General features: G+C 50.6%; 1 protein-coding gene, 1 long non-coding RNA gene and 1 pseudogene across 2 annotated transcripts; 2 read left to right on the top strand and 1 right to left on the bottom strand.

Moving 5' to 3' along the window:
- The first annotated feature begins 22,264 nt into the window (after positions 1 to 22,264).
- Positions 22,265 to 23,529, top strand: LOC100396081 (L-lactate dehydrogenase A chain pseudogene; annotated as a pseudogene).
- A 20,879-nt stretch (positions 23,530 to 44,408) lies between these two features.
- On the bottom strand, positions 44,409 to 94,498 carry HS6ST1 (heparan sulfate 6-O-sulfotransferase 1). Its single transcript, XM_008998549.5, has 2 exons — positions 93,664 to 94,498; positions 44,409 to 47,767 (listed from the first exon to the last, which is right to left on the bottom strand). Exons 1-2 carry the CDS (start codon positions 94,188 to 94,190, stop codon positions 47,059 to 47,061), a joined length of 1,236 nt encoding a protein of 411 aa, XP_008996797.3. The 5' UTR covers positions 94,191 to 94,498; the 3' UTR covers positions 44,409 to 47,058.
- On the top strand, positions 93,197 to 129,921 carry LOC144576614 (uncharacterized). The gene is made up of 4 exons (XR_013518819.1): positions 93,197 to 93,327; positions 118,984 to 119,151; positions 121,051 to 121,169; positions 129,785 to 129,921. It is a non-coding gene; the product is annotated as an uncharacterized LOC144576614 (long non-coding RNA).
- Positions 129,922 to 143,128: the final 13,207 nt, after the last annotated feature.

Raw genomic sequence — 143,128 nt, 5'->3', positions numbered from 1 at the left:
GATATCCCATTATAAGTAACAGAAAATGGACCAAGACACATATAGCTTCTTTTTTCATCCTTTTTCTTTTCTTTTCTTTTTTCTGAGACATAGTCTTGCCCTGTTGCCAGGCACCAGGCTGGAGCACAGCGGCACAATCTCGGCTCACTGCAACCTCTGCCTCCCGGGTTCAAGCAATTCTCCTGTCTTAGCCTCCCAAGTAGCTGGACTATAGGTGCATGCCACCATGCCCCAGATAATTTTTGTATATTTTAGTAGAGATGGGGTTTCACCATGTTGGCCAGGATGGTCTCGATCTCTTGACCTCGTGATATACCCACCTTGGCCTCCCAAAGTGCTGGGATTACAGGCGTGAGCCACCACGCCTGGCCTTTTCATCCTCTTTCAATCTACCTATGCTGTTATGTTTGAAGTCAGTGTCCTGTAGATAGCACATAGTTGGGTTGTGTTTAAAAATATTTTTTGGTTAATTGTTGTCTGAATTGGTGTATTTAAACTATTTACACTTACAATAATCACTAATATGAGTCGTTTTTTTTTTTTTTTTTTTTGAGACGGAGTCTAGTTCTGTCACCCAGGCTGGAGTGCAGTGATGTGATCTTGGCTCACTTCAACCTCCACCTCCTGGGTTCAAGCGATTCTCCTGCCTCAGCCTCCTGAGTACCTGGGACTACAGGTTCTTGCCCCCATGCCCAGCTGACAATATACATACATAACTTATCACAGTCTACTGGTGCTGATACTTCACCATTGCAAGTAAAATGTAGAAAACTTTTTCCCATTTATTTCCTTCTTTCCTCCCCACTTAAGAAATATAATTGTCCTAGTATCACATAATGACATTTAGGTCAACAATAGACCAATATATGATAGCTGTCCCATAAGATTATAGTACCTCTTTTATGGTTAGCTATGTTTAAATACTTACCATTGTGTTACAATCACTTATAATATTCAGTATAATCTCGTGCCATTACACTCTATGATGTTTGCACAATGACAGAATTGCCTGATGACTCATTTCTGAGAATACATCCCTGCCATTAAGTGACACATGACTGTGTTTCCTGTACATATATTGAGCATTGCATTAGACTGTAAGTTCTGCTTCAACCACCAAACTTGTTTTAAAAACTATAAAGACAGCTCATTATATTTAACCCGATTTTTTAAAGCCAATTTCTTTGTTCTTTCTTTTCTTTTCTTTTTTTTTTTTTTGAGACAGGGTTCACTCTGTCACCCGGGTTGGAGTATAGTGGTGCAGTCTCGGCTTTCTACAACCTCTGCCTCTTGGGCTCAAGGATCCTCCTACTTCAGCCTCCTGAGTAGCTGGGACTACAGGCATGTGCCACCACACCTGGCTAACTTGTGCTTTTTGTAGAGGTAGGGTTTTGCCACGTTCCCCAGTCTGGTCTCAAATTCCTGACCTCAAGTGATCTGTCCGCCTTGACTTCCCAAAGTAGATTACAGGTGTGGGCCACTGCGCCTCACCTTTCTTTTCTTTTTCACGTTCCAGGATTCCTTTACAATCACTTCCGTTTTGTTCAGAGGATGACTTTTAGGTGTTCTGTAGGAGTATGTCAGCTGGTGACAAATTTTCTTGAGCTTCTCTGCCTGACAGACTTAATTTCTCCTCATTTGTAATAAATATTTTTATTCACCGTAGAGTTGACATTGATAGCTTTTTCTTTCAGCGTTGGAAAATGTGCCGCTTCCTTCTTGCCTCCCTGATTTCAGATAAGAAATCTGCTGTTGTTTGACATTTTTTTTTAGATAGAGTCTTACTCTGTTGCCCAGGCTGGAGTACAGTGATATGATCTTGGCTCACTGCAACCTCCACCTCCCGGGTTCAAGTGAACCTGCCTCAGCCTCCCAAGCAGCTGGGTTTACAGGCACATGCCACCACACCTGGCTAATTTTTGAATTTTTAGTAGAGACGAGGTTTTTGCCATGTTGGGCAGGCTGGTCTTGGACTCCTGATCTCGAGTGATCTGCCCATGTCAGCCTCCCAAAGTGCTGGGATTACAGGTGTCAGCCATATGGCCCAGCCAGATTTGTTCTCTCATAGGTAATGCATTCCTTTTATCTATCTTCAGGGTTTTTTCTTTGTCTTTAGTTTCCATAGGTTTGATGACAATGTGTTTTGGGTTGTATTTCTTTAGGTTTACTCGAGTTCACTTAGCTTCTTGAATGAATAGGTTTATGCCTTTCACCAAATTTTGAAAAACTGCAGTGATAATTTCTTCAAATATTTTTTCTGTCCTACACGTTATCTTCTCCTTTTAGTACTTCGATGATATAAGTGTTAGCTCTTCTGCTATTGTTTTCCCACAGGTCTCTGAGGCTCTGGTCATTTCTTTCCTATGTATTTTCCCTTTGTTGGTCAGGCTAGGTAAATTATGTTGATCTGGCTTCAATATGTTTTAATATCTTCTCCTCAACTTATTACTGAGCCCATCCAGTGAGTGTTATGAGGCTGATGCACTGTCTACTGTCCTAACGAGCTCCTCCATCCAATGAGTTTTAAATTTTGATTATTTAAAAATTTAACAATTTCCATTGGTTCTTTTTACTTTTATTTTATTTTATTTTATTTTTGGGGAGAAAGAGTTTTGTTCTTGTCACCCAGCCTGGAGTGCAATGGCATGATCTCAGCTCATTGAAACCTCCACCTCCCAGGTCAAGCAATTCTCCTGCCTCAGCCTCTCAAGTAGCTGGGATTACAGGCACACACCATCACGCCTGGCTAATTTTTGAATTTATAGTAGAAATGGAGTTTCACCATGTTGGCCAGGCGGGTCTCGAACTCCTGATCTCAGATGGTCCACCATCCTTGGCCTCTCAAAGTGCTGGGATAAACAGGCATGAGCTGGGATAACAGGCATGAGCCACTACACCTGGCCTATTTTTATTTTTTGAGATAAGGTCTCACTCGGTCACCCAGGTTGGAGTGGAATGGCTCTGCACTCCACTTGGGCTCACTGCAGCTTTCATTGCCTGGGGCCAAGCAATCCCCTTACCACGTCAACCTCCAAGTAGCTGGGACCATGGGTACATGCCACCGGGCCCAGCTAATTTCTTTTTATTATTATTTGTAGAGATGAGGTCTTGCTATGTTTCCCAGGCTGGTCATGTACTCCTGGGCTGAAGCAGGCCTCCCACCTTGGCCTCCCAAAGTGTTGGGATTGCAGGCATGAGCCACTGTGCCTGGTCTTCATTAATTCATGTCTTCTATTTATTTTCTTTTCTTCTTCTTCATCTTTTTTTTTTTTTTTTGAGATGGAGCCTTGCTGTGTCACGCAGGCTGGAGTGCAGTGGCATGATCTCAACTCACTGCAGCCTCAGTCTCCTGGGTTCAAGTAATTCTCCTGCCTCAGCCTCTCTAATAGCTGTGATTATAGGTGTGCACCACCATGCCTGAATAATTTTTGTATTTTTAGTAGAGGCAGGGTTTCACCATATTGGTCAGGCTGATCTGGAACTCCTGACCTCAGGCACCTACCTCAGCCTCCCAAAGTGCTGGGATTACGGGAGTGAGCCATTGCACCTCATCTTTCTCTTTTCTTTTCTTTTTTTTAATTAAAATCAAAACAAAAACTTAGCCAGGCATGGTGGCAGGCACTTGTAATCCCAGCTACTCAGGAGGCTGAGTCAGGAGAATTGCTTGAACCCAGGAGGTAGCAGTTGCAATGAACTGAATTCATGCCACTGCACTCCAGTCTGGGTGACAGAGTAAGACTCTGTGTCAAAAACAAACAAACAAAAAAAAAACACTAAATAGAAAAGATGGCCAGGCATAGTGGCTCATGCCTATAATCCAAGCACTTTGGGAGGCTGAGGTGGGCAGATCACCTGAGGTTGGGAGTTCGAGACCAGCCTGACCAACATGGAGAAACCCCACCTTTACTAAAACTACAAAATTAGCCAGGCACGGTGGCAGGTGCCTGTAATCCCAGCTACTCAGGAGGCTGAGGCAGAAGAATCACTTGAATCTGGGAGGCAGAGGTTGCAGTGAGCCGAGATTGTGCCATTGTACCCTAGCCTGGGCAACGAGCAAAACTCCATCTAAAAAAAAAAAAAAAATTGGGATCAGTTTCACGTGTGGATTGGTTAGCTGTCTGCCCAGAATATCCTATGTTGGTTTGGAGAGTTCCTTTCTCTAATTTTCTTTTCTTTTTTTTGAGATGGAGTTTCGCTCGTTACCCAGGCTGGAGTGCAATGGCGCAATCTCAGCTCACTGCAACCTCCGCCTCCTGGGTTCAGGCAATTCTCCTGCCTCAGCCTCCTGAGTAGCTGAGATTACAGACACGCGCCACCATGCCCAGCTAATTTTTTGTATTTTTAGCAGAGACGGGGTTTCACCATGTTGACCAGGATGGTCTCGATCTCTTGACCTCGTGATCCACCTGCCTTGGCCTCCCAAAGTGCTGGGATTACAGGCTTGAGCCACCGCGCCCTGCCCTCTAATTCTCTTTTCTTCAAAATCCTCCCATTAGGCTGGGCGTGGTGGCTCACGCCTGTAATCCAAGCACTTTGGAGGCCAAGGTGGGCGGATCACCTGAGGTCGGGAGTTCAAGACCAGCCTGACCAACATGGTGAAACCTCGTCTTTATTAAAAAAACAAACAAAAAAACAACCCAAATCCTCCCGCCATTCCCTAGTTTGGAGGGTGGAGAGCACTGCCAGCCATTGCTGTGTGGGGAGTAGAAGTCCAGCCTTCCTACTTGGTCTCCGTGGTGGCTTCCCATGGGGGAGCAAAGCATGATTTGAGTGCTCTGCTGCTGCTGGGTGGCGGGTGTGGGTGCAGACTCCCCACTGGCTAACACAGCTGGCTGTGGGGCAGGAAGAGTCCCCTGCATCATCTGCTGCTGTTGTGCTGCCACAGGCTGTCTGCTACCATGTCTAAAGGAGAGGAAAGCCTTCCACCCTGGGCTGCTGTTGCTCGTTCTCCAGTGATGGCATGTTGCCAGGGCAGGAATGTGCTGTCTCTGGGCTGCCCTGGGCTATCTGCCACCATCAAGTAGCCAGACTGCCTTCGTCTTTCCATCTTGAGAGTCCTCCTCTGATTGTTGCGGTATCTCCAAGGTTTTAGTTGTGCTTTCTGAAAGAAACAGTGAGAAATCATATCTGTGTCAGCTTGTCTGGAACCCTGCTGCTACTCTCATCAAAGAGTGAAGGATTTTTATTTTGGTAAACTCCGATTTAAAGATTTTTTCTTTTATAGTTCATGCTTTTTGTGTAATATATAAGGCTTTTCCCCAAACCCAGGCTCACTGGTGTAGTTCTCTAATGCTGTGTGATAAATCACCCCCAAAATCAGAGCTAAAACAACAAATATTTATTTTTTCACAGTTTCCATGGGGTGGGACTTTGGGGACAGCTTAGCTGGGCAGCTCTGGCTTGGAGTCCCTCATGGGACTGAAGTCAGTTGTCAATTGTTAGTGGGGGCTGCAGCCACCTTAAGGCTTGGTAAGAGTGTCTGCATGCAAGTTCACTCACGTCACTGACAGCCGGCCTTCTGCTCTCCACCACATGGGCCTCTGCTTGCACTTAGCAGCTGGGTGCCCTCTCCCTGGGAGCCTTGTGACACAGCAGCTGACTTTTCCCAAAGTGAATAATGAGGGTGAGAGACAGCGAGCCCATGAGAGAATTCCCGAGGTGGAAGTGGCAGTCTTTTATAGACTAATCTGGAAAGTGACATCCCATCACTTCTGCTCTACTCTCATGGTGAGAAGTGAATCACTAAGTCCGTCCCACACTCATGCAGAGTACAATTAAGCTCCACCTCTTGAAGAGAGGAGTATCAAGAATTTGCGAATATCTCTTTTTTTTCTTTTTTTGACACAGGGTCTCCCTCTGTTGCCCAGGCTGGAGTGCAGTGGCACAATCACTGCTCACTGCAACCTCTGTCTCCTGGGCTCAAGCAATCCTCCCACCTTAGCCTCCCAAGTAGCTGGGACTATAGACATGTGACACCATGCCCAGCTAATTTTTTGTATTTTTGTAGAGATGGTTTCACCATGTTGCTCAGGCTGGTCTTCTGAGTTCAAGTGATCCTCCACCTCGGCCTCCCAAAGTGCTGAGATTACAGATGTGAGCCACTATGCCTCGTTGAATTTCTCTCTCTCTCTTTTTTTTTTGAGATGAAGTCTCACCTTTGTCACCCAGGCCAGAGTTCAGTGGTACGATCTCAGCTCATTGCAACTTCCACTTCCCAGGTTCAAGCAATTCTCCTGCCTCAGCCTCTCAAGTAGCTGGGATTCCTGGCGCACACCATCATTCCTGGCTAATTTTTTGTATTTTTAGTAGGGATGGGGTTCTGCCATGCTGGCCAGGCTAGTGTCAAACTCCTGAGGTTGTGATCTGCCTGCCTTGGCCTCCTGAAGTGCTGGGATTACAGGTGTGAGCCACTGTGCCTGGCCCCCAGATATCTCTTTAAAACCACCACAGTCATTAAATTTTCTTCCTATAGCTTCTTCCAGAAGTTTTATAATTTTAGCTCTTAAACTTATACTGGTGATCCATTTCAAGTTGATTTTTGTGTATGATGTAAGGTGAGGGTCACGATTCTTTCTTTCTTTTTTTTTTTTTGTATATATATATATAGCCATTTTGTATATATATAGTCGAAAAGGCTGTCCTTTCTCTGTTGAATTGCCTTGGCACCTTTGTTGATAATCGACCATGTACGTTTGAGTTTTTTCTGTGCCTTCTATTTTGTTCCATTTATCTATGTGTTGAACTTTCCATCTATATCACACTGTCTTGATTTCTGCAGTTTTATAAGTCTTGAAATCAGGTAGTATATGTCCTTTCTCAGAGTGATTTTGACTATTTTAGCTTCTCTGCTTTTCCATATAAATTTTAGAATCAACTTGTTGATCTCTACAAAAAAGCTTGCTGGGAGTTCAATTAAGATTGCATCAATCTTTAGATCAATTTGGGGAAAAGGGACATTGTAACAATATTGAGTCTTCCAACTGATAAACATAGTTTACCTCTTCATTTATTTAAATCTTCTTTAATTTATCTCAGCATTTCTTTTTTGTAGTTTTAATGTATGGGTCTTCCATATCTTTTGTCATAGAGTGGGGACTGGAGGCACAGAGTGCCAGGGCCAGCGAGCCAGGTGTGCCTCTTGAGGATAGAGCTTCTCCTCCTCTCTGGCCCAGCCAGGCACAGCAGCAGCCACCAAGGAAGTGGTGGATGAATGAATGAATGAATGAACAAATGTACTTCTGGCGCCAAAGTTCACAGCTTTGTTTCTGATGTTCCTCCCTGGTAGCTGGACCTCCAAATGAGTTCTGAAACATCTACACAGTGATTGCTAGCTGCGACAGGATTGGGGAACCTCAACTACTGAGCTTGGATGAGATCACAGGACTTCCCTTGCCTGATTTCCCAGGTGTGGGGCCTATGAAGTCCCTAGGGAGGTCATCTTCCTGGGGCCCCAGCTCAGCTCAGCACCGCAGGCACTGTGCTAGACACTGCACAGGTGTTCATTCATTTAGGCTTCATGATTACTCTCTGAGGTAGATGCCATTTTTAGCCCCACTTTTGATAGATGGGGAAACTAAGGCACAGAGTTTAATGAGCTTGCTTATGGCTATACAGGTAGGTGCCAGGTGTTTAACAAATGTTTGTTGCACCTGGATATGATAAAAAGATAGACTAACCAGCATAGAAAATGCGCCATATACACATCTGCATTGTGATTTATACTCCATTTTACTTAAATTTTGATCATATCTTATACGAAGAAGAGTGTCTAAAACACCTCTGTCCACTTAGAGATGTAAGCAATACATCTTACCTAGGAAGAGAAGGAGATTACTTTGGAAGCAAGTCCCCCATCCTGGATCTGTGTCCACATCCAAAGCTCATGTCAAATTGTAATCCCCAGTGATGGAAGGGGGCCCTGGTGAGGGGTCATAGGGGCAGTGTTCTCAAGAACGGGTTAGCACAATCCTCCTTGGTATTGTATAGTGAGTGAGTTCTCACGAGATCACCTTCTCCTTCTCTCTCTTGTTCCTGCTCCTGCCATGTAAGATGTGCCTGCTTCCCCTTGCCTTCTGCTGTGATTGTAAGTTTCCTGAGGACTCCCCAGAAGCAGAAGCTGCTATGCTTCCTGTGCAGCCTGCAGAACCATGAGTCAACTAAACCTCTTCTTTATCAATTATCCAGTCTCGGGTATTTCTTTACAGCACTGCTGTGTGAGAACAGACTAATACACTGGGGTGCCTCTCTCTGATCACAGCTCTCTCTCTCCCTATTAGAGGCTACTGTCTTTCTAAAATCTTTCAGAGTCACAATAGATAAACAGATGTACAGTATATTGGTATGTATGTAGTAGTAAATTTCATGGAAGGATGGAAAATAAAGGAAAATAGAAATGGAAAACTAGGAAAATACAGGCCTAAAAAGACTCTTTGGGGAGGTGATTTTTAAAGAGGTTGAGAAACATTGGTTTAACCTAAATATTCCTTCTTGTTACCTGTTTTTTGAATCACATATACCTGGAGTCCTCTGCAGCAAGCAATTCTGAGGGTCACACATGCCTGTGCACTCATTCCTTTTCCTTGCCGTCTACTTACCAGTTTGCTGACCTGCTCCCTGCAGTGACTAGCCACTTGGGTTGTTTTTAGGTTTCTGCTTTACAAACAAGGCTCCTGCACACATTCTTCTCCATGGGTCCCGGCCCATGTGTCTCAGGGTGTGCTGGGTGTATACGCGCAACGGAGTGGGCTTGAAGGGCCCAAGAAAGCAGCTTTACCGGATCCTGCCGTTCTGTGTTTTAAAGTCAATGCACAGTTTACATTCCCGCCAGTTGCATATGCAAGTTCCTTTTCTCTAAGTCTTTCCTGACACTTTGTGTTGACAGAGATTTTAAATTTTGCTGATTTTGTGGGTGTGGAATGGCATTTCCTTGTTTTAATTTACATTTCCTTGATAACAAATGAGGTTGGACATCTTTTCACACATTTAATGGGCCTCCTGGTTGCTCTCTAGGAAGATCTGTTCTGAGTTTTAATTATTTGCATTGTATCTTTTTCCTCTTAGTTAATAGACCAAAAATAAACAAATAAAATACATATATTCTGTATTCTGGATAAGGTTCATTTTCAGGTATGTATATTGCAAATATATATATATATTTTTTTTGTTTGTTTGTTTTTGCAATTTTGTTGCTTTCTTTTTGTTCTCTTTGTGGGTTTTGTTTTGTTTTGACAAAGCCTAGCTCTGTCACTAGGCTGGGGTGGAGTGGCACGATCTCGGCTCACTGCCACCTCTGCCTCCCGGGTTCAGGAGATTCTCTTGTCTCAGCCTCCTGAGTAGCTGGGACTACAGGTGCCCGCCACCATGCCCAGCTAATTTTTGTATTTTTAGTAGAGACGGGGTTTCACCATGTTGACCAGGATGGTCTTGACTCTTGACCTTGTGATCCACCTGCCTCAGCCTCCCAAAGTGCTGGGATTACAGGCGTGAGCCATCACTGCAGTGGCACCATCTCCGGTCACTGCAACCTCCGCCTCCCGGGTTCAAGCGATTCACCTGTCTCAGCCTCTGGAGTAGCTGGGACTACAGGCACGTGCCACCACCCCCGGCTAATTCTTGTATTTTTAGGAGAGATGGGGTTTCACCATGTTGGCCAGGCTGGTCTTGAACTCCTAACCTCGTGATCCTCCCGCTTTGTCCTCTCAAAGTGCTGGGATTACAGCTGTGAGCTACCGCGCCTGGCCCTGTGGTGTCTTTTTAAAGAACAAAAATTGGGTCAGGTATGGTGGCTCACGCCTGTAATCTCAGCACTTTGGGAGGCCGGGGCAGGAGAACGGCTTGAGCCCAGGAGATGAAGACCAGCCTAGGTGCTATCACAGCTCACTGCGGCCTCGATCTCCTGGGCTCAAGCGATCCTCCCGCCACGGCGCCTCCCAAAGTGTTGGGATTACAGGCGTGGGCCACGGCGCCCAGCTAAAAATCAGTCTTTTCCTTTGGCTTCTGGTCTCTTCTCCTCGGTTAAGAACTCCCAGCTGCGGCCATCCGGACTCTCCCTGGTGCGGGCGGAAGTTTCTGGGGTGCCCTCCTACGCTGCGGCCTGGAGAGCCTTGCACCCCGCAAGTGTGCCCCTCCTCTCCCCGTCAGGCTGCGGGGCCGGCTGGTTGTGCAGGGCAGAGGAGGCCTGGGCGGCCGCCTCCTGTCACCCGCGCGACCACCGCGGGCCGACTCGGGGCGCGGCGGCGGCCGTGGCCGTGGCGGAGTCACCTCGCGCTCTGCCCGCCTGCTCTTCCCTTCCAGGAGAACCTGGGGTCGAGGAAGGCCGAGCCCGGCCCGCGCGCCCGATTCCTCGGGTTCCCTGCGGGGCCGCCCCTCCCCGCGCCCGTCGCTGCAGCCTCCAGCCCTCCCGGGGAGGGAACTGCGGGGCGCTGGGTGCCCCCTGCCTTCGGAGGCCGTTCTCGGGAGAGCCGCCCCGTTTAGAAGGTGGAAAAGACGCAGAAAAAGAAGACAAGTAGACGAGGCCCCTACTCGCACAAAGCGCCACGGACCCTGCCCGCCCTGCCCTCCGCACTCCCTCGGGACGACGGCCGCGCGATCTTTCTGGGGACGGTCTCGGCAGTACCCTGGGGTCCCAGGGGCTCGGATCCCGGCGCCCGCGCCTCCGCCGGGGCGACCCCACAGCCAGGCTCCTGCCTCGGCACAGAACCTGCCTCGGCTGCCGGCCTCCAGCCCCCTTTCTAAATTCCTGCGGGCTCGGAGTCGGGGTGACAGGGCCCGGGGACCGGGTGGCGGGGAGAGAGACCAGGCCTCCTCCGGTCGGGTGGGGAGGCGCGGCTGCGCTGGGGGCCGCTGTTTCGAGGGCAGCGCGGAGCCCTCTGCTGGGCGCGGCGTGACCGCTGGCTCCCCTGCAGCCACCAGGCCTTCTCGTCCTCCTTCCTCCCTGTGCAAAGCGGGGCTCAGTACCACGTGGAAATCACCGCGGGACAAGCACCAGGTGGGTGGGTTTGAGAAGCTGTGCAGTGTCCAACATCCTGTTACAAAGGAATTGCAGGTATTTAAGAATAAAAGGAAAACGATTGTCTTTTCTACTTACGTGTATCACTTTCTCAAACGCCGGGTGAGTAATTAGCATGTACTTGCTTGTTGAGTGGCTTGGACCTAACTACTTAACAAATGCACCTGCCAGGTGTTCCCTGCCCCTCAGAGGCCCTGAAAATTTTCGGAGACACCGAGGGCTCCATGAACTGGAGGTTCCCAAATTTAAAAATTAACATCTTCCTCAGGAGGGGTGGCCATGGGTGCGTTTTAACAGTTCCCTTTGGTCAAGTGGGACACCAGAGAGGCCTGATGTCAGGCAGGAACTGGCGAGGCGGATGTCCAAGCTGGTCCCCCCACCCTCACCTGAACCCTAACGGGCAGCATTTCTTTTCTGAAAGCAAAACTCAAAAGAGGAATTCAGGCCGGGGATGTGCTCACACCTGTAATCCCAGCACTTTGGGAGGCCGATATGGGCAGATCATCTGAGGTCAGGAGTTCAAGACCAGCCTGGCCAGCATGGTGAAACCCCATCTTTACAAAAGTACAAAGATTAGCTGGACACGATGGCGGGTGCCTGTAATCCCAGCTACTCGGTAGGCTGTGGCAGGAGAATTAATTGCTGGAACTGAGAGGTGGAGGTTGCAGTGAGCTGAGATGGTGCCATTGCACTCCAGCTTGGGCAACAGAGTGTCTCAAAAAAAAAGAGGAATTCACGTGTGCATTTTATCTATACCCATGTGGTGTTGACTAGCCCCTGATGTTTAGTTGGGCCTGAGAAAAATTGGAGAAACCACAGGATGTGGATTTGCTGAAGGCTTCTCACTGAGCTGTGTTAACTGTGTGGGTGACAGCCTGGCACAGCTGGAAGTCCCTGTGTTCACAGCACAAAAACATTCAGGGCTTCCCAGAGCTGGACATCAAGGCCATGTGGAAAACAGTCAGGCAGCATCTGTTAAAACGTAACATGCTCTGTCTTCAGGCCAGCAGCCCCTCTCTGGGCAACCAGGCGTACAGATAAAGCACAAGTGGGTGAGGCTGTGTGCAGGGACATTACCCTGGGGCCCCAAATTGGTAACAAAAGTGACTGTCATCCAGGGCTGGGTGAGTAAATTACAGTCACCCACAGCATGGAATATTATGCAACCACCAAAAAGGACCCACTGAGGCTGCGAGCGGTAGATTTCACAGGGATTTCTACAACACATCATTGACTGAGAAAATCATGATACAGAAGAATGTATGAAACAGATGCTACTTTGTAATGAATTAACCAAATACCTCTATGTATGCATATGTGTAAAGGTATATACACATCAGTAGGCACACATGTGCTTGATTATTATTACATATAAGGATAAAGGAAAAATACAGAGAATAGATGGAGTAGAAATTGCATTATTGACATAGGGTATGTGGATGGTAAGACAGAGATGGGAGAGGGAAGGGAAAGTATATAGTCAAGAAAAGAAGGAAAAGAAGGCTAATTAAAGTAAAGCAAAGTCCTTGCTTATGTATTTCTATAAGGTGTTTTACACACATATATATATGGACACATACACACATGTGTATATAGGTATGTTTTTGACACAGGGGGATTACACACAGTTCTGTGGCAAAATATAGTAGCATGAGAAAAAAACCATTGTTTTTGTTTCAAAATAAACAAACGTATGATGACCATGGAGTCTGTGGGTCAGGCACTGGGGAAAGCTTCAGCTGGAGTTTTCACTTGGAATCAGATGCCATCCAAAGGCTCGCCTGTGCTGGGGGCCCCCACTCCGAGGTGGAGCCTCACACTGCTCGCAGTGTGGCGCTAACTGCTGGGCTCTTCCTGGGGCTACTTGATGTTGTCATGGCAGTGGCGGGCAGCCGCAGGTGAACCGTGGTAGACAGACAGTAGCCATAGACAGGGCAAGCGAATGCATGGGGCTGTGGGCTAGATGTGGCTTTCGGGCTGTAGTTTGCTGCCCCTGATGTAGCCTTGGAGGTCGTGGCTAAGGCTTTGACTTTTTATCTGAGAGACATGAAGAGGTCTGGGCGGCGGGGGTTGGTGGGGGGTGTTGAGCAAAGAAATTACTTGGCCTGGCTCAGTTTTAAGATGGGCACTCTGGCTGCTGGGTGGGGGTCAAGAGAGAAGCCAGGAGACCAGGACAGGGAGGCTCCTGCTATGATCTTGCGGGACAAGGGTGGCGAAGATGGAGTGGGAAGGCTGCTGGATGTACTTTGAGGCTAGACTTGGATTGGTTGATTAATTCATTTACTCAGAAAGAAACACAAATCAAACTGCTCTGTTATAGTCGGCCCCATGTGGTCATCCTGAGCTCAGCGCAGATGGCCAAGAGGCTCAGGGGTAAGTGTGAGGTGGCCACTTCCGAGTGGGGGAGGGGGCAGCTGCAGCCGGAGGAGATGGAGTGAGGTGGAGCAATTCTACCCAACAGGGAGGCCGGTGTGTGGGGAGAGCACCTGGGGCCTGGCGGCCTGAGTGCTGAGGGCTGGTTTGCCAGCTTTGTGGGGTCCAAGGAGCGGCAGCCATTCTGGCAAGGGCTGGCCATCTGTGGCCCCAGAGCACAGTGGCAGGGCTGCCCAGCTTGGACAAGCCACAGTTGGCTGATCCCTGACTCTTGGACACTGCTCTATACAAAGAAATATGTAGATACATAAATTAAAATGAAGCTGTGGGTTTTGTGATTCAAGCCTGTGATTCATATTCTGCAACTGCTGGTTAGTGCTGTGTTTGAGTAAAAATGCAGGTCCAGCAATTTTTCCCAACTTCTTATCCTGACAATTTTCTAGATGCAAGGCCTAAGTTTTGCCATATTTGATTCATATATATATATGTGTGCATATATATATACATATATATGTATATATATGTGTGTATATATATATGTATATATACCTATATATATATAGGTGTATATATACATTTGAGATGCAGTCTTGCTCTGCTGCCCAGACTGGAGTGCATTGACATGATCTCCGCTCACTGAAACCTGTGCCTCCATGGTTCAAGAGATTTTCCTGCCTCAGCCTCCTGAGTAGCTGGGACTACAGGCACCCACCACCATGTCTTGCTAATTTTTTGTATTTTTAGTAGAGAGGGTTTCACTATGTTGGTCAGGCTGGTCTTGAACTCTTGACCTCAGGTGATCTGCCTGCCTCGGCCTCCCAAAGTGCTGGGATTACAGGCGTGAGCCACCGCGCCAGGCCTCATCTATATATGTATTTTAACACAATCCCAGATATAATGAGGAGGTTAAACAAGAACTATTGCTCAACAAATGTCTGATTTCCTCCAGTTATCTAACAAAAAAGTTATTGGTGGGCCGGGCGCGGTGGCTCAAGCCTGTAATCCCAGCACTTTGGGAGGCCGAGGCCGGTGGATCACGAGGTTCAGAGATCGAGACCATCCTGGTCAACATGGTGAAACCCCGTCTCTACTAAAAATACAAAAAATTAGCTGGACATGGTGGCGTGTGCCTGTAATCCCAGCTACTCAGGAGGCTGAGGCAGGAGAATTGTCTGAACCCAGGAGGCAGAGGTTGGGGTGAGCTGAGATCGCACCATTGCACTCCAGCCTGGGTAACAAGAGCGAAACTCTATCTCGGGGAAAAAAAAAAAAGTTATTGGTGAAAATAAGATGTGACATAGTTACTTTAGGTTTTCGCTTTCGGTATTTATATAACAGTCTGAGGCCTTCATTTGAACCTTCCTGGTGAGAGACTGAATGAATATATAAACAGACAATGGCCAGAGCATGTATAAAAATAGAACTCAGACCTGCAGTCTGCAGCAGCCAGGCCAGAAACTGACCCATTATCTGCAGGAGGCAGCCTGCTGCCATTAGTCAGACTGCTAGGAAGTTGGCCCACCATCTCTAGCAAACAGTCCAGGAAGCTAAACAATGACCCCCTGTGACAATCAGCCCGAAATGGCCAGGATTAATGACTGTCTGCCTCTGTAATAAAAAAAAACAATTTTTTTCAAGATGCAGTCTTACTCTGTCACCCAGGCTGTAGTGCAATGGTGCGATCTCGGCTCACTGCAACCTCCACCTCCTGGGTTCAAGCAGTTTTCCATCTCAGCCTCCCAAGTAACTGGGATCACAGGCATGTGCTACCACAATCAGCTAATTTTTGCTTTTTTAATAGAGACAGGGTTTCACCATGTTGTGGAACTCTTGCCTCGGCCTCAGCCTCTGTAACTTTTGTCCCCTCTTTGAACATAGGACCAATCAGAGAAAAACAAATATTTTCCCCTAACCAATTCCATAAAATGCCTCCTAGTTAGCTGCCTCCAGTTTCTCTATGCTGGCAGCCCCCATCAGGGCTCCCCTGAAGCCTCCCTTTTCTACCGTGAGGCTTCCCCACTCTTCAGCCTGCCTTTTGAGTCTCTGCCAAAGAAAAGTGACAATGGCCGACTCCCTTGCTAGAGAAAGGTCTGAATCAATAGCCTTTGCTGTTCTCATTTGGCTGGTCTTTGTTTATTTCCACAATGGGATTATAATTTTCTTCTGCATGAAATTTTCTAAGTAAATCTATCTTTTAAAGACAGGGGAAAAATGGTGGTTTCCAAGTTGGATTCAGAGGCCTGGAAGATGAGCAGATGTTGTGGGCAGGGTGGGGTGGGAAGGAGCCTGATTTGGGGTGGGGATTCAGAAGGGACCCCACCCTCCTAGGCCAGGAACAGAGGGTTGACCTGGCTAAGAGGAGCATGGAGCACAGAGCCAGGTGAGGGAGGCTGGGACCTGTGGACGCAACACTCTCCTGCATTCCAGCCTCTCACCCCTGATCCCGGCCTTCCAGAGCAAACCTCAGGCTGCATGGGCACTAACTTAGTCTGCTCAGGCTGCCAGAACGTGTGCATGTTGATGCGTATATACCTCTATACATGCATACATACAGGTATTCAGTTAATTCGTTACAAAGTAGCATCCTGTTTCACACATTCTTCTGTATCATGATTTTCTCAGTCAATGATGTGTTGCTGACTCTTTCTACTTTTTAAAAAATTATTATTATTTTTGGTAGAGATAGGGTTTTACCATGTTGGCCAGGCTGGTCTTGAACTCCTGACCTCAGGTGATCCGCCCACCTCGATCTCCCAAAGTGCTGGGATTATAGGCATGAGCCACGGCGCCCAGCCCTCTTTCTCCTCTTATAAGGACATCATTTCTATTGAATTAGGGCCCCATCTTACCACTTCATTTAACCTTAACTACCTTTTTTTTTCCTTTTTGTTTTGAGACAGAGTCTTGCTCTGTCACCCAGGCTGGAGTGCAATGGTGCAGTCTCAGCTCACTGCAACCTCCGCCTCCTGGGTTCAAGTGATTCTCTTGCCTCAGCCTCCTGAGTAGCTGGGATTACAGGTGCCTGCCACTACCCTTGGCTAATTTTAATTACTTTGTTAAAGGTCCTATCTTTGAATGCTGTTACATTCTAAAATACTGGGGTATAGGGCTTCATGACAGGAATTTTGGGGGAACAGAATTCAGTCCCTAACAGGTGGTCAGAGGCATCTGCCCCAAGGTGTTCATGAGCAATCCCAGTTCCTTTTTTATTTCTTCTTTTGAGACAGGGGGCTCACTCTGTCACTCAGGTGGAGTGCCGTGATGCAATCAGGGCTCACAGCAGCCTTGAATTCCTGGGCTCAAGTGATTCTCCAGCCTCAGTCTCCTGAGTAGCTGGTACTAACGGTGTGGACCACCACACCTGACTAATTTTCAAATTTTTTGTAGAGAGGAGGTCTCTGTATATTGCTCTGTATATTGTTCAAGAGAGGTCTTGAACACCTGGCCTCAAGTGATCCTCCCACCTTGGCCTCAGAAAGTGTCAGTATTACAAACATGAGCCACCACGCCTGGCCGGCCATCCCAGTTCTGAGGACTTGGCACTCATGGGTTTATGCTCTGCCACCTTCTAGTTAGCAGGTTGTCCCACTGCGTGGAGTGACTGCTCTCTCTCTGGTCCTCATGGATTGCCATACTATAGAACCGGTGTCTTTACTTCAGGTACCTAGTGGGCTTCCCGGCTATAGTGAACCCCAGGCTGTGGCATATTTTGTGCACTATGTATCTATGCCTTTTGCACTTTTCAGGGAGAAAATGAATGACATTCACTTTATTCTCCAAGGGAAAGTCTATAAAGACCATTGCTCCAGGTGGCTGGGGCCAGTGAGTCAATATGAAGCCCCGGAAGGAGTAAGGCTGTACATGTGGTCCTTTAGAATGCTGCGGGGTCGAGGACAGAATCACTGACATGCCTGTGGTACAGAGATCTCAGAAATGTACCTGGGCATTATAAACCAAGGCACTTTAAAAACCATTATTTTTATCCAGGCACAGAGGCTCATGCCTGTAATCCTAGTACTTTTGGAGGCCAAGGTGGGCGGATCATTTGAGGTCAGGAGTTCGAGACCAGCCTGGCCAATGAGGTGAAACCCTGTCTCTACTTAAAATACAAAGATTAGCCAGGCGTGGTGGCTCAAGCCTGTAGTCCCAGATACTTCAGAGGCTGAGGCTGGAGAATTGCTTGGACCTGGGAGGTGGAGGTTGCAGCAAGCCGAGATCGTGCCATTGCACTCCAGCTTGAATGACAAGAGTGAAATTCTGTCTCAAAAACAACCAGGCAAACAAACAAATACATTATTTTATATAATCCTCACAACCATTCAGGGTGAGGCAGACAACTGTTGTTTCTGATAGACCCCTGATACCTCTATTTCAAAGTGGGAAGTAGGCTCACAGAGGTTATAATTGGCCCAGGGTCATCTCACCAGGACCCTAGAGCTGCTGGCTGCCGATCCGAGGGTTCCATGGCCTCACACTGCCTGTGCACTTGAAAGCTGATGTGCTCGTGTGGCTCATGCCTATACTTCTTTCTTTCTATTTTTTGGCGACGGAGTTTCACTCTTGCCCAGGCTGGAGTGCAGTGGCGTGATCTCGACTCAGTGCAACCTCCACCTCCTGGGTTCAAGCAATTCTTCTGCTTCAGCCGCCTGAGTAGCTGGAATTACAGGCATGTGCCACCACCACCACCACACCTGGCTAATTTTGTATTTTTAGTAGAAATGGGGTTTCACCATGTTGGTCAGGCTGGTCACGAACTCCTGACCTCAGGTGATCTGCTCACCTCGGCCTCCCAAAGTGCTGGGATTACAGGTGTGAGCCACTGCTCCTGGCCCCTTTTCCACTTTTCATGGGCTCACTAGGTGACTGTGATTAATATGGAGAATTAAGAACCACTGATTTAGAGAAAGTTTTGAAACTAAAGTGGAAACAGAAGGGTAACTAGTGAGTTTGCTGATTGATCTTTATATGAGTTATGATGAGGTTCAGCTGTGAGGAACAATGTCCCGAATAACAGACGTTTACACAAGATAGAAGTTTATTCTTTTGGGGCTTGGTGGCTCATGCCTGTAATCCTAGCACTTTGGCAGGCTGAGGCAGGAGGATCACCTGAGGTCGGGAGTTCCAGACCAGCTTGACCAATATGGTGAAACCCCATCTCTACTAACAATACAATTAGCTGGGCGTGATGGCGCATGTCTGTAATCTCAGCTACTCAGGAGACTGAGGCAAGAGAATCACTTGAACCTAGGAGGCAAAGGTTGCAGTGAGCCGAGATTACGCCACTGCACTCCAGTCTGGGTGACAGAGGGAGACCCTGTCTCAAAAAACAACAACAACAAAAAGAGTTTATTCTGTCCCATCTATATGATGTCTGGAAGTAGACAGTTTCAGGGCTAGGACAGCATCTTCATGACATCTCAGGCTTCTTTGATCTTGTGACTTCTATTCCCAAGCTCACCTCATTCCCAAGGTCTAACATGGGTGCTAGTGCTCCAGCCATCACATGTGTGTTCCAGGCAGCAGGACAGGGGAAAGAAGGATGAAGGGCATGGCTTGCTTTTTTTTTTTTAGATGGAGTTTGACTCTTGTTGCCCATGCTGGAGTGCAATGGCGTGATCTCGGCTCACTGCAACCTCCGCCTCCTGGGTTCAAGCAATTCTCCTGCGTCAGCCTCTCAAGTAGCTGGGATTACAGGTGCCTATCACCATGCCCTGCTAATTTTGTATTTTTTGTAGAGATAGGGTTTTGCCGTGCTGGTCAGGCTGGTCTTGAACGCCTGACCTCAGGTGATTCGCCCACCTCGGCCTCTCAAAGTACTGGGATTATAGGCGTAAGCCACTGCACCTGGCCTTTTTTTGTTTGTTTTTTAAAGGAGGCTTCCTGGAAGTATTATGTAACATTTATGTTTACATTTCTTGGGCCAAAAAGACACAAAAAGCACTAGTCATAAAACAAACAAAAAATTAATAGACTATTAAAATGGAAACCTCTACTTCACGAAAAGAGTAGACAGTCAAGTCAAAGACTACAAGAAAATATTCAGAAAACATATCTGACAAAGTGTTCTTCACAAAAACGTTTAGAGAATTTTTACAAATTAATATGAAAAAGCCAAATCATTCAATTTTTAAAAATAAGCAGAAGAGGAAACGGCAAGTTTTTGTTCCAGTTCCACACCTAAGGAGCTTAGAAGCCACCATGCCATCCTAACAAGTACACAGTTGAACAGACTAAAGAATCAAATCAAGCCGGGTGTGGCGACTCACACCTGTAATCCTAGCACTTTGGGAGGCCGAGGTGGGTGGATCACCTGAGGTCAGGAGTTCAAGACCAGCCTGGCCATCATGGTGAAACCCCATCTTAAAAAAAAAAAAGAATCAAATCATTCTTCTTGAATCCTTACAAGAGGTGAGGACACGGGTAGATCATCACCCCAGCACCCGAAGGACTGACAGGCAGACACAGGGAGGCACAGCTGACTGGACCTGAGCCCGTGGGCAGAAACCACCACGGGAGGGAACCAGTGCCGGGGAGGAAAACTGAACTGCCGTGGCAAGGTTGCTGGAGGCTAATGGGGATGAGTCTGAGAGTTAAAAACTCCAGGGGACCCATTCATAGGATGAGGGGCAGAATATTGTGAGATTTACCTCTAGGACCTTAAGCACATCCTCCCATCTCAGCCTCCCTCGTAGCTGGGACTACAGCTGCATGTTACCACATGGGACTAATTTTTAAAAAAATGACTAGAAATATGGTCTCACTATGTTGCCCAGGCTGTTCTCAAACTCCTGTGCTCAAGTGATCCTCCTGCCTTGACCTCCCAAAGTGCTGAGATTACAGGCATGAGACACCACACCCGGCCCTAATTCATTTTATTGATACCCTATATTTGTACATATTTAAGGGGTATATGTGATATTTTGGTACATGAATAGAATGTGTAATGATCAAGTCAGGGTATTTGGGGTGTCCATCACCTGGAGTATTTATCATCTGTGTGCTGGGAACATTTCAGGTCCTCTCCTCTAGCTATTTGAAATACACAAACACTTTTGTTAACTATAGTCACTGTACTCTGCTGTTGAACATTGAAACTTACTCCTTCTGTCTAACTGTATGTTTGCATGCATTAATCAACTTTTCTTCATCCCCCTCACCCCCACACACCATCACCTGCTGGAATATTATTAGAGCTTAACTGACTTAGAGGAAGGAAGGGGAATGGCAATTCCAGCCCACTGTAGCTATTCTGCCCCCCCTAATGAGGAAGAAAAGAACCTGTGAAGTTCATGGTACAGGATAGGCTCACAAAAAGACAGTCCTAATCACTGTGGGACGCGTCCTCTCCCCACAACATGACCGAATCACGAAAGGCTGAGCAGTTCCTTCTACTCAGCTCGCCATGTACAACCATCAGCAGAAATACACAAGGCATACCAAAAGGCAGAGAACACAATTTGAAGAGACAGAACATTAGAACGAGATGCAGCAGGAATGTTGGAATTATCAGACCAGAAATTTATTTATTTATTTATTTATTTATTTTTTTGAGATGGAGTTTTGCTCTTGTTACCCAGGCTGGAGTGCAATGGCGCCATCTCGGCTCACCGCAACCTCCGCCTCCTGGGTTCAGGCAATTCTCCTGCCTCAGCCTCCCTAGTAGCCGGGATTACAAGCACGCGCCACCACGCCCAGCTAATTTTTTGTATTTTTAATAGAGACGGGGTTTCACCATGTTGACTGGGATGGTCTCGATCTCTTGACCTCGTGATTCACCTGCCTCGGCCTCCCAAAGTGCTGGGATTACAGGCTTGAGCCACCGCGCCTGGCCCCAGACCAGAAATTTAAAACAACTATGATTAATATGCTAAGGGCTCTAATGGATAAAGCAGACAGTGTGCAAGAACGATGAGTAACATAAGCAGAGAGATGAGAATCCTAAGAAAGAACGCAAAAGAAGTGTAGATTAAAAAACAAAATGCCACTGCAACAGGAATGAAGAATGCCTTGATAAGCTCATTAGTAGACTGGACACAGCTGAGGAAAGAATCTCTCAGCTTAAGGATGTGTCAACAGAAACCTTCAGAGCTGCAAAGCAAAGAGAACAAAGATTAGAAAAAAAAAAACCCACACACCCAAACCAAACCGGAATAGAAAGCCAAGGACTATGGGGCCAACTATAGAAAGGTATAACATGTGTGTACTGAGAGTACCAGAAAGAGAAGAAAGAAGAAATAGCTGAAACAATGAGAGAATTTCCTCAGATTAATGTCAGACATCAAACCACAGATCCAGGAAGTTCAGAAAACACCAACCAGAATAAATGCCCCCAAAACCTCCACACCTAGGCACATCATTTAGAAACTACAGAAAATCAAAGATAGAGAAAATTCCTGAAAGACACTAGAGGAAAAAAATGCCATACCTGCAGGGAATAAAGATAGTAATTACATCTGACTTCTCTCTAAAAATAATGCAAGTGAGAAGAGAGTGGAGTGAAATATTTAAAATGGGGAGAGAAAAAAAGCACCAACCTAGAATTCTGCATCCTGTGAAATGATCCTTCAAACGCGAAGGAAAAATGAAAACTTTCTCAGACAAGCAAAAAGTGTGGGACTGTGTTGCTGGTAGAACTGCCTTGCAGAAATGTTAAAAGAAGTCTTCAGGCTGGGTGTAGTGGCTCATGTCTGTAATCCCAGCACTTTGGGATGCCGAGGCAGGCAGATCACCTGAGGTCAGGAGTTCAAGACCAGCCTGACCAACATGTCAAAACCCAGCCTGGGTGACAGAGCGAGATTCTGTCTAAAAAAGACAACACAGGTGCTGGAGCAGCTGCCGCCGAGTCCTGATCCCACTGCTGAGCGCCCTCGAAGCCCGCCCAATGTGCATTCCTGGTTCCTTTTGGTTCCAAGTCCAAAATGGCAACTCTCAAGGATCAGCTGATTCATAATCTTCTAAAGGAAGAACAGACCCCCCAGAATAAGATTACAGTTGTTGGGGTTGGTGCTGTTGGTATGGCCTGTGCCATCAGTATCTTAATGAAGGACTTGGCAGATGAACTTGCTCTTGTTGATGTCATTGAAGACAAATTGAAGGGAGAGATGATGGATCTTCAACATGGCAGCCTTTTCCTTAGAACACCAAATATTGTTTCTGGCAAAGATTATAACGTAACTGCAAACTCCAAGCTGGTCATTGTTACGGCTGGGGCACGTCAGCAAGAGGGAGAAAGCCGTCTTAATTTGGTCCAGTGTAACGTGAACATCTTTAAATTCATCATTTCTAATGTTGTCAAATACAGCCCGAACTGCAAGTTGCTTATTGTTTCAAATCCAGTGGATATTTTGACCTATGTGGCTTGGAAGATAAGTGGCTTTCCCAAAAACCGTGTTATTGGAAGTGGTTGCAATCTGGATTCAGCCTGATTCCATTACCTGATGGGGGAAAGGCTGGGAGTTCACCCATTAAGCTGTCATGGGTGGGTCCTTGGGGAACATGGAGATTCCAGTGTGCCTGTATGGAGTGGAGTGAATGTTGCTGGTGTCTCCCTGAAGACTCTGCACCCAAATTTAGGGACTGATACAGATAAGGAACAGTGGAAAGAGGTTCACAAGCAGGTGGTTGAGCGTGCTTACGAGGTGATCAAACTCAAAGGCTACGCATCCTGCTCCATTGGACTTTCTGTGGCAGATTTGGCAGAGACTATAACGAAGAATCTTAGGCGGGTGCACCCAATTTCCACCATGATTAAGGGTCTCTATGGAATAAAGGATGATGTCTTCATTAGTGTCCTTTGCATTTTGGGACAGAATGGAATCTCAGATGTTGTGAAGGTGACTCTGACACCTGAGGAAGAGCCCCGTTTGAAGAAGAGTGCAGATACACTTTGGGGGATCCAGAAAGAGCTGCAACTTTAAAGTCTTCTGATGTCATACCATTTCACTGTCTAGGCTACAACAGGATTTTAGTTGGAGATTGCGCATGTTGTCCTTTTTTATCTGATCTGTGATTAAAGCAGTAATATTTTAAGATGGACTGGGAAAAACATCAATTCCAGAAGTTAAAAATAGGAATGCTTTGTAAAGTCCTACAGCTATATTCTGATGCTGGATGGTGGTAACCTTGTGTAGTCCTAAACTAGTCAGTGTGAAATAGTTCTGCCACCTCTGAGGCACCACTGCCAGTGCTGCACATGCTGCAGTTGCCCCTTGAGCCAGAGAGATGTTCATTTGTTATATAACTTCCTGGCTCCTTCACTGAACATGCCTAGTCCAACATTTTTTCCCAATAGGTCACATCCTGGCATTCAATGTACAGATCCAATATCGCATGTCTTGTTCCGAAGGATCTTATTTTGTGAACTATATTTCAATAGTGTACATTACCATACAATGTAATATAAACAATGCAACCAACTATTCAAATGTTACACCAACTAAAACCCCCAATAAACCTTGAACAGTGAAAAAAAAAAAAAGACAAAACAAAACAAAAAAACTTTTGTTTTTCTTATTTTTAATTGATCTCACAGATAACAGCTACATCCATAAGTAAAATGAATGACAGCCATGGCACAAAGCATGAGAGAGAAGAATTAGTACTATTTTGTTACAAGGTACCCACACTGCCTGTGAGGTGGTACAGTGTTATTTGAAGGTAGACTGGATTAGTTGTAAGTGTATATTGCAAACTCTAGCGCAATCACTAAAAAGTTTAAAAAGGAGATACTGATATGCCAACAAACTAGAGAAAACATATGCAATCTCTGTTTGTTTGTTTGTTTTTGAGACTGAGTCTTGCTCTGTCAGCTCTGTCACTCAGGCTGGAGTGCAATGGCATGATCTCAGCTCTCTGCAGCCTCTGCCTCCAGTATTCAAGCAATTCCCCTGCCTCAGCCTCCTGAGTACCTGGCATTACAGGCACCCATCATCATGCCCAGCTAACTTTTGTAGAGACAGGGTTTCACCATGTTGGCCAGGCTGGTCTTGAACTCCTGACCTCATGTGATCTGCCTGCCTCGGTGTCCCAAAGTACTGGGATCACAGGCGTGCGTCACTGCACCCAGCCTGCAATCTCAATTACAACCTCAAAAGGCAAACAAGGAGTAGAAGACAAAAATAGGAAAAAAGAACAAGGGTAACTAATAGTAAATAGTAAAAAATACAGCGAATATTAATCCAGCTACATCACTAGTCACTTTGAATGTCAGTGGTTTAAATACACCAATTAAAAGATAAGATTGTCAGAGTGGAGCGAGGAACAAGATTCAGCTATATATTGTTTACAAGTAACTCACTTAAAATATAAAGACACCCGCTCAGGCGCGGTGGCTCACGCCTGTAATCCCAGCACTTTGGGAGGCCGAGGTGGGTGGATCACGAGGTCAAGAGATGGAGACCATCATGGTCAACATGGTGAAACCCCGTCTCTACTAAAAATACAAAAAATTAGCTGGGCATGGTGGTGCGTGCCTGTAATCCCAGCTACTCGGGAGGCTGAGGCAGGAGAATTGCCTGAACCCAGGAGGCGGAGGTTGCAGTGAGCCGAGATCGTGCCATTGCACTCCAGCCTGGGTAACAAGAGTGAAACTCCGTCTCAAAAAAATAATAATAATAATAATAATAAAGACACATAGATTAAAAATAAATGGATGAAGAGAAATACATCATGCTAACAGTGATCAAAAGAGATCAGGAGTAGCTCTATGAATTTCAGACAGAGCAGACTTCAAAGCAAGGAAAGTTATCAAAGATAAAGAAGGGCAATACATAATGACAAAGGGGGATTTGGCCTTTGGTCATTATGTAATGCCCTCTCTTATCTATTGAGGTTCTCCATTGCTTAACATGTATAAAACTGACAACAGAGCAAGAACACGAGGCAGAAACGAATAGAACAGAAAGGAAAATGGATAAATTCATGGACATAGTTGAACACTGTAACCACTTTTTATCAGAAACAGCCAGATCCAGCAGGCAGAAAATCAGTAAGGGTGTAGTTGAACTCAAAACACCATCAATTACTAGATATAATTAACATCTATAACTACTTCCTTCGGCAACAGCGAAATACTCTCAAGCTCACATAGAACATTCACCAAGATAGACCACATTTTAGGCCATAAAGCATTACTTAACAACTTTAAAAGAATAGAAATCATGCAATGTTTGGCTTCAGACCACAGTGGAATGAAACTACGAATCTGTAACAGAAAGAAACGGAAAATGCCAGAAAACATAGAATTTAAACAACGTGCCTCCTTAGAGAAAAGCAACACAGACACGGATTAAAGGAGAAATACCAAGATAAATTTTTTTTTTTTTTTTTTTTTTTTTGAGACGGAGTTTCGCTCTTGTTACCCAGGCTGGAGTGCAATGGCGCCATCTCGGCTCACCGCAACCTCCGCCTCCTGGGTTCAGGCAATTCTCCTGCCTCAGCCTCCTGAGTAGCTGGGATTACAGGCACGCGCCACCATGCCCAGCTAATTTTTTGTATTTTTAGTAGAGACAGGGTTTCACCATGTTGACCAGGATGGTCTCCATCTCTTGACCTCGTGATCCACCCACCTCGGCCTCCCAAAGTGCTGGGATTACAGGCTTGAGCCACCGCGGCCAGCCCGATTATAAGGTTAATAATGGAATACTATGAAGAACTCTATGACCACAAATTTGCTAACATAGAAGACATGAACCAATTTCTTGAAAGACATAATCTGCCAAAACTCACCAAAGGAAAAACTGGACAATCTGATAGGCCCATAACTATTCAAGTAATTGAATCAATAATTAATAACGTTTCAAAAAATAAAGAAGTAGGCCCAGATAAGTGAAACTTCTACCAAACTTCTTCTTCTTCTTCTTTTTTTTTTTTTTTTGAGACAATCTTGCTCTGTCACCCCGGCTGGAGTGCAGTGGCACAATCTCGGCTCACTGCAACCTCTGCCTCCTGGATTCAAATGATTCTTTGCCTCAGCCTTCTGAGTAGCTGGAACTGCAGGCGTGTGCCACCATGCCTGGTTAATATTTGTATTTTTAGCAGAGAAGAGTTCTGCCATGTTGGCCAGGTTGGTCTCGAACTCTTAGCCTCAAGTGATCTGCCCACCTCAGCCTCCCAAAGTGCTGGGATGGCAGGTGTGAGCCACTTCCCTCGACCTCTACCAAACATTTAAAGAAGAAATTATACAAATCGTCTACAATGTCTTTCAGAGAATAGAAGCAGAGCGAATGCTTCCTAACTCATTCTGTGAGGTCAGCATGACCACAGTATCAAAACCAGACAAAGATAATACAAGAAAAGAAAACTAAAGACTCATATCCCTCATTAACAAAGAGGCAAAACCCCTCAACAAAATATTAGTAAATGAAATCCAGCAATGTATACAAAGAATTACGCACCAAGACCAACTAAGGTTTATTCTAGGTATACAAGGCTGGTTTGACATCTGAAAATTAATTATTGTAATCAATCATATCAACAGACAAAGAAAAAATGGTGATCACATCAATAGATACATTTGACAAAATGCTGTTTATAGTAGCTTTACCCATAATTGCTAAAACTTGGAAGCAACCAAGATGTCTTTCAGTAGGTGATTGGATGAATACATGGTGGTACATGCATAATAATGAAATATAATTTAGCACTAAAAAGATTTTAGCTGTCAAGCCACAAAAGCACATAGAGGATCCCTTTTTGTGAGACAGAGTCTGGCTCTGTTGCCCAGGCTGGAGTGCAGTGGCGCTATCTCGGCTCACTGCAACCTTTGCCTCCCAGATTCAAGTGATTCTCCTGCCTCAGTCTCCTGTGTAGCTGGGATTAAAGGCACCACCACGCCTGGCTAATTTTTGTATTATTAGTAGAGACCGGGTTTCACCATGTTGGCTGGGCTGGTCTCGAACTCCTGATTTCTGGTGATCTGCCTACCTTAGCTTCCCAAAGTGCTGGGATTACAGGTGTGAGCCACCATGCCCGGCTGAGGGTCCTTAAATGCATGTTACTAAGTGAAAGAAGCCAGTTTGAAAAGGCTGCCTAGCATATGATTCCAACACCCTGGAGAAGGCAAAGCCATGGAGACAGTGGAAAGAGCAGTGGTTGCCAGGCGTTAGCAGGGAGGGAAGGATGAGTACGTAGAGCAGAGAGGAATTTTAGGGCAGTGAAAATATTGTTTTGCCTCAATGGTGGATCCATGTCGCTATGCACTTGTGCAACCCACAGAATGTACAACCCCGAGAGTGAGCCCTCAGGTAAGCCGTGAACTCTGGGGAATAATGATGTCACTGCAGGGTCATCAACTGTAACAAAGGTGCCACTCTATTTGGGGATGTGGATAATGGCCAGTGTGGTGGCAGGGGCTCTGTGAGCATCTCTCCCTTCCTCTTAATTTTGCTATGATATTCAAAGATGTCCAGACGGCCCACGGCATATGAGAAAGTGTTCAACATCATTACTTATTTGAGTAATAAAAATTGAAAACTAGAATGAAAGTCCGCTATGCAATTAGAATGACTAGTCGAAAAGATTGGCGTCAACAAAGGTTGGCAAGGATGTGGAGCAATGGAAATTTTCATCCACGGCCTACACGGGTAAATCAGTCCCAACGCTTTGGAAACTGCACAATTGGCATAAAGTTAAATCCACTTTTATACAGTCCAGAAATGACATCCTTGGTATTTACACCAGAGGAAAAAAAGGCAGGTCTACAGAAAGAATTTAACATCAACTTTATTTATAAATAGGTAAAAACTCAAAACAACTCTACGTTCGATAACAGGAGAATAGATAAAGAAGTTATGGTACATTTATATGACACAGATTAAAGAAACAGCAAAGGTCCCTTGCCACAAGCCAGTCCCTGGCCAGGCCCAGCTAATAGCACCAGCTGTCCTGATCCCTGAAAGGCTTTGGGCATCTTACAGCAGCATCTTGGCAGGCAGAGTTGAGCCAAGAGGGAGATGGTGCAGCCTGTAGGAGCCAATGGCAACTTTTTTTTTTTAAAGACCGGGTTTCACCATGTTGATCAGGCTGGTCTCGAACTCCTGACCTCAGGTAATCCACCGGCCTTGGCCTCCAAAGTGCTTGGATTACAGGCGTGAGCCACCAATGAGTTGCCTGGCCCAATGGCAACTCTTCTAGGGAAACTGGACTTAGCCAGCTAGCGTCTGTGAGGAGTCACATGTAACACACATGGTACACACACAAACAGCATGCAACAGTGTATATAGCATGTAATATACACTGCATATAGGTGTAATATACACATACCAGGGTATGTGTGCAACCCATGTATTACACAATATAGCCAGCATATATAACACAAGCTGGATGACCTGTAACAGACATAGCATGCAACAGGCATAGCAAATAAGATGTACACCACATAACTCATACATATAGAATGCATAACAGACACAGGCATGTTTAACATTTACACACAAACATATAATGTGCATAGCAAGTAAAACACACACTGTGTAGTAGGTATGATATGTAACATACAAAGCATGCACACATATAGCAGATACTGTGTATATAGCATGTAACAGATATAGCATGTATACATGATGGCACATACCATGCACAGCATGAGGTCTTGGCCTGTGGTTTGCCTCTCCCCTGGTTGGACTGGCCTGAGGGTGGGAATAGCTCTTTCCAGCAGGCGTAACTAGGCTTGTCTTGCCCCGCCCCTCACCCTTACCCTTTATTTCCTTTTTGGGACATGGCCTGAATAAGCTGGGATAAAGAAGGGGCCTTTTGTAATATGGCTGTGAGTGGAGAAGAGCCCAGGAGGCTCCTTTCTGTACTGGCCCCTGGAGTCACAAGAAGGGTCGCTTGGCTGCACCAGGCCTCTGGCTGCCTGGCGACCGGGCCCCCAGGCTGAGGGTGTGAAGGAGGCTGGCTTCCTTCTCCTCAGTCCAGCCGTGCTTCTGTCAAGGGAGAAGCAACTTGGCAAGAGGGCTTCTGGTGACTGCCCTGAAATCAGGGTGTCTTGGTTTGTGTTCCCCTAGGAGCAGACTCAGCAAGGCTTCAGTTGCAGCTGGCTGACTCAGGAGGTCATCTCAAGAGCCTCCAGTATGCAAATGGGGAAGTGAGGGAGGACGAAGTGGGGTCAATCCCTCCTGGGACCCAGGAGATTTATCCTTATCTGTGGTGGAGCCACCAGTTGTCAAGGAGTGATCTACTCCCAGCCCTCATTTTACTGTAGAAGCTTTAGACAAAAAGAGTCAAATTGGGCCAGGCATGGTGGATCATATCGGTAATCCCAGCACTTTGGGAGGCCAAGACAGGTGGATCACCTGAGGTCAGGAGTTTGAGACCAGCCTGGCCAACATGGTGAAACCCTGTCTCTAATAAAAATACAAAAATTAGCTGGATGTGCTGGTGGGCATCTGTAATCCCAGCTACTCAAGAGGCTGAGGCAGGAGAATCACTTGAACCCAGGAGGCAGAGGTTGCAGTGAGCCATGATTATGCCATTGCACTTCAGCCAAGCGACAGCGAGAAAAAAAAAGTGTCAAACTCTGTAAAATATTCAAAGAGATTTATGAGTGACCATGGTCCATGACACAGCCCTCAAAAGGTTCTGAGAACATGTGCCCAAGGTGGTGGGAGGGCAGCTTTGTTATATCATTTTAGGGGGGCATGAGGTATCAATCAAATACATTTAAGAAATACATTGGTTTGGCCCAGAAAGGTGGGACAACTCCAAGTGAGGGGGTTTCCAGGGTATAGGAAATTTTTTTTTGAGACGCAGTCTCACTCTGTCACCTAGGCTAAAGTGCCATGGCCCGATCCTTGCTCACTACAACCTCCGCCTCCCAGGTTCAAGCGATTCTCCTGCCTCAGACACCCTAGCTGGTATTACAGGTGCCTGCCACCATGCCTGGCTAATTTTTGTATTTTTAGTAGACATGCGATTTCACCATGTTGGACAGGTTGGTCTCGAACTCCTGGCCTCAAGTGATCCACCCACCTTGGCCTCCCAAAGTGCTGGGTTTGCAGGCGTGAGCCACCATGCCTGACCAGCTATAGATAACTTTAAACATTTTCTGGATTATGATTGGTTGAGTTTGTCTAAAGACCCGGGATCAACAGAAAGGAATGTCCGGGTTGCTGTAAGAGGTGGTGGAGACCAAAGTTTTACTATGCAGATGAAGCTTTTTTTTTTTTTTTTTGGAGACAAGGGCTCTGTCACTCAGGCTGGAGTGCAGCAGTGTGATCTCGGCTCGTTGCAACCTCTGCCTCCCGAGTTCAAGTGATTCTCCTGCCTCAGCCACCTGAGTAGCTGGGATTACAGGCGGGTGCCACCACGCCCAGCTAATATTTGTATTTTTGGTAGAGACAGGGATTTCACTATGTTGGCCAGGCTGGTCTTGAACTCCTGACCTCAGTTGATCCACCCACCTTGGCCTCCCAAAGTGCTGGGATTACAGGCGTGAGCCACCATGCCTGGCCTGCAAGATGTTGCTTATCAGACTTAAAGTCTGTGTTGATGTATAATGAGGCCTGTCTGACCTCCACTTCTCTTCATGACCTGAACCAGTCTCTCAGGTTAAATTTCCAGAGCCCTGGCTGAGGAGGAAGTTCATTCAGATGGTTACGGGGGGTGGGGGGTGCTTAGGATTTTATTTTTGGTTTACAAAACACATGCTCAAGGAGAATAAGTGTTTTACCCACAAAGCTGGGAAGTGGAGGAGCTGGAAGTAGAATTTCCACAGATCCTACGCTGGTAGGTTTAGGGCTGGAGTGATTGAGGGTGAGTGTGGAGTACAGCAGGTAAGGACTGGGCTTAGGCAGTGGAAGCATCCATGGGGTGGGGGGCCTTTCCTTCCTGACCCATGAGAATGGGACAGTGGGGCCTGGGCCATCAGCTGTGGTGCCCCTACTTCTGCTCAGCGCCACCTCCTGGCACTGGCTCCTAGCTAACCTGACCCCATATGAAAAGGCCCTGCAGTGTGTCAGCCCTGAAGAGAGGGCAGGCTCCCCTGTAGGAGAAGCCAGTGCTTACAAGCTCATGGTGGCTTTCCAAGGAATAGGTCCCCTAAATGAGCTGAAAAAAAAGCAAAAAGATTGTGGCAGAAGGAAGATGGTGGCAGTCTGGCTTCTTGTTTGACCTCAAACAGATGCCACAGTTCTTGCTGGGGCAAATCAGACACGGTCAGCATGTCAGGGGGGTCCCGGCTGGACGGTGGGATGCTGCAGCCAATGCTTGCTGCCTGAGCTGCTGCAGGCTGGGTTTATTGGCTGAAGGTGGGAGCAGCAAAGACCTGGCAAGGTTGTTGTTCTGGCCTCGTATCCACTTTCTCAGTGAATGTGAGAAAGGACCTTCTGAGTGGAGCCTCCCTGAATTGACCGAAGGAAATGCGGATGCCTGTCCTGGGTTAAGAACAGCCATTTCCCGGGTCGGGCGCACTGGCTCACACCTGTAATTCCAGCGATTTGGGAGGCCGAGGCAGGCGGATCACCTGAGGCCAAGAGTTTAAGACTAGTCTGGTCAACATGGCAAAACCTCGTCTCTACTAAAAATACAAAAAAATTAGCCGGGCATGGTAGTGGGTGCCTGTAATCCCAGTTACTTCTTGGGAGGCTGAGGGGGGAGAATAGCTTGAACCTGGGAAGCAGAGGCTGCAGTGAGCGAAGATCACACGATTGCACTTCAGCCAGGGCGAAAAGAGAGAGACTCCATCTCAAAAACAAAACAAAACAAAAACAAAACAAACAAACCAGCCATATCCCAAAGGTGTGTTGATTAAAATAAAAATCTTCTTCTAGATAGGGAGCTCCCTATCTAGATAATATGGGAATATGGAGTAGACATATTTTTCCCTCCTCTTGCTAAGTAAAACTAAAAATGTTGTACATTATATATATACTCTGAAAGGTGAAGAGAAGACAGACCAGCTAGGGACCTTGAGACCCAAGGAATGATGTATTAGTCTGTTCTCATGCTGCTAATAAACACATACCCGAGACTGGGTAATTTACAAAGGAAAGAGTTTTAATTGACTCACCATTCTGCAGGGCTGGGGAGGCCTCAGGAAACTTACAATCATGGCAGAAGGGGTAGCAAACACAGCCTTCTTCACATGATGGCAGGAAGGAGAAGTGCAGAGCAAAAGTGGAAATGCCCCTTATGTTAATAAAACCATCAGATCTCGTGAGAATTCACTATCACAAGAACAGCATGAGGGTAACTGCCCCCCTGATTAAGTTACCTCCCAGTGGTTCCCTCCCACGACACATAGGGATTATGGGAACTATAATTCAAGGTGAGATTTGATGGGGACACAGAACCAAACCATATCAGATGAAATAGTGATGAGTCCCTGGGTTTTCTTTTTTGCCTCATGTGTCCCAGACTTGGAGGAGAAGCAGCTGGCATCCAGAAATGCTCATAGAAAAAAAAAAAAGCCCCAAGAAAGTCTGCTATCTTAGTCCAAAGTCCAGGAAAGGTGTAGACTACCAGAACAGAAAACGCGTAGGCAATAACAATTCTACTCTAGCTGAACACCACAGAAAAATCTGTGCCCCACCCCGCCCACCAGCAAAAGCCAAGGTAAGATCCTAAACTACAACCAAGCACCCCAGCCTCTGTGGGGTGGTCTCAGAGAAGGCCAAGTAGAGGGTTGTGACTTCCGTCCCCAGTGGCTGGTTATGAGCCCCTCCCAGGTTTCAGTAACACTGAGCCCCTCACCTCAGGTGTCAGGAGAGCCAAACGAGGAACCTGCATCTCCACCTGGTGGAGCACCTGGGACAGCACCAGCACCTCCTCGGTTTCCCTGCCAGAGCTGTGCCAGTGACAATAAGCTGAAACAGAAGGATTCAATAAAATCCAGAGTCTCATACAGGAAAGATGTCCAGGTGTTAAATCACTCATCATATCAGGACCTGGGAAAATCTCAAGCTGAATGAAAAAAGACAATCAATAGATGCCAACACTAAGAAGACAGAGGTGTTAGAATCATTTGGGAAGTTTGACAATAATTCTTAAAACAACCATGATAAAAATGCTTCAGTGAATAATTATGAGCACTCTTGGAACACAGGAGAAAATAGAATGTCTCAGCAAAGGAACAGAAGTTATAAAGAAGAGCCAGGCTGGGTGCAGTGGCTCCTGTTTGTAATCCCAATGCTTTGGGAAGCTGAGGCAGGTGGATCACTTGAGGCCAGGAGTTTGAGACCAGTCTGGGCAGCACAGCAAGACCCTGTCTCTACTGAAAATACAAAAATTAGCCAGTTGTGGTGGCACACGCCTGAAGCCAGGAGCGAGAGGTTGTGTGAGCCAAGATCATACCACTGCACTCCAGCTTGGGCAACAGAGTAAGACTCTGTCTCAACAATAACAGCAACAAAAGAACAAAGAATCAAATGGAAATTTCAGAATTGAAAACATGATAACTGAAATAAAAATCTCAGTGGATGCTCTCAACAGCAAATGGAGGGGACGGAGGAAATAACTAATGACCTGATGAACCGGAAGACATAACAGAAGGAATTACCCAATCTGAAAATAGAGATAAAAAGCAGATTAAAAAAATATGAGCAGAACCTTGTGGGCCTACAACAAGAGCTTACATTAATGCCATCCAAGTCCTGGAAGGAGAGAAGCAGCAGGAGGGAGCTGGCAAAGCATGCAAAGACATAATGGCTGAACACTTCTCAAATTTGGCAAGAGACATAAACTTATGTATTCAAGAAGCTGAGTGAATGCCCAACAGGATAAGCACAGAGAAATCCACTCCAAGATGAATCAAAGTGAAACCTCTGAAAATGAAAGATAAAGAAAAAAATCTTAAGTAGCCAGAGAAAAACAACACATTATCCCTAGAGGAAGAAAAAATTGAAATGACAGTGTATTTCTCATCAGAAACCATGGAAGCCAGGAGAAAGTGGCATAATTTTTTTCAAGTGCTGAAAGAAAGGAAGTGTCATCCCAAAATCTCATTACTACTCCCAACAAAATCTTTCAGGAATAAACGAAGACATTCTCAGATGAAGGAAAACCAAGCGAGGTGGTCACGAGCACGCCTACCCTAAAACAGTGGCTAGAGCAAGTCTCTAAACAGAAAGGAAACAATAAAAGAAGGAATCCTGAAACACCAGGAAGGAAGAAAGAACACGGTTTGCAAAACTATGGGTGACTACAATAGGCTTTTCCCTTCTTGAGTTTTCCAAAGTGTAGCTGATGGTTGAAGCTAACGTTGTAACATTGATGTGATTCTAAGTGGATGTAGAGTATTTATTATGACAATTGTAAATGGGGGAAGAAAAGGGGGGTATAAAAAAGGGAGGTAAGTTTTCTATACTTTATGCAAACTGGTAAAATGACACTAGTAGACTGTGATAAATTGTGTATACTTATGTAATACTAGAGCAATCACTAAAAAAGCTGTATCTAGGGTTACACTCAAAAACACTATAGATAAAGGAAAATAGAATTCTAAAGAAATGTTCAGCCAAACCACACCAAGGCAAGAAAAAAAAAATAGAAAAATGAAAAAAGAGAGAACAAAGAGAAAACAAAATATAAAATGTCTGACTTAAGCCCTACCTAACATGTCAATAATTATATTAAGTGTAAATGGTATAAATATACCAATTAAAGTGGATTAAAAAACATTCACCAATTCTATGTTGCTTATAGGAAACTAACTTAAAATAAAACAGTATAGGCTGGCCCGGTGTGGTAGCTGACACCTATAATCATTGCACTTTGGGAGGCTGAGGCAGGAGGATTGCTTGAGGCCAGGAGTTTGAGACCAGCCTGGGCAACATGGTGAAACCCAATCTCTACAAAAAATACAGAAATTAGCCAGAGGTAGCATCATGTATGGGTGTAGCAGTGTGTGCCTGTGGTCCCATGTACTTGGGAGGCTAAGGTGGGAGGATCACTTGAGCCCTGGAGGTAGAGGCTGCTGTGAGCTATGATTGTGCCATTGCACTCCAGCCTGGGCGAGAAAATAAAACCATGTCTCAAAAAGCAAAAAAACAACTAAACCAAACCAACTAAACAAACAAAAAACCCAAAACAACAACACGAAACAATGTAGGGAAGTTGAGAGTAAAAGGATGAAAAAATTGGGGAGTTGGGGAGAGATAGCATGGGGAGAAATGCCAGATATAGGTGATGGGGAGGAAGGCAGCAAATCACACTGCCATGTGTGTACCTGTGCAACAATCTTGCATGTTCTTTGCATGTACTCCAAAACCTAAAATGCAGTTAAAAAAAAGGATGAAAAATGATATATCATGTTAAAAGAAAGAAGGAGTGACAATATTAATATCAGAAGGCAGACTTCAGAGCAAAGACAATTACCAGAGATAGTGTGGGAAAATATATAGTGCTAAACTCGTCAAAATCCACCAGGAAGACATTGTAATTTTAAATGTGTATGCACCAGACAGAACAGTTAGAAAATATGTGAAACGAAACAGAGAAAAGAGAAATAGATAAATCCACAATTATAGTTAGAGTCTTCAATGTACCTCTCTCAAAAATTGATAGAACAACTAGACAGAAATTGGCAAGGATATAGAAGAATTCAATAACAAACAGACTTAACTGGCATTTTTAAAACACTCCACCTGGCTGGGCGCGGTGGCTCAAGCCTGTAATCCCAGAACTTTGGGAGGCTGAGGCGGGTGGATCACGAGGTCAAGAGATCGAGACCATCCTGGTCAACATGGTGAAACCCCGTCTCTACTAAAAATACAAAAATTAGCTGGGCATGGTGGTGTGTGCCTGTAATCCCAGCTGCTCAGGAGGCTGAGGTGGGAGAATTGCTTGAACCCAAAAGGCGGAGATTGCGGTGAGCCGAGATGGCGCCATTGCACTCCAGCCTGGGTAACAAGAGCGAAACTCCGTCTCAAAAAAAAAAAAAAAACCACTCCACCCGACTGGGCGCAGTGACTCACGCCTGTAATCCCAGCACTTTGGGAGGCCGAGGCCAGCAGATCACGAGGTTAAGAGATGGAGACTGTCTTGGCCAACATGGTGAAACCTTATCTCTACTAAAAATAAAAAAATTAGCTGGGTGTGGTGGCACATGCCTGTAGTCCCAGCTACTTGGGAGGCTGAGGCAGGAGAATAGCTTGAACACGGGACACGGAGGTTGCAGTAAGCCAAGATCATGCCACTGCACTCCAGCCTGGCGACAGAGCAAGACTCTGTCACAAAACAAACAAACACTCCACCCAACCGCAGCAGTATATACCTTCTTTTAAAGTGCCCATGGAACACAGACCAAGACAGACCATATACTGGGTGATAAATCTCAACAAATTTAAAAGAATTGAAATCATACAGAACATGTTCTCTGATCACAATGGAATAAAACTATAAATCAATAAAAAAGATAACAGAAAAATCTCCCACCGTTTGGGAACTAAACAGTGTTGTTCTAAGCAATCCATGAGTAAAGAGGAAGTCTTAAAATGAAATTTAAAATTCAAATTAAATTAAAAACTTGAACTAAGAATAAAAATGTAAAATTAAAATTTATAGAAGGCAGCTTAAGCAGTGTTGAGAGGCAAATGTACAGCAAGAAATGTTTCCATTAGAGAAGAGGCAAATATTCAAATCAAGAATCTAAACTCCCAGGCCAGGCACGGTGCCTCACACCTGTAATCCCAGCACTTTGGAAGGCTGAGGTTGGTGGATCACCTGAGGTCAGGAGTTCAAAACCAACCTAGCCAAACCCTAGCTCTACTAAAAATACAAAAAGAATAAAAAAAAAAAAAAAAAAAAAAAACTTTAGCTGGGCATTGTGGCATGTGCCTGTAATCCCAGCTACTTGGGAGGCTGCAGTACGAGAATCACTAGAACCCAAGTGGTGGAGGTGGCAGTGAGTTGAGATTGCACCACAGCACTCTAGCCTGCGGACAGATCAAGATTTCATCTGAAAAAAACAAAAAAAATTCCTGGGCAGTGATCTGATTGGTTCTGGTGATCACCCCACGGCCAATCCCTGTGTCCGGGAGGCAGCACCCTTTCCACCAAGGTGTCCCCCTCAGCGTTCCTGGCTCTGTGGGCATCCCCCCACCCAGGCAGCGCTGTGTGTGGTGAGGCTGCAGCAGCTGGTCTTTCGGGGTCTTATGAAAGGAGACAAACAGATGTGTGGGGGAAGGTGGGCCCACCCCAGGGAACCAGAACTGATGTCACCATTGCTCTGTGATTAATCCAGCAACATGATGCACAACCCCTCAAAACCCATGTCCCTCGGCTCCCCTGCCTTCGTGGCACCTGGCCACCCAGGGGGTGCCAACCTTCCTGGTCCCCTGTCCATGTCCCGGGAATGCTTGCACCTGGCTGTGGGTGCCAGGTCCCTTCCTGTTTCGGGAGCCAGCAGCCTGAGGTAGCCCAGGTTTCTGCACTGGCCTCACAGGCGGGCTTGTTCACATTATGATTTTATTCTGAGACATATAACCACACAGGAAAGCCCAAAGAACAACATGTATCCTTATTATGTATTTATTCTTTATTACATTTATTTATATTGTTAATATATACTATTGTTATGTAAGATATAGGCATATTTATATAAGATTCCAGTATTTATACATGTTGATTAATGGATTTATAAAGTTATACATTTTTATATTTAAATGTACCTGTCACTCAGAGGTGATGATTGTTGTTCTTATTTGTCTTATTTTCTAATGGAAATATGTCAACTGTTAGAGGTAAAGCTGATGTTCCCTTATTCCTCCAGCCTGAGAAGTCCCCATTTTGCAATTCTGAGAAAATCCCTGTCACTAATTTAGTGTTAATCTTCCCTTCCATTTTGCTTTTGTTCTTATTTCCAGCTATTTATGTTTTGAATGGGTGATTCATGCATGTTTGATTTTTCTTCCTCTTTCTCCTTCCCTCCTTCCTTCCTTCCCTCCTTCCTCTGTCCCTCCCTCCCTCCCTCCCTCCTTCCTTCTTTCTCTCCTTCCCTCCCTCCCTCCCTCCTTCCTTCCTTCTCTCCTTCCCTCTCTCCTTCCTTCCTTCCTTCCTTCCTTCCTTCCTTCCTTCCTTCCTCCCTCCCTCCCTCCCTCCCTCCCTCCCTCCCTCCCTCCCTCCCTCCCTCTCTCCTTCCCTCCTTTCCTTCCATCTTTCTTCTTTTCTTTTTCTTTTGTGAGACAGGGTCTCATTCTGTCACCCAGGCTGGAGTGAAGTGGCTTAATCTCAGCTCAGGGCAACCCCCAACTCCTGAGTTCAAGCAATCCTCCCGCCTCAGCCTCCCAAAGTGCCGGGATTACATGTGCTAGTCACTGCATGTGGCCTCATTCACATGGTCCAAAAATCGAAAGGGACAAAAGGAAAAACTCTTTTCCCACTCTGGGCCTTTTAACACTTCCACACAAATGAAACCAGGAACAGCAGCAGTGTCCCAGACTGGGAAGAAGGGGTTGGTACTTGGGCTGTGGCCTCCAGCTGTGCTCTTTGCAGCAATTTGAGCATTAGTGGCAGGACCAGTGTTAGCATTAGGTTCAGTTGAGAGTGACAGAAACCCCAAGCAACAGTGGCCTTAACAAGGTACACTCTTTCTCTCTCTCCTTTCTTTCCTTCCTTCCTTCCTTCCTTTTTTTTTTCTTTTCTTTTAGATGGAGTTCACTCTGTTGCCCAGGCTGGAGTGCAGTGGCACGATCTCAGCTCACTGCAACCTCCACCTCCTGGGTTCAAGCAATTCTCCTGCCTCAGCCTCCTGAGTAGCTGGGATTACAGGCACGTGCCACCATGCCCAGCTAATTTTTGTATTTTTAGTAGAGACAGGGTTTCACCGTGTTGGCCAGGCTGGTCTTGAACTCCTGACCTAAGGTTATCCACCTGCCTTGGGCTCCCAAAGTGCTGGGATTACAGATGTGAGCCACCTTGCCCCGCCAGAACACACTTATTTCTCTTTTACATGGATAAAGTCTGAAGGTAGGCAGCCCAAAACTGTTAGGGTGGTTCCACAATCATCAGGGACCTACTTGTTGTGACCACCCTCACCACATGGCATCTACTTCCTGGCCCAATATGGCTGCTTGAGTTCCAGCCATCACATCCTCATTGTGGCCATTCAGGAGGAGAAAGGGTGGGAGGGCATGTTGCTTCTCTTTCAGGATTGTCTCCCAAAGCTGTAAGGAATATGTCCTTTTGCACACTGGCCACAGGGTGTAGTGACAGTACGTGTCATTGTAAAGGGGGCTGGGAAGTGTAGTCTTGCTCCTGGCTGTGTTCCCGCTGATAGGTCGTGTGGTTCTGCTGCTAGGGAAGGAGGGGAGAACAACTGCCATCCGGCTCTGCCGGATGCCCGGGTTTCAGATCTTCCAGGTAGAAAAACCCCTGCCCTCATGGAGTGCCCGCTGGAAAGGGACCGACTTCAGTCCACTTCCCGAGTGGCACCTTTGGCAAATCCAAGGCAGTAGCCAGGCTGTGCAGGGCCACTTCCTAAGCAAGTGCGTGGGTCACACAGGCGGCCTTTGTTAGCTCTGCCAGTTCTCCTGAAGTCTTTCTCCCGGAGCCCAGGGCCCCTTCCAGCCCTTCCTGTGCCTGAGGCATGGTCAGGCCACGAGCTCCTGGGAGGGGACGCTGTGCAGCAGCGGTGGGCCACCCGCTCAGCCCTCGCCCCAATGTTGCCTGGCACTCCCGGGGCTGGGGGCAGGGCGGGCACCACAGGGAACAAAGAGGCATTCCTGCGCCTGAGCCTCGAGGCTCCAGGCCGACTCCTTGGAGTCGTGGAGAGGCTTGTCTTGAATGCCTGGCTTTTTGTTAGAGAAAGAAAAGTGTTTTCCAAAGTCCCCGGGCTGCTTCTTACACAGAAGTCACACGAGTCCGAGGAGCCACAGAGTGGGGTGGGGGGACAGGGCAGTGAGGACACCCTGTCACGGGACAGCGAGAACGCCCTGCCGCAGGGGACAGTGAGGACGCCCTGCCGCAGGGGACAGCGAGGACGCCCTGTCACAGGGGACAGCGAGAAGGTGCAACGGGAGGGAAAGTCTGGGGCACAGGTGAAAGGGAAGACACCCGGTTTCAGCCCTCCATGGCGGTGGCCTCTGCTGGGCCCTGGTGCCTGCCTGAAACCCCTCGAGGAGCATGTGGCAGGCTGGCCGGGTGCAGTGCAGTGAACACGGCAGCTCAGACACGGCTGGGGTGCAAGGGGGACCTGGGCTGCCGTGGGGACTCAGAGCAGGGCATCAGAAGGGACAGACCAGGCCCCAGAAGGGGTCTGTGTGTCTCGCCCAAGCCAAGAGACGAGAGCCTGAGTTCCAGCTGCCCTGGACACCCCTCCAGTGGAGCTGCTGAGAGCAGAGGCTGGCGGTCCTGGTGAAACCAAGGACCTCTCTCCAAAGTGGGGTGAGGGGATCATGTGTGAGCGCCCTGTCCCTTCTAGGGGACGAGTGGCTTAACAGGATGTGTGCAGTTTCTTTAAAGAGGCCATGTTTTGGGCAAGTCTGGGCAGTGCTGAGTAAATTCAGACCCTCCTCTGGGTCTGCCCCAGGAGCCCAGGCCCCACCTGAAGCCCCAGGCCTGGGGCTGAGCGAGGAGTGATGGTGCAGACAGAGCTGGAGCCCAGGGAAAGGCCGCAGCATGCAGGGCCGGCAGGAGGGAGTCAGACAGGCGCCCTCAGCTCATCCAGCTCCACATCCTGGGAGCAGGATGGCAGGGCTGGGTGGGGCTGGGTGGGGCTGGATGGAAAAGTGTCATGACCCTCTGGGGGAGAGAGGGAGAGAGAGGGACAGTGCATGGGTGTGCCCACAGGAGTGGCCTGGACCACACGGTTTTGGTTGGCAGTGGCAAGGCAGCTGGTGGGGCCGGGCTCTGTGCTTTCAACAAGCCCCCAGCTGACTCATTCGTGGTCAGTATTGTCTGCCTTTGTGGGCAGGTGTGGGGCCGGCCCAGGCTCCCTGATTCATCCGGATCCTCACAGCAGCCTTCCCATTTCTTTCTTTCTTTTTTTTGAGTCTTGCTATGACACCCAGGCTCCCAGGCTCCCTGGCTGGAGTGCAGTGGTGAGATCTTGGCTCACTGCAACTTCCGCCTCCCGGGTGCAAGTGATTCTCCTGCCTCAAACTCTTAAGTAGCTGGGATTACAGGCGCCCGCCACTGCTCCTGGCTACTTTTTGTATTTTTAGTAGAGACAGAGTTTCACCATGTTGGCCAGGTTGGTCTTGAAATACTGGCCTCAGGTGACCCATCAGCCTCGGCCTCCCAAATTGTTGATATTACAAGTGTGAGCCACCATGCCTGGCCCAGCCTTCCCACTTCACAGAGAAGAAAATGGAGGCACAGGTGTAGACAGTAGCCAGTGGTCCACTTGGAACTCAAGCCCTGCTCTGACAAAGCGACTCCTGTAGGCTTCTCTGCTGCTGCTGCGTCTGCAGGTGCAGCCAGACCCAGGCCTTCCCGCAGAGGTGTCCTCGGAGCCCTGAGCTGAGGCCCTCCTAGGAAGATGTCCTCATGTCATGAATGCAGTGTGCCCCCCGAGTCCTCTTAGTCTGGAAGCTCCTCAAGTCCAGGTGTACACTCCCAGGAGAGGACTTGGGGCTCCCACCTTTGCGAGGGTGGTCTGAGGACGGGCTCCTCTCTGTGCCACAATGAAGGGGACCAGGGGCCCCAAGCCAGGTATCTGGGAGACCATGCCTAGGTTGGGGTAGTGGGGGCCTGGCTTCCCTGAGGAAGAGAACACAGTGCTGTGTGCAGAGGTGCCCCCAACTGGCAGGGTGTGAGGACCAGTGCTGGCCTGATGGTGCTGGCATGAAGCCCAAGGGGAGCAGCGGGGAGCAGGCCCAGCAGGCCCATCCAGAGGCGGCTGGCCATGGCTGCAGCTTCGGGTGTAAAGACCGAACAGCAGGGCGGGAGGGATTGGGCAAGTGGCACTGGCCACGAGGCTGGGTGGTGGAGGGGCTGCCTTTGTCCAAACCCAGAGGCCCGGGAGCAAGGACAGATGTGGGCTTCCCTGGCAGGATGGAAGGGGGCAGGGGACCTCAGAGGACTGGGTGAGCTGAATGCTCACAGCAGGGACTCTGGGGCAGTGGATAGGAAGTGGGATGAGGCCTGGGCAGGGGGCAGATCAGAGCCTCCTGGGTCTTTGGCTCAGGCGGACTTTATTTCTTTATATATTTTTTGAGATGGAGTCTCACTCTGTCACCAGGCTGGAGTGCAGTGGCACGATCTTGGCTCACTGCAACCTCCACCTCCAGGTTCAAATGATTCTCCTTCCTCAGTCTCCCAAGTAGGCTGGGACTACAGATGTGTGCCACCACGCCCAGTTACTTTTTTATATTTTTGGGTTTCGCCATGTTGGCCAGGCTGTCCTTGAACTCCTGATCTCAAGTGATCTGCCTGCCTCGGCCTCCCAAAATGCTGGGATTACAGGTGTGAACCACTGCACCCAGCCTCAGGTGGATTTTAATAAAATGGCTTTCAGCCAGGCGCCATGGCTCATGCCTGAAATCCCAGCATTTTGGGAGGCCAACGTGGGCGGATCAAGAGGTCAGGAACTAGAGACCAGCCTGGCCAACAAGGTGAAACCCTGTCTCTACTAAAAATATAAAAATCAGCCAGGTGTGGTGGCATGCGCCTGTAGTCCCAGCTACTTGAGAGGCTGAGGTAGGAGAATTGCTTGAACCCTGGAGGCAGAGGTTGCAGTGAACTGAGATCGTGCCACTGCACTCTAGCCTGGGTGACAGAATGAGACTCTATCTCAAAATAAATAAATAAAATAAATACATAAAAGTGGCCTTCAACTTTAAACAGAAGCAGGAAGAGGAAAACCCCCATTTCGGGTGAGGTATTTTCAGGTCTGATTTCACCTTTGATCATGACAGTGGCCCTACAGAGCCCCGTGGTGCTATCAGAAAGTGGAGGAAGTTTTCATCACAGCTTCCCAGAGAGAGGCCAGGCCGAGGGCTGGTCCACACCCCAAATAAACCTCCGCATGGAATGTCTGGGAAGCACCCGGGAGTTCCTCTTGGAGTCTGACCTCTGCTCCTCCCTTCCGCAGACTGTACCTGGGCACAAGCAGATGTTGGCTGGAGTCTGAGACCGGGGTTTTAAAAGGGCAGCTATGTTCTGTTTCCTGCCCTACTTGTGCCATGACCCTCCCAGAAACACCCCAGTGACCTTTGTCACTGGGTTGGTGGCGGGTATGATCTGGCAGGTGACTAATATGGTTGACTTCCCTCAGGGACCCAGTGGGGAGGCTGCACTTGCCTGATCCAGGGAATAGAGACACAGCTCACCTGGGCTGATGGAAGGTGCCTTGCCCAAGGACCTTCCTGCCCAATTTCACCAAATCTGACCACTAGGAAACCAACATCTGCAGACCTTTTAAGACAGCTGGCCTGTATGAGTCAAATATGTCAATTCTAAGGAAGACAGAAAAAAGGAGGGGTGGCTGGGACTCTCCTCCATTCAAGGAGACAGGAGAGGTATCTGGAGGGCCATGTGGTCCCGGGGTTCTGAAATGCTCTGAAGACGTCTCTGGGACAACCGGAATGTCCGGATACTGGAAAATGTTGCTGTATCACCGCTATTCAATCTGGCCTGGAGAACAGGGTTGAGTTTTGTGGGAGAACATCCTTAGGAGACATGAGCTGATAGATTCAGGAGTGTGATATTCTGATGATCACAACCTACTTTCAGATGTTTCAGAAAAGTGTGTGTGCGTATGAGAAAGTGTGGGCACAGGGCAAGAGAAGGTGATAAATTTCGGCTAAGAGTATGTGGGTGTCCATGGACTATTCCTCCACCCTCTTTGTCATTTGAAATCTTTCGAAATTTCAAAAGACATGGAGGGAAGAGGTTAATGAGGATGTAACCGAATGGCACCAGCCTCCCTCTCAACTGGTGTCATCTTCCCCAGTACTGTCATTAATGATTAATAAGTGGTTCCTCTTTCTGGTGCTGACAAAGTTCAATTTTTTCTTTCAGAACGCATTACTTAACGTAACTTTGCTCACTGAGCCCCCTGCACCTGTGCGAAGCACCCCACCCTCGGGACTCCGTGTGAGACCCCACTGGGAGGGGCAGCTGTGCCCAGAGACCACAGCACACCTACCACTCCTTGTCAGGGTTTATTTCATCAGCTAACATTCATTCTTGACCTAGACAAAAACAATTAGATGATTATGACTTGCTTTTCCATCATCAACTTGTTTTTTTGTATGAATAACCAAAAAATTTCTTCTCAACACTTTTTTTAAAGAAGAAGCTATAAATAAATAAAGCTTTAAATGATCCTGGGTTCAAGTTAAACAGTTCCAGTTCCCGAAAAGTTCACAGCCTTGTTGTGTGGGAAGTTCTGCTGTTCCTGGCTTCCCCCTCCAGGGGACGTTTGCAGGGCTGGGGGTCCTGGTGACTACACTGTTAGCGCCACTGCCTGCCTGCTTCCATCCTTGCAGCCCTGGGAGGGCCCCAGGTGGACATAGTCCTTACAATGTAGGAGATGCTGCAGGCAAAGGAACTGTTGACCCAAAGCAGGTGACCTGAATGGGAAGTGCCAGGCTGGACCACTCGGGGGCTAAGGGCACTGCCAGCTGCCTCCGCCTCTGAACACCTCAGCCTGGTGCTGGCTCAAGAGGAGACTGCTTTCCAAGAGCAGCGAAGAGACTGAGGAGAGACCCGTGCTTCCGTGTGAGTTGGGATGCGGGGCATAAGTTAACACATATTCCAATATGTACAAAACAGAACCTGTGCTTGGGCCTGTGCACCCAGGAAGCCCATGGTGGGGGGGGCCACCTTAAGCAAGGCCTCTGGCTGGGTGTGCACCTCCTGCTGGGAGGCCATGGCGCCCCACATGGCTTGTGCAAGACCCCCATGCTCCCTTGAACACGTTCCTCCTCCTCCCAGTAGTGCACCCCGCCCCAATGTTGTGTCCAAGCAGATTCCCAGTGACCCTGACCTCCCTTTGAAAGAACCATGCCACTAAATTCCCTTGTGGCACTCGCTTCCTTACTGTGACACTCCTACCAGGGAGGTGAACCTGCACTGTGCCGTCCACCCTGTGCTGTTGACTACCCTGTCCTTGGACCTCAAAGTAAAATGGGGCAGTGTAGGAAGGCTGATAGTGGGGCCTGCATGCCAGACCTCAGCGGCAGCAACCTCGTCTGACCACTTTCACTTTCCTGTGCTGAGGAAGGTGCTTGTGCCCATGCCCATGGTGACCCACCCACTTCACCCCATGGCGGGGCAGTTGCAGTTTCTGAGTGAAAGCTGGGGCAGGAGAGAGGACCACTGCCAGTCCCAGCCAGGTGGCTTGCAGAGCCCACCACCCTGCCTCTGAGTCAGCCTGCAGCCTGAGCACACCAATCTGCTCTCTGGGGATGCAGGGCACCTGGGTGGGCCCTCCTACAGACCCCAGCCTGGCTTCCTAGGGCACAAGGGATGGGACAGGGCTTAGGGCACGCACTTACAACAGATATGCAACATGGCTTTTAGTAGGGCAATCACAGCCGGTGAGGAAGCCTGCGGTGCTGCTGGAACAGAGCATGGCCAGACTTTTGCAAGGGTTGGGAAGGGCTGAGTATTTGGTGACACGGAGGCCACCTACAGCTGTTTTGCCAAGGCTAGTTGAGGATGTGAAAGCTGGAGTCCCTGTTCCTGGCCATCCATTGTGGCCCAAGGGTAAGGCTCCTGGGCAGGGGCTATGGTCCCAGGCTCCAGCCGATGAAAGCCTGGTGAACTTCATCCACATGCTGGTGGGAGCAGTAGTATTTGAGCTCTTGAGTACATGTCTTGGTGATGGGGCTGGGGCAGCATGCTAGCAAATCCCAGTGGGTCAGAAAGGAGAACAGAGGCAGGGGAGCTCTCAGTCCCAGCTCTCCCTGTCTGAGCCAGGTGTGCCTGTGCGGTCACCTCCAAAGGCCAGCAGGGGACTCAGGCACAAGTGGCAGGATCCCTGGCCAAAGCCCCCCCACTCCTGGGCTGCCAGTCTGCCAATAGGCAGCCGCAATGCTGCGTGGGCCCACTCCCTAAACCCCCCTTGGTCTGAGAACTGCAGGAAGTGGGTGAGGGCCTGAACGTTAGCTTTGGCCTCCTGACCCAAAGATGGAGCCGGACTGTGGGTTCTGACCATGGACCAGAGAGGGGAGTGGGCTTCCTGGGGGCTGGACTTGAGTCTTCTCTGCCTCACATGGGGTGGGCCCTGAATTGAGGGAGCTATGGATGGGTGAGCAGGTTGGGGGGGGCTCCTCAGGCCCTAGGGCATTGGGGGCAGCCAGAAGGGGAGGGGCTATGGGATGGCCTGGAGCTGGGGCAGTTGCGGGAAGCTGGTCTCATTCCTAGTGGCCTGGACTGAGGAGCTGAGTGTGAACGGTGTGCATAGTTGGTGAGGGACACTCCCAGCCTGGCAGGTCCACTTTCTGCTGTCCTCGTCTCTTGTGCAAACCTTCAGTTTTCATGATAAATCCAAGGGGCCAGGAGAGCAGGCACAACCCCTGCTCTGGAAGCCCTGCCCTGCCCTGCCCTGCCCATGGCATCCTTGGAGCATGCTTTCCTCTGACCCACTGGGCTGCACCTGTTGATTCCTCACCCCCCACCCCCGCCCCCGCCCAGCTGCACCGCGTCCCTGCTCTGTTTTTCTTTCAGGATGCAGCTACCTCTGTGGAGCAGGTGTGGGCTGCTCTTCCTGTGACAGTCTTGGGTGGCCCTGTTGTCTGTCCTGTTTTCCCCCCCACATCCCCCGAGAGACCTCCCCATGGCCACCACCGCCACTACCACTTCTCAATGATGTGGCTCATGTAGTCCTCAGTGGGCACGCGGCCCGGCTCCTCGGCGTCCTCCCGCGGCAGAGCCTCCTTGGCCCGGTGCAGCAGGCGCTCCTCGCGGCTCTTCAGGCGCTGCTCCCTGCGCTCCAGCTGCCGCTTGTACTGGTAGCGCTGCTGGAAGAGGTCCTTGGCGTAGTCATACAGCTGCATGTCCAGGTCGTTGAGCTCCTCGATGCGCCGGATGGTGTCCTCGTCCACCTCCACGCCACCCGCCCTTGTGCTGTTGTACTGCATGAAGGGCCGGATGAACTTGAGGTTGAACGTCCGCTCGAACAGGTACTGTGTCTTGCGCTGGAACTCGGTCAGGCCGAAGAAGGCCATGCCCCGCAGGTTCTTCTTGGCGCTCTCGAGCAGCAGCTGGGCCCGCTTGCCCTCGGGGATGAAGGACAGGTTGTAGCAGCCCACCAGGCTCAGGTCGGCCAGCATGCGCACCTGGCGGTTGTTGGCCAGGTTGTACGGGCAGTCCATGAACTCCTGCAGTGTGCAGCCCGACCAGTCTGTGCCCTCGTAGCAGGGTGGCAGCTCTTCGGGTGTGGGCGTGCGCCCATCACACATGTGCAGCGACGTCTTCCATGTGGCCCCCCTCTGCACGTGCCGCCACTCGCTCAGGTAGCGGGACACGGGGTCTCGTAGCAGTGTGATGTAGTAGAACTTCCTGCAAGGAGATGGGGAGAGGAGGTGAGGGCCGTGATGCAGCATGAGGGGGGCGCCTGCGGCTGCTCTGAGTCAAGGTCCCCACTCAGGAGTTTGGGCTTCACCTCTGATGCCGACCAACCCCCTGCATTTAGCTCTCGAAACAGCCGTTTCAAAACCAGCATCTGAGATGTCAAGGAGCATGCCACAGTAACATGGCTACCCAGGGTGACCACCACGTCACCCTGTAGTGCCTGGCATGGCTCCTCTGGAGGGACAACCTTTCTGCTGGTGGGCGGAGCCGCCAATACTTCATCCAGGGAGGTCCCAGAGCCATGGCCGCCTGAGACCAGCAGTGCTCACGAGCTGATTACACCATGGGCATGGTGTCACCCAAGGAGCCACTCAGCAGGAGCAGAGGGTGAGCAGGGGCCAGCCAGGGTCACCTCCAGACCCAGGCCACAGCCTACCCCAGCAAATGTGGTGTAGGGAGGACCCAGCAGGACTGAGCTGCCGACCCCAGGTTCCCACTTCACACACCCCAAGGCACACCTGGCCCTTCCCAAGCACCCTGCACCCACCACCTGCCTAGTACCTCCCATCCGAGCTGACGGCAGCAGCTCCTGGGCACTTGGGGCCTCATGGGCCAGAGGGCGAGACCTTGTCCTTCAGGTAGCAGGTAAGACAACACCTTAGAACCGAAAATGACCAAGGCCCAGCGAGTGAGGGCCTGGGGCAGCCAGGGCAGGCTTCTGTCTCCTGTCTTGGGCTCACAAGGCCCTGACTGCTCAGAAGAGAGGCCATCCACACCCTTCCTAGCTGACCCTGCGTCCAGGGGAGGCACAGGGCTACATGCACCTCCTCGCCAGCCCTCCTGTGGGTCCTGACCGAATGGATGGAGACAGGCCAGTATGGGCCATTTCTTCTGAACACAGAAAACCACAGTGTGATGTGCCAACCAACAGACAGGCTTGCCCTCCTAGCCCCAGCTGATGACCCTGTGAGTCGGCCATAAGGACTTTGGCCCCAAAAGGGACTCTGAGGGCAAGGACGCACTGTACATGGTGCGGAAGGCCCCATCCAGGAAGCACACCCATCTCAACTCCTCTCCCATGTTCAGCACCCTGCATCCACAGGCGGGTCCTTCAGCCCCAGCCCCACACCCACTCGGGGACCATCCCTGCAGCCCGAGGCATGCCTCCATCATGAGCTCTCCAGGCACTAAAATGACTCGGACTTTTTCTTTGTGTGTGAGCCACTTAGAGAAGCCGTGAGCAATTTACTCTTGGGTTTCTGAAAAAGCTGGTAGGGTGAGCTGCTCAAGACAGGCACTCATTTGGAAGCCATCAAAGTCTGGGGCCCTCAGAGCACTGGAGGCGAGGCTTTCTCCACAGCTCCAGGCCTGGCCTCGCTCCTCTGCCACGGCCTTCTATGCGCAGGAGGCCCAGCAGGCACCAACAGGGGCAAGGGGCACCTGACCAGCCGAAACCCTCATGGTCTCTGGAATGACCAAGCCTGTCAGTCTCACCTGTCCTTCCTGCGCCCATGTCCCACATAACCCTTCTGGACCAAGGCCTCCCGCTGCAGGGACAGCTGCTGGGGACCCACACCAGGGAGGCAGGTTGTGTGCAAAGACGTGCATGTTCTCATTAGCAGTGCTGGCCCAGCGGCTTTGCATCTTATAACAAAATGGCACAATGGACACTGAGCCTGGGGGAACCTGAGGAGCCGACCGAGGCCACTGGCCTAAGGTCAAGGGACTTATACCATCTTGTGTACCTTCTGCGGTCAGAACATTGGCATGCCCTGGGTCCCCTGATTCTGTCCCCCAGACATGGCCTAGTAGAGACAAAGGGCCAGGTAGAATCTAGAAGCTGCCTGTGAGGCCAGCAGCCAAATGTCAGTGTCCCCGCCCTTTTCTGCAGATGTGACAGCTGAATCAGGTGGGGTGACGTGCCCTTGGCCACTGTCCAGTTCCTTTCTACCCCTGCCTGGCACACCTCTCCATCGTCGGTGGGCCTCTTCAGGAGCCAGAGGCATCTAGTCCCATGCTCGCCATGCAGAGCCCTTCCCTCCCCACTGCCTTGTCCCCTTCACTCTGCTGACCACAGCAGGCACTGCTGGCTACAGGCCAATCCTGGCCATCTTCTGCCCTGGTGCCTCAGCTCCGCCTCACCCTGTCCCACCTCCCAAGCTCCATCCTTTCCTCCACTGCATGCATTGCCAGATGCATCTGCTCTTTACATTCCAGTCTGTCATCTGCCAAAAGGTGGGGAGGAAGTGTCAAACAGAAGCAGGCAGAGGGCGGGGTATGGTGAGGTGCAGAGGATTCCCCAAATGGCCCATCCCAGATCTAGGCAGCTCTCTGACATATGTTCTCTGGAGGTGCCAAGGGGGTGGCTCACGGCTCAGAGGTTTGAAGAATTCTGTGCACTCAAGGTGGTTCCCAGCCCCTCCCCTCAGGAGCCCAGGCTCATCTAATCCATTCCCCACACGCCCTGCAGGAAGCTGAAGGGTCTGTGCCCCAGAGCAGTCATCCCCACACTGACATTTGGGACCCCACAAAGCAGGGGCTTTTGTGTCTCACTCTCCAGCAGGGTCTCTCCATCCAGGTGCTCCAAGTGCCTGCCAGCAAGGCTCCAGAAAGAGGGGAGTGAGAAAATAGAGGACAGAGATGATGAGAGAAATAACCAGAATTGGAGTACACAATTCACTGAGACCGAAAAGGCTCACCAGGTGCCAAGCAAATGAATGTGGGGACTCAACAGAGGACTAAAAAGTTGACCCTTGAAGCATCTGGACAGAAAAAGCAATAAATAAAGGGCATGCTTCTCTATCGCAATGCCGTATGTTAGAAACCAATGGAGCATAGTCTTCAAAAGGCAGAGGGAAAATGGCTAACTTGATTTCATACCCAGCCAAGCTATTAATCAAGTACGGAGGACAGCAGAGACATCTTGAGACGTAAAAACACTTAGGAAATTTATCTTCTGTGAATCATATTTTAGGAAGATCCCGGAGTATGCATCTCATTTAGCAAAAAAGAAAAAAAAAAAAAGAAAAAAAGAAAAAACAATACCAAACTTGAGAGCCAGGAGCTCCAACCTTGTGGGGGTTCCAGGATGTCAGCAGAACATCCCATGGGGCCTGGCAGGAGCAGGGGGACAGAAGCTCTAGGAAACAAATGGGCAAAGGCCATTGTGTGGCTCACACCTGTAATTCCAGCACTTTGGGAGGCTGAGGTGTGTGGATCACTTGAGGTCAGGAGTTCAAGACCAGCCTGGCAATGTGGCAAAACCCTGTCTCTACTAAAAATACAAAACTAGCCAGGTGTGATGGTGCTTGTGATCCCAGCTACTTGGGAGGCTGAGGCAGGACAATCACTTGAACTCAGGAGGTAGAAGCTGCAGTGAGCTGAGATTGTACCTGGGTGACAGAGCAAGAATTCGTCTCAAAAAAAAAAGGAGGGGCGCCTGGATAGATGGCCTGACACAACTGAGTATTTGTTTGGAAAAAAATCAACGGTAGGTGCATGGCAGATTCTGGAATCATTTGGAAAAAATTAGTCCATGAAGACAGAAAATAAAGCAAGTATAACAACCAGGAAAGCATTAATTCCAGGAAAAACAAAGAGCTATATAGAAAAGAAAATGAAATCTATCACTTGACTCAAAGGTAAATGATGGTTTTGAAGGCATCATCATGTAAACAGTGTTACTGTATGTGGGTGATGGGTGGGGTGAGGACAGACTGTGTGAGGGTGTAAGAACGCTTCATCTTCATCTATCAAAACAAATAACAGAATATCTAACTCAATACATTAAGAAATAGCACTACATATATATTTCAAAATACGGAGGTAGACCGGGTGCCGTGGCTCAAGCCTGTAATCCCAGTGCTTTGGGAGGCCGAGGCAGGCGGATCACAAGGTCAAGAGATCGAGACCATCCTGGCCAACATGGTGAAACCCCGTCTCTACTAAAAACACACAAAAAATTAGCTGGGCGTTGTGGCGTGTGCCTGTAGGCCCAGCTACACAGGAGGCTGAGGCAGGAGAATTGCTTGAACCCAGGAGGCAGAGGTTGTGGTGAGCAGAGATCGCGCCATTGCACTCCAGTCTGGGTAACAACAGCGAAACTCTGTCTCAAAAGAAAAAAAAAAAGTGATGAGCTGAAACAGGAAAATTCAAGTCAGAGGCTAGCCCTGGGCATGGGGCTGGGAGGGCACTGGGTGCTCACAGTGGCTTATGTGGCACTGATCATGTCAAGTCACCGGTGAGCAGCAGGGGTACAGGTGTTCACTGTTAGGACTGATGTCCTGTGTACATTATGCAAGTTCTTTTGTATGTCCCCAACACTTCATGTAAAGAAAACTCTACAGAAAGACAAAATCGAGACCCTAGAAGGCAGCCTGAGAGGCCCAGCTGGCCTTCCAGGTGAACCAGTCTTATTAAGCTAGAGCCTCCAGCCCCCAACCTCCCACCCCCTCTCTACCCTTTGCTCTGCCTGCAACCGCCTTCCACCTCTATGCCCAGAAAATGCCAGGAGTCTTTGGCACTTCCTCTCCCCTCTCCTCCCCTCCTGTGAGCTACGCTGCTGTGGTGAGCAAGGCAGGCTCCACAAAAGGGGTGGAAGACTCCTGTGGGTATCCATGGAGGAGGACCGCCCCATGGGTGGCCAGGTTCCAGGGCAGTGGGGTTGCCTGTTTGGTAACTAACCATGCATTAATGAGTCTGAGTGCTCCGTGGCCACTCTATGAAGGAACCACGGTCCTACCAAGCCCAAGCATCTGGCTGGTGGTTGGTTCACTGTCCAGGAATGCCTTGGGGATGCACACAGGGCCACTTCTCTCCTGAAGGATCTCCCTCACTGCTGCCAACCTGATGCAGGAAGCTGGGGACCCTGATCAGTAACTTTGCTAGCAAATGATGTCTTTCCAGGGTGGCAAACCTCTGGCACCTTCGGTGAACACAGCCCTAAGCTGTGATCCTGGCTGCATGGCACATACAGCACCCTAACCTCCACGGCAGGTCTCTGTGGACACCTATGAGTGCCATGCACTGGGACAGACCCAGGGCTCACAGCATTCACCCCTGAATGGGGCACCCACTAGTCACTCAAGGGTGATGGGGAGACCCTGTCCATGCCACTGGCTGCTCACTACCATCATCCAGTCAGTGGGCAGCAGCTCTCATGTGTGGCCAGCCTTGAGGTGACAAGACACATCTGCAGCTGGGGGCATATGTGTCTGTGCAGCTGGCCTACGTCCCTCCCTCTCACAAGTGGCGGGGGGTCAGCCCCTGAGACCCTCTGTGGGTAACAGGTCAGCTTCTCTGAGGTGGGTGAGGGCATGGCCGGTGAGGCTAAGGCATGTGGGCAGGGCCAGACCAAGGAAGGTCTGATTCACTCTACAGGAACACGGGATTGGATGAGTGATGACTCTGAGTGTGAAATTCACATGGATTTCAGAGATGAAGCATGAAATGTGAAAAAACTCGAAACACGCTATGCAATAATTTAGTCTGTACAAACTGCATCTTCCCGGACAGCCCACAGAAACGCACTATGCAGTAATTCTAGTCTGTGCAAACTGCATCTTCCCGGACAGCCCACAGAAATGCACTATGCAGTAATTCTAGTCTGTGCAAACTGCGTCTTCCCGGACAGCCCACAGAACGAGCACCTGGACCATGCACTTTGGAGTTTCTTTATGCTTGGTTTGATGCCTTCTGTGACCTGAAGCTGTTCTGACATTTTTCAGGGCACTGGTTCCATGCGCTCCATAATCATGTAAGATCTAGGTATTGTTGTCAGGGCGTGGCCAGTTCTAAAGTCTAAAGAGTCTGGATTCTTACAGGATGCACTCAGAATAGGCCTGGGAACCCCACTCAAACACAGGGCACCCTGGGGAAAATCCTGCAGGTGCAGCCCATGAGCTCTGACTGCCTTCCAGGCAGGAGGGTGGGGCAGGCAGGCAACAGCCGAGGCCAGTGTCAGCCAGCTTATGTCGGTCGGGCACTGCAGCCCATGGCACCTGTCCCTTGCTCCTCCAGTGGGCCACACCCATGGCTGCAGGGGGCTTCATTTTGTCTCCTCTGCCTTGGAGTGCTGATGTGACCCAAACTCATGCCTGTATTTTCTCATTGATGACTGCCTTCTAGAAGCTCAGGACTCCAACTAGAAACAAGACTTCAAACCTGGTTCAGGTCTGGAAATCCAGACCAGGGTGGGGGGAAGGAGGGGCACAGGAGACTGGAGCCTGGTGAGGGGTTGGTGTGGTAACTCCACCTCCAGGAAGGTGTTGGCCCTGGAAGGAAGGGCTGGGACATGGCAGAGACACCTCAGAGGAGCTGCACTGGAGTGTGAGCTGTTACAGAGTCACGGCCATGCAGGCACACAGTGGGGGTGCCAGGACCTCAAGACATGGGAAAATGCCTGCACCAACCCCTGGAGCTGAGCATGGGGTTCCATGAGCGAGGGTCCATCCCACTCCAGTGTGCAGGACAACGGCACTCTGCTCATGATTTCCTAAGATACATACATGCTGAGAAAACACACCACCCAGGACAGGAATGGACTGTTCAGTGGCTCTCTCAGCAGTGAGATTATGGATTTTTTCAACATTTTACCCTAAAAATGTTTCAACTGACAGGAGTTGTGAGTTTAGTGAAAACCCATAAGCCCAAATGTGACCGCAACATTTTCTTTATGTATTTCTATATTGTCTGTAATTAAACATTACATAGACAACCTAATAGGAAATATGACCCAAGAAGAAATTATTTATATGAAATAACATAATGAAGATCACAAAAGCCTCCCTGCTGCCTCGTGCCAGTCCTGCTCGAGTTTATTCAGGGCACGCCCTGTCCTCAGGCCCCTCTCCTCCCATGCCCAAAGCTGATGGGGGTGGGGGAATTCCATGAAGCAAGGGTCTACCCCACAAGTTTCCAGACTCACACCCTGAAACTGGCAATTTTTCTACCAGTGCCAACAGAGGGAAAGCTCCTTAATTGTGGGTGAGGATGCTGTCATTTAGCATTGAAATGACAGAACTTTTTTTTTTTTTTTTTTTTTAAAGAAATACTGTTGTATTACTTCTGATTCAGTTACTGGAAGAAAATGAATGGTTTTCCTGGCTCAGAGAAAGAGTCCTTGGGGGTCCAGCTTCAGTGAAGCCACAAGTATGCCCTGTCATCACATTCCAGCCCCCAAGGACAAGGACGTGGCGTGGTGAGGGAAGCTCTGAGAGGGGTCCGAAAGTCCTCTACTCCAACATGTACTTTTATCTCCCAGGGACCGGGGTCCCACCATGAGGACAGAGGCCATACCATCAAGGTTGCATCTCGATGATTAGTTTTAAAAACCACACTCTAGGCTAGGCGTGGTGATGTGCATGCCTCCCAGCTACCTGGAGGCTGAGGTGGGAGGATCACTTGAGCCCAGGAGTTCAAGGCTGCAGTGAGCTGCGATCGTGCAACTGTACTGGCAACAGACCAAGACTCTGTTTCTAAACAAAACAAAATCTGGACTCCAAGGGATGCCAGAAATTCAGAGAGGCAACCTCGGAGAGCATTCTCCTGAGGACTATGTCAGTACCTGGCCCCACTCAGCAATGGCACCTGCTTCCCAGCCTACCCTGACTGCCGGCCTTGGCTCAGGCCCATGGGATACATGGTACCAGAATGGCTCTATATGGAAAGTGACCGGGCCTCACTGAGGCCTGGCTCCTCAGCATGGGAAGGAAATGACAGAGGACAGCAAAGCGGGGAGCTCATGGCATAACACACGACCGTCACCCTCGTCAGCACTGCCTGCTGCCAACCTTGCCAGGGGAGCTGCCTTCGCACGACGGGGGCTCCTGGTGCCTATGCCTCTGACAGTGCCAAGGAGTCTGGCTTCAGCTCAGTTTCTTAGAAAAAGTGGAAGTATGATTTTGGCTCCAAGTCCCACTGTGGGGTGGAAGTCGCTGAGCGCCCCATGTGGGGCGGGTGGCAGCCTCCTCTTTCCTGTGGCAGGAAGGGGCCCTCGGGTGCGGCTCTCCAGGGCCACAAGGCCAGGCTGGGCTGTCCATGGTGTCATTCCCTCTAAGAGGGGGCAGCTGCAGGTTGAGGAGGGCAGGGGGTGGGAGGAAGGCCCAGAGGAGACAACCTGCTCCCAGGAGGCACAGGCTTGTGAGCTGCTGCTTGAGAGGCAACGGCTTCCCCATGGCTCTGGTGTGACACCTGTGCTGGGGTCCCTGCACCAGACCCAATGCCGCAGCACCAGGCCCAGCTCGGCATGAGGGCAGGCAGCCCCTCCCCTCTGCCTGCAGAAAAACTCAAATCATCAAGTTCTGAGCTGTCAGCAGCAGGCTGGGAGCCCCTCTCCAAATGCAGCACAGAAAATGCTAGGCTAAGGCTGTCCCTTCTTGGTAACGTCTGCAGAAGAGTAGTCAGGGTTTTTTTCATTAACTCAATCTGCTTCCAAAAATACCCAGGTCTGCAGAGAGGGCCCATGACATCGGCCAGGGGCTGTGTGGGCGCAGGGGGCAGCTTTCTGCGCTTTGCCCATATACTGTGCTGCCCACACCCCTTCCAGGGAGCCCCCTCTCACCTCAGGACACACAGGGCAGACAGAGCCTGAAGCTGATGGGACCTTTGGCAGGACACCAGGATGGACAGATGAGGCTGACCCAGCCCTAGGGAGCCCCTCACCAGTGACCTGACAGCTGGACGTTTCCCAGCTGAGGTCCAGTCTCAGCCCAGCCCCTTGGCAGGAAGGGAGCAGTGGGGCCGAGGCCCATCTCCCTGCCCCACCACCTCTGGCAGACGGGGGCACCTGGGTCTGGATAGGACTGGCCAGCTGATGCCTGCTGGTCTTATGACACTGCTCAGGGAAACCTCCTTGGCTCACCCAGGTGAGCTGAATTCTTACAGATGCCTGGAAAGAGAGTCCAGTGGTACAGGACTCTGTGCTCATGTGGCCCTCAAGGGACAGGTTGAGAAAGCAATGCAGAAGGTCCCTGAGGGGGAAGATGCCCAGGAGATGTGCACCCAGGTGTGGCTGTGTGACTGTCTGGCCATCAGGATGTCCTTAGAGACACGCTTCTTTGCCGTGTTTTCCTCCTGCTGACTGGAGAGCTGATATGACCGCCAAGTACCAGCAGTCACCTTGGACCATGAGGCAGAAGCCCCACTCTGCAGAGCAAAGACAAAGAGCCTGGGTCCTTGGTGTTCCACCAGCCTGGTCTGCTTATGCTGAGCTCCTTTCCAAAGGGAGAGAAAAACAAAACTGCTGCCACGTTTTGGCCTCTGAACCAAATCCATCTATTAGGGCGATACACCAAGGCCCTGAATGAGATAAGAGGGTGGGTTCCCGGGTGGGGCCACGAGGGCTGGCAGCAGCCTGGGCTCAGGAGTAATTGAATGATTAATTCCCTGAACCCTTGGTGCTTTACCCAGTCACCCTGTAGGCATGAATCATTCTCATTTTGCAGATGAGGAAACTGAGACCCAGAGGAATTTATTAACTAGCCCAGGCCACATAGCTGGAAAGCACTGGGATTGGAGCCACGCCCACCTGGACCCAGGCTGTGACTGACTGAAGAGAACTATTCACTAGCTGAGCCACAGCCCCCTGGGGCTGTGAAGAGCAGGCTGACCTTGCCAGTCCCCGGAGGGCAGGTAGATACAATGGTCAATCGATGCTGCTCAGGACGCCCTGCTGACCATTGTCCAAGCCGCAGCCAGGGTGGTGTTTCCTGACTAGGAACAAAATCACAACCTGTTTCTTTAGAGCACAGTAAATCCTCGAAGAGTCAGAGCAGTCTGGATAAAGAAAAAAGCACCTTCACCCCTGCAGTGAAGACGCATCAGTACCAAACTGAACCACTTTAAACAGAAGCTGCGGCTATCTGGTGGCACCAGAGGGACAGCGCTGCAGCCTGGACTCTGGCATAACCTGGTGGTACCTTGTTGTGGGTCTCTGTGTGGGCCTCTCTCTGGCCTTCTGGACAGGGTCCCTTTGGTCCCTCACAGCCCTACCCAGCCCCCACCGGCCTGTGGCACATGGTTGAAAACGCTGCCAGTGCAGAGCTGGGCTGTGGCCCGAGGGGCTGAGGACAGCTCGGGTCAGCATCCTAACAGCACTGCTGGCCCCTGCTGGGAAGCCAGATGAGCAGAGACCCCGAGGCAGGAGAGCATGTTGGGGGTGGGCTTGTGTGTCCTTGCCAGGCAGGAAATGGCAGGGCAGGGACAGGGCTGCTTGAGCCTCACTCTGTGTCTCTGCAACTGCCCCGGCTTCTTCCTACTCCCACCAACTGGTGGAGGCCTGGAGTCCAGGAGACACCTGTGCCTATCAGGAGCTCCTACCTGGAGGGGAGCCGGGCTCTGCGGAGGAGCAGAGAGCCCAGTCTGGCAGCCTGAGCGTGCCCGGGGTGCACAGCCCAGCATGTTTGGCTCCAGGTGCTGCTGACTACCCCACATCTGGGGCCTCTGGATCTTGGGGGACCAGACACCCTGGGGAGGGGCTCACTAGCTCTGTTTTCACTGCCAGAGAGCTGTCATCTCTACTTTGACTCACTCAGCTCCACCTCCAAGGTTACCTCTCCAGTGAATAAAAACTGCTGTCCTATCAGACCGTGGGCACCTGGCTCCAGGCCCACAGCTGTGTGTCATGGGCAGGCCACCCCTGTGAGCCCACTTTCCTGCAGGTAAAAAGGGCCAGGACTCTCCAGCTCCCCAACACAGTGGGAGTGCAGCATAGGACTCTGCTCACAGCAGGGGGCACCACAGGCCTCTGTCACTGCATCAGCTCCCGCTCTGGGCGGGCGGAAGGGGCCTTGCTAGGCTTCCAGTCCCTGAGCTCAGCAGTGTGAGTACTTCTGCCCCTCCGATGGCCTAGTTCTTCCCTGGTGGCAGGGACCCCAGATGACGGGGAGCAATCCCAGTGATCCCAGGAGTTACTGTGCAGCTACACCGGGAGAGGGTCTGCTCCACATGGAGCAGCTACGTAGATGTCCATGGAGGAGGTGACCCCGGCCCAGCTCTCTCAGGTAAGGTGGTGGCCTCCAGCAGTGTCACTTACAGCTGGAACTGTGTGAGAGCTAGAGGGTGCTGGGCCCCACATCCTGGTCCCCAAGGAGCGCCTTACGCAGCCTCGGCCTCGCCCCTCCTCCCCTATTATAGGGCTGGCAGGGGTGGGCTTTGGCACAGGCTGCTGTGTGTGTGCGATGCCTGCAGGCAGGAAGACCTCAGCGCCCTCCTGAGGAAGTTGCAGGGAGCTCTTGGTGGCTTCCTGAGTTCTAGAGCTATGGCCACTGCTGCCCAAACATCTCTCCCACTGCAAGCCTGGGTTAAAATACAACTGACTCCTGGGACCATGGGAGATCTGGATATAAACATGGCAAAAATGGACCCAACAGCCATAAATCCCACATTCTAGGTCAAGAAATGAAGGCAGGGTGGCCCTCTCACCTGCCGAAGGACACAGGCCTGGACTGAGCTGGAGCAGCGCTGAGTCAGACCCATGGGGCAGCCCCACACCCTCACCCCACTTCAGGGCCCTGCAGCCATGGGATGGGCCTGTTCCCTGGGGCTTTCCTGCAGGCTTCCTGGCTGGACCCTGCTCTCAGGCTCCTGTAATCAAGTCTGCAACTAGGTGCTCAAAGAGGGCAGAGGCACCCGCTTAGGCCTCGGCTCCACCCTCCATTGGCCCCTGTGCTCAGGATGCCAACACAGGCACCTGGTCCCCTCATCTACATGCGGCCTCTGCCCTAGGGGCCTTCTCTTGACTCCCTCCCACCTGTTGCCACCTGTCCCCAGTCACACTAGGCCCTAAGTCTCTGCCATCCCTCCCATGTTAACACACTCATGGGCACGCGCCAGCCAGTGCCCCAGCACTCCTCCCTTTGCCCCAGGTGCTGTGCTCACAGCAGCACCTACCACACTGTGGAGGTGCCACCAGCGCAGTGGCGCGATCTTGGTCACTGCAACCTCTGCCTCCAGGGTTCAAGCGATTCTCCTGGCTCAGCCTTCCAAGTAGCTGGGACTACAGGTGGGTGCCCAGTGCCTGGCTAATTTTTGTATTTGTAGTAGAGACAGGGTTTCACCATGTTGGCCAGGCTGGTCTCGAACTCCTGACCTCAGGTGATCTGCCTGCTTTGGCCTCCCAAAGTGATGGGATTACAGGTGCGAGCCACTGCACCCAGCCCCATCGTCCCTCTTAACAGGCTGACTGAGCCCCTGAGAGGTTGTACATTTCCCAGAGCCAGAGCCAGAAAGGGAGAGGGACCCCACAGCTGGATCCCTCCCACCTCCACCCAGTGGTTTGGGCCTAAATGCTGAGCTCAGCTTTTCTGGACCCTCCTGCTGAGCGTTCCTCCATGCAGGCTTCCAGGATGCCATCACTGTGGCCCCGCTGTAGGCCTGCTGCCCGGGCCTCACCAGAACACCTCTCGCTGTGACCCGACCTCTGGCCTCCAGGAAACAGGTGCTGTGCCAGAGAACACGCACTGACGGAATGCCTATTGCATGGTCTAGGTCACCTACCACCAGCTGGGCCCTGGGGACACAGTTTCCCTCTAGCCTGTTTCCCAGAGCCAGGGAGATGTGTGTTTTATGCTCTCTGGGCTCTATCCTTCATCTTTGTGACCTCTCGGTCAGGGGTCTGGTGAAGGCCTGGCCCCTTTGTCCCATGCCTTTGAATGTGGTATGGAGGTGGGGAGAACAAGGCAGCTCCCAGGTTCTGGGTGCTCCCCACTCCCCACGTGGGAAGGGCAGGCGGCATCCTCTCTGGTCTGCCCTGGCAGCAGAGTCCACAGACCCCACTGGGGCCCAACAACACGTGGCTGGTGTAGACCAGAGTGTGCAAGGGCCTGCCTTACACTGCGCAGGGCACCTGTGCACCTAGTCTCCCAAGGCCTCGTCCCACCTCACAGCCAAGCTGCTCACCTGGATGCCTGCCACTAGGGCCCAGTTCTGCTACCCTGGGGGCTCAGCTGCACCGTGCAGGGAAGTTTCCGGAACCAGGGGAGGCCTTGGAAGATGGGTGAGGCTATCTGACCAGGAGCCTGGACCAGCGAGGCTCCAGGGAAGGCCGACCTGCAGCATCCCTGCCTCTGCCTTCACCTCCACCTGCCAGGCTGACTCCCGCCTGGGGGCCCGTACAGTGTCTCCCTGTCCACAGTGGGTGTCCCTGCCGGCTTGGGCCAACATCCCAGCACTTTTCTCCACTGTTGGTTGTGCTGGGAGCTGAGGGCCCCCACTCTGCCCACCCTCAGGCCGCAGTTAAACAGGTGCTGTCTGCCCCAAAATAGCTCTGTCCGGCAAGGGGCTGAGAAGTAGATGAGACAGCCAGAGGGGACACAGGTCCCAGTGTCAATGGATAAATAGGTGGGATTCCTGCTCTGCTAGCTGTCCCCTCTGTGGCCTGGGGACAGTCACCTGGCCCTTCTGAGCCCCAGGGACTGCCTCCATAACATAGGTAGACAGAAACCCACTTCCCAGGCTGGCAAGGATCTGGTACAACGGCATATGTAGGGAGCATCGTAGCCTCTAGCACCTCGCAGGGGTGAAGGCTCATCCATCCCAGGACAGGCGTGGGGGTCCCCAGCAGGTGCAGCAGGTGTGAGCCATGTGACCTCACCTCGTCACAGTCCCTGTCCCAACCAAAGTGCCATCCCTATTCCTCCCTCCCAGGGGGATCTACTGTGCCCATGGTCTGCAGGCTGGAGCCAGGGCCCTGCCCTCACAGCATCCTGCAGGGCCGGAACATGGCCACTAGAGACCCAGGCAAGCAAGCACCAGGGAGGGGTGGGTCACGGGCCTCATCAGACTCCAGGTCAGGAGCGTGCAGGCCTGGCAAGGGGGATGGGGGCTGAATTCCAGATAAACCCAAGAGCAGTAGAGGACATGAGGTAGGCTGGGGAAGGCCCCTGGGAGCTTGCACTGCACTGCCAGGCTTTGCAGTCCATCCAAGCACATCCAGGGTCGGTCAGAAGAGGAAATGAGTTCATGGTTTCAAGGACAGGGCACTGTGATTAAATGGTGGGAAAAAGGAAAACTTCTGACCTTGTTTCAAAATACTGACTTGCTAAAAAATATGAAAAAACAAAAGGCTTTTTTAGTGTAGGCTTAGGAAATACCTCCTCCCCCTCCCTAACAATGTCTGCAGGCAGGTGAAAATCTGTGCTGGCTTTACAAACAAGGTCAGCAAGGTTTCAGAAAACAGGGCAGGCTGCTGGCCACAATACTTCTTGCCCCTGCAAAGCTGTGCCCACCCAGATAGAGAAACCAAGGCTCCACCTGGTGGTCTGGGGAACAGCATCTCCCAAGGCAGGAGGGTCCCGCTGAATGTCTACTAGGAGCCTGAAACTCGCACCTTCCCTGGGGGTGTTCAGGGAGCAAGCGACCAGGAAGCAGAGGCCCCACACTGGGGGAAGCCCAAAGCTTTTCCAAGCGCCCTGACCTGCATGATCTCATTGGGCCCTGACAAGAAGCCCTCTGGGGCAGGGGGTGACTTAGCACCAGGTGGACACACACTGTGGGGTGCTGCACAGGCCACACCTGCCACACCACCACAAAGGCATAGATGGGAGGGAAGCGCCCAACCCTTCCTGGTCCTAGGATTGGTCACTCCCATTCCTGACCAGGGCAGTCCCCCTGCAAGCAAGAGCACCGCCGTGTTTATACCTCGGGCCTGGGGCACTCCCCCAACGAAGGTGCAGGTGAGGCGCCTTACCGAGATGCACTTCCCAGCTGTGGGCAGGGACAGCTGCCCCTGCTGCTCTGCCAGGTGAATGAGATCCTCCAGCAGGCCCCCTGAAGGGCTGCTTCTCCAAGGGCACTGAAGTGGGGGTGCACACAGAACTGCGCAGAGGGCTGGGATGAGAGGCTCAGGACTGCCCCCACCTGGCAGGTATCAGGTAAGGCTGTGACTGCTGGAGGTCCTAGAAGTCACTCCCAGCGTTGGGGACACAGGAGGAGGTGCTGGCAACATCCTTCCATCAGAGCCAGCTAGAGACGCCAGGCCCAGGGGTGCTCTCCACCAGCCCTCTTCAGTGAGGGGAGGACAAGTGGATGGCTTCCTGGGAGCCTGACTGTTGTCCAAAAGCCCAGTGTAGCTGTGGGCAGCCCAGCCCCAGACGCTGTGGACTGGACACCTGGAGTGGGGCTCTGCCGAGGTCTTCTGCGAGCAGAAGGGGTGAGGGCTACCTCCTCACCTGTGTCCCACTGCCCTTCAGACTTTTCTGTCTGCTGCTCCTGGCAGGGGTCCAGCAGTGGCATGAGGGCCCCAAGGGGCTGCTCACCGGACATGAAAGCTGCCCATTCATATTTCACGCCTGCCAGCCTGGCACTTTCTGGCTTCTGACACCAGCAGGTGAGATGTCACTTTTGCCTGAATGCACACACACCTCGGGGTCAAGGGAAGGTGACGGTGCTGTGCTTCACACGGTGTGCAGCCGAGTGGCAGGGCAGCCGGGCTGGGGCAGGCTAACTCTAGACCTGCCTCCAGAGCTGCGGGCTCCTCTTGTCCTGGCCAAGTGCTCTGGGGCTCACTCCTTCTGCTTCCAGGCCTTTTGCTGAGGCTATTGTGGGGACTGACATGGCCCTTCCCCTATATCCTCACAGCCTGTGACTACACACCCACCATGGCTGCTGGGGCCCACAGAGAGACGCAGAGGCCAGAGAGAGAGGCTGAGGCAGTGTCAGGTTGTGCCGGGGTGTGCAGTGTTCCTTCCTGGCTCTGAACCGTCCTTGCCAGGTGAGAAAGTGCTCAGGGTACGCCTGACCTGAAGGCTCAGCCAGTACAACTTGATACCTGTGCCCGGCGACTCCACGGCAGTAGAAAAGCACAGCCCTTCCGGGGACTCTGCATGAACACAGGAGCCCACTTCTGCATGCACAATGAGCAAAAGAGCCACATCAAAGCTTGTGGGTACAGCCTGATGCCTAGTCTGGGAAATACATAAACTGAACAGACAGAGCAGAAATGCAGTCCGTGCCAGGTGTGAGGATGGCTTCTCCCTGGGCCTAGTGCCCTGGGCCATTTTTTCTTCTACTTTTTCTGTATTTTTTCAATTGTATATAACCAAGCATGCATTATACAACAAACAAAAGGAGAATGCACATGACCTAATCTGACTTTCTCACAGGAGGCAGGAGAGTCAGGGAGGACTGAAAGTCTCAGGGCCTCCCCAGTGGCCTCTCAGGACATGTCCAAAGCCACAGGATCATCACCAGTCATCAGCCTTTCTGGGAGCCAGGAGGGCGAGAATGCATCTGAGGGTCACTGGGGGTGTCCCTGGGACCCCTCCAGGATCCACCTCCTGCTGACGCCACAGCTGGTGGCAGGCTCCAAGACCCACAGCAACTCATCTCGGGATCCCAGGCAAGGCGTTCCTGGTTCTCACCCACACGACCCCACAGAGCTTCTCTGCAGAGAAGAGGGGCCCACACTTGCCCCCTCAACTCCTGAGCCCACATACACACACAGGGGGCTGGGGAGAGATAACCTTGAGTGCTCTTGAATGTAGAATATTTTTCCCCAAAGAAATTCAGATCCTAAATAGCACACCCCAGAGATAAGCCATTAGTGACCAAGCTAACTGCAGCTTCCGACTCTACACTCCCATGGCCCTGCTGACCTGGCTCTGCTTCCAGGGAGGGCAACAGCTCTGGGTGACACACTGAGAAAGCTGTCACCTGAGCAGTGACCCTGGGGACTGGGGAATGCCGACTCTTCCAGAACTAGGACCCCCTTGCCACTTATGGCCCCCATCAAGTACTTTAGTGATTGGTGCCTCCAAAAAAGGTTGGGGCCCAGTAGGCATTTGCTCATTTTATTCCTGTAACCCCTGGTCTGGTCACCATTATCGATGCCCTCTGCAGATAGGCAAATGGAGACTCAGAGATCCTTCTACAGCCAGAGTGTCCCAGATACCTGAGGTGTCCGACTTCACAGGCCACAAGGCATGTCTGCCGCTGGCCCACATGGTCCCTGAGAAGAGGAACACGGGGCTCCCGCAAGAACCCAGTGTGCCATCAGCAGCTAGGAAACAGGTCTCTAGCTTGCTAAGGGACCTGCCACCTGACAAGTTCTCCAAGGAAGGCATCTGGCATCTGTTTCCTCCTTGCACAAGAGAGACGTGACGCCTCCTGGAGACCACAGCAGGATCTCTGGCATGAGGATGGGCCCAGCCCAGCTGGCAAAGAAGGTGAGGAAACCGCTGGAACAGACTTACCTGCTCTCACCAGCCACAGGTCAGAGGCACCAGGAGAACATGCAAGAGACAGAGAGAGAATAGCTGTCAGTCAAATTATTTGTATAAAATGTCCAAACGTGAAAGTCACAAAGAGCCCTATAATCTCAAAACGCAAAAAAACCCAAAGCAGTAGTTTAAAATCTTCCTAAAATACTGAGGAAATGCCTGCAGCTTGCTTTCAAATGCTTCTACTAAAAAGCAGAAACATGTATATAACTGCATACATAAACACACATGTAAGTACACAGGTATCTACAGAGATACCTATCTGCAGACAGCAAGAAGAGCACCCACCAGCACCCACTCACAAGCACAAATATTGCACAATGTTAACCAGCAGTGGGTCTAGGGGAAAGGTATGAGGTGCATTTTGCTACTATTTCAATGACTTTGTAAGTTTGGCATTTTTCAAGATAAAAAGGGGGAAAATTCCTATAAAGAAAATGCCAGGGTATTTCTACCAAATCTTAAAAGAACCAGGTTATCCAATTGTAAGAAAACCGTCCTAAACAACAGTAAAGCAGTAGAGCAGAACATTCCCAATTCATTCTATGAGGCCGACATAATCCTACTACCAAAGTCGGACAAATGCAGAAGAGAGGAAAATCGCAGCCTGGTGGACACATCCACTAAGCTCACTGAGTTCAAATACAGATACAAAAACTCCTGAACAAAAGCCTTATCAAATCCAACCCAACTGAGCATATAGGATATTATACTATGACCATACTTAGTAACCCCAGGTATGCAAGGATGGCTCAACAGGAGACAATCCATATACGTGACCCCTCACAGCAACAGATTATAGATCTCAGCAAAGGTCTAAAAAGCATTTGCTAAAATTAAACACTATGCCTAATAAAAACTCTCAGGAGGCCGGGTGTGGTGGCTCACACCTATAATCCCAGCACTTTGACAAGCTGAGGCGGGCAGATCACCTGAGGTTGGGAGTTTCAGACCAGCCTGACCAACATAGAGAAACTCCGTCTTTACTAAAAATACAAAAACTTAGGCAGGCGTGAGGGTGGGTGCCCGTAATCCCAGCTAGTTGGAAGGCTGAGGCAGGAGAATTGCTTGAACTTGGGAGGTGGGGGTTGTGGTAAGCCAAGATCTCGCCATTGCACTCTAGCCTGGGCAATAAGAGTGAAACTCTGTCTCAAACAACAAACAAACAAAAAAACCTCTCAGGAAATAGGAATAGAAGTCCCTTAATTTGGCTGGGTGTGGGTGGCTCACACCTATAAGCCCAACACTTCGGGAGGCTGAGGCAAACGGATCACTTGAGGTCAGGAGTTTGAGACCAGCCTGGCCAACACGGCAAAACCTTTTCTCTAATAAATATGAAAAAATAAAACAAAATTAACATGGCATGCACCTACAGTCCCAGCTACTTTGGAGGCTGAGGCACAAGAATCGCTTGAACCCTGGAGGTGGAAGTTGCAATGAGCGGAGATTGTGTCACTGCACTCCAGCCTGGGCAAAAGGGTGAAAGTGTGTCTCAAAAAAAAAAATCCTTAACTTGGTAAAGTATCCCCAAAACCTGGAGCAAGCATGGTCCCATGGGGAAGAGTCAGATGCATTCCCTTTAAGATCATGACAGGACAGAGATGCCCACTCTTTCTGAGGCAACTCTGCATGTACTGGGGTCTCAGCTGACGGAAGAAAACAAGGAGGAAGTAGGGATCTAACTGTCTCGGCAGAGTCCCTTTGCCTGTCCTTGTCTTTACTGAGCACCCTGTACAGGCATTACTAGGTTGGGGGCTTCACACACCCTCAGACAGCTGGAGTCCCCGGCATGGGGGAGGGCTCCTTTTCTTGCTCACTGCCCTTGCCCTGTGTCCAGAGCACACCTGAGAGTTGAGGCTGTGGGTTTGCTCTCATCCTGGAGGTCTGTGGGGCCATGGCACTGGAGCGGCAGGAGGAAGCAGTGGCCTCCTCAGTCTGGATCCTCCCATGGCTCTTGGGGGCCAGACCTCTGGCAGGCAGGGCCCAGGCACTGGGTGAGCTCAGCAGGTGTGTCAGCAGGAGGAGCTGGCTTCTAAATGAGCTCAGCAGGGCGTAAGGGAGAGCCCCTGGCTGCAGACCTGAGCCCTCCAGAGGCTGATGCCCTGCCTGGGGCAAGGTGGACCTCAGGGGAGCCAGGGCACGGGCTGTGTGCCTCACCTGGCACGGCCTCTCCAGCCTGGGGCTTTTGTTGCCTTACACCAGTCCTGCTGCCTTCCATCACTCAGCCCCTCCTCCTTTCATGGTGAGGTCCTAGTCAGACCTCATGGAGGCACCCCAGCAAGGACGTGGCTGACAGCTCTGCAGGGGTGCCAGCCCTGTAGCCTGCTGGGACGGGGTGTGGAGGCATCTGTCCACAGGCTCTTCCACCTGAGCACATAGGTGCTTCCCTGTCGGTGCTTCCTGCCCTCTGTTCCTTCTGTCCAACTCCCTCCCTGCTCAGGGCTGGCAGCCTTTTCTGAATGCACTCTTCTCTTGGCCCACCCAGGGGAGCCCCTGCCAAGCTCCTCCATCCCAGGGTGGCTGTGTGGGGAAGGGATAGGCTGAGAAGACCCCTGGATGCCAGGAGAGAAGCCTGAGCTTTCCTGAGGCTGGACGGAGCTGGCAAGGGCGGCGGGGCAGGGCAACAGTGAGGAGGGTAAACTGAGGCCAGTGGTGGGGCCTAGCTAGAGTGCCAGGGATGACTGGCCCTGCCCAGCTCTAGGCCCTCCCAGTGCCACAGAGAACACCTGGTAAAGGTGTGGGGAGAGGGGTCCCCAGAGGGTCCATGCCAGGCAGTCTGGGCCTGCTCACGCCATGTACGTCCTCCCATGGGGCCCACGCCTGGCAGGACCCTGGCCTGGATGGGCCCTGGGGCCACCTGGCCTTGAGTGGCTATAACTGCGTCTGGGCTCCTGAGGAGGTAAGGTGGGCCCTGCACTCCAGGCCCAGCTCCCCATGCAACACCTTCTCAGGGCAGGGGCACTCACACCAGTTGACACAGAACAACCCCGGGTGAGACCCAAACTGGAGAAGACTGTGCTCCTCACCCCAGCACTCTGGGAACTCGCATCCGGCAAGGATGTGGAGGAACTACCCCTGCCTTGGGGAGGGTGGCCAGGCTCACGGGGGGAGGCCATGGCATGTGGGCAGCATGTGAAAGGCTGTGGGAAGTGGGGATGACAGTGCCCTGTGCAGAGGCTCCGAATTCAGGGCACACGGTGTACTGCAGGCCAGGCATATGGCACGGCGGGGGTGGGGTGGGGTGGGGTGGGGTAGGGGAAGAGGGGCTGACTCACGAGGCCACAGGGGGGCGGGTAGGCGGGGGTGCTGTCAGCTGATGGGCTCCTGCTGGAAAAGACAGCTCGACTCACAGGAGGGTACTAGAGACACGGGGTGTGAGGGAGGGCAGCAGGCAGGGTGAGCCCAGGCCCGCTTCCCACTTGTCAGCCACTTCAGCTCTGTTGCCACTCCTACTGTAAAAGGGTTCTGGAGAGCACTCTGGGTCTGGGGTCCTTGGTGTGGCTGCGGCCCTCAACCTGCCCACAGCCTGTGAGGTTCCATCCACGGGCCAGGTGGAGCTGGTCCCATCTCAGCTTCTGGGCCCACGGAACCTCCGCCCCTCCACACTGGGCCTCCTTTCCCAAGGGCCAGGCCTTGCTCTGCAGGCAGTGGGCCCAAACCAGCCAGGCACTCTGGTGCCCCACCTGCACACCCTGACTCCCTGCAGAAGGGCACCGCTCCCAAGCAGAAGCTGCTCTAAGCCTCGGGCACGTCACACAATATGGCACTTTTCCCTTTTCTGGCCTGGCTCCCCATTACCCTGCCTAAGGGCCAGCCTGGGCCTGGGCAGAGCAAGGACTCGGAATGGCTAAGGCTTTGAGGCCTGGAATGAAGCATGACCGCCACTCCCTAAACCATGAGTAAAGCTCATCTGAGGGGTAACTGGCAGCTTCCACCACCTGCTGGGCACACTGGGGTGGCTCCAGATTTCCCAGAAACCACCACCACTCCTCACACCCCAGGAGGGGAGGTGACCTCCGAAGCTGGAGGAAGAGCAGCAGCAGACCATGGCCCCGAGGAGTGCTTCCCGGGGCCACAGCCTCGGGGCACGTTTAGCAAAACCAGGGGGCCCATGTGGATGGTATTCAGGTCTGGGGAGCCTGGGGCTGGAGGAGGAACATGCTCCCAGACTGTTTGGGGACCACGGGGATAGAGGGCAAAGAGAGGCTGTCAGGTGGCCTCACATCATCAGTAAAGTAAGGTGAGTTACATTTATACCAAGCATCTGTCTTGGGGGTTTTCTGGGGGCTGAGGAAGGTGGGATTAAACACCAGCTTGGGAGGCCAGTGCTATGTGAGCAGGGGCTCCTGCGGCCAGCCTCTACGTGTGGAATGGCCATGCTGAGCCAGGCAGAAGCTGACCTGCCCATGTAGAAGTCCTGCTGAACATCCCAGGGCAACGGTGTGGCCACACGTTGGGGGTTCATGCTGAAACCACACCGATGGCACCATTTCTGGGCCCCAAATCCAGTGGGCTTGGCTCTGTGTCTCCTTCAGGGCAGGGTCCTGCCCTCTTCTCTCTGCATCTGCCCTGCTGGCCCAGACCCTCTGCACCTGCCCCAAACTCCGCAAAGCACTGTCCTTCGCATCTCAGCTTCTGGGCCCATGGAACCTGAGGCTGGACTTGACAGCCCCCTCACATGGCTCTTCTGTCATACACCCCCCTGCCCCAGCCCTGGCACTGTGCTCTGGACAGTCTGCAGCAGGCCACTGACAACTCACTGCCTACTGAATCAGAGCAGGTACATAGCAGGGTGGGCTGTGATCAAGGGCCCCGGGGCCTGCCCGTGAAGTGTCGCAGCCCCTGAGGGAGGGGAGGGCTCTGCCCAGCTAGGGCTTGGGTCCTCCTTTGTTCTCCAGCCTGTCTACTCCAGGGTGGGAGGGACCTGCCACCTTTAAAAACTTGTTCACCCTGGTGCAGCCTGTCAGAGTCAAGAAGTGCTGGCTGTCCTCAAGATGACATCAGTTTCAATAGGTTGGTGGCCCAGACAGGAAGGAGATGCCATCGCACTCCCACCTGGGAGCTGCAGCCCCTCTGAGGACAAGGGCTGTGGGGCATGGAGAGCTGGGAGAAGAGAAAGGGCTACTGGGCAGAAGACAGGCTCCACCACAAAGGAGGGAGGCTTGGGGGTACGTGTATGTGTGTGTGTGTGCACATGCGTGTGTGTGGAGGGACAGACAAAAGATGTCTTCAGACCACCCTCCCACACCCAGGCTCTGGGATTCCCTGGTGTGGCCCACAAACTACAGAGGTGTCAGCCTAGGTGGGCAGGCCCTGGAGCCTCCTGTTTCCTGAAACTCCTTTCTTTAGGCACGTTTATGCTGATTCTCCATGGACACAACCCTGGCCTCCCCAGGCGGGCTCCAAGAGGAACAAGAAAAATAAGAGGCAGTTGCCAGGTTACCCAAGGCTCAGTAGGCCCCACCACCCACTCCAACCCACCTCCCCTGCTTGGTTTTCATTTGTGGCAAAGCAGGAATGTGGGAATTTGAAGTCAGAAGAATCTGGATGTGCCCAGGGAGAAACCAACAGCCGAGTGAACATGCACAAATCCAGTGTCCTCTGAGCCCTGGGTCCCTCTGCTGCAGGACAGAAGGGCTGCTGTGAATGCCGTAAGATGCTGCTGGCTGATGGCCTAGGCAGCATCCTTGCTGCCTCCCCTGTGCTTGGCCACACCCACACTGGCTCACTTGGTTTTCTCCTTACTCCAGGGCAACGGGTACCATTCTTCTCTCCACTTCAGGGCAGGGGGTACCACTCCTTTCCGTTTATAGCTGAGGAGTCAGGCACAGTGAAGTGAAGGCCCTTGCTCAGGGCTGCATAGCCAGGCAGCTGCCTGGGTGTCCCTACCCTTGACTGCAAGGCCTGTGGCTAGGTTCCCAGCACATGCTGGGACCTGAGAGGCTTTCATGGAACTAACACAATTCTTTCCCGAACTCTTCCAGAAAACTGAAGTAAACAGAATACTTCCTAACTCATTCTACAAGGCCAGAATTATCCTGATATCAAAGTCAGACAAAGATACTACATGAAAATTACACACTGATGTCTCTTATAAATACGGAAGAAAATATCCTCAGCAAAATACTTGCAAATTGAATTGAACAGCATATTAAAATGATTATGTATCATGACCAAGTGAGATGTATCCCCAGAATGCAAGGATGGTTCAACATATGAAAGTCAATGTACTATGCCACATTTAACAGAATGAAGGAAAAAAAACACATGATCCTCTCAACTGATACAGAAAAATCAAGTGACAAAATTCAACACACCTGTGTAATAAAACCTTCCAACAAACTAGAACAAAAAGGAAACTACCTCAACGTAATAAAGGCCATTGCTATGGAATGAATGTGTGTGTTCCACAAAAACTCCTGTTGAAGCCCTCATCTCCAATATGATGGCATTTGGAGGTGTGGACTCCCAGTGGTAATTAGGTCATAAGGGTGGAGCCATAATGAATGGGACTGGTACCCTCCTAAGAAGACACGAGAGATGACTTTCTCTCTCTTGGCCATGAGAAATGTACAGAATACAAGCCAGGAAACAAGCCCTCACCAGTTCCAAATCTGCTGGCTCCTTCATCTTAGACTTGGGTCTCAAGAACTGTGAGAAATAAATGATTGCTGCTTGAGCCACCCAGGCTACAGCATTTGTTATAGAGGTCAAGCTAAGACAGCCAGATATGAAAAACTCACGGTTAACATAATATTCAATGGTGGAACACTGAAAGCTTTCCTCTACATTGGGAACAAGGCAAAGATGCCTACTTTTGCCACAGCTATTCATCAGGGTACTGGAAGTTCTAGCCTGAGCAATTAGGTAAGAATAATGAGTAAAAGTATTCAGATTGAAAAGAAAAAAGGAAAGTTATCTCTCTTCACAGATGACATAATCTTTTATGTGGATAACCCTAAAGAATCCACACACACAAAAACCCATCAGGGCCAATAAACCAATAATAATAATAAATAATGTTGTAGGATAGAAAATAAAAATGAAAAGAAATCAGTTGTATTTCTATTCATTAGCAGTAAACAATACAAGAAGGAAATTAACAAAACAATGTTTTTGATGGCATCGAAAAGTATAAAGTATTCAGGAGGAGACTTAACCAATGAAGTGAAATACTCATATACTAAAAACTACAAAACACTGATGAAAGAAGTTAAAGACACCACCAATAAATGGAAAATCATCCCATGTCCATGAACTGAAAGACCTACTACTGTTAAGACAGAAATACTACTTTTGTAATCTACAGATTTAATGAAATCCCTATCACAATCCCAATAGTATTTGCTGCACAAATAGAATAACTTATTCTAAAATTCATATGAAATTTCAAGGGATCTTGACTAGCCAAGGTACTTGACAAAAAAGAGTGGCTCATGCCTGTAATCCCAGTACTTTGGGAGGCCGAGGTGGGAGGATTGCTTGAGCCCAGAAGTTTGAGACCAGCGTTGCCAACAGTGAGATCCTGTTTCTACAAAAAATTAAAGAATCAGACAGGCATGGTGGTGTGCCTGTAGTCCCAGCTACTGTGGTGGCTGAAGTGGGAGGATCGCTTGAGCTTTCGAGGTCAAGGTTGTAGTGAGTCACGTTCATGTCACTGCACTCCAGCTTGGATGACAAAGTGAGGCCCTGTCTCAAAAACAAACAAAGAAACAAACACACACACCAAAAAAAAAAAAAAAAAAAGGAAAAAAAAACCCCAAAACACACACACACAAACCCAAAATCAATACAAAACAAAGTAGGACTCCCATTTCCTGATTTTAAAACTTAAGTACAAAGTTATAGTAGTCAAATCAGTCAGTGTGGTACTGTCATAAAGACAGACCTACAGACCAATGCAACACAATAAGGAGCCCAGAAATCAACTTTGCATATATGGCCAAATGGTGCCAAGACCATTAAATGGGAGAAAACACAGTCTTTCCAACAAATGGTGCTGGGGAAACTGGATTTCCACATGTAAAAGAATGAAATTGGACCATTACCTAACATTATACACAGAAATTGACTCGAAATACATCAATGACTAACGGTAAGTCCCAAAACTGTAAACTCCAAGAACACAGAAGAAAAGCTTTACGATACTGGACTTGGCAATGATTTCTCGGATGTGACAGCAATACATGAGCAACAACGAAAACCAGATAAACTGGGCTTCATCAAAATAAAAAACGTTTGTACGTCAAAGGACAGACCAATGGAGTGAAAAGGCAACCCACAGGATGGAAGAAAATATCTGTAAATCATGTATCCGATCAGAGACTAATATCCAGAATATATAAAGAATGCCTATAACTTAACAACCTAATTAAAAAACTTGCAGCAGACATTTGAGTAGACACTTCCCCAAAGAAGATAAACCAATGGCTGACAAGCACATAAAAGATGTTCAGCATTGCTGGGCATTAGGGAAATGCAAATCAGACTCCACTTCACATCCATCAGAATGGCTATTACCAAAACACAGGAAAAGATGCTGGTGAGGATGCAGAGAAACTGCAACCCTTCTGCACTGCTGGTGGGAAGGTAAAATGGTACCGTTACTGTGGAAAGCAGTGTGGGAAGCAGGAAAGTTCCTCTTCAAAGTTTCCTTTCTTGTTAAAGAATAAATCATAAGTGTGCTAATAACTCTTTGTTAAGCCCTATCCTATGCAGCTGTTAGACATGCCATGCTTACAGGCATGTAGCTGTAAAGTACGTTTTATGTCTCTGTACTTTAACCAAGAGGTCTGTGCTGGATGTGCTCACAGGCATGTCCCAGCTCGCCATTGCTTTTACTTGTTTAGAAAAGTCTTAAGTTCTTAGCCAATTGGGTTTTAGTTTAGACAGAGATCAGATTCAGCAGTAAGAAGGACTCCAAATGTGTAAGGGATAAATATATCTGCTTTTCTTTGCTCATTGTACTCTCGTGGCAAGATGGCTGGTGAGGGTACCCTTCCTGCAGTCCAGGAAGTAAAAATTGTGTTGCTGAAAGATCCTTTGTCTCAATGCTGATTTTTCTATGTGGCACTGAGCATCTGTTTCCAACAGCAGTATGGTGGTTTCTCAAAAAATGAGATATAGAATTAAAATATGATCTAGCAATTCCTCCTTCAGATATATTCCCAAACAATCCGAAAGCAGACACGTAAACAGGTATTTGTACACCCATGTTCCCAGCAACATCATTCACAATAGCAAGAAAGAAGCAACCTAAGTGTCCACTGACAGATGAAGGGATGATCAGCAAAATACGGTATATACAAACATGGAATATTATTCAGCCTTAAAAAGGAAGGCCATTCTGACACAGGCTAAAATATAGATGAACTCTAAAGACATGCTAAGCCAGTGTGAAAAGACAGTATCATATAATTCCACTTAATTCGCTATTCTTGAGCAGCCAAGTTTATAGTCAGGAAGTAGGATGGAGGGCGTGAGGGGCTGGAATGAGGTGAATGGGGAGTTCGTGTTGAATGGGGACAGAGCTCAGTTGGGGAAGATGAAAAGGTTCTGGAGATGGAGGATGGTGATGACTAAACAATGTGAATGTACTTCATGCCACTGAACTGTACACTTAAAAATGGTTAGAATGGGCTGGGCGTGGTGGCTCATGCCTGTAATCCCAGCACTTTGGGAGGCCGAGGCGGGTAGATCACAAGGTCAAGAGATCGAGACCATCTTGGTCAACATGGTGAAACCCCGTCTCTACTAAAAATACAGAAAATTAGTGGGGCATGGTGGCACGTGACTATAATCCCAGCTACTCAGGAGGCTGAGGCAGGAGAATTGCCTGAACCCAGGAGGCGGAGGTTGTGGTGAGCTGAGATCGCGCCATTGCACTCCAGCCTGGGTAACGAGCGAAACTCCGTCTCAAAAAAAAAAAAAAAAGAAAAAAAAGGTTAGAATGGTAAATTGTATGTTATGTATACTTTACCACAATCAAAAACAAAAAAAGGCTCTTCCATGACAAGTGTCCAAGGGCCACGCCTCCGCAGCTTCTCAGGAAGGAAGGCAGTACTTCCCTGGGTACTGCCATCCCAGGGGCATGAGTGGGGTTGGCCCAGGCCTAACCTGCCCCTCACCCCTTCTCCTTCCTGCACAAGTGTGTGGGGTACTCATTGGCTCTCTTGGAATGAGAGGACCAGAAGGGCACCAGAATCGGCTTTAGAAGGGGCAGAAATATACTTGTACGTGGCCCAGTCAAGGACCCAGTTTCTGTTCTGTGGAGGCACAGAGCAGGCTCTGCAAGTGCCTGCCTCCTGCCATGCCGCAGGAGCACACAGCCCCCTCCTTGCTCTGCACCATGCCTCCCAGACGCGCCCCAACAGCATGGGAGGTGGTGCTCTACCCTCCTGTCCTTGAAAGGAGCAAACCAAGGCTGCATTCTCGGCCACAGCCACCAGCAGGAGTGAGCCCTCCATCCCAACCAGCCTTGGTGCGCTCTTAGTAAACTACAAGAGGTCAACACAACAGATTGTAAATTATGCTCCTGAAGCTCTGCTGGCCTGTCTTGGTGGGCAGAGTGAGTGGATGGCAGGCCGTGCCCTGTCTTCCAGACCCCTATCCTGAGCACTGGACACCCCAGGCCCAGCAGGGAAGAGCCACATCAGCAGCTGAAGATACACCAAGGCCCAGCCCCATTTGGTGGATGGGGAAACTGAAGCATAGGGAGCTCACATGCCGGTGAGGAGTACAGTGGGGCTTTGGCTGGCTGTGTCTCTGTCTTTGAAGGCCACACATGACCTGTGCCAGGCCCCTGGCAAAGAGCTGAGGCACAGAGGGTAATCACAGTGGGCCAGGCCTGCCTGCAGGGACCCCAGCTGGCAGGGAGACAGAGGCACATAGGACAGGGAGATGAGACTCATAACCCCTCACCCATCCTGGCCCTGCTAACAGCCCATCTGCCAGGCGGAGGAAACATGGCCTGCAATGGCACAAACAGCAGCGCCAGCAAGGCAGGGTGGCTCTGGGAGGGCAGAGGGCTGTACCCCACCTTCAGGCCAGGGTCTTGTCAGCTCCTTCCCATGAGCACTCAGGTTATCTTGCAAAGCCCAGGCTGGGGCAGAATGGGAGAGTCAGACCTGGGCCTGGGTAGTGCTCTGCCTATACTGCTGAATTCACCAAACCAAGGATCAAGGCTCCCTCTGTAAAACTGGGGGCTTCTCCAAGTCCCAAGCAGACTTCTTGCTCCTACAGCCAGAACTACAAGCCCATCTCCAGCCCATGGCATAGCTGAGCGCAGAGCTGGCATGGATGAGGCAGTCAGTCCCACACCCTGCCCTGCAGAGAGGGCCTGCAGCCCCAGACACAGCCACCGTCCTTACTCCAACCCTGGAGTGACGGGACACTGGGGAAGTGGGAGGGACTACCTACCCTCTCCCAAACCAACCCTACCTTGGGCCATGCTGGTTACCAGGCATGGCTTCCATGGTACGCCTGTTCCCAGCCCTGCAGCTGGGCCATGCGGAGGGGGCCATGTGTTGGCAGGGGTGTCTATGGGTTCTTGGCCCCTGAAGCTGAGCAGCTCGTCACTCTCCCAGCAAGGAAAGAAGGGACAGCTGGGACCCACATAGGACTGTTTGTCTAGCACCTGTTGGTAATTCATCTCTTCGGCTGAGGCTGAAACAACTGAGGGCAGGGTGGGTGGGCCACCTTGAGTGACAGGTGAAGGATGGTGATGCTTGGGACTAGGCCCAGGTCCTGCAAGGCACCATCACCCGACCATACCCAGCTGCCCCCACAGTCATGCCATGAGCCCCGCAAAGCGGAGGTGCCTAGCAAAGACCCTCCTCCCAGCTGCTTGGGGCGTGTCTCACACCCTGTGCGGGCCTCAGGTCCAGTATCTTTCTCAAGGGAGAGCCATCACCATGTGCTGGGTGTGGTGAGGGCAGGTGAAATGGGTACACGCCTAAGAAATGAGTGCCTCTTGTCATAGACATTAGCTGGAGAGGGCCAAAGAAAGGAACAGGAGCCCCAGGCCACAATGTCTGAGGAATCTGGGCTTTTGGGTGCTTGGACACACCCCTGAGTCCGTTGAACGGTCTGTAGAGCCCAGCCTTCCCTTCCTGTGTGTGGGGCAGGGTCCCCAGGGGCCATGTGGTACCAGCCACCCCTCTGGGTGAGGCAGGAGTCCCCGGGGGCTGTGTGGCTTCAGGCTACCCTTCCTGTGTCTGCAATGATAACAGTTCTTCTTTGTGAATGAATCTCCTTTAATATCCTGGGACCATTCAAAAGACTTCTGAGGGCTCAGGATGGAAGAGCAGCCCAGCCTCAGAGTGGAAAGTTGCTCAGCTCTTAAAGGGACCAGTGGGAAGGAATTTTCAAACACGAGGAAACATCTCCAGGTGCCAACCACTTACTTGTAAGGAAAAAAGGAATTCTTGTTTCAGAATGTGTTTTGAGTCACCACTGGCGCCAAAGCGTGAGCTACTGCCGGGGGCGTGTGTGAGTGTGGGTGCTCTGTCAGCCCCTGGCCAGCCCTGGGAGTCCCCCAGCCTCTCACTCTCAGGGGCACATGTGCTGGTTTAGAGCCTGCAGCTGACCTTGCCTGCTGGACCCAGCCCCCACGGGGCCCCTGCACTTATGGACATGAGGCAGCATGTGTCCCTGGGCCCCACTGGCTCACACAGGCATCGGGGCTGCAGGCAGTCAAGGACACCACGCTGGCCTGTGTCTGCCTGTTGGGGGACAGCTCAGGGGCTCCAGCTTGGCCTGAGGGGAGAGAAGGCAGAGGGCTGAGCTCTCCACAGTGCCCGCCAGCTCCTCTCCCTGGATGAAGTCATGCCCCAATCAGAAGATACTCCCTCCAGAGCCCTAAAGCCAGTCCCATCCCTTGGGACACCCTGAGGCAGTGGGTGTCACTGCTCACAGTGTGACTGCAGAGTGGAGACTGCATGGAGACTTCCAGCTAGGTGCTGTGTGCCGAGCTAGCGGGGCTGCTTCAGGGGATCTGGGAGGTTTAGCTAGGGGAGGACACCTGGTCTCAGGCCCCATGACTCTGGGGGACCCTCAGGTCACAGATGCTGACCTGGAGGCCAAGAATGCCTCTGGCAGCACTCAGCTCAGGCTGAGCTGGGCCTGTGCAGCCAAGGCTAGGGGCCTGTGTGTGTCTGATGTTTACGGATGTGTGTGCCCATGTGTTCAGGTGTGGGAGTGCATGTGTGGGGCTCTCTCACTGAGCCTCCAGCTGAGGACACTCCCATCGGATCCACCCCCTCCCATCCCCGGCCCTGTGACCATCTGCAGGCCCTCTTAGCGTAGGGCTAGTGGCTCCTGGAGGGTGGACCCAGTCCTCTCTTGGGGTCCAGGAAAGGCTCTGCACACAGGTGCTAGTGATAGAGTGGCTTCTTCCTGCTACTCCTGTGCCTGGTGGCTGGCTCCCACCCTCACCCCATCAAGCTGCACCTGGGATGCTCCCCACCAAACCCCTGCCACTGATGGGCTTCAAGGCATTTCCTGATTCAGGCCCAGCCATGCTGCGTGCCCATGGCTAGGTTTCCCATCGTGGCTAGGTCTCCCATTGCAATCACTCTGTGGTGGGGCCTCTCCTGCATTGGCCCCCACTTGAGTCCACCTTCCCAAGGCCTCTTTTGAGAAGGCCAGCCAGGTCCCTGGCTTTGTACAGGCTAGCTCCAGCCTCTTCTCCCCCGACCGCCTGCCCTTGCCCAGGTGGGCCTTGCTCACAGCATCTTCTGCCTGCAATGCCCTCCCAACCTCGCACCTCCCAGTGTGTCCCTCCAAAGTGCCAACCACCTTTCTCTAGTCCCCCACAGTCTATACCCCAGGAGCCAGGCCCACACAGGCCCGACTTGCTGCTCACTCCTGGGAGGAAATGCCAGCCTTTCACAGGGCCTGGGCCTGCCCCACCCCTGATGCTGAAGGGTGAGGCACATGGCCAGGACACCTTCACTCTGGATGCTCTCTGAAAGGACGCCCCACGATGCAGATGAAACATGTAGTCCAAGAGGTGCTTTGCAGCGTCACAGAGAACAGCAAAGGCAGGACCAGGAAGGCACCTGAAGTACCCAGGGGCATGGGGCCATGTGGAGGAGCTGGGAGCAGGCTGACCCTGACCCTAACACAGCACAACCCCCACGGCGCTGGCTTGAGGGCTGGGGACAGCCCCATGTAGTGCCTCTATACTTGAGAACAAATTCTATAATCAGCATGCATTACTACTATAGTAAGAAGAAAACCGAACAGAAGTATCCGAAAAGCAGTTTTCAGGTTTAACGCTAAATCACGCACAACCTTGAGCTTAAAGTCAACCAGCACAGGCACCTGTGTGGGCCCAGATGCTCCTGTGCATAGGGTGGGGGACACTGGCTGGCCAGCCCCGTCAGGTGGGCACTTGCCACCCACTGGCCCTGCCAGTGTCCTTCTACTTCATGACATCTTTCTGCCTGCTAAAGGGGGAATCTGGCAGATGCCTGGAAATAAACGGCTGAGGCTCCCTTGAGAGAATGAGACTGCAGCCTGCTGTGGGTGCTCAGGCCCTCACTCAAAGGCCACTGTAGTGGCTACTTTTAGGTGTCAACTACACTGGGTTAAGGGATACCAAGATTGCTGGTAAAGCTTTATTTCTGGGTGTGTCTGTGATTGGCATTTGAATCAGTGGACTGAGAAAGGAAGACTGCCTTCTCCAACGTGAGCAGGGACCTTCCAATCTACTGTGCCACTCCATCACCAGCATCTGTGTGCAGAGCCATTCCTGGAAGAACAGGAAGGTGGAGGAAGGGCAAATCTCCTCTTTCTTCAGGAGCTGGGCCACCTGTCTTCTGCCCTTGGATATCAGAACTCCAGGTTCTCAGGTCTTTGGGCTCTGGGACCTAATACCAGCAGCCCCCAGGTTCTCGGGCCTCTGGCCTTGGACTAACCTCCTCACTGGCTTCCCTGCTTCTCTAGCTTGCAGATGAGATGGCAAGATCTTGGGTCATCTTAGTCTCCATAACTGCATGAGCAAATTCTCCTAATAAATTCTCTCTCACCTGTCTCTATAAACCCTATAAGTTCTGTCTCTCTGGAGAACCCCAACATAGCCCCCGCCACCCCAACCCCAGGGGATGCTGCCAGCCACGCTCTCCTCTTGAAGTATGCCTGAGCCTTTAGAAATTGGGTATCCCTGTGGGGTGGTGCTCCCCAGATTTGGAGATGGTATGTGGTACAGGTCTGGTGAGAGGAGGGCCTCTAGCCCCTGACAACAAGGACCACTGCCTGGGTGCTAAGTTGTCTTTGGCTAAGGGGTGGGAGATGGAAACAAGTGCTTGTCACAGACTGCAAAGCCCTGGCATCCCTTGGAGGCTGCCTTGCCACCAGACATGTGCACAGGACTCCAGAAAGGCTCTGGGCTGGCTGGTTGCAAATCGTGGCCCTGCTCATCTGGCTGGTGACCTCTGCCCATGGGTCCCCTCGGGAGACCTCAGCACTGCAGCAATGCACACAACTGCTGCAGTTGGATGCTGGCCTGAACCCCTCTGCCACTGGGAAGACATGGAGATACCCATGTACCAGAGGAGAGTGACAGGGACACCGTGTCCTAGCAGAGCAGTTGCGGCAAGTGTCACACGGTGGTGGCAGCCTTCACTGGGTCACTGAGAGGACTCAGCATCTCACAACACTCAGGGATGGCCACCTTCCTCTCCTGCAGCTGGGTTGGGCTGCGCTGGGGAGGGTGGGTGACTGAGTACCCACACACACTTGCAGGCCATCATCCCCTGGCTCTGTGGCAACCCATGAAACCTGGTCCCCAAGGCCTTCCTGGTGGCCCAAGGCAGTACCTGCGGTCTGTATGAAGGCACGGAGTCAGTGTCAGGCAGGAGGGGGCTCCCTGCTATGACGGCTTCCTAAGCTCTCCATTCTGGGCTTCTTCAGCCTTTGCTGACCTGGCCTGACCCACTGCCTGCCTGGGTCCCCAGCTGACCCACTTGCTTCAGGATGGGGGTTTGCTCTGTCCTGGAACAGCCCACACCAATCCCACTACCTGCCTTTTACCCACATGGCTGAAACCTGACCACCCTCTACTTTATAAGAACGACGTTGTCTGCTGGGCATGTTGCCAACCCAGTTTCCAGGAAGGCAGAGGAACAAACCCCTGCTTACCAGGCCTGGCTTCCCAATGCGCCTGCTTGGATGGTTTTAAAGCCTGACTTGGGAGGCCTGAACTTTTGGAGGGTTCAGGAGGTGGGCCAACAAGCAGCACTCAGTCTGGACTTGCACGAGCAAAACCAACTGCTCAGACCTGCTCACCTTCCTGCCTGCCAGGAGGGAACAGAGGCAGGAGAGGAGGGGCCAAGGCCCTCCAACCGGGAGCCCTGGGGGCTGTGGCGGGCTGGGTGGGAAGGAAGGAGCCTGTGGCAAGGGATGGAGCCTGGCCGGCTGATGCCCCTGCTCTCCAGGCAGGGCTGGAACCACGAGCTCTCACCCGTTCTCACCCCGGCTTAGTACCTGGCTAGGGCCTCTCCTTACAGGTGACATCACAACACTCTCAACTCCTCTGGGAGACCATCTTCTCTGCCTGCTCTTGATCCTCTCAAGGGAGCTGACGCATCACACCTGGTGACAGCTGCTTCTGGCAGGCCGCCACTCATCCAGCTGGACCTTGAGGAGGGTGGGCCCGTGGTCCCTCAAGACCAGCCCAGGGTCCCCGCACCATCCTGGGCTCCCTGGCGAGCCCACCCTCTCGCAGAGCAGCTGCATTACTCTCCCACAGGCAGGCACTGCAGCAGGCATGAGTCCCACGCCTGGCTGATGCCTGCTCCCCACTCTTCGGAGTGACTTGCCTGCGCCTTGTCACTGGGGGAGGGGCTTGGGGGAAATCCTGGAGGCACAGGCCTGTGTGTGAATCCCAGCCCTGCCACAAGTGATGACCTTAGGTGATGAGTGATTTAGGCTCTTTGTGTCTCAGTTTACTCATTTGCAAAACGTGGCCCCTGCCAGCGAGGCCTGAGTGAGGATGGCCTGGCCTGGAGTGATGGCAGTCACTCACAGCCCCTCTCAACTCCCAAACTGCACCCTTGGAACAGGAGTGCCCGCCTTCTTGCCTCTGCTCCTGGGCAGTGCCACCACGCTGGCAACACCCCACAGCACAGCGCCTTTCCTCCATCCACTATGGTCGGGCTGGAGGATGTGGCCGTGCCGCTGCAAAGCTTTCCCTGCCAGGGAATGTGGACCAGGATTCCAGGGAGCATGCAGCTGCACACTCCACAGCCTGGAACCCTGATCCAGGAGGACGCCCCACCTCACCCAGGCCACCATGACGCAAACACAAAACCTCAGTGCTTACAGATGCCGATCTCCCAAGGTCATCAATGCTCCAGAGAGGTAAATATTTACACAGGCGCCTCTAAAGCTCATAACTCAGAGGGGAGATGCTCCCCCTGCAGCCGAGGCGCTGCAAACACATGCCCACGTGTTCCTGCAAGGTCTGCAGCACAAAGTACTAATTCTCAGGTGGAAGGTGATGTGTGGGCCCTTCTGTTCTAAGCAGGGGGACGGCAGCAGGGGTGCTGCGAGTATGGGGCTGGGGCGACATGGGGCGGGGGCACATTCCAAGGCTGGGATGATGGGGGGGCTGTCACCCCCACACTCCTCTCCTAGGGGGTGCGAGAAGCTTCATCCACGGAGCAGTGCCCCACTGGGGCAGCCCTGGGTGTACCCACAGCAGACAGTGCTCAAGGTGGCTGGGGACTGAGGGTGAGGCCAGGCACCAGGCTAGAGGCACAGAGAGCAGTGTCGTTGCTGTCATGGGGAGAGGCTGAGGCACAGGGCGTGGACATCCACCTCCGTGGCTAGGCTCAGGGATGACACAGGCAGGCTTCACTCTGGGAAAGGCCCACCCAGATTTTCACTGGGAGTGGGGGAGCCTTGTGACTTCGGAGCTGTGGGTTCCAGGCTCTGGTTTAGCAGCAGGATCCTTTCCTTCCCACCCAATCTCAAAGGGACCCCAATATATGGGGCCAATGGCTGTGAGGGGCCCTGGCACAGGAGGAGCTGCCTGCTCATCTAGCCTTCCTGGGCTCTGTGCTGTGCAGCTGCCACCATGCGCACTGCTGAGGACCTCAGGGAAGGCCGTGGCGGGGGGCATGCTGCAGGGAGGATGCTGGTCAGCTGCCATCTGCCCACTGCTCACACTAACAGGTTCCTGGCTGAGCTCCTCCCACCAGCAGGGTCCCATGGGGTTCAGAGGTCAGCAGGTGTATCACTTCTTGGAATGTGCCTTGGCTGGAGGATGAGATGTGCCTGGGCCACCCTGGCCCTATCTGGTACAGGCACTGGGATACCACAGGCCCAAACCCATACATGATGAAACCATGAACAGAAGGAGAGATGCAGGGAGGACGCTACCCATGGAACCTGGCACCAGAACCCATAAAGAACCCTTACAAACCAATATGCAAAGCACAAACAGCCCTGGAGGGGAAAACAGGCCAAAGACACGAATAGGTCAGCGGAGGGGACCTCAGCGGCCAATGAACCCATGGTAAGATGCCCATCTCTCCGCCACTGGGAAATGTACTCAGAGCACAGAGGTCCCATTTCCCGGCTCCTAGCCTGGCAGAAATGAGCCAAGTGTGCCCAGCCAAACAATGGGGAACCACAGGCATAGCACGGTGGTGAGGAGAACCCCCCCAACACTCTCCTAGGGACACCTAAGGACCATGAGCAAGCACTGTGGCTGCACCTGGACTGTGACGGCCCTGCAGCTGTGTTAGAACAAAGCAGGGATCCGTCTAGGTTACCTTGATGTTAAGTCTAGCAGTCAATGAATTAACCATGCATGTCAGGGGGCAACAGGGATAAATCTCTACATAAGGCTGAGTGAAGACAGCAAGTTGCAGAAGGTTAAGTATCTGACAAGGGCTCTGGAAAGTTAGTCACATCAAAATAGCACTGTGAATCGTTTAAGGAATAGACACATCTATGGCGAAAGCGTAAACACAAGGGCAGAGAACATGGGCAACGCAGGGCAGTGGTGACGAGCAAGGCTGCGGAGAGGTAGGGGTGGGGTGGGGTGCATGGGGTCTTCACCTGTAAACTGCACCCAGCTCTGAGCCTGCAGTGGGAAGAGGTGAAACTCCACAACGCTTTCCAGTTACACCCCTGGATATGCCATGTAGGGGGTGATAGCAGCTGGTGGGGTCTGGGGAAGGGAGGAACCACTGCATCTAAGGAACAAGGCCTGGGACCTCAGCCAGGTGGGCCTCTGCCCAGAGCCAGCATCATGCGGCATCCACCCTTTCCTCCTCTTGACCCTGAGTTCCTCTTGGTCAGATGGCTGGGGGGTGGAGTCAGGGGCCGGGGGTGGAGTCAGATGGCTGGGGGTGCAGTTAGGCTGCCACCAACAGGGTCTCTCGACCTTGGCACCAGGACAGATGTGCAGTGTCTACATCCTGGCTGCTGGCCAGGGAGGGCCAGAGCTTTCTGGAGATCCTGGTAGAGACACCCTTTTGTCAAGTGGGCACAGTCAGGAAGGCACTGGGTGGTCCCAAGGCCATAGCCCAAGGGAAGCAGGAGACCCCCACAGTTAAAGCGCAGCATGTTCCAGGTCAAAACCTTGGAAGGCCAGTGATGACGCCTGCTGATGTCCCAGAAAACAGGACCCAACCTGCACACACTTCGGCTGCTTTGAGAGAAGCTGCCTGCAAACCAATCAGTTCATGGAGTGAGAACAAGAGCTTACTTCCTAGCTGGCTCTGGAGGTCTCTTCCCTGTCTCCAGGAGAGATGGGCCAGATTTCAGCCTCTGTGAACAGAGGCCACAGTGCAACTATGGGTGCAATTCAAGTGACTACCTACCGGACAGGCACTAAGTATGCCCACTTTACAGATGGGGAAGCTGAGATGCAGACGTTTGTCAGATGCAAAGCCAGGATGTGGCCCAGCTGGTCTGGCTGCAAGCCTGGGGCTCCTCTTTTGCTCTGCTGCCACTCTGGCATGGTCCGGGGATTCTCCAGCCCCGAGGTGGGTCCTGGCCAGCCTCTCCTGCCCTCCTTGTTGCTGGGTTACCCACAGAACCTTCTGTCCCTGTTTGCTGTGGAGGGTGAAGGATGGCATGGAACTTACAGAGTGTACTCCTTGCTGGGCTCTCACCTCCCACTCCATGAGGTGGAAATGGGGCCAGATCTAGAATGCAAACTGGGCTGGCCCCAGAGCCTGGCCATTCCCATGTCCACCTGATACAGCTTCTGAGCAGTGGCCTGGGTTGACCAGTGGAGAGCCACGCCTAGGGACAGCTGGGATCCTGACCAGCGGGGGTGGTCACCCACGGCCACTGACCTCTGTGGCCTTCAAGGCTTCATAAAAAATTAACTCCAGAGTTTCAGTCTCTCTAGTTTGTATCTTTTCAGACAATTCGTGATTTGCTCTGATGACCCGCCTGTTGGGCCTTTTAACATTCTCCATGTAAACAACCCTAAGCAGCTGTGCTGGACATGTGTGGCCTTCAAAGACAGGCCAGGTGCAGGCCGTTGGGAGTCGCCTCCCACTGATGCCCTGGCTCCTAGGCCAGCCTCACTGTGGCATGCGGAGAGCTGTTGACGGCTCCCTCTCCAGATGAGGAAGTGGCACTGCACCAGCCTGCAGAATGCTAAGGGGTTATGAGTGGCCATGCGGTCACAGGGGTCACAGTTAATAAGTCACTGGTTCCTCTACAGAACAAAATGGCAGACTGACACCCCCCTTTTAGAAACAGGAAGACTGAGGCTCAGGCAGGTATCTACCTAGGCCCATGAGACCCACTGCCTAGGGTACTCTTCCTTGGACTCCTATCAGAGCTTTCCAGAAAAAGTCCCCCCAATGCACAGCCCAGGGCCTCAGCAGGCAGCAGAGGCCCTACAGGTTCCCTGCCCTCCACCACAGCCTCAGTGCTGGGTCTGCACAGTGCGGACCCAAGAGCTCCCGAGGCGGCCTTGTGGAACTTGGGGCATGTCACCCCCACTAGCATCCGCCAGGGAGGTGGGCCCCAGCCCCAGAGCACCCGCTGTGTGAGTCGTGAGTCGAGGAATCAAGGACCAACAGCGGGTGGGTGTGGGGCCCCAAAGGTCCTGTGCCCGGGAGGGAGCTCAGGGCAGAGGCACCGCAGCAGAAAAAGGCCACAGGCTGGCAGGGACCGGTGTGAATCCTTAGCGCAGGTCCCAGCACCCACAGAGCTGGCTCAGGAACAGCCGGTGGCATGGAGGGGAGAGCTGTCCTGGATGGCTTTCACTCTATGGTCAAGGGAACAGCCCCAGCTTCACACCATGGCTGGGGTAGCATGTGTGTGGTCTCTGGTGGTTGGACATCCTCTCTCTGGCCATCTGCTCACCCTAAATATCCTCTGACAGCATCTACCCTTGGTTGATGGTCTGAGATCAGCACTTTAACGCTCCTGTGTGGGCGCATACATGACAATGCCCCACTAGGAAAGGGGCACTTTCAGGAAAGGAACAAAGACATCAGGCCACAGGTCCCATAGTCAGAAGGCAACAGGCCTGCAGACAGGGGTCCTCTCCACTCACGCCGCCCGTCTCCACTGCCCACACTTGCTGTGACTGGCTGGGTCTCAGATGACGTGTCTGAAACCCAACTGTGCTTTCAGAGTGCTGCTTCCATTCTGCACCCATCCGTCCTGCAAAACCCCATGTGTAGGAGGCTTCTCCACCCACTCGGGGTACTGCAGGCCATACCTCTTGCTGCCACCAGCTCGCTGTCATTTGGCCATTTGGCCGCAACAATCTCATCCCCTAGGGCTAGGACTATTTTTTCAGCGTAACACACCCCACCCAAATCCGAACAGACAGCAAATCTTCATAGAAAGAGAGAGCCAACTGAGCTTCTGAAAGGCAAAAACAAGAGTCCTAAGAGATGAAAACCTTTTTGCAAGCAAAATGTCACATCACCTGTAAGTGCTGCTGTGGAGTGGGCCTCAAAAAGAGGAGAGCAGGTGCAAGTGAGTGTCCAGGTGGCTGCAGAAAAGTGCCTGAAAAGCAGCTGGCAGGGGATGGCCCGAGTCTGCCTTCCGCCTGAATCACATGGCCTTCCAGCAGGGCTCCCACCACAGGACCTCACATGCTACCACTCAGTAACTGCTTCCCCGAGCTCGGCTTCTCACGCTCTTCCCACCTCAAACCCAAAAGACCCACCACACGCCACCATCAAGCGGGGGTTGAGCCCAGTCCTGCTGCCTCCCTGCTGCTCGAGGTCTGACCCAGAAACACCCCACAGTATTTCAGAGGGGAAATTCAGTCCCACAAAATGTCATGCGGGTTGGTGACAGCACCCAGAGAGGGAAGCTGAGGGGTTGGGAACATTCCCGGGCTTCCCACCTCCTTTCCACTGAGGCAGAGCAAGGACATAGGAGCAGAGGGATGGCCTAGACCCACCTGTACCCACACACGCTCACAGCACTGCCTCCCACACGCTGATCCTCCCTGGGCTGGGCTAGTGGTGGCATCAGCAGTGCAGGACCAGGGGAGCACCTGAGAACAACCCATCTTATGGGGAGGTGGCAGAAAGGGCTAGCCACACTGCACCAGGAGCCAAGCACCACCATGGGCAGTCTCTGCTGCCAGGGGGCTGACCCTCAGGCAGCCTTGCTACCTTTCCAGAGCCCAGAGCCCAGTGTGACGCCTGTCCTGAGGCTCTGGGTGAAGGCTGCCAGATGCCTTCCAGTAAAGGCAACCACACAGGCCTACATGTGAAACTGCCCGTGTCTGCCCAGCTCTCAGAAGCCCTAGTGTTCTGCATCTGGCTGGTCTGGGCCAGTGGCAATCGTTCCCACCTGTGGACAGTCTTCTACGCCTGTGCAGGGTCGGGGGAGCAGAGGGCTGGGTGCAGCACACAGCCTTCAGGACATACTGACAGCTGTTCACATGCTAACTCCTAGCCCTCCAGGCTGACAGAGGGACTGACACGTTCTCTATCTTCTCTGGGCCCTGCCTTCCTTGTGTGGAAAATGTGTCCCATCTTCATACACTTGTCTTGTGGGATCGTTGGGTCCAAACAAGATGACCCATTCCAAGTGCCTGCTAAGTGCTCAGGGGACAAGAGCCACCCCGCCTGCCTCCCTGCATGCCCCCATGGCTTGTCATGCCTCTTCCTCATAGAGGGGAAATTCAGTCCTGCAAAATGCCACATGGGATGGTAATGGCACCCCGAGTACACTCCAGGCCCCTGGGAGCTGCACTCCTCTCTCAGCAGGGGTGAAATGCAGCCACCTGTGAGCAGGTAGGGGCATGTGGGTGACTGAGCATGGCTGCTCCCAAGCACCCTACACAGATGGGCCACCCCGAGGGCACTCATTGGGCAAGGCTTGGCAATAAAAACCATAAGACTGGCACTTTTTTGGTGATTTAAGAAAATAAATTAAAAAAAATTCACAACAGGCCAGCACAGTGGCTCATGCCTGTAATCCCAGCACCCTGGCAGGCGGAGGCGGGTGGATCACTTGAGGTCCAGAGTTCAAGACCAGCCTGGTCAACATGATGAAACCCTGCCTCTACTAAAAATACAAAAAAATTAGCCAGGTGTGGTCCCAGGAGCCTGTAATGCCAGCTACTTGGTAGGCTGAGGCAGGAGAATAGTTTGAACCCGGGAGGGAGAGGTTGCAGAAAGCTGAGATCACACCATTGCACTCCAGACTACGGACAGAGTGAGACTCCATCTCAAAAAAAAAAAAATGTTTCACGTAATATTCGGTACCAACGGGCGTGCCACTGAGATGGGCGCTCACATACAGTCGGGAACATACCAGGAATGGGTGCTCTGAAAAGGAAGGTAACATCTGTACCAAGAGCAGTAAAACATTCAGACTATTCAACTCAGAAATTGCACTTTTAGGAATCGCCAAAGGAAATCAGAGCTACGCAGAATATTTACACAAAAGGACACGTCCTGCAGCAGTCCCCACAGATCCCAGAATGGGCAACCTGCACGCTCAGCCACCGCCAGCCAGCGGCGCACACCCAGAGCGGAGCAGCTGCAGCCACTCAAATATTAAGTTTTAATGACAACAGACAACATTTACGGTGTAATTTATATGATGGCTTCAATTACAGTGGAAAAACTATGCACGGGGAAGGGATGATTTTCCTTTTCTCCCTCTGCCTCATGCTTTCCTCCCACTCATCTACTGAACAATCATTATAACCACAACAAGGGGGTTGTGCAAGAAAAAGCCTCCCAGTCCCCAAAGACGACAAAACCACGCCCTTCTCCTCCTCCCTCCTGGGCTCTTGGTGGCACCAGACCCAACGTGGCCACTCCCCTGCATGGCAGCCAGAACTCCCACTAAGAAGAAAACCTGGATCCCCTGGTCCTGGGGCCCAGGCGGGCACTGCACTCTCTGATCCAGGAGAGGAGTCCCCAGGCTCCCTGCGGCCCAGGTTTTACGTGTGAAGTGCCTAGGGCAGGAAGCTCTGGTGTGAAGACCACCGGAGCAGTATGGCAGAAATCATCTCCCAAGCAGAGGACCATCTAAAATGATCCTGTCGCCAAACATTCGGAAGTTTGCCTTACCATGTCTGCTTAAAATGAAGGGTTTTTAAAAAATCTGTTTTTAGTAAAAATCTAATTAGGAACATATTGACCACATATTCCCTTCTCATCTCAACCAAAGGCCTCTCTAGGCAATGCAGGTGACAGTGACAGCCCCTGCCCAGTCCCCAGGTCCTGTTCATTGGCCCCAGTCACATGCTCTGGGTAACATCTGTCCCCATCACAAGGGTTTGTCCCTTGATCTCAGAGAAGAAAGGGATTATGAAGGGAAGGTGGAAACTGTTGTGTGCCACAGGAACAAAGGCTCTCATCTAAGGCCACCCCCACCTGGTCCACCCCACCAAGGAGCCCCCCAGGTTCTCAGGGAACAGCATGGCACTCAAGACTGACTGTGAACCCAAGTCACAGGGAAAGGGTGGGAAAGAGCCCAAGAAAAAAACATTCTCATGGTGCCAGCATGAGGGCAGTGCCCACTTGGCATTAAACCACAGCAGTGCCAATGCACTGTGCAGGTGCCAGGGTGGCAGATGGGAGAGCAGTTGAGGCATCAAAGACAACACGGGAGCCAAGGAACAGAAAGCCAGGGGAGGCTTCCTGGAGGAGGAGGCATCTGAGCACAGACTGAAGTGAAGGGAGGGGAGGAGGCAGAACAGTGGGGTAGGAGAGCAGCCGTGCCAGGTGCAGGGCACGCAGGCCCAGCACCAGGAATTTCTGGAACCTAACAAGGCTTCAGAATCACAGAGAAGGGGGAAGGGCACAGGTCAAAGACGAGGCTGCAGGTACCGAGAGGGCATACCATCAACCTGCGGGTCCTGCTGCCATCCTCTGGCAAGGAAGCACTGTCTCTGCAGGGCAATGTCACAGAGGCTGCAAGCCCACTGACGGCTCCAGAGAGGCCCTGCTGCAGAGAGGATCCCTCCAGAGAGGCCCTGCTGCACCGGGACCCCAGCCGAGGTGGCCCAGACACCACACTTGGGCTCCAGATGCTCTCTGTGGTCCTAAATGAAGCCTACATAATTTCAGGAACATTTCTGGGGTGGCCCGGGCAAGACCTTGACTGTGCCTCCTCTTTGCGTTGCCTTCAGGTGAACGGGAAGAGGAAGGAGGGAGGTTCTGGCTCTGAAGCACCATCAGGACCCTCTGAGTGACAGCGGCGGAGTGTGGGGTGCTGAGACCTTCTAACCGGGTGGTCCCCGGAATGGCTGGCCATTTGGCTGCTGCTTGGGGATGGCCACAGCTCTCCAAGACCAGCCAGCGAACGTCCTTCCAGGGCAGTCTTACAAGCACTCTGGCTGATGTCAGCAGGTGAAGCAGCCCTCATGGCGAACACAGGACCAAAGAGGGACCTGCCAGCACTCTGCTCACACACCTGTTCCTCTCTACCAAGGCAGCCAAGCACAAACAGCCACTAGAAGTTCCAAACCATATTCCAGGAAGATGTCAAAAACCTGTCCATCTCCACGTGTCACCTGAGTGTACGCCCAGCTCAGAGCAGCCCAGGCGGACACTGTGCAATGGGGAGGCTGGCAGCTGGGAAGAGCCCCACATCTGTTACTTGCATCCCAGGCCCACCTTGCCTACACCCTCACAAACTGCAGCAGGGGCTGGGAGGGGCTTGGTGGAGAGGTTCCGGGAGTCAGCCTTGGGCAGGGAGACGGACAGAGACAGGAGGAAAAGAGAGTCTCAGTCCCCAGAGAACAAGGAGAGGGCAGTGCAGAGCTGGACTGAAGACATCACGGGAGGGCCAGGGTGACACCTGAGTCTCCCGACATCAAGCCCACTCAATACTGGGCACCCCAGCAGGGGATGGGCACTGTCCCTGACAGAGAGTTGCTGGGTCCCTAGGCAGATGGGGGAAGTGCATCCCAATTGCCACAGCACAGCAGTTTAGCCTAGCCCCAGCCTGGGCCAGAGGACTCAGGTGGTGGGACAGCCTCAGCAGGGGGACCTCAGTGCAGCTCGGTCCAGCAAGCACAAAGCCAAGAATATCTTGGCCTTCCAAGGAAGCTCATTAAAAAAACAATCTACCTAGTGCCTGCAACATAAATGCAGGGAGTGGAGGCGGAGAAGAGGCACTTGGAGGGCGGGGCACTGTCACCTGCCTGGTGGCACAGCCCACTTGCAGAGTGGGTGGCAGAGGGTGTCTCCTGAGGGCCCTGGAAGCCCCTCCCCACTGGCCGCATGCTGCTGAGCTGGCAGTTTCCAGGCTGGCAGCCCACCTCGGCGAGAGGCATCTGTGTTTTCCATTTTTGCTCCACACATGCTTTCTGGGCAGGGGGAGCTGGGCCCCTCTGGTGCACCACCTGGGGCCCCACGTGGTCCTCACACTCTCGTGGACAAACTCTGGAGAAAGGAGGCCAAGGCCTTTCAACCATGGGACCCACAGGGGTGCAGGGCTGCAGGTAGAGCATCCCGGTTGCAATCCGGGGCTGAGGTGGCCTCTGCTGAGCAGGCTTACTTCAAAGGCTCCAGCTTCTTGGCAGCCTGAAGCTTCCATGCACTCCTCTTAAGCTCCTGAGCTGTTAAGTCCCTCTGGCAAAGGGGGCGGCCCCCACCCTCTCACCCACAACAGGCAGGGAGGCGCCTATTGGGATTGGTCGGTCACCAGCTCTGGGAGCCTACTGCTCTGGCTGGCAGAAGGGCGGGTGGGGGCATGGCTGCAGTCCCAGGCCCAGCTCAGCCTAGCAGAGGGCGGCTGGACCAGGTTTAGGGGGCTCTGCAGCAGGAATATGCATCTGTGCAGAGCAGACCAAGGCTGGGCCAGAAGCAATCCTTCAGGGACCCTAGACAGGCAGCTCTGTGACCACCAAGTGTAAGGGGCCCAGAACATCACCTCCCAAGCTCGGAGCTGGTGTGTGTGTGATGCCCCTCCAACTCTAGGACCCCAATTTCCCGACAGTCTGAGAAAGACCACAGAGCAACGACTGAGGGCTGTGCAGGGGAGCAGTGACTTGGACTCTGCTCAACTCCAGGCTGGCCAGACCTTTGAGGCTCCCCAAGCACACCTGAGAGCCTGCAGCCTCTGGACTCAGAGACAGCCACACACCTACAGCCGCCCAGCCTCCTACCCCCAGCCCATCTGCAAACTCAGTCCCAAGGCAAATTTGGAAGAGAAACAAAAAGCAGGCAGGAAGCCCTGCTACTGGCCCTTCCCAGCCCAGACTTCAGGGAGGAAGGCAGAGCAGGGCATCCCTGCAGGACAGATGGGCACCAACCAGAACAGGAGGAAAATAACCCAGCAGCACCCCAGGTGCCCCTACAAACTGCTTCCCAGGAGAGCTGCCCCGGCACCCTCCCATGTCCTGCTTCCTTACTGCTGCTCAGCTCTGTGCTCCCCACCTCCCGCAGACATGGAGCTGTGGGACCCCAGGGACGGTGTCTGCAGCACAGGTTCCCTGGACCAGCTCGGCTACCCCCAACCTGGCTGGTGGCTTCCTGGGGAAGGTAGGTCCTATCGTTAGCTTTTGTTCCTTTCTCCAGGCAAGCCTGTGCTGGAAGAATTCGGCGGGTAGGCCCGCTGAAAGGACAGGCGGCACTGCCTCCTCCCCGCCCCCAGCCCCAGGTCAACAGGGCCTTTGTTCTACCTGCACACACCGGCAGGAAGGCGGGCAGAGCCAGCCCCCTTCCCTGGCAGCTCCCCCACCCTCTGAAGGCAGGCACTCTAGGCACAGGGGCGGCCCCTCACTACTCTCACTTCCACTTTGGGGACCACAGCACTGGAGGGGCACGGAGAAGCCAACACTCCAGGTGGGCCAGGCACACCCCCGGAAGCCCTGGTCCCCAGGGCCGGCGGGCCAGACCTCATGGCGTACTGCAGGTGAGGTGGCCCGAGGGCAGTGGGTGGCGACCCTGGAGAAAACCCCAGCGGCTGCGCAGCCATGCCGGCAGTGGGACAGCACGAGGCAAGAAGAGGGTGAGAGCGAGGTCAGAAAGCTCAGTGACAGCCGGCCAGAGCAGAGGAGCTGGGAGCCTCCAGCGTCCGGCAGGTCGGGAGGGGTGGTAGCGAGTGGGGGCCCCGAGAGGGCCGGAAAGGGGGCTGGGGAAGGCAGGAGAGGGGGATGGGGAGGGCAGGCCGACCCAGCACAGCCCGGCGGGCACACGGCCAGGCCTTGGGGGCGCAGCCGCGCGAGGATCCCGCCGCCCCGGCGCTCACCTGGGAGTGCGCAGCGCGGCGGGGTCGCGGCGGTCCAGCACGCCGGGCACGCAGTTGGTGAGCTCGGTCCAGTCGGCGTGCAGCCCGCAGCTCCAGCCGGTGGAGAAGCGGGAGAAGAGCCAGGTCTCGCGGCGGTTGGGCCGGTAGCAGGTGCACTTCTTCTGGCCCGGCCGGCAGTCGCAGGGCACCTCGAGGCGGACGTTCTGCACGAGGTGGCGGCCGAAGGTGGTGCCGCCCGTCTTCTGGATGTGCAGGAAGACGATCACGTCGTCGCCCTTCATGTCGAAGCGCAGCGAGCGCTCCAGCTCGCGCACCGGGAAGTAGTACTTCTTCTCGTAGTGGGGGTCGGGCGTAGGGAACAGGTCCAGGTCGTCGGGCGGCGCGCGGCCGCCGGGCGCGCCCAGGCTCAGCCCCGGGCCCGCGTACTGGTACAGGATGAGCATGAAGCACACTGAGCCCGCCACCACCAGCACGAACTTGCTGGCGCGCTCAACCATGGTCCTGCCGCCGGCGCGCCGCCGCCGCATGTGTCACCATCGCCGGGGCCCGGGCGCGGGGCGCGGGGCGCTGGGCCTGGGAGGGCGGGGGGCGCGGGCGCTGCTGCCTCCGCTGCCGCCCGCGCTCCGGCCCAGCCCGGCTACTCGGCGCCCAGGCCGCCCGCAGCGGCGCGGGCCCCGACCCTTCACGGCGCCATGGTTGCTCCCCGCCCGGCCTCGCCTCCCGAGCCTAACGCCCGGCTCAGCTCCGCTCGGCCCCGCTCCCGGTCCCGGCCCTGGCCCGCACCGCGTGCCCCGCGCCCCCTGCACCGGCCCGCTCCGCGCCGAGAACGCTCTGCGCCGCCCCGCGCGCCGCCGCGTCTCCGCAGTCCGCCGCCGCCCCGCCCCGGCCCGCCCCCGGCCCGCCCCCGTGGCGTCTCTTGCCGTCGCCGCCCGCGCCGATCCTCGGCCCCGCCCCCGGAGTGCCTGGGGCCGCGGCGGGTGCAGGGCGCTGGGACCTGGGTCTGTCGGCAGCGGCGAGGCCGCTGGCGGGCGGGCAACCGGGGACTGGGAACCGATTCCGCCGGCAGAGGCGTGGGGGACCACCGGGCAGCGCGGAGCCCTGGCGTGGGCGGCTCTCCTGGGGCGGAGACGGGGCGCAGCTGCTGGCGCCTCAGGAGCAGGGGTTCCCTCTCCTCCCCAAGTCCCGGCCACCCGCGCCCCCGCAGCGCGCGAGGGAGGAAAGGCCTTGACCCTGCACGCCGGGGCTCTGTTTCAAACGCCGGCCGGCCAGGCTGCACTTCCAGGGACCAGGGCGGCGGGGCCCCGCGCCGCAGGGGCCAGGAAGGAGAGGGAGGCTTTGCTGCCGATCCCTCCACCCCGCGGCTGGCTTTGGGACGGTGCCCGGCAGCCCCGCTTTGAGGAGATGCTGGGCTGTCTGCAGAGGCCTGCGGACCGGCTTCATGTCTCCCTCCTTGTTTGAAAGGAATTTCAGCCAAGGTGCATTTTCCCTCTCCGTGTTTATTATATTCCAGTGAAAAAGTTATAAAACGTTGGGCCAATTCTTAAGAACCGTGAGTGCCCACCAAAGAGTCTGGCTTTCGTGGGTCGCTCGGAGAGTCCAGCGGCCCGGGCCCATCCTGGCTGTCGAGGCCTCGCTCCGCGTTGGCTCACGTGCGGGCAGGGTGGTGCGGACTCCTCACTGGCGTCCCAGGCTGGGAAGAACGCGGCATTCGTGGGGCGCCAGGAACCCACTCATGCTGCCTGGGTTCTAGCAATACTCAGACTTCATTTCATGTCCCAGCCCTTTGGAAACGCAGGAGAGGGGCTGGGTTGGGCCCGGATCTCACAGCGGCAGTGCCGCCCACGGTGGGCCCTAGTGTGTCGGCTCAGGCCAGTTTGGGCTCTGGGAGCGAGTCTGGCTGCCAGGTGTGGGCTTCCAGTGTCCACATCAAGCCCTGCTGGGGGCGGAGCGGGGGTGCCCTACCTTCTGTTAAGGTCTGGAAGCGATGATCGGGGGTCACTTATGCCTCACTAAAGCTGTTAAACATAGGCAGCATCACACCAGAAAGCCCTCCTGGAAGCAAATCCAGAGAGCTGAAAAACCCACACCCCACACCCAGCTGAGCAGGTGGCATGCAGTTTCCAAAAGCACCGCAGGGATATCCGCTGTGGACAGGGGGATGCAGCACCCTCAACACAGCCCAGCGCAGCCTGGAGTCCATGGTGTGGGGTCCTCAGTGAGACCTGGGGCCCCGAAGCCCCTGCTCCTCTTGTAGCCTGCTTTAAAACTGTCCCTGCCCCCCAGGGGGCAGTTTGGTCAGGCTTCTCCAGAAGCGACTCATTCCTGTGAGGAGTGGGGCTGCAGTCCCAGTGGGACACAAGTGAGGCCACCCTACAGTGTGCCTGGTCCTGCCTGCTTCTGCCTGCAGCCCCTCGATGCAGTCTGTGGCTAAGCCCTGGGGAGCCTTCCTGGAGGGCTGGGGGAGCAGAGCTGCCCTGGTCCACCCCCCAGATGTTCTTACCCACATAAGAATCCTCTACAAAGTGCTACATCATAACTAAGGCTGCTCTTTTGGAGACCTGCTGGGTGCCAGGCATTGTAGAGGTGTCATTTCCAATTCAGTCAGCAAGTCTGCGAGGGCAGGCTGATACCCATTTACAGAAGAGAAAACTGAGGTTCAAAGGGGTTAAGACCCTGGTTCCAGGGTCAACCACTGTCACCCTGTGAGAGTCAGCAGAGCTGGGATCCTGATGCCTGCCATAAGCCTCAGAACCCTGCCTTCCCTCACCTCTGCACTTGCCCAGCTCCCCAGGCCAGGGGTGAGGGCTGTGAGAGCGTCCACACGGGCCACTACTCACTGCCACCAAGGGGGAACACGGGCCCAGAGTGCTCAAGGGAAAGCTGGAGCAGCTCCGAAGGCCCCACCCTGTGATGATCTCACTGTCCCAAACTGAGGCCCAGGCAGGGAAGAAGGGCCTTGATAAAGTCCCAGAGCAGCCTGACCCGTGGAGGAACATCTCCTGAAGAAGCTGTTTAATCTAACTTCATACCTGCCACACTGGCTGATGGGGAGCACCCACATTAGCCAGGAAGCCCTTTCTTTCTAGAATTCTCTTAGGAGGGAAATCTGCCTGGTTGGCTATAGGACCTTGCTCAGTCTTCCATTTTGATTGAAGTCCTGCCCATACACGTGAGACCCCAAGGCTGTAGGTGAGTTTCTGGAGTCTTAAAGTCAAGTCTGATGAGCCACCCATCAGTGGACGCTCCAGCCCAGTGGAATGCAGCTCCAGCCTTCTCTGGCGCGCAGCTTGCATCACGCTACTCCCCACCACGTCTTGCTACTCCCCGCGATGAGTCCGCAGTGTCATGTTCTGGAAAATGGACAGAAACGCACAGGCCGGGGCTGGCGTGGGGTTTCAGGAGGTCAGCGGGCACAGCCAGGCCTCCAGGAGGTGCGCTCTGCGCGCTGTGTCCTTTCTTTCGTAGGTCATCTGTTCGGTGGCCAAAGTTCGCCCCAGCCGGGAGGGTGCAGGTGAACTGTTTGCTAAGGGCAGCGTCTAGCCCTGAGTGCTTGCGCAGTCCTGGGAAAAGCACTCACAGCTCTTCTGCTCAGTGGCTTTTTCCCCTGAAGATTCACTTCACCAATTATTTAATGTGTGATCTCTGACTTAGTGGCAAAGAAAAGTAAAAGAACGCGGCAGGGGCAGGCAGTGATGGTCCCAGAAAAACAAGTCACTGCACTGCTCGGACAGTGCCAGCCGCAGTAACATTGGGCTTCATGAATGAAGCCTAATTCGCGCCCACCGTGCAGTCTCAGAGTCTGAGAACCACGAGATCAACCGCGGCACCACCTCCCGGCGCACAGTCCTGCGGGCGGCCGCGCGGGGGCAGCACGCGGCCCGGCCCCCGAGCCCGTGGTTGACTTTGCAAAATTGGGGGATTTTCCACACTAGCTTCCCTCGTCGTTCGTCCGGCGGCTGCCCATTGTTATTTGCAAAGAGGAGGAGGAGGGCAGCCGCGTGCGTCCTCAGAGCCACACCTGGGGCCGGTCCCGCTGTCCACGCGGGGCGCAGAGACGTGTTTTGTTGGGGGACAAACTTTTAGAGGGGACTCCGGTTCGCGCTGACCCGCGGGGTCCGGCCTCGACCCTGACCCGGCGGCAGGCTGGGGGCGCCGAGCTGCGCGTCTTGGAGGCCGCCTCCTCCAGGGTGGCCAGCCCAGGTCCCCAGCCGCCTCCTTCAGGGAGCCCCGCGGCCCGTTTGCCGCCCAGCGGCCCGGTGCCGGGCGCCTCCTCCAGCACCGCGGGGTCCCCGGGCTGCCATGCGGCCCGAAGACGCAGCGGGTCTTCCCAGGGCCCAGGGACGCGTCCCCGCCGCTGCCCGCGGACCTCAGGCGTCCTGGTTTCGAGGGCCGCACTGGAAGAGGCCCGGGCTTCGGAAGGGCCGCTCGCTTCCCTCCACCCCCCGGGCCTCGCTACTGTTTGCGGCCTCCCTGCAGGACCTACAGGCCCGCTTCAGTCCTTATGGGAAAAGGGTGGGATAAACAGGAGAACCTGAGCAATTCGGAGGGGCAGCGGGGCCCTGGGCTTCCCCGGCCCCAGGAGGAGCCGGTGTGGGCCTTGCCCGCCTACCCTGCTGCCCGGTGACCTCCACCTCCTCCCCGTCCTCGTGGTGTGGCGTGGGGTTTCTGGCAGGTGGGGGGTTTGGTCTGCTGCCTGGCCGGGATACGAGTCTGTCCAGCGGAGACCACCCTCCTCCCCGGGTAGCTGGGCTGTGGGCAGGACCGGCGGGTTCTGCCAGCTTGGGAGGCAGGACAGGGACCTGGTAACGTTGCCCCAAGGGCATCGTCCTGGTTCTTCTGCTTGGAACTTCCCAAGGGACACGTCTTTAAACGGCCGGGGCTGAGGCGGGCCCACAGCCTGGATGGGGTGGGGGATGACTGCTGGAAGCTCCAGTGGCCAGTGGGTCTCCTCCCAGATGGCTGTCATTGTTTTCTGTGCCCAGAGGGGCTCCCACCCAGCAGGGACAGTGGAGCTTGAAAAGCTCCACTGGTGGGGAGGTTCCTTGGGGGTGGGGTGGGGTGGATAGCTGCCCTTTTGAGGGTGAAATGGTCTAGTCTGGGAAAAGCCACCCCACCACCATGGGGTGCTTGCTGCTCCCACCCCAGCTGCCTGGAGCCACCAGGGGCTGGGGCACCGGTGGGAGAAGGAGGCCTGGGTCCTGGGCCCTGATAATCCGGAAGGGTGTGCTCAGTGCCCTCCAGACAGCCTGGCTTCACCGTCGGGGCTGGGGACCAGTTCCCGCCCTGCTCTCTTCGGGGCTGTGCTGACTCACCAGCTCCCACTCCGTCTGTGGAACTCACCCAGTGCCACTGCCCTTCCTGGGGGATGACGGCCCGCCCCCATGCTCCCTGTCACCGTCACTGGCTTCTGCTCTTTTTACCTCCATTCATTGCCACTGTCATTAAAGAGTCACTAGATTATAGTTGGCCTGACAAGTCAGTTGACTGTTCTGGCGGAAGCCACCAGGGTCTTGGTGGGCTCTGGACCCTGGGTGGGGGCACAGAGGTGGGACACAATGGCGGCTTTATGGAGAGGGCCCTGCCTGTCCCGGTGGTGGTGTGGGGAGGGGCTCACCTGTCCTCAGGCCAGGCCTCGCAAGGCAGGTGTAAACCTGGCTGGCCTTGGTACTTCCTGGAAGCTCTCAGTGACCATGTTTCTTTTTACACCAAATAACAGAGCTTCTTGCTGTTCATTTCTCTCCCTGCCTTCCTTTAAGAAGGAGAGTTTGTGGGAGTTAGACACTCAGGAGGAGAGGGGGGACCTTGGCCCCTGGTGGGAGGAGCTGCAGCATCTCCTCTAATCTCACAGCAGCCAGGGACAGGGTCACAGCATGGGTGTGCGGTGTACCAGGCCATCCACTTGACTGAAGGCCTGGGCTGGTGACAAGGTGCCTGGTGCTGTGCAGGCCTGCAGACAAGAGGGAGGCCTGCACGTTTCTGTCAGCAGACGGGATGGGGCACGTGCTCCACCCAGGGCTTCAGGCTGCGTCTGTGACAACAGTGACCTCCCTGTGGCCAAGGAGTGCATGCTGAGCCCTTGTGAGGCCTCATTTCCTATAATCCAACAGCAGCTCTCTGGGCCCCTCTTTACAGACAGAGGCTGAGCCGCAGGGAGAGGAGGCCACTTGCCAAGGTCACAGAGTCCACGTCTGTCCCGTCCGCATTGCAGTGCTGTCTTCATGCACTGGACCAGACTTGGGCTGGGCGAGGGCTCCCTGGTAGGTGATTAGCCCGTGACTTTGGCTTTTGGGTGACTGAGGTTGGGACATTGCTGCTACCCTCAGGCTGGTCCCTGGAGGGACTACGTGGGCTGTGGACCAAGGAGGAGGGTCTCAGCCTCAGTGATAGGAAAGCAAAGTTAAGCATTGTCATTAGGAGCAAAGGTGCTGTGTCCACACCCCAGCTCTGTCCGACCAGCCGTGTGGCCTTCAGCAAGTTACTTAACCTCTCTGAGCCTTGGTTTCTGCATCTGTAAAGTGGGGATAATTATGGGACCTACTTCATAGAGTCATGGTAAGGAATAAGCAAGCAAACGCTTATTCCAAAGTCCTGTCTACGCCAAGGGCTACGTATTCCTGTTGTGGATTTGTGGGAAGCGCTGTATCAGCATCTGCCTGTTCAGAACTAGCTATGCGCCTCCCTGTGTACCAGGCCCTCCCGTGCGCTGGCCTCCTCCGTGCATGATGGTACTCAGTGCTCTCAGCTGCCCTGTGGACATCATCCCCTCATTTCTCAGGTTGGGGAGCTGAGGCTGAGCAGAGGATAGTGACTTGGCCAAGGAGACAGTGTCCCTTCCCTAATGAGAGCCTCGTTGAGGGGTCTCTCCACCTTCCCACTTCCTGGCTGACCGACAGCCATTGGGAAACCCAAGCCCTGGGTTCCAGGGCACAGCCCTGTCTCCAGCCTGGCCTGGGGTTGTAAGGTGCCCTGCTGCTGGGCTGTTCCTCCTGTCCTAGGGTCTTGACTCACTCCCCTCCCTCTTCCACCTTTCTGTGCCCTCCTTTGACTATCTCTGGTGCCATTTTCAGGGTTTGTAGCTGAACTTAGCAGGGGAGCTGGAGAAATGGGTCTATGCCTCCTTGTGGAGACCCGAACTCAATCATTGCTTTTTCTTTTTTTTTTAGACAGAGTCTCACTTTGTCGCCAGGCGCCAAAGTGAGTGCAATGGCGCGATCTCGGCTCACTGCAACCTCTGCCTCCTGGGTTCAAGCAATTTTCCTGTCTCAGCCTCCTGAGTAGCTGGGACTACAGACACGCACCACCATGCCCAGCTAATTTTTGTATTTTTTTAGTAGAGACGGAGTTTCACCTTATTGGCCAGGATGGCCTTGAGCTCTTGACCTCCTGATCCACCCGCCTCGGCCTCCCAAAGTGTGATTTTTCTTTTTATCTTCTCCCATCTTCTTGAGAGCCCGTTTCACTGTGTGGCAGAGAAAACCTGATGTGCTCCCATCCTGTAATCCCAGTCTGATCCAATAATTGTTAGGCTTTATTTGCTTTCTTAACTTTTGTTTACGAAGAGTTTCAATTCACACTAAAGTAGAGAGGTAGCAGAGTGAGCTGCACCTGCCCCCACAGTGACCACAGCTGCCAGCCTGTGCCTGCCCTGCTGCAGCCTCCCTCCCCAGTGGAGCGCCGAAAACCAACCCCAGATAACATGACACAGGCTTTCCCCGAAGGTGCTGCCCTCTGCTTTCTAGCTCCGTGTTATCCTCAGGCCCTATCTCAGGGCTGCTTGGTTCCTACTTGCACACCCCGAGAGAATGTGTGGTCTTCAGAGATCTGAATTCTTTGGGAGTCACAGAGGGCCCCAAAGCAAGAGCAAAGGGCGAGGTTCATGGGCAGCGGCCGGCCCTGGTGTGAGATGGCCACTAGCCAGCGGGGAAGGTTGGTGGAGCCTGCTTGGCGTGCCACAGGCACAGGCACCAGGCCTGTAGTTGGCAGGACCCTGGGCCTTGCCACAACCCGCAGACCTGGCTGTCCTGGGAAAAGCCCAGCCCTGGTGGGCCATAGGGGGCCAGCCTGTCCCTGCCCAGAATGCAGTCAAGCTCTGCATCCCCATTTGAGGCATAAGAAGCCTCTAGGTGGCCGGGCGCAGTGCCTCACACCTGTAATCCCAGCACTTTAGGAAGCCAAGGCAGGAGGATCACCTGATAGTTCAAGACCAGCCCAGGCAAAATAGTGAGACCTCATCTCTACAAAAGAATTAAAAGATTGGCCAGGTGTGGTGGCATGCACCTGTAGTCCCAGTTACTCGGGAAGATTGCTTTAGCCCAGGAGTTCGAGGCTGCAGTGAGCTATCATTGTGCCACTGCACTCCAGCCTGGGTAAGAGAGTGAAACCCCGTCTCTAAAACAAAAAGGAGTGCTCCAGGAAGAAACGCTGTGCCTGTGTGAGAACCTGTTCCTGCCAGACTGTGAAGGGCCCAGAGCCTGAAGGGCTCTGGAAGGAGGGGCAGGGCGCTCTGCGCTCCAGACTCTGGAGCTAAGTGGGAGGCAGCGGATGTGACAGTGAATGCCCAAGGCAAGGGCAGGTGACAGCAACAACCCCCACTTGCTCCTTTCACTTTTAAATAAATTGTGGGGGCTGGGCATGGTGGCTCACACCTGTAATCCCAGCACTTCAGGAGGCTGAGGCAGGTGGCTCACCTGAGGTCAGGAGTTCGAGACCAGTGTGGTCAACATGGTGAGATTCTGTCTCTAAAAAAAATACAAAAAGGCCAGGCACTGTGGCTCATGCCTGTAATTCCAGCACTTTGGGAGGCCAAGGTGGGAGGATCATGTTGTCAAGAGATGGAGACCATCCTGGCCAACATGGTGAAACCCCATCTCTACTAAAAATACAAAAAATTAGCCGGGCGTGGTGGTGCGTGCCTGTAGTCCCAGCTACTCGGGAGGCTGAGGCAGGAGAATCACTTGAACCCAGGAGGCAGAGGTTGTAGTGAGCCGAGATTGCACCACTGCACTATAGCCTGGTAACAGAGCGAGACTCCATCTCAAAAAAAAAAAAAAAAAAAAAAAAGAAAGAAAGAAGGAAAGAAGCCTGATCGTTTGGGAGGGCACACTCAGCCCCTCTGCTTCACCACGTCTATCCTGCTGGGCCTGCCCTATAGTGCAGCCTACACTCAGAGGCCCCCGAGGGTGGGCTCCCTCACAGACACGCCTGTATCCCAGGACACCTACTTTCATCTTGAAATATTAAGAGATAAAAGATTTACAAAATCCTCATCTCAACAAAGTCTGCCTTTCCATGGGCCAGGTACAAACTCAGAAAGCCTGGTTCTGGAATTCTGAAGGTGAGTTTTCATTCTCCAGGCCGCCCGAGGCAAAAGGATGTCTCCCTCAGAAGAGGGAGGTGTCAGGACCAGGACATGCAAATAAGAGGGGTGTGTTCAGGTATTTCAGGCGATGTGACTGAGTCCTACAGAGCTGAGCACACACACCAATGAGAGCAGGCAGAACTGGGGAAATCTGAACAAGACTGCTGCTGTTTCTGTGTTATAGCCTGCTTAAAATACTGCACTGTATTTCCACAAGATGCTAGCCACTTGTGGGGGGAAAACTGGTGAGGGAACTCAACTGCATGCAAATCCATGTTATAATAAAAAGTTTAACGTGAGGAAAAGCACAACTACGTCTGGAGTGCGTGAGCATCACGGTGCCAATCTCCTGGCTCTGTGAGGCCCTGCAGGGTGCACCCTGCTGCCCCGTGGGCCCTACCTACCCGCTGTCTGGCTCCTACATTGAGGCAGTTGGCACAGGCTCAGTCCAAGCACCATCCTCCGTCATCTCTAGCCTCTGGTCTTTGTCCCCCTTTCACCAGGATTTTGATTCCCCAGCAGGGCTTGGCCCTGGGCAAAGAGAATCAGATGGAGCACTTTGAAATGTTGGCTCTGGGGCCGGCCAGAGCCTGCTCTATCGCTGCAGCAGACTCGCTTGCAGGGGGTCTGGGCCTCAGGTTTGAAATGATGGTGGATGAGAACACCCCTTCCATCTGCCCACCTGTCCCTGGAAAGGGGTGGTGGCTTGGGCCTGGCCCTGTGCTGGGTTGGAACTCCTTCACTTTCATCTGCAGGAGCTGGAGGCCAAGCCTCCTTCCAGGAGCTAGGCTGAGGCGAGGAGAGTCACTGTTTTATTTCAGGCCTGCAGGCATGGCCTCTGTCCCCCTCTGTGGTACCCATTTTTCACAGCAGCACCCGGACCTGGGCTGGGGCAGAGTGAAGAGCAAGCTGAAGCATATTCAGTTTCTGAGATTTTTAACAGGTGGATTTTTTTTTTTTTGTGGTAATTATTAACTCTGGAAAAGATTTGAGCTCTAGGAGAGCAGAAAACTGTTGTAAAGAAAAAATGCCAATCTTCTATCCTTTAATTCTTTAGAATTAACTCCTAATGATGTTTCTGTCTTTCTGGTCTTTTCCTTTGCATGCTCACGTGGCAGTTGAGCGCACACCACATGGACGATGTTGAATCCTGCTTTATTCCACTTCATATTTCATCCCAAACACTTTTGCAATTACTAAGAATGACTTCATGAATATAATATTTGACTACTTGATATTTCCAGTTTCGGACATGCCATGAGTTTCTTCACAGCTTCCTTAGTGTCGGGCCTTTAGGCTTCTTTGGTATTTCACTGTTTTTGTTTCTGATTGGTCGTTTTTTTTCTCATTTAGAAGAATGCTGTAATGAATACTCTTATGCACAAATTGTCTGCATTTCAGCCTATTTCCTTAGGATAATTTATTAAAGGAGCATTTACTGGTCCAAAGCGGGGCTGGGGGAAGAATCAGTTGAAGAGTCTTAATAATGCCAAGTTCCCTTCCAGGATGGTCCACGTCTGGCCTCCCATGAGCAGTATACGGCAGCGCTGCCTCACCCCTCTTACAGCACAGAATATTGTCATTTCTTAAAATCTTTTTGAATTTGAAAAAAGCAAAACATTTAAAAAATTTTTAGAAGGGTCTCTTATTGTAGAATTAATTTCCTCTGAATCCTAATCATGGCATTTGCAGCTAATGTTTCTGCCAGAATAAAGGGATTCTAGAATACAAGGCTTGTAATAAGCTGTTTCTCCCTCTGCCCCACCATGGGATCTTCCAAAAGAGGAACAGCAAGAGGCGGTGGACTCTTCTAACTCTCTTTTATAACACACACAAAAAATTCATCAACTAACTAGTGTTCACTAATGACCATAAGAGTAGTAGATTATGCCCATGCAGCTCAATCTTTCTTTTCTTCTTTTTTCTGAGGCAGAGTCTTGCTCTGTTGCCCAGGCTGGAGTGTAGTGGCACAATCTTGGCTCACTGCAACCTCTGCTCCCAGGTTCAAGCAGTTCTCCTGCCTCAACCTCCCAAGTAGCTGGGATTACAGGCACGCGCCACTGCCTGATTTTTGTATTTTCAGTAGAGACAGGGTTTTACCATGTTGGCCAGGCTAGTCTCGAACTCCCGACCTCTTACTCTGCCCTCCTTGGCCTCCCAAAGTGCTGGGATTACGGGCATGAGCCACCTTACCCACTGACTTGCCTTTTAAAAACATTTTTTTCATATCATTTAAGAATGTCTCTTATTATCAGTAGATTAATGGACTTTGAAATACTATTTCTAGATTTTATGTAAATAATACATGGTTCACTGCTCAGCCTTTTGCCTAAGATCAAGTGTAGTAAATAATACATGATGATGGCAAGAAAATTAAGCACATGGTTTATTTAAAACACAAAAATGACTACAATCCTACAACCCAGTAGACCCAATGATGAAGATGTTGATGTTATACTTCCAGACTCTTTCTGTCTACACAAATACATGTGAATAAACATTTTAGCAAAGATGGAACAGCAGTACACATATCCTGTAGTCTACTTTCTATTTATTATTATTATTATTTTTTGAGACAGAGTCTTTCTCTGTTGCTCAGGCTGGAGTACAATAGCATGATCTCGGTGCACCGCAACCTCTGCCTCCCAGGTTCAAGTGATTCTCCTGCCTCAGCCTCCTGAGTAGCTGGAATTACAGGTGCCCACCACCACATCCAGCTAATTTTTGTATTTTTTATTTATTTTAAGAGATGGGGTTTCACCATGTTGGCCAAGGTGGTCTCGATCTCTTGACCTTGTGATCTGCCCACCTCAGCCTCTCAAAGTGCTGGGATTACAGGTGTGAGCCACCACACTCTGCCTTAATTTTTGTATTTTTAGTAGAGACAGGTTTTCACCATATTGGCCAGGCTGGTCTCAAACTCCTGACCTCAGGTGATCCTTCCACCTTGGCCTCCCAAAGTGCAGGGATTACAGGTGTGAGCCACCGTGCCTGGCCTCTACTTCTTAATTTTATAATTCATTGTGAACATCTTTCCTTGTCTAGATATGTAGCAGCATATCATTATTCTTTCCTGACTGTATCACAATTTAAATAGTCACAGATGTTAAACATTTAGGTTGCTTCCAACTGTAAATACCTCCTATAATGAACATTCTTGTGTGTACATCTTCGTACACTGATTATTGCATCAGAATAAATTCAGGAAATTTGAATTTCAAAAGCAAAGAATATATGTGATTTAAAGCTTTGTATAAATAATGTCGAGTTGTCCTTCAGAAGGGGTTGCCGATCAATACTTCCACCAGCAGTCTATGAGAGTCCTCAATTCCAGGAATCACGTAGCTCTGGCTCCATTGTACACGCTCCGCACCTCTCTGTTTCAGCCAGGAAGACTTTCCTACTGTTTCCTCAGGGTATCAGGTATGTTCCCACCTCAGCAGCCTTTGCACGTGCTAATCCTCTGCCTGAAATATGTTCCCCAGGACATCCAAAAGGCCACACCCTCACTTTCTTCAGGTGTCAGCTCAGGTACCATTTTGTCAGAATTGCCTCCCCTGTTCATCCTGTGTAAAAGATTAACCCTTTTTCTCCATTACTCCCCACTCCCTTATTTTTCCTTATCTTTCTTCCTAACACTTATCGTCTTACCTCTTTCCACTCTAGAAGGGAAGGTCTTAAGGGCAGACACTGTCAATTCATTTCCTGAGTACAGTGCCCAAGGATACATATGAATCTCCCATGTAAAATGTGCCCAACAAATATTTATTGCAGTCAAATGCTCTACCCCTGAGCTATACCCCAAACAAAAAATTTTATTTTGAGACGGAGTTTCACTCTTGTGCAATGGAATGATCTCAACTCACTGTAACCTCTGCCTCCCAGGTTCAAGTGATTCTCCTGCCTCAGCCTCCAGAGTAGTGGGGATTATAGGTGCCCGCCACCACACCCATCTAAGTTTTTGTATTTTTAGTAGTGATGGGGTTTTACTATGTTGGCCAGGCTGGTCTCAAGCTCCTGACCTCAGGCAATCTACCCGCTGGGATTACAGGCATGAGCCACCATGCCTGACCCCAAATAAATATTTATGGGATAAAGGATTATTCTTTTTCTCAAACTTCACTAGAGCAATAAGTGAAAAATGGTATCTTACTGTGGTTTTAATTTGAATCAATTTAATTATTAATTAAAATGAACTATTTTCATGATTTTTGGTGATTTATTTTTCTCCTTTTGCAAATTACTCATTCACTTCCTTAGTTCATTTTCTATTGAGGTATTTGCTTTTTTATTTTTAATAGTTATTTAGATGTTAATGGTATTAACTCCCTGTCTGTCATAGATTTTAAAAATAATTTCTCAAAAATTTTCATTTACATTTTAATTCTTTTATATATTTTTTGCCATATATAAGTTATAGTTTTCTGTTTAGTCAAATCCATCAATTTGCTTTGCTTTCTCATCTTGGAGTCCTGTTTAGACAGTCCCTCCACTCCTGAAGACTATATGAAGACCATTTTTAAATTCTTTTAGTATCTTTAATGTATCTTTTTTTAGTATTTAAAATTAAAAGCTATCTGGAATTTATTTTGCTATAACATATGAGACAGAGATAACTTTTTTAAAATTATGAGTCTGTTTTCTTAGTAACATTTATGAATTCATCCTAACAGTGAGAACAAGTAGATAAGCTACAAAAAGTGTAGTTTAAAAAACTCATCAGAGAGCTAAGGTTATTAAGAAATGGTAAATGTACTAAATTCCAGAGAGTAGAATAGGCATATGACTGCTTTTATCCCTGGTAGTTTGAGGTGGGAAGGAAGAATATGCTACAGGGGAAGAGGAAAGAGCCAACATTTTAATGAACATTTAGTGGTCACATGTGGCCTGACAGACCAGATTAGTATCCTGAGACACCCAATTACACAATAAGTCTGAGCCCACCTGCCAACTGAAGCTGTACTAAAGTCCAAACCTAGCTCAACCCTCCACAGTAGTGGCTTCATAAAAGAAAGGGAATATCCTGTATGTGTATGAACATCATTAACTTTAGTCTCAACTATTATTTTACAGACAAAGTTTGATATAAAAAATGATGAGGCACACACACAAAAAAACAAAATGTGCCCATGGTCAAGAAGAGAAATAATCAATAGAAGCAGATGCAGAGATGGCCCAGGTGTTGGAATTATCAGAGATGTTAATAGAGTTATAATACCTATGTTAAATGATATATCCAAAAAGATAGACAACATGTGTAAGTATACAGGGGTATTTCACCAGAGATATAAAACTACAACAAAGAATCAAATGCAAATTTTAGAAATGCAAAATACTTTATTAGAAATGCAAAATCTGCTGAGCTCATCAGCAGACTGGGAACAACAGAGGGAACAATCAATCAGTGACTTTGAAGACAGGTTAAGAGAAATTAATTAAACTGAAACACAAAGAGAAAAGGATATAACAAAACAGAAGAGATCTCTAAAATGACATCAAATGGTCCAATATATGTGTAAGTGGAGCACTAGAAGGAGAGGTGAGAGGATGGAGCAGAAGACATATTTAACAGAAATAATAGCAGAGAATTGAGTAAGATTGATGAAATAAACCCCCGATCTAAGACTCAGTGAATTTCAAGTGGGATAAAAAGAAAGAAAACCACACGTAGGTACAGCATATTCAGATGGCTAAAACCACAGATAAAGATAAAATCTTAAAATCAGCAAGAGAGAAAAAAATGCATTATACACAGAGGAACAATGGTAAGAATCAATTTTCATTGATTATTTTCATTAGAATGAATGGAGGGCAGATGACAATGGAACAATAATAAATTTTGAATGAAAAACTAAAAAGACAAAATTAAAAATCCTTTCCAGCAAGAAACATATTTGTCTTTAAAATAAAGACAAATACAAATTTTCAATCAAAGACTGAGAGAATTCATTGCAAGCAGATCTACACTTAAAGAAATGCTGAAAGAAGGACTTCAAACTGAAGATAAATGATGCTGGATGAAATCCCAGATCTGCAGGAAGGTGTGAAGAGCATTAGAAAGGATAGGATAATGTATCTATACATCTAGATCCGTGTCTACTTATAAATGTTGACCAAAGCAAAAACAATAACAAGGAATTATGGGATTTACAGAATAAATAAAAGTAAAATATGTGAAAACAAAGGCACAAGATGGGAGGAGGTAAATGAAATGTACTGCTTTAATTTTTTAAGGGAAAATAAACAAATCCTTGATCACAGTTAGACATTTTAACACCATGTTCTGAGTAACAGATAGAATTAGCAGACAAAACCAACCACATGTAGCCTAAGATGGCAGCCCAACACGAATTTGTAAACTTTCTTAAAAAGTTATGAGTTTGGTTTTTTTTTTTTTTTTTGAGGCAGAGTCATGCTGTTCATCCAGGGTGGAGTGCAGTGGTGCTATACTGGCTCATTGCAACCTCTGCCTCCCAGGCTCAAGTGATTCACCTGCCTCAGCCTCCCGAGTAGCTGGGATTACAGGAACCCACCACCACACCCAGCTATTTTTGTATTTTTAGTAGAGATGAGATTCCACCATGTTGGCCAGGCTGGTCTTAAACTCCTGGCCTCAAGTGATCTGCCCATCTTGGCTTCCCAAAGTGATAGGATTATAGGTGTTAGCCACCATGCCTGGCACATTATAAGATTTTTTTGTAATTTTTTTTTTTTAGCTCATCAGCTAAAATGTTAGTGCATTTTATGTGTAGCTCAAGGCAATTCTTCTCCCAATGTTGCCCAGAGAAGACAGAAGATTGGGCACCCTTGCCTAGAACAACTACAGTAAATCTTCACTTAATGTTACCAGTAGGTTCTTAGAAAATGTGACTGAGTAAAATGATGTCTAATAAAACCATTTTTTTCTCATTGTTATAATGAAAGAATGTTGAGTAGAATGACATTATTTGAGATCTTGCTGTATATTGTTTTATTTAAAGTCAGTTTCTAAGAACCTATTGATGATATTGAGAGCTTACTGTACTAAAAATAATGCTGAGTGATAGCTAATAGTTTAACAGATGACATGAAAACACACACAAAATTACTTGATTGACCTCTAAAAAAGTCAAGAAAAGTAGAGCAGGGGCACAAAACAAAACAAAGCAAATATTACAAATAGAAAACATACCAAGATGGTAGACTCAAACCAAAGTATAACAGTTACTACATTTAGTGTAAATAGAGAAACTCTTCAATTAAAAGGCAGAGACTGCCAGGCTGGATAAAGAAGCAAGATCCAAGTGTACATTGTTTATATAATAAGAAACAACTGGCTGGGTGCGGTGGCTCACACCTGTAACCCCAGCACTGTGGGAGGCCGAGTTGGGTGGATCACAAGGTCAGGAGTTCAAGACCAGCCTGGCTAAGATGCTGAAACCCTGTCTCTACTAAAAATGACAAAAATTAGCCAGGCATGGTGGAAGGTGCCCATAATCCCAGCTACTTGGGAGGCTGAGGCAGGGAACTACTTGAACCAGGGAGGTGGAGGTTGCAGTGAGCCAAGATCGCACCACTGCACTCCAGCCTGGGTGATAAAGTGCGACTCCGTCTCAAAAGAAAAAAAAAAAAAAAAAAAAGAAACAAATATAAAGATAGGTTGAAAGTAAAAGGCTGGAACAAGATATACCATGAAAACTCTAAGCACAAGAGAGCTGGAGTGGCTATATCAATATCAGAAGAGGTAGCCTTCAAGATAAAGACATAAAAGCCAAAAGGGACATTTCATAAATATAAAAAGGAAATTCACAAGGACATAATAATCCTAAATGTGTATTCACCTAATAACAGAGCCCCAAAATACATGAAGCAAAAGCTGACAGACTTAAAGGAGAAAATGACAAATCCTTAATCATACTTAGACCCTTTAACACCACTCTCTGAGTAACTGATGGAATGAGCAGACAAAACCAGTAAGGTTATGGAATATTTGAATGACATTATCAAAATGACTTTGACATTTACACTATATCCAACAATAATAGATAATTGTTCTTTTTTTAGTGCATACGGAACATTCATTGAGAGATGAAATGATGTTGGGCCGGGCATGGTGGTTCACACCTGTAATCCCAGCACTTGGGAGGCTAAGGCAGGTGGACACCTGAGGTCAGGAGTTTGAGACCAGCCTGGCTAACATGGTGAAACACTGTCTCTACTAAAAATACAAAAATTAGGGGGGGGGGGTGGTGGGTACCTGTAATCCCAGCTACTCGTGAGGTTGAGGCAGGAGAATCACTTGAACGTGGGAGGCGGAGGTTGCAGTGAGACCAGATTGCACCATTGCACTCTAGTCTGGGTGACAAGAGTGAAACTCCATCTCAAAAAAAAAAATGATGTTAAACAAAAAGACATTATTGTAGAACCTGCTGTACATCCTTTCACTCAAAGTCACAGTTTCCAAGAACCTATTGATGAGATTGAGTGCTTAATGTACTAAAAAGTAATGTGAAGAGTTATATCTAAAAGTTCAAAATGTATATATGACACAAAATATGTATATATGCATACATATATATGTAAAAATGTATGTATGCCGCAAAATAAGTTTCAATAAATTTAAATGTGTTGATTTTTATATAGAATCTGTCCTCTGACCACTACATTATTAAAATAGGAATCAGGGCCGGGCACGGTGGCTCAAGCCTGTAATCCCAGCACTTTGGGAGGCCAAGGCAGGTGGATCACGAGGTCAAGAGATCGAGACCATCCCGGTCAACATGGTGAAACCCCGTCTCTACTAAAAATACAAAAAATTAGCTGTGCATGGTGGCGCGTGCCTGTAATCCCAGCTACTCAGGAGGCTGAGGCAGGAGAATTGCCTGAACCCAGGAGGCGGAGGTTGCGGTGAGCCGAGATCGCGCCATTACACTCCAGCCTGGGTAACAAGAGCGAAACTCCGTCTCAAAAAAAAAAAAAAAAAAAAAAAGGAATCAATGACAAAACGTTATCTAGAAAGTTCATAAATGATTGGAAATTAAACAATATACTTCTAAATAACCTATGGGTCAATAAGAAATCATAAGATAATGTAGCAAATATTTTCACTTGAATAATAATGAAAAGATACTATATTAAAATTTGTGTCTAGGAATGGTTGCTCCCAGCCCTTGGGGAGGCCAAGGTGGGCAGAGCGCTTGAGCCCAGGAGTTCCAGACCAGCTTGGGCAACATGGCAAGACCCTGTCTTTACAAAAGACACAAAAATTAATCAGGCATGGTGGCATGTGTCTACAGCCCCAGCCACTTGGGAGGCTGAGGTGGAAGGATCACCTAGGCCTGAGAGGTCAAGGTTGCAGTGAGCCAAAATTGCTCCACTGCTCTCTAGCCTAGGCAACAGAGTGAGTCTTGGGGGAAAAAAAAAGTGAGATGTAGCTAAAGCAGTGTTTAGAGGAAACTTTATAGCTTGAATCACTTATATTAGGAAAAAAAGGTTCAAATTCACTGATCTAAACTTGTACATTAAGAAGCTACAAAAACAAGAGTATGTTAAAGTCAAGGTAGAAAAGAGTGAAAAGTAATGAATTAGAGAGCGGTAGAGAAAAACCTATTAAACCAATAGGAGATTATTTGGAAATATTAACAAAATGCCCTAGAGAGACTAATAAAAATAGAGACACATACAAATTGTCAATATCAGAAATTAAACAGAGGTCATCACCTCAGATCATACAGACATGAAAGTGATAATGAGGGATATTATGGATGACTTCATGACAATAAGTTCAACAACTTTGATCAAATCAACAAATTGTTTTGAAAATTACAAATTATCAAAACTTACACAAGAATAGAAAGTCTAAATAGCCCTATGTCTATTAAAGACATTAAACTTGTAATAAAGAATCTTCTTACAAAAAGCCTTCAGGCTCAAATAGCTTCTTCAGAAAATTCTATCAAACATCTAAGAAAGAAATAATACCACAAAATAATTCTACAAAACTCTAGAGGAAACAGAGGAGGAGGGAATACTTCTCAATTTGTTTTATGAAGTCAGAATAATCCTGATATAAAAACCTGACAAGAAAATTATAGACTAATATCCCTTAATAACATATTTGCAAAAATTCTTAATAAAATATTAGCCAATTGAATCCAGCAATACATAGAAAGAATAGTATATAATGACCAAGTGTGATTTATCCCAGGGATGGAAAGTTTGTTTACTAGGCCAATATAAAACGGTGTAATTCATCACTACAAGGTGGTAAAGGAGACTAAGGAACTAGAGGAGAGGCTGGGCACAGTGGCTCACACCTGTAATCCTAGCACTTTGGGAGGCTGAGGTAGGCGGATCACAAGGTCAAGAGATTGAGACCATCCTGGCCAACATGATGAAATTCCATCTCTACTAAAAATACAAAAATTAGCTGGGCATGGTGGTGCATGCCTGTGGTCCCAACTACTCAGGAGGCTGAGGCAGGAGAATCCCTTGAGTCAGGAGGCAGAGGTTGCAGTGAGCCAAGATTGTGCCACTGCACTCCAGCCTGGGTGACAGAGTGAGACTCTGTCTCAAAAAAAAAAAAAAAAAAAAAAAAAACTAGAGGAGAAAAACCATACTATCATCTCAATAAATACAGAAAAAGCATTTGAGAAAATTCAAACATGTATGTGATTAAACACTTTCAACTAACTATAAATATAAGGGAGCTGCTTCAATCTGATAAAGGGGTATCCAAAAACCTACAAAAGTGAGATTAAAAGTACTTTGAAAAATAGCATTAAAACCCACCAAATACCTAGGGATATGTCTGAAGAAAGATGCACAAGACCTCCATGCTGACCACTGCACAAACGTTGTTGAAAGAAATGAAGTAACACCTAAGTTGATGAAGAAATATACCATGTTCATAGATTAGAGTTCTTGGATATTGAAAAGATGTTGATTTTCTCCAAATTGGTTTGTAGATTCAATACAATCTCAAGAAAAAATTTCAGCAGTCTTTTTGAAGAAAGCTAATTCTAAATTTCTGAAAGTAGAGAACTTACACTAACTGCTTTTCAGACTTCCTATGAAGCTACAGTAATTGAGATGGTCTCATACTGATGTAAGGATAGACAAGGGGGTCCACGGAATGGAATTGAGAGTTGGGCAATAAACCTCCACAATATGGTTAATTGATTTTTGATCAAGGAATCAAATTAATTCAAAGCAGAAAGGAAACCCTTTTAAACAAATGATGCTAAAACAAACTGGATATTTATATAAAAAATAAGCTTAACCCTCACAGAAATAATTTAAGATGAATCATTGATCTAAAATGTAAACTTAGAACCCTGAATCTTTTAGAAGAAAATATAGGTGTAGGAGGAGGGCAATATATATATATATGTATGTATGTATATAGCAGGATATTTGTAAATTTGGGGAATACAAAGACACCAACTAAATTAGCACAAAAAACTTTATAAATCAAAAAATAAGAATTGGACATCATCAAGATGAACATTTCTACTCATCAAAAGATACAATTAAGCAAATGAACAAGCAAGCCACAGATGAGGAAGTATTCACAGTGATAAAGAATCCATATTCATAATATGGAAAGAATTACTAAAAATAATAAAAAGGCAGACAGCCCAGTTAAAATGGTAATAAGACTCATAGACACTTTACAATGCAAGATATGTAAATGACCAGTAAGCACGTGAAAAGATGCTCAACATTGTTTGTTATCAGGGAAAAGTAAATTAAAATCATGATGAGTTCCCATTATACATATATTAGAATGAGTAAAATGGAAACAACTGACAATATCAGATATTGGTGACAGTGTGGAGCAACTGGAGTTCATACTTAGTTGGCGGGCATGTAAAACGGGATGGTAACATTGAGAACTCTCTGGCAGTTCCTTATAAAGCTAAAACATACACCTACCGTGACCCAGCAATTTGACTTCTAGGTATTTACCCACAAGTCCTTAAAAAGACCCGTACATAAATGTGCATTGCAACTTTACTCAAATAATCCTATGCTAGAAACATCCCAGATTCATCAGTACATGTATAAATGACACAATTTTTGAAGCAGTGAAACAATGACATACTACTTAGCAGTAAAACAGAATCAGTTATTGATACATACAACCAAGTGGCTGAATCACAAAATTATTATGCTGTGTGAAAGAAACCAGACAAAAAAGAGTTCTAACAGTATGTTTCCATTTATATAAATTTCTAGGACAAGCAAAACTAATCCCTGGTGATAGAAATCAGAACAGTGGTTGATTCTGGGTGTGTGTGGGGTACCAACAGGAAGAGAGCATGAGGAAACTTTCTAGGTGATAGGAATATTCTAGATCTTGATTTGGCTGTTTGCAACTGTCAAAATTCATTGAACTGCGCAGTAAAGATCTGCGTATTTTGTTGTATGTAAATTATACATCAAGTTATACAAACAAATGAAATGAATAGTACTATGGAGGGAAATTTACATCTAGATATTTATTTTTATTGTTGTTATAAATATAATACTTTTTTTCTATTACCTTTTCTCACTTGTCCAAGCAATTTCATAGTCAAAGTCTGTCAAACTTTTAATAAATAATTCCTTTCAAATGTCCTTGTTGTCAAAACTTGATAAGAGTAGACACAAAACTGTAAACCAAGCTCATTTTTGAAAATAAATGTAAAAACGTGAAATAGTAGAAAATTAAATCCAATAACACTACACCATGACAAACCAGGATTTATTCCAGGAATAGCAGGAGGAAAAGCATGTGATTATCTGAAAATATGCAAGAAAAGCTTTGGAAAAGGCTGTGATACAACAGGACAGAGACTCACCAGATAGCTTGAGGCTGAATGTCACAATGCACGGGGACATTGTTGCCACAGGGAAGAGCCTTCTTGTGCACTGTAGAGCAGGGCCAGATGCTCACAAGGCACTGAAGCCAACACTTGGTCTCATTGGAGCCACCAGACACGTGTGACCTCCACAGCCTGTCCTCCCACAGCCATGTGCTCCCTTGAACCTTTCTTTTAAAAACTTTCCTAGTGGCTAGGTGTGGTTGCTCACTCCTGTAATCCCAGCACTTTGAGAGGCCAAGGTGGGTGGATCACCTGAGGTCAGGAGTTTGAGACCAGCCTGTCCAAAATGGTGAAACCCTGTCTCTACTAAAAATACAAAAAAATTAGCTGGGTGTGGTGGTGGGTCCTGTAATCCCAGAAACTCAGGAGGCTGAAGCAGGAGAATCGCTTGAACCTGGTGTGGGGGGCGGAGGTTGCAGTGAGCTGAGATTGCACCACTGCAATCCAGCCGAAACTCTGTTTTAAAAAAATAATAACAATAAAACATAAAAAATAAAAACTCTCCTAGCAGCAGCCAACAATGCTCTAACTCTTGCTCTGGGCCAGGTCCTGCTGCTAGGGTTTCATGTGGTTCAGTTCATTAAATCCACAGAGCTGCTTGCCTGGGGTGCCGTCCCTCTCCTGATCACTGGCAGTTGGGAAGTGGGGGCAATGTTTCTAGCGTGACGGATGTTGTGGTCACCCACAACATCCATGGCTGCTTCCTTTTCACTGGCTGAAGGCATTTGGTGGCAACACCACTCTGCTAGGCAAGAATTCCTGGGAGCACCCTGCTTGGAGGAACACTGGGAAAGCCTCTAAGTCCTTCAGATAGAGACCCTGGAGGGAAGGGAGAGGAGCGGGGCATGGGCATTGACTACCCCAGCCTGGGCAGCCGCGCTGGGCAGCCCTAGGCGCACTTGCTGATACTGTCCTCACAGCAGGTAGCTGCAGATGAGTGCCAGGTTCAGGGCTTAGTGAGAACACAACTCACTCAGGCCTGTATGCCCCTCCGCACCCACTGTGGGACGGTGACCAGAGGCAGCAGGGACACATAATTCCGATGTCCAAGAGTGCCCCACCTGCGATTCCCCGACAGGGAAGGCAGCAGCTGGTTTGACTCTTGGCCCACCCCTTATAGCTGTGTGGCTTTGAAGAAATCACTCAACCTCTACCTGACTCCGTTTCCTCCTTGGCGGTCGAGGATAACAGTAATCGCACTAGCTAACACTTTTGGAGCTTTACATGCCCAGGTGATGTGGTAAGGAGTTATTCCACTATTTTACACATAAGGAAAAAGGGGCTCAGAGAAATCAGGTGCCCTGCACAAGGTTACTCAGTCAAGCCGTGCCAGAACCGTCTGTGCTCCTTGTACTGCATTAACTGTCTCAGAGCCCCTCCTGCAGCGGGGTGGGAGGGTAGGGAGGAGAACAGGCTCCATGGAAAGAAGGACAGGCTGCCTAGGGAAAGAGGGGTGGGCATGATTATGCGTGCACCTGAGGGCCGTATCTGAGACCCACTCCAACCCCAGAAAACAGCAGTTCCCTGTCACCCACACAGGTTCCTCTGTCCTTGCTGTTTCCGTTTCCCTGTTTACCCATCCCAGCCTGTTTTGGGGGCTGCCTCTGCATCTCTCACTCCTCCTGTGGTGGGCAGGGCTCCTCTGTGCCCACCAGCCCTGGCACCATGGCAATGAAAGAAAACCCCTAGCCTCCAAATTCCCCAGGCGTCCAGACTTGTAGCTGTGGCCATAAGCAACCGGCTTGAATTGCTCCCTGTGGTTGGAAGTGGATTCAGTTCATCACTAATGGGAGTATCATGAAACATTATATTACAAATGAAAATAGTAAGGATTTGGAATGCTAGTGGACTTCAACACGCAAATCTGCAAGTTGTTGTGTCTTTCCTCGCACAGACTTTTAGCATTTTCAGCAAGTGAATTTTTCTCTGTGGACTTCATTTGCTCCGTTGCGCCTTTGATAGAGTTTGTTTTGTGTTTTGTAAAAAAGTTACAACTGCTGATTAGTGACCCAATAGCTCATGGTTCAATTCCAGGCAGGTTTTGTGCCCATATACACTTTGAAGTAGTCTTAGTTTCATGGTAAAATTCCACCAAGGGCTGTGGCCTGGCACAGGTTAGCATGAACAGCTGTTCCTACCAGCAGGGATGCTATGGGCCAGCTTTGGGAACTTATAATCACAATTTTTATGTTTTAGCAGGTGCCTGAATTCACCTTTAGTCAAAAAACTTCCTGTCAAACCCTTATTGCCACACTGGAATCTTCCAGAAAGAAGTGTCCTTGGGAGATGAAGAGGGGCACATATAAGAGTCAGAGGGCATGAAGCATGGTGATAGTGATGGTGGTGGTGGTGGCGGTGGTGGGGATGGTGATGGTGGGGATGATGGTGATGGTGGTGGTGGTGGCGGAGGTGATGATAGTGATAATGATGGTGGTGGTGGTCTTGGTGGTGGTGGTGGTGGTTATGGTGGTGGTGGTGATGGTGGTGGTGGGGATGGTGATGGTGATGGTGGTGGGGATGGTGATGGTGATGGCGATGGTGGTGGTGGTGATGGTGGTGGTGGTGATGGTGGTGGGGATGATGGTGATGGTGGTGGTGATGATGGTGGTGGTGCTAGTGATGGTGGTGTTGGTGGTGGTGACGATGGTCATGATATTGGTGATGTGGTAATGACAGTGGCGATGATTATGGTGATGGTGATGGTCGTGGGGATGATGGTGATGGTGCTGGTGGAAACGATGATGGTGATGGCGGTGGTGGTTGTAATGGTGGTGATGGGGTGGTGGAAATGATGGTGCTGGTGCTGGTGCTGGTGACGGTGGTAGTGGCAGTGGTAGTGGTGGTGGTGGTGGAAATGATAGTGCTGGTGGTGGTGGTGTAGCAATGGTGATGGTGGTGGAAGTGGTGATGGTGATGGTGGCGGTGGAAGTGATTGTGATGATAGTGGTCATGGTGGTGGTGGTGGAAATAATGATGATAGTGCTGGTGATGGTGGTGTTGGTAGTGGTGGTGATGGTGATGGTGGTGGTGGCGGCGATGGTGGTAGTTTGTTATAAGTAGGGGCATATGTAGCTGGTCCTTCACCCTTCACTTCTTCTTTTCCCACTTTTGCAGTTACATGATATCTGAAGAGGCAGCAGTCATCCTGAAATTTTGAGGTAGCAAGGACAATAATAAAAGATGATTTACTAAGGGAGGCCAACTGCAGTGATGACAGCCTGGGCCCCAGATGCCACAGATGAATGGCTGAGCCAATGCCAACAGAAGCCCACCTCTAAACTGGTAGGTTCTGGAGAAAAATAATCTCTGCTGTTTTAGGCACTGTTGGTCAGCAGGTTTTCTGTTTCTTGCAGTCAAACACAATACTGATGGGACATCCTCCTGGGATGTGAACAATGCCTGCTATCAGAGCACATAGCCGTGAATGTTTGCTGACCTCCTGCTCCTCTCTTTTTATACAACACTCTGTACTTCTGTGATTTGCATTTCTTTACTTACATATTTCATAGTTTTAGATACTTCACAGTACTTATCAGATAATCTCATTATGTGAGGTATTTAGAGGCCTGATTTTCTATTTGTTGTTTCTTTTGATGCCTGCTCCTTATGGCTCACTTCCTCAATGGTTTTCTAATTTTGACCAGCAAGTTCGTGTGTGCTGGTCTTCCTTCTTATCTGTAGGACTTCCTTGTGGCCTGGATTGAGAGAAAGACTGTTACTTCTGCCAGGTGTCCAGGGGGTGTTACCAGCCCAGGAATATTTCTCATGTTAATTTATTGTGTTTTGTGATACCTAGGCTGTGAGGTACAGTACATTTGAACCCCGAACCCTGAACTCTACATGATGTGGACATTGTTTGCAGAGTTTACAAATTCTCAGGAATCATTTTCTTTTTATTCAGCACCCAAGCTAAAACGGACAAGCTTCCTTCTTTTCACTCTTAGTTAGGGTGCAATCTGCTCTTTTACCAAATATGGAGCTTCTTGTGGGTGTCACCTTCTGCAGGGATCTCAGACACAGTTCCCCATCCTGATCTGGCCTATGGGACTTCTTCTCCTATATATATACGGCTGTAAACCCAAGCACCAGTGTACATAAATGGACTCCCATCATCTTTCCAGCTCCACCAGGTATCTGAGATGCTAACACCTATGTAGTCTACTGCTTTCCATGTTTCTTTCCATTTTTGGCCCCGGATATTTACCCTCACTTCTTTTGAACTCTGTTATGCATTTAAAAAGACATTTATTGCTGGGCGTGCTGGCTCACGTCTGTAATCCCAGCACTTTGGGAGGCCGAGGCGGGTGGATCACGAGGTCAAGAGATCGAGACCAACCTGGTCAACATGGTGAAACCCTGTCTCTACTAAAAATACAAAAAATTAGCTGGGCATGGTGGCGTGCCTGTAATCCCAGCTACTCAGGAGGCTGAGGCAGGAGAATTGCCTGAACCCAGGAGGCGGAGGTTGTGGTGAGCCAAGATTGTGCCGTTGCACTCCAGCCTGGGTAACAAGAGCGAGACTTCGTCTGAAAAAAAAAGACATTTATTGTATTTTGTTTTGTACCTATCAGAATCACAAGTCAGGCAGATTTGACACAAAGAGGTAGATTTAAGGATATTCTTCGCATGACTACATCATTATTGATAACAGCCCAGCACCCCTCCCCCGAAGGCAAGAATCCGAGTATTCCCTGGGGGACAGTGAAGGGTTAGCTTCCAAGGGTGGGCCAGGCCTGATTTTGTCATCAGTTTACCACCAGCACTAGCTCAATGCATAGCGGGTAGTAAATGCTCAGTAATTTTGTTGCTGGATTTTGAACTAGGAATTAGCAATTTAATTGCTGCTACGCGTTCACATGTGCCTTACTAAGCTGCATTAAAATTATTTTGTAGGAAAACATTTAATAAAGTGGGAAAATGTTCTTGACATATTTTTAGTTAAAAGAAAAAAATAATAAGAAAGGCAATGTAGGTTGCCTGACAGCTATGTGCAGTACAAGTTCTACTTGGAGAAATAAAATGGTGCAAGAAAAATAGATGAGAAAGATATACATACGAAAACATTAAAAGAGGATATCTTTGGAGTGGGATTACAGATAATTTTTGTTACTTTCTTTATACTTTATATGTTTTTTGATTTTTCATAGACAATATGCATGACTTTTGTAATTTGTTTTAAAGAAGGCAGATAGGGCAACTGCCATCAAAGAGGGACTGCTGCAACCAAGTGACCTCCAGAGCTGACTGCTCCTCGGAAGACCTGGCCTCACTTTCGCTCTCCACACAGTTACTTCTGCTGGGTAAGTCCCAACACCTTCCCTTACCACTGGCCTGGGCATTGGGGCTTATGCAGGAAACATTTTAAAAGAGAAACAATAGCAAGAACAACATTCATAATAGTTACGTAAAAAAAGAACAACATTAATGACAATAGTGAACACATACAAGGTATATCATTCGACAGGACATATGTAATCATTTATATGTATTATTCAGTTAGTCCTCATGACGTAAATTACCCTATTTTATAGATAAGAAGAATGAGGCATATACGTATTGTACTACACGTATAGAAGTCATACTGTTTTCAAATATGTTACTGTATCAGTTAGGATAGGCTAGAATTTGCTGCTGTAACAAGCATCCCCAAATCTCAGCAACTAGAAGCAACATATTTCTCCCTTATATCCCATTGCCATTGTAGATCAGATCTTCTCAACCAAGGGACAACTCAGGCGCTATCTCTTTGTCCCTGCTTTTGCCAAGGCAAGGCGAAAGAGACTAGACTACAAGACCATTGTGAACTGGCTCTTATGATTTTCTCCAGGTAGTGGCATAAGTCATGTCCACTCACTGGCAAAGTGAGTCACCTGACCATACCTACTCAAGAGGCCCAGGGTATGGCCTCCTACCATGTCAGCAAAGGAGACCCAGAGTATTTGAAAAACAGCACAAATGACTACCATAGATATCTAAATTGATCCTTGGAAAATATTATCCTATTTTAGATTAGAATGGCTGATTAGCGGACTTTTCCCAAGAGATCTAGTCAGAAAAAAAGGTGGAGTATAGCACCAGTGCCTGGGTTCCAAGGCCTTAGGCCAGCTGCAGAGTTCTAGGCTGTTCTAGTCTGAGTCATCATGAGCAGAGGAGCCTTGGAAGCAGAGGGAAGCAGTGAGCCCCTAACATCTTGTTTTTTATCCTTTCCACAGTATTTTATTCATTCCAAGAAAAAGGTTCTTGTTGCTCTTATCACAGAGGTAACACTTCCCCAAGTGAAGGAGCCATGATGTTTCACAGCCCAGAGAAGGATGAAAGGGCTTAGTGATGTGATAAGCCAAACCACGGTTCAGCTCCATCTCTAGCTGTGGGACCCGGGCAAACGCCCAAACTTCAGAGCCTCACTTTCCTTATCTATACTTCTAAGGGTTCTTAGGAGGATAAAATTACAGGAGATTACAAGTGCCTGGCGCAAGTAGTCACTCACCAGTATGTTTCTTTCATTTACTCACTGACCCAAATTATTTGACCGTGCGCATGTAACCCTCGGTTTTCTCATTTATATAATAGAGTTCTTAATGGTGGCTACACTTCTCTTATGCCAGTTGTATGAACTGATGCAGGTGCGAACATTTTTTAAAAGCTAAGAGCGGGCCGGGCGCGGTGGCTCACGCCTGTAATCCCAGCACTTTGGGAGGCCGAGGCGGGTGGATCATGAGGTCAAGAGATCGAGACCATCCTGGTCAACATGGTGAAACCCCGTCTCTACTAAAAATACAAAAAATTAGCTGGGCATGGTGGCGCGTGCCTGTAATCCCAGCTACTCGGGAGGCGGAGGCAGGAGAATAGTCTGAACCCAGGAGGCGGAGGTTGCGGTGAGCCGAGATCACGCCATTGCACTCCAGCCTGGGTGACAAGAGCGAAACTCCGTCTCAAAAAAAAAAAAAAAAAAAAAAGCTAAGAGCACTTTAGAAAATGCGAATTTTAGAAAGTACTCATGATAAGTGTAAACACGCTGGACTTCTGGAAGGTGTATCTTAATCAGTAGACTACCGTTTTTGAAACAGAGAGCCACATTTGGCAGGTATATTTTCTCCTCAAGTACAAGATCCAGGCTGGGGGCCATTCCCCATGCAGGGGTGGGGGGGCTCTTCCACCTGACTGGGAGGCGCTCATTGTTCTTGCTGCGGTGGGCGGATCTGACTTTCAGGATCACCATCCAGCAGCAGCTCCGACTTCCAGATTCCGTGGCTGAGCTGCGAATCCGCGCAGGGGAAGGCGCCACTGGCCGGGGATGCTGTGCCACCCGAGCCAGCGCAAGAGGGAAGGGAAAGGCGGAGGGCCAGTGGGGAGGGGTGGGTGGTGTGGCCGGTGGCTCTGCCTTACTCTTCTCTTCCTGGAAGAAAACCTGTGCGCGGCCAGGCTCCCCAGTCCTGGCCCTGAGGGCGCTCTGTGGGTCCTGCGGGCAGCGAGGTGGCCTCTCTTTAACCAGGGACGCGCGCGGGCATCATTGTCTCCCGGGGTGCACATACAGGACGGGCCCTGCTCCAGACCCCCTGCCTTCCTCCACAGGGGGATGGGGGCTGGACTTGGGGGTTCGGGGGGAGAGGGTCTACACCCTGGCTGGGAGCCCCCTCTGGCCGGGACAGTGAAGGCTTGGGGGCTTTCGAGACGGGTTGCCCACGTTGCCCAAACCACGTGTTGGCGTCCCGTGGCCATGAGGATTTTAAAGTTGGAGTTGGGGCTGTGAGGCTGGGCAGGAGGGGTGAGATGGGGCTTGGGTGTCTGGCCTGGCGGTGGTGGGGGAGGAGTGGGGGCTCCTGAGGAGAAGGAGGCTGAGCAGGTTGTGGGGGTGGCCCAGGGGGAGGAAGGCGCCCATGCCCAGGAACAGCCCGAGAGGCTCCAGGATCAGGGGCAGGGGCAGGGCTGGGCGGGGCGGAGCATGAGCTGGAAGGAGGTGGCTGTGGTGGAGACAGGAAAGGGCTGGGAAGGTGAGGACCCGCCCTGGGCCTGGCGTGGAGCCCCGATCCAACCCAGTCCCTGCCTTTTGGCGGCCTGCAGACCCGGGCCTAGGTGCGAATCAGCCTGCACGCGGGGCTCGGGAGGCAAGCTCTTCCTTGAGAGGCAGGACCCTGAGGTTCCAGGAGGACTGGGCTGCCCGCTTGGCACCCAGGTATTTGTTCTAATGAGAGAAGGAATGAACGGGGTGACTCCGTGGGGCTGTGCCAAGGCCGTCCCCTATGGGGCTGTGGTGTGGTGTGGGGTCTGCACACTGAGCCCCGCGGGGTTCCCATCTGGATGAAACCCAGAGGCCTTCTCCCCTGTCCACCAGTCCCATAGCAGCCGGTAGTGCGATGTCCTCTCTGCCCAGCCCTGTCCCTCTGTTCCTGGAAAGCGCATCATCCCCTGGGCAGAGCCCAGGTGAGGGAGAAGCCAACAAAGATCCTGGGGTGCAGGGAAATGTGGGCTGCCCATGTGGAGCCCTCTGAGCAGAGGAAGCAGCAGGGTGGGGACCAAGGCTCGGATCCAGGAAGGGGGCCTTGGTGGTGGTGAGTGGTTTGGCTTTATCCTAAGCCTGAGAGGAAGCCACCAGGGGGTTAAGCAGAGGGAGGACTCCTGTACTGTCCTCTCCTGTTTTTCCTCTTTGGAAAAGGTCTCTGGAAACTAGGTGGGGTGGAGAGGACAGCCATGTGGTTCGCCCTCCAGGTAGGAGCGGGTCTGGTGGGTGAGCAGGGCAGGCCTGGTGGGTGAGGAGGGCCGGCCTGGTGGGTGAGGAGGGCAGGCCTGGTGGGTGAGGAGGGCAGGCCTGGTGGGTGAGGAGGGCAGGCCTGGTGGGTGAGCAGGGCAGGCCTGGTGGGTGAGGTGGGCAGGCCTGGTGGGTGAGCAGGGCAGGCCTGGTGGGTGAGGAGGGCAGGCCTGGTGGGTGAGGAGGGCAGGCCTGGTGGGTGAGGAGGGCAGGTCTGGTGGGTGAGGAGGGCAGGCCTGGTGGGTGAGCAGGGCAGGCCTGGTGGGTGAGGAGGGCAGGCCTGGTGGGTGAGCAGGGCAGGCCTGGTGGGTGAGGAGGGCAGGCCTGGTTGTTGCTGCAGCACAGTGGGGCCTCCTGTGGGCTGGGCACCCACAGGCTGCCACCATGGCACCTCAGCTGGGCTGTTACCTCTCACCCTGGGCCTCTCTGCCTGCCCCAAGACCGGCCCTGTGTGGGACGCTGGGCCACAAGCCCTGCCTATGGTCAGACGGGAAAGTCATGCACTTTTAGGGCCATCAGCGAGGCCAGCGCCAAAGCCAGAATGGAAGGCACAGACTCCAGCTGCTGTGACCCACTCCCCGGCACTGACCCACCATTGAGCTGCTGCCTCCTGGGAAGGCTCCAGCCAGCTCGGTATTTTCAGTGACTCCTTGCCGTAACCCTGTGTTATATGTAAAGTGACTGAAGTTAAAGGACTAACAGAATCTTTTAGAGACCTGGCTAACACGTGACAAAGCAGGCATTGGAATCAGCAGAATTATGTGCCTGCTCCCAACTCCCTGAGGCATGGCGCCCCAGAGGCAGGCCTGCTGCACAGCTGGGGCCTGTTCCACATATGCACGTGTACCCAAATGCTCACACACATGCCCGATCCCCCGACCCTCTTGGACGCGTTAATTCACGTGCATGCCCACAGTTTGCCTGGGTCTTATCCTGCAACACAGGGCTGTGTTTTCTGAGCACACATCCGAACTCCCAGCCACCACCCCAGCCACAGATATTTGCCAGGAAGCTGGACTTGCTCTTCCCTGGAGCCTTCCTTTCTCTGCTCCTTGTTGCCTGGCTTGGCTGACGCAGAGAGCGAGGATTTACAGCGCAGAGGTAAAGAGGTTTTTCCTAATTCGATCTATGTCCAAGCCGTTGTCTGCAGATGCAGCCTCATGGCCACCACATTTTTTACAGATGGTGGCTTGCCAAGAAAAAGAGCCTCTTCTGCCAGCCACCAAGGGGGAGGAGAAATTCCAGGGAAGTTGCACATCGAGGAGGGCCTGGCTCCTGCAGGCCTCCTGTGAGGGCTCCTGCCAGAGGGGCCTTAGGAAGGCAGGGACTGAGAGGTGGAGCTGACCTCCTGCCCAGGATGGGCACAGCCCCCTCTTCATGCCCCCGGGTTCTCCTGGTCTTGGCCCAGCTGGGGAGATGTGCAGCTTCAGGCCATCTACACCTTGTGCTTTCTTTCTTTTTTTTCTTAAAATAATTGTTTTGGTTTTGTGAACAGCCAGGCTGTTCACATGGCTCGAAAGCTAAAAGCTGCCAGTAGCTCCCAGGGAAGGGTTTGCCCTGCCTCTCCACTTGGCCTTCCTCCCAGCTGCGGCCAGTATCACATGACTTTTGCAGGTCCTTTTAGAGATATTTTCTGCACATTCAAGCAAATATGTGCATAAATTCCTCTTTCCCTCCAATTTTGTAGAAAAGATGACACGTGTCATAGGCTTGCTTCATGCTGCTTTTTTCACTCGATGGTGTGACAGTGGAGCCCACTCTGGGCCAGGATATAAGGAATTTGGAGGGCATGGTGCGCGGTGTGGAGGAGTCATATGTCTCTAACCTGTAATGCATCCAGTTGTTCACAGCTTTTAGGGCAGCACCCACTGCATGCCCAGCTCTGTGCTCAGGTCCTGGGGGCTGCTGTTGCTTGGAAAGATTCAGGGAAAGAACAGGGCTTGCTGCTGTACAGCAGCTCAGATGACACTGGGCAAAAGACCCCACATCTGTGTGGGTGAGGCCCAGCTGGACACAGGCAAAATGGGAACGGACAGCAGCTTAGGTCAGGGGTGCATTTCTTACTGACTCTTGCAAGAAGGAGTTATGCTGAAGGAGTGTTGTTATAGGATGTTTATAGTTTTAATAAATTACATTGTTTCCCTTTTATTTTTTATTTTATTTTGTTTTTGAGGTGGAATCTCACTCTGTCACCAAGGCTGAAGTGCAGTGGCGCGATCTCGGCCCACTGCAACCTCCGCCTCTTGGGTTCAAGTGATTCCTCTGCCTCAGCCTCCCAAAGAGCTGGGATTTCAGGTATGTGCCACCGCGCCTGGCTAATTTTGTATTTTTACTAGAGATGGGGTTTCTCCATGTTGGTCAGGCTGGTCTCGAACTCCTGACCTCAAGTGATCTGCCTGCCTTGGCCTCCCAAAGTGTTGGTATTACAGGCATGAGCCACCGCGCCTGGCCCCCTTCTATTTTTAAAGTTTTTGTGGGTACTTAGTAGGTGTAAATATTTATGGGTTAGATGAGATATTTTGATACAGGCATGCAATGCATAATAATTATGTCAGGGTAAATGGGGTATCCATCACCTCAAGTATTTATTTCTTTGTGTTGAAAATAATCCAATTATACTCTTTTAGTTATTTTGAGATATACAATAAATTACTGTTGGCTATAGTCACTCTATTGTGCTATCAAATACTAGATATTATTCACTCTTTCTAACCATATTTTTGTATCCTTTGACCATCCTCACTCCTCCTCCGCAGCCCTTCCCAGTCTCTGGTAACCATCCTTCTACTCTATCTCCGTAAGGTCCAATGTTTTATTTTTTAGCTCCCACAAATGAGTGAGAACATGTGAAGTTTGTCTTTTTGTGCCTGGCTTATTTCACTTCACACGACAACCTCCAGTTCCATTCATGTTGCTGCATAAAGCTCTCCCTCTTGACCCCTCTGCCCCTATGGGATTGGGACTCTCTGCTGTCCTCCTCCATGCTGGTGTCTGTGCGCTATGCTGAGTTCAGGTGACAGTCATGTGGCCTGCACAGTCCATGTGGTGATAGGCTTCCCCACTCACCATGCTCCAATGATCAATCCCTCTACTCGTCCGTCTACAGCAAAGTCACCAGGGGCCGGGCGCGGTGGCTCACACCTGTAATCCTAGCACTATGGGAGGCAGAAGCAGGCAGATCACCTGAGGTCAGGAGCTCAAGGTCAGCCTGGCCAACATGGCAAAACCCTGTCTCTACTAAAAATACAAAAATTAGCCAAGTGTGGTGGCAGGCACTTATAATCCCAGCTACTCAGAAGGCTGAGGCAGGAGAATCGCTTGAACCCAGGAGGTGGAAGTTGCAGTGAGCTGAGCCTGTGCCATTGCACTCCAGCCTGGGAGACAAGAGAGAAACTCCGTCTCAGGAAAAAAAAAAAAAAAAAGGTCACCAGGGCTTCTGGGGACCACTTCACTACCTCCTGTCTCCCTTAGCAGCCCTTCTGTAGTTCAATTCTATGGCTTTCTCTGTTTTCCAAAGCAGAGGAAAGAGAGAACACCAAGATTTCATGAACAGTCACTCTGTGTGCCATAGTGGAGGGAAAACATGGGCTGGGCCACTGGGTAAGGCCAGTGGTAAATTGGTGTTCAGAAATCATGTCATAAAGTCCAATACAATTGTTGAAAGTTGGAAGCAAATTTGAAAACTAATTTCCTGGTGGCCAAAGCAGATCAGCTCAAAACACTCTGACCTGTGAAAACCTGCACTCTTGATTTATGACAAAGCTAGTCAAGCAGTAGGAAAGGAAGGGGTTTTTAATAAATGATGCTGGGATTATTGAGTACCTAAATAGAAGAAACCAAAACAAAGTCCTTGACCCCTGCCTCACACCATCCACAAAAATGTAACTCCAGGTGGATTCAGATTTAAATGAGAAAGGCAAAATAATATAGCTTCAGAAGATAATATGAGTATCAGTGGGGGCTCAACCAGAGAGGCAGAGCCAGTCAGTAATCTGTGTGTGTGTGTGTGTGTGTGTGTGTGTGTGTGTAATTGGCTCATACAATTGTCAGGGCAGGCTAAGGATATGTGAAGTCTGATGGGCAGGCTGTTAGGGGCTGTTTGGAGTGGTGGCTCAGGGAATGCCTAAATCCTTTTAACAAGGCCTTTCAATTAACTGAGTCAGGCCCATTCAGGATAATCTCTCCGCACATTTATTTTAGATGACTTAAGTGCAGTAGTGAGAAGTAGGGGATGAGTGGAACAAGAAGTTCGATCTGTAACTGACTATGAGCAGTAATCTCCCTTTTGATTATCTTAATGTCAACTGACTTGGGACTTTAATCGCATTGCAAAATCTCTTTGCAGCAGCATGAAGGCCAGGGCTTGAGTATGTAACTGGAGAAAGCATGTGCATGCCTGAAAGGACACTGTTTCCCTGTGTCCTCCTGCTCTCAGTAGAGAATACCTCTTGTTGCCCATTCTAGCCCTGTACCCTTGCTAACTGAAAGCAGGCTAGAAAGGGCATTCCAGGGAAATATAGTCCAGCCTAGGCAAGGTCACACATTAGAAACTCATCTGAATAGGAAAATATCTTTATGACTTTGGAGTAAGGAGAGACTTCTTAAGCAAGATATAAAAAACACAATCCATAAAGAAAAGGACTAATAATTTAGGCTCTGCTAAAATTAAGAAAGTTTATTTATCAAAGCGACCATTAAGAGTGTACAAAAGCAATGTAGGAATGGGAGAATGTGTTTGCAGCACATATAACTGACAAGAGACTCATATCTAGACTATAGAAACAGTTCTTACAAATCAATAAGAAAAACTAAAACAAAAAAACAAAAAACAACAGAAAATTGTGAAAGAGACTTGAATAGGTACTTTGTGAAAAAATTAATGGCCAGTAAACACATGAAAAAGTGTTCAACCTCAGTCAGAGAAGTACAAATTAAAACCACAGTGAGATTCCTGTGGTAGCATTAAAATATGTCCACAACTTCTTCAGTACTCTTCATTTCAATAGGTGAAACTTAATTCCCCTTTCCTTGAGTGTGGCTAGACATGAGTGATTCACCTTAATGAAAGGATAAGGCAAAAGTAATGGTGTATCACTTGCAACACTAGGTCATGAGACAATGTGGCATCTCTTTCTCTTTCTCTCTCTTTCCCTTGTCCCTCTCTCTCAGAGCACTTGTTGATGCTATCTCATGAGGACAGTCAAGCAGACCTGCTAAGAGGTGCATACAGCAAGGAACTGAGGTTTCTTGCCATCATATCATGTGAGTGAGCCATCTTGGAAGCGAATCCTACAGCCCCAGTCGAGCCTTCAGATGACAGCAGCCCTGGCTGACATCTTGAGTGAAACCTCAAGACAAGCCACTCCTGGCTTTCTGGCTCATAGAAACCTTGAAATAATAAGTGTATGTTGTTTTAGGCCACTGCATTATGAGCATAATTTGTTATAAAATACTTGATAAGTAACACACTACCTTTACTCACTGGAATATCTAATATTAAGAAATTTGATAGTAATGAGTGTTGATGAGAATGTGAAGCTGCTGAAATTCTCATGGATTGCTGCTGGAAATGTAAGCTGGAACAATCATTTTGTAAAACAATTATTTCTACTACTTTCTAAATAATTGAAGGTATGCATTTCCCCTGACCCATCCCTGATGACCTGGAAATTACACTTATGGGAATATCCCAAACAGAAAGGTATATGTGTAAATGCACATATCAGGATACATATACAGAACATTCCTAAAAGCATTATTTATAATAGCTCCAACCAAAAGATGAACCAAAATGGACCAAATTCACAGTTTATTCATACAGTGGAATACTGTAAGCTATGAAAATTAATAGATTATGACTACACACACTACCAGGAATAGGTCTCAGAAGCATAATTTGAGTGAAAGAAGCCTGACACGAAAGAATCCATGTTCTATAATTCTATTTAAATGAAGTTACCTTTGGTGAGGTGGAGGGGCCCTGAGGAGTTGGCCCCCCACCTCACCAAATAGGACCTCATGTCTTATGTCTTTACCTGGATGGTGGTTACATAGCTATTGACTACATGATCTGCACATTTTTGTTTTGTGCCTTTTTGTGTAAATGTACTCTTTTAAAATGAATTACAAAATCACACAACCCAACAGCATAACGCCAAACACCACAGTCCCATGAATCTCTCTTAGTCCTCAGAGTGGGCTCAGCAGATCACCCTGGTGTGAATTCAGTGGGTGCTGTTTTATCAGGCTAAACCATGCAGTTGACCTGTGGCTCTCTAGTGGGAATGGCTTTCAGGAGTCCATGAAATGTGTGTTTCCTGGTAATTCTCCATGAAAAGTATTGCTTTAATTAAAGCTGGAGGACAGAGAGTTTGAGGTAACATTCCCTGAAGTTCTGTTCCTCAGCTTGGCTGACTCAAAGCCAATTGTTTTGTTTAAGTGTTTGTCCCCTTTAAAACTCATGTTGAGGCTGGGCATGGTGGCTCATGCCTATAATCCCAGCACTTTGGGAGGTTGAGGCAGGCAGATCACTTGAGGCCAGGAGTTCAAGACCAGCCTGGCCAACATGGAGAAACCCTGTCTCTATAAAAATACAAAAATTAGCAGGGCATGTTGCCGGGTGCCTGTAATCCCAGCTACTTGGGAGGCTGAGGTAGGAGAATCGCTTGAACCTGAGAGGTCGAATCTGCAGTGAGCTGAGATTGTGCCACTGTACTCCAACCTGGATGACAGGATGAGACTCTGTCTCAAAAACAAAACAAAACAACAAAACCTAAAACAAAAAAACCCTGTGTTGAAACTTTGATTTGCAATGTGGCAGTATTGAGAGGTGGAGTCTTTAAGAGGTGATTGGGTCAGGAAGGTTCTGCTCTCATGAGTGGATTAACCCATTCATGGATTAATGGATTAATGGGTTAATGGAGTAATAGTTATGGGAGTGGGAGTGGTGGCTTTACAAGAACAGGAAGGGAGGCCTGAGCTAGCACACTCTGTCCTCTCACCATGCGATGCCTTGCATGGCCTCAGAACACTGTAGAGTCCCCACCAGCAAGAAGGCTCTCACCATGTGCTCCCTTGACCTTGGAGTTTCCAGCCTCCATAACTGTAGGAAATAAATTCCTTTTCTTTATAAGTTATCTAGTTTCAGATATTCTGTTATAAGCAACAGAAAGTAAACTAGGACACCAGTCTGCCCACTTGAGAGAAGGAATGGTGTGTTGATAGAACTCACACCATTGAAAGATGGCTAGGGAGTCTCAGCCTGATTCTCACCTGAACACATAACAGCATTGCGCCCTGGACAGGAGCTGCCCTTGCTGTGTCTGCCGATGAAGACACATGCTCCTGGATTGTGTGCTCCCCACTGTGGATGAGGGGATCCAAAAGCTGGCCACCACGAGGCATGGTGGTGGGGATTTAGGCTGGACATTGCCAATGGCCCCAAGACAAAAGAAACATCTCAACACGCAGTTCTCATCAGGTCTTTAATTTCAAGCAGCGTAACTGGCTCTCTTCAGGATACTGCTGTGGAGTGACTGAGGTGACTATATGGGGTCAGGGCTCCAGTCACTTCCCACATCCTTCTACTCATGGAAGCAGCCTGAGCTGCTCTGGCCCAGTGGAGGCCACTGATTTTACCCCATGGGCAAGTGATCCCAGGCAGCCTGGCTACTGGCTGCCCAATGGCCCAGGGAGCAGAGAATGGTGGTTCCTGAGCCTCTCTGATGTGATCCCTCTGTCATCCTTGTTCCTTCAGGGCCAGAGACGCATCAGCTCCCACCCACAGCAAGACCCAGGAAATTTGGGCAAGAGCTTGGGGCCATGTCCTCTCTCAGAAGCTGGGGAGACTCTAGTTCTGCACACAGCTGTCCCCAGTATGTCCCAAATTTCTTGGATATATACCATAGAGTGGAATGCTTGGCCAAATTGTAACTCTACAGTTAGTTTTTTTGAGGAACTGCTAGACTGTTTTCCAAAGTGGCTGCACTGTTTTCCATTCCCACCTGCAGGGCATAAATGTTCCAGTTTCTTCACATCCTCACCAGCACTGGTAAATTTTTATCTGTTTGATTAGTAATAGCTGGGCCTCATCTCCACCCACACTCTAAGAGAGAGCAACTGCCAGCTGGGAGGGGAAGAAGTCAGCTAGCAGGGGAGGGTGTCCCACCAAGCATCGGGAGCTTTGCCTTGCAAGAAACAGCACATCTACCTCAAATTGGTTTGAACAATAAGGATCATTTTTATCAGCCGAGACATTCACATAACATAAAATTCTCCACTTAAAAGTGTACAATCGATGTTTATTTTTTAGCTTATTCATAGAGTTGTGCAACGATCATCACTAATTCCAGAACATTTGGCTCATGGGGGCAGATTCCTCATGAATGGCTTAGTGCTATTTCCTTGGTAATGAATGAGTTGGCGAGATCTTGCTGTGGCACCCACCCTCTCTCTCTTGCTCCTGTTCTTACCATGTGATGCACCTGTTCCCCCTTCACCTTTCACCATGATTGTAAGCTTCCTGAGGCCCTCACAAGAAGCAGATGCTGAAGCTATGCTGGTATAGCCTGCAGAACCGTGAGTCAATTAAACCTCTTTTCTTTATAAACTATCTAGCCTCAGGTGTTTCTTGATTTGCAGTCCGGTGCTCTACCCCTGAGCTATGCCCCCTCCTTTTTTTTTGGGATGGAGTCTCACTTTATTGCCCAGGCTGGAGTGCAGTGGTGTGATCTTGGCTCACTGCAACCTCTGCTTCCCAGGTTCAAGAGATTCTCCTGCTTGGGAATACAGATGTGTGGCACCGTGCCCAGCTAATTTTTGTATTTTAGTAGAGATGGGATCTCACCATATTGGCCAGGATGGTCTCGAACTCCTGACCTCAAGTGATCAACTCACCTCAGCCTCCTAAAGTGCTAGGATTATAGGAATGAGCCACTGCACCCAGTCTAGCCTCAGATATTTCTTTATAGCTATGCAAGAGTGGCCTAACAATGCACTTGCTGTTCTTTTGATGCATCTATACTGCATGCTTCATGTAAAATGGACAGCTCTGTGCCTGGCTTCTTTCGCTTGGCATTACAGGGTCTCAAGATTCATCTGTGTTATAGCATGTGTCAGTATTTCATTCCTTTATTATGCTGAATAGGATTCTATTGCATAAATATACCTCGTTTTCTTTATCCATTCCTCAGCTAATGAGCATTTGACTTGTTTCCATTTCTTGGCTATTATGAATAATGCTGCTATTGTGTAGACTGTCTTTCATTTTCCTTGGGTGTATACCACAGAATGGAATTGCTTGGCTAAACTGTAACTCTATGTTTAGTTTTTTTAGGAACTGCTAGACTGTTTTCCAAAGTGGCTGCACCAATTTACATTCCCACCAGCTGGGCCTGAAGGTTCCAGTTTCTCCACATCCTCATCAACACTCGTGAATTTTGTCTGTTTGATTAGAGCCATCTTAGTGTGTGAGGTGATGCTCAGTGGGGTGGTGATTTGGACTTTCCTGACAACTGGTGAATTGAGTATCATCCAATGTGTTCATAGGTCATTTGCATATCTTTTTTAGAGAAATGTTTATTCAAATACTTTGCCTGTTTTAAAATGAGATTTTTTTATATTCTGGTTATAGGCCCTTATCAGTTATATGAGTTAAAAATATTTTTTTCCTCATTCTCTGGGTTATTTTCTTTTTCACTTTCTTGATAGTGTCCTTTGGTGAACAAACTTTTAAATTTTGATGAAGTTCAATTTATCTTTTTTTTTCTTTGGTTACTTGTACTTTAGACATATCTAAGAAACCATGGCTGAACTCTAGATCATGAAGATTTTCACCTGTGTTTTCTTCTAAGAGTTTTATAGTTTTAGACTTTGATTCATTTTGAATTAATTTTTGTATGTGGTATGAGGTAGGGGTTCAAATTAATCCTTTTGCATGTCACTATCTCGTTGTCCAATTGCCTTTGTTTAAGTGTCTTGGCACCGTGGTTGAAACTCAGATGACCACAAATGTATATGAGTTTATTTCTGACTCTTAATTCTATTTCATTTATCTATTTGTCTGTCCTTGTGCCTGTACAACACAGTCTTGCTTACTGTAGTTTTGCAATAAGCTTTGAGATTGGGAAATGCAAATCCTCCATATATTTCCTTCCTTTTCATGATTGTTTTGGCTACTCTGAGTTCCTTGCATTCTAGAATTTTAGAATCAGCTTGCCCATTTCTGTGAAAAAGGCCATTGGAATTTTGATAGGAATTGCATGGAATCTGTTGATCAGTTTGGGAAGTGTTGCCATTGGAGCAATAGTGAATCTTCCGATCCACGAACAGCAGATGTCTTTTCATTTACTTTGGTCTTCCTTATTCTTTTTCAATGTTTTGTAGTTTTTAATGAACGAGTTTTATACTTTTACTAAACTTATTATATTTATTGTATAGACCTTTTATATATATTTTAAAGGACTTTTGCTGTTGTAGTTTTTCTAATGGGCACATTACAATTCATATTGCTGTGAAAAATCAAATTCTATTGCTAAGGATGATAGAGGAAAGCATGGATATTTTTATAGGCAACCAGTGTTTCCGACCACATTGCCCGCTGTAAATGAAATTCAAGAATCCTGGCTTCATTGCTCCATGATTCTGCCTGTGCTCGACTCTGCACCGAGTCTCATCTCAGGCCAACTTCCATCATGGCAGCAGCACAGCTGCCACTGTTCCAGGCCTCACCCCTGCACGGTGACGTGATCTAGAGCTAGAGGAAGCACCTGTGTCTTAGAATTCCTGGCAGAGCGTCCTGAGATTCAGTCTGATGGGACCAACAGGCCTCATGCTCACATCTGAACCAGCCTCCAAGGCCCAGTGGATGGAATTTGCTGTCGCATGTCTTACCTCTTGGAGCTGGGGAAATCAGGGTGTGGGCTCTATGTCTACTTAATTCTGCCACTCTCCAGCACTGGGACAGAGAGCCCGGGCTGCCTAGACATGAGCATAGCTGGAAGCCTTGCTCATTGGCTGCCAACCTAGTGGGCTGAGAGCTATTGCCTTGGTTGACCCCTCACCCTGCTTCCATTCAGGCAGGAGTCTGGCCGTTTCTCTCACTGTCCCCAAAGTTCAAGTAGTGTGATGACCGTGCCTTACTTTACCCAATGACTGCAACACTCATGCCAAATGAAGATTTGGGAACCCCGCTTGTCTTTTCCATCTTCCAGCTTTTTCAGAGGTGTATTCATCTCCTTCCTCAGACTCCTGGGCTCTCACACTAGAACTCAGGTTTTGGTGTCTGACAACTGAGAGCAGTGGGGAGCGGGTGGTCAGGCAGCCTGCGAATCTTGGCCCCATCATTGACCAGCTGGGCATCCTTGGGCACATTATTTACCCTTTGAAAGCCTCTGTTTTTTTAACTATGATGTATGTTGGGGGAAGGTTCTGCCTACCTTGCCAGGCTGGGAGAATGAAATGGGATGATTTTGTAAAGGGCACTCAATACATTTCAAGACTCAATAGACAGAGGTGAAGGCAATGCTCTGCCAATCCTTTGCTGCCTGTCTGTTCACACTGAGCCCTGGAAGCTGCCAACGCCCCCGGTTTAATAATCCCTTACTCCTTTCCCCATTGCTGACTATGCTTCTGCAAATGAAAATGTAAATTTTGGCCAGGTGTGGTGGCTCACGCCTGTAATCCCAGTACTTTGTGAGGCTGAGGCTGGCAGATCACCTGAGGTTGGGAGTTCGAGACCAGCCTGACCAACATGGAAATATGAAATTACTGCTCTACTAAAAATATGAAATTAGCTAGGTGTGGTGGCGCATGCTTGTAGTCCCAGGAGAACTGCTTTAGCCTGGGAGGTGGAGGTGCCATGAGCTGAGATTGCGCCATTGCACTCCAGCCTGGACAACAAGAAACTGTGTCTCAAAAAAAATAAAGGAACTTTTAATAACTAGTCACTGAAATCAAGCCATCATCAACCTCTTGGGCAAAAGTTTTGTTGGCATTCAGCTTCATTCTGATGGCTCCTGCTTGTGTGGGAGAAGATGGTGCCAGCAGCCCCATACTTACCTCCCCACAGCCTGCTTCCTCCAAGGCGAGACTGCTCAGAAGCCCCGGGGAATGGGGAGGACTGTGGAGCAGGCCAGGTCATGTCTACCCAGAGTAACAGGAAGAGAGGGCTGGGTGTGCTTTTTGAGTGGACCCCAAGCCCCACCCCGCCCAACCAGAGCACGTGAGACCAATGAGGACCCGGCCATGGGGCCCTCTGTGACAGGCCACTCCGGCAGCCTGGAGCCTCTGGCTGGGTGAGTTGACATTTAGCAGGCCATGCCGGCCGTGGTTTCCTTCTGCCTTTCTCACCGCACTGTGCTCTGGCCACTCAGAGGTCCTGCCTATCAGCCCTGAGGCTGTTCCACACATCTGCCATCGTCACTGCTTCCTGCACCCAGGACACACCTTTTCTCTTCCTGGCTGCCCTTTCATAGCCTGGCTTCTTCAAGCCTTCTTCATGGGGCTCCCAGCCCCTGGACCAGAGCTGACTGGAATAGATGCTGGGTTGGGCCTTAGCTCAACACCTCCCCTGCTAAAGGGTGGGGATATGGCTTGATGCATGTTCCCTCCAAGCCTCACATTGCCTGGTGGGAGGTGTGGGTCAGCAGGGTGGAGCCCTCATGACTGGCTCATGGTAATGAGTTACCACCAGATCTGATTGTTCAAAAGCATCTGGAGCTCCTTCCCTTCTCTCTTGCTCCCCTGTCTCCATGGGACAGGCCTATTCCCCTTTCACCTTTCGCCATGTGTGAAAGCTCTTCGAGACCTCCCAGAGGCAGAGCAGATGCTCCCAGAACCAATTAAACCCCCTTTCCTTATAAATTGGCCGGCCTCAGGTATACCTTCATAGCAACACAAAGTGGATTGGCAATCACTCGGTTGCAGAGTCAGTGGATCAAGTCAAGTCTGCTCTGTTTGGCTCAGTCCACTCCCTTCCGGAGGGGCCCTTGCAGACAAACAGGGCAAGGGCCCCTCCGGAAGGGAGTGGAACCCGTCTTCTTGCTGCTTCATCTGTGTCCCTGCTCAGCATGACCGGCAGCCGTGGGACCCTGAGTGTCCAGGACAGTGGTGCCAGTGGGTGGATCACAGCTGACTTCATCAGAAAGCAGGGTCCTGACAACAGAGCCCAGGCTCCCCAACGGCACCAGCGTCAAGCTGATGGCCCGTTCTCTCTCCAACCCCAGCCAGACGTCTTCTCCCTTCGCTTGCTTGAGTGCCATCAGGGACTCCCCAGTTAGGCTGGAGCTTCCAGAAGGCACATGGTGCCTCCTGTGGTTCTTTGCACCTTATTCAGTCAGGGGTGATGTAGTGTTCTCAAACTTTTTGATGCCAGCACCCCTTTATACCCTTAAAAATAGGGAGGACCCCCAAAGAGCTCCTGTTTTGTGTGCCTCTGCCCAGCGATGTGCCGCAGCTGTTGCACCAGCTGGCGAGAGCCGACTGTGCACTTTCTTTCCAGCTCTACACCCAGTGATGTTATTTTGGCGGCTTAAAATTGATCATGGTGAAAATATTTACACCACAGGAATTGGCAAATACTGCATAGAGGGCATTGGCAAATACTGCATAGAGGGCATTGGCAAATACTGCATAGAGGGTATGGCTTTGAGAGCTGGTGGTTTAACATTGTCCAGCACTCCATGGTTGCAACCATATTCACTATATTAGAGTTTAAGACTGAGAAATTTGCAAGACACAGGAAGACAGAAGCACATGTTTTGTCAACCATCAGGGTGAGGGTATGCTATGTGTCCAGAGCCTCTGAAAGCCCCCGGATGCATTTGTGAATGAGAGTGAGAAAGGCAGAGCAGGGCTCAGTGTCACTGGGAAAGTAAGTCTGGCCTTTCTGAGCCCTGGAAAGGTCCTGAGACACTGGGGGTCCCCCAGGCCACCACTGGAGGATGGCTGGTGTGGACTCAGATGTGGGTCAGGCTGTCTGCTTCATCCTGTACTGGCTGAGTGACCTTGGGCCAGTCACACGCCTTCTCTGAGGGTCAGTTTCTTCACTGTGAAGTGGAGATGATGGGGTTATTGAGGTCTCTATAGAGGTTTCTGAGAGAGACTGAAGAAAGCCCCAGGCAGAGTTTGGCCCTGCAGAGGGTGCTCGGCCATCCCAGGTCTGCTCTGCCCTTCGTAGCCTCCTGCCCCAATGGCTGGAGGCTGCTGGGCAGAGCCCGGCTAGGTGTGCAGGAGGTGATACGCGTGTGCCACAGTATCATTTATACCATGTCCATCATAATTTTCACAGTATCATGGGTGTCTGTGTTGCTATGGACTGAATGTTTGTGTCCTCCAAATGCATACATTGAAGCCCTAACCCCCAACATGGGGGTGTTAGGAGGAGGTGGAACCTTTGGAAGGTGATTAGGCTTAGAGGAGGTCATGAGGCTGGGTCTTAACCTGACGATGGGATTAGTGCTCTTCTAAGAAGAGACACAAGCTCTCTCTCCACCATGTGAGGATATGGTGAGAAGGCAGCTGCCAGCAAACCAGTGGTTTGATCTGCCAGCGCCTTGATCATCAGCCTCTGGAACTGTGAGAAACGTGTCTGCTGCTAAGCCACCCAGGCTACGGTACTGCCTTAGAGCAGGCGGAGCTGACCCAGACAGCTCCCTGGGTGCATGCACCTTATGAAAGCACGTCAGCAAAGGTGGTGGGGACAGCAGTGCTGCCTTCACCCTGTGAGACAAGCTGAAAAGAGAATTGAGGGTACCCTGGAAGGGGAGGAGGGTCCTCGGTGGAAATTGGAAGGTCATGCAGGTAGAGGGCATGGGGCTTCCATGGCATGGTGGCACAGACTGGTGTGTTGCTCTGTCCCCAGCTTCCCTAAGCAGGGAGAGGATTAAAGGGAGACCAGGGCAGAGCCAGGCACCTCTGTCCATCTGGTGTGTCCAGGAGGCTGGAGCTTCCTGTGAGTGAGGAGTGCCCCACAGTGCGTGGCTGACCTGGTGTTGTGCTGTGGATGCACCCGGGAGGGCTGGGCTTTGGTGGGCTCCTGGTGGGCTAGGAGCCTTGTCTGTGCATCCTCAGGGGAAGAGGCCACCCCTAGTGCAGGGCCTGGTACTGCAGCCCTAACCCTCTGCTCTGCCCTGAGACCAGAGTATGGCAGGGAAATGCACATTAACTAGACTCCAGTGCACAGACACCTTTTCTTCTGGACTGGATTTTTATATTTGGATGTGTCTAAGAGAGATTTGACACAATGGCTGAAGGCAGTGATTGGGGGAAAGATAAAATTGTTTTGCAGTTGAGCCACTGAGATGATTCTTAGGTAGGCTCACTGCACGTGTTTAGCCTCCCAGCTCCTCCAGGCCCTGTGCAGACGCGGGAGGGCTCAGTCCAGGCAGGAGCTGCTGGAAAGATGCCTTTGTCCTGCCTGCTGTCCCCTGTCTGCTGTCCCTGTTTACTGTCTTCTGTCACCTGTCTGCTATCCCCTGTCTGCTGTCTCTGTCTCCTGTCCCCGGTCTACTGTCTCCTATCTGCTGTCCCCTGTATACTGTCTCCATCTACTGTCCCCCATCTACTATCCCCTGTCTATTGTCCCGTCTACTGTCCCTTGTCTATTGTTCCTTGTCTATTGTTCCTCCTCTACTGTCCCTGTCTACTGTCCTCTCTGTGCTGTCCCCTGTCTACTGTCCACCATCTACTGTCCCCTGTCTATTGTCCTGTCTACTGTCCCCCGTCTACTATCCCCTGTCTGCTGTCCCGTTTACTCTCCCCTATCTGCTGTCCCCATCTACTGTTCCCTGTCTCCCATCCCCTCTGCTGTCCCCTGTCTTCTGTCCTCTGTCTACTGCCCCCTGCCTACTATCCCGTCTGCTCTCCCATCTACTGTCCCCCGTCTACTGTGCCCTGTCTGCTGTCCCCTGTTCCCTGCCTGCTGTCCCTGTCTGCTTTCCCTGTCTCCTGTTTCCTGCCTATTGTCCTCCATCTGCCCTCTGTCTGCTGTGGCTCCTGAGGGCTGGGGCCTTCCTGAAGATCATGGCCTTAGGGTGGTGCTCCCCAGGGCTGCCTTAACAGAGGTGATTAGAGCCAGTGTTCCTCCTTGGAGCTGACCCACTAAGGCCTGCAGGCAGCTCTGGGGGTGGGCAGAGGAAATCTGTGGGCTAGGTTGGGGGTGGGGCAGGAATTCCACCCAGTCTTTGGAGGGTGGGGGTAGGGTTTCCCTTTCCAGACCACCTTGGAGCCCCAGCTCCAGTCTCTGACTCCCAGGAGGCCGAGTGAGTTGCGGTGCAGGCAGAGGCCGGAGAAGGGGCACATTTTTGGAATTCCAAGCCTGCAGGCATCCTTCCCAGACTCAGCTCCAGGGGAAGGCCGGCAGTGCAGACTTGCTGGCTTGGGCTCCAGTCAGTACCCCCACCCCACAAGCGCCTGGGGTGGGGCTTTGCAGAATGTTGTGATGAAACTTGCTGCACGGTGGACTCAGGAACGGAGCAGGAGACTTAAGCCCGAGGGCATGTGGACCAGGAAAAGGCCATCAAAAATGATGCTACTTAATTTGGAGACCAAAATGTCATGACAATTTCTTTTTTCTTTTCTTTTTTTTCTGGGTCTTGCTCTGGTCACCCGGGCTAGAGTGCAGTGATGCTATCTCGGCTCACCGCATTCTCCACCTCCCAGGTTCAAGTGATTCTCCTGCTTCAGCCTCCTGAGTAGCTGGTATTACAGGCACCTGCCACCATGCCTGGCTGCTTTTTGTATTTTTAGTAGAGACAGGGTTTCACCATGTTAGTTAGGCTGGTCTCAGACTCCTGAGCTCTAGTGATCTGCCTGCCTCAGCCAACCAAAGTGCTGGGATTATAGGTGTGAGCCACGGCGCCCGGCCCAGAACATTCTTTGAAAGGAGATTTATTTGGGATATCATATTAAAACACTAAAAGTAACACTTTTTATTTTTTACTTATTTTACTTGGTAGAAAAGTAACTTTTTTTAACACTGTATATTAACTTACCTTAAATTTTGGGTATGATGACACCTACGCATTAACAAGGGTAAGGTGTGTGTACGATCGATGCTAGTGACAGTGGCGAAGTATGAATATGTCACCGGACATCTGGCTCTTGGGATATGATCTTAGAAAGGGTCCCTCGATATCTCTGGACCCCCGGGAGCCTTGAGCCCAGGTTGCTGGCCTGGTGCCCCTACCACTGGGCCTGGGCCTGCCTTCTCGCTGTGTGGGGATTTCCTCCTTTTCAGCTGGTCCCTGCTGAGTCCTCTTCGAAAGGGGCTTGGGCTGAGTCCCCTTCGAAAGGGGCTTGGGGCTTGAGGGGAGCAGCAACTTTCCTGGACTGTAACACACCCTGCATTTTTCTTTCGAGATTGGCTGTTTCCCTCTGCAGAGTCTCCGCAGGGTGTGTGCATTGTGCAGATGGGGGTGAGAGAGGCTGGGGTGACACCTCAGACCTGCACCAGCAGGCTTTCTCGCTGTCACTGGGGCCACAGCGGCATCTGTGGGATGCCACAGGGCCTCTCCTTCCTGCTCATCCTGGCCTGGGGGTTGGTGGACTGGTGTTCGCTGCTGGAGGGAGGTGCATCATTATCAGATAACAAGTTTAAAATGACAAGAATTTGTTTTTCTCGTGAAAACAATGGACAGCTGCATGGGGGCAGTGCATGAGAGCTTCTTTTGTGAGAGTGGGGCTTCCTGAAACTTGACCTTGGTTTTTCTGCCCACCCATGGGGAAGTGGTCAGCGAAGGCTTGGAGGAAGAGGACCAGGCCCTGCAGTTCCTCTAAGCCTCTGCTCTCCTTTCTCTGTGTCGGGGTCAGGCTGGCGCCAGCGGGAATGCCTCTCTAGGAGCCCTTTTCCTCCTCTTCCTTCCAGCCCAGCCATGGAGCTGGAGTCCCGTGTGGCCCAGGCCCCACTTGAACGTGGCTGCTCTTCATGGGGTTAGCCCTGAGCAGCTCCCTCGGTGTGGGGGCTCTGGTGCCTCTTTACCTACAGGTGAGCCTGAGAGAGCTGTCTGTAGCCAAAATCAAGTGTGCGTTCTGTGCCAGGCCCTGCCCTCTCCAACTGGGCACATGACCTCAGAGTGGCTGTTATGAGCCCCCGGCACTGCCTCCACCCACAGCCCTGGGCTGGGTTTCAGACTATAGCCTGGGACTGCCCTGCCCAGCACCTACAATCCCAGGGCCCCAGACTTTTGATGACACCTCACCCCTGCACCTGTGGGCTCCCTTGCCTTTGCTGGGGACACAGCAGTACCAGTGGGCCACATCTGTGGGATGTCACACAGATACTCCTTCCTGCCTATCCTGGCCTGGGGGTTGGTGGACTGGGGTCCACGGTGGGAGAGCACCATGTGGGGACTGCATTATTATTGGGTAACAAGCTTAAAATGACAAAAATTTGTTTTTCTCATGCATCTCCAGTTTGGGCTTGGCTAGGCAGACTGCTCCTCATGGTGTCACCACGAGCCACCTGACTGGGGCCAGAGGGTCTCTTTGGAAAATATGTACTCACTTGGCAGGCTG

This window comes from Callithrix jacchus, chromosome 6 (assembly GCF_049354715.1).
Source record: "Callithrix jacchus isolate 240 chromosome 6, calJac240_pri, whole genome shotgun sequence".
In the NCBI taxonomy this organism is placed as follows: domain Eukaryota; kingdom Metazoa; phylum Chordata; class Mammalia; order Primates; family Cebidae; genus Callithrix; species Callithrix jacchus.
The sequence above is the reverse complement of the archived record's forward strand: the minus strand, read 5'-3'. Positions and strand labels throughout refer to the sequence as shown.

What these genes read in the sequence shown, in the direction of transcription:
- HS6ST1 (XM_008998549.5), bottom strand. Translation starts at nt 94,190, where the DNA reads ATGCGGCGGCGGCGCGCCGGCGGCAGGACCATGGTTGAGCGCGCCAGC. An exon ending in GCCGCGCTGCGCACTCCCAG is followed by an intron (nt 47,768 to 93,663) that starts GTGAGCGCCGGG and finishes ATCTCCTTGCAG; the next exon opens with GAAGTTCTACTACATCACAC.